Raw genomic sequence first — 144179 nt, forward strand, 5'->3', positions numbered from 1 at the left:
ATCATTATTCTCCTCAATTTACCTTGATGAACAGAAAGTATGGAAAAGGTAAATGCTACAAAAGTATTTATGAAATTCAAAATGCATGTTAAAATAAAAAGTTTAAAAGTGTTTGAGGGTTGCCTGGGTGGCTCAGTTGGTTAAGCATCCAACTCTTGATTTCAGCTCAGGTCATAATCTCGGGGTTCGTGGGATAGAGCCTGCATTGGGCTCTGTGCTGACAGAGCAGAGCCTGCTTGGGATTTTCTCTCTCCCTCTCCCTCTGCCCCTCCCCTGCTCACACTCTCTCTTGCTCAAAATAAATAAATAAACTTAAAAAAAAATAAAAGTGCTTGAAAACATGTAACTCTAACTATTTTCACTACCTTCTTACTTGTATTTCTTTTAAGAATAAAATTATATCATGCAATACCAAAGCATGTCCTAGGAAGAGAATAACATAATCTCATGAGTTAGAATGTGGTGTAGTATAAAGAGAAAGAGCTTTGGAGTGAGGAATCTGGCTAAGACCTTGCTCTACTCTACCAGCTCTGGGACTGGGGCCATGTCATTTAATTCCACTGCATCTCAGTTTTCCAATTTAACAAATGGGATTAATATTTAAGTTGTAGGTTTTTGTGAGGATAAATTCACAGTAAATGTAACTATTATTATAAATAAAGAGATAGAAGTGCTAATGCTTTCCTTTATGGCTTAGATTCCCAAGGTAGTGCTTTAAAGAAAAATACTCTCCAATTTTCCTTCTAGTTTTGATAGAATTCTGAAGGTGTACACATCTAAAAAGATGCCTATATGAACATTAGGAAGAAGGCAAAAAATTCATGTGTACTGCATTACTTATTGGCCAGTAAAATAAGTGTTAGGGAGAGCCTGTAGAAGACAGATGGATCTTGCAGAATGACAGTGGATTATTGTAAACTCAGTTAGATAGTGATTCCAATTGTAGCTGCTATTCCAGATGTGATTATGTTACTAGAGAACATATAAACTGAGGCCCTTATACAGAACCATTCCTTGAGGAGGATCTGTCACCTAGCTGGAACAGGTTATTATCAACATAATGTTGAACTACTTCCACTATGGGAAGACCAGCACTTTGTTCTCACTGGAATAGACACTTAATCTCTATATAGATTTTCCTTCTCTGTACATAAAGTTTATGCCAAAACCACCATCCATGGATTTATAGAGTGGCTTATCCACTGTCATCGTATTGTACACAGCATCACTTAAAATTTTTTTTTTAATGTTTTTATTTATTTTTGAGACAGAGAGAGACAGAGCATGAGCAGGGGAAGGGCAGAGAGAGGGGGAGATGCAGAATCTGAAGCAGGCTCCAGGCTCTGAGCTGTCAGCACAGAGCCCGACGCGGGGCTTAAACTCATGGAGTGTGAGATCATGACCTGAGCTGAAGTCGGATGCTCAACCGACTGAGCCACCCAGGCGCCCCCACACAGCATCACTTTTGATGAAGGAAGTCTTTGTATAGAAATGAAGTGTGGTAATGGTAGTTTCCTCATAGAATTCACCAATCCTACTCTACCCTCCATCACCCTAAAGCCACAGATTTGAAAGAATGGTGGATTGGCTTTTTGAAGACTCAGATATGGTACCAGCTAAGTAACATATGGCATACTTTGTGCAGCTGAGGCAACATCCTCCAGGATGCAGTATATGTTCTAAATCAGATAATGTATGTGGTGCTTTCTCCTATAGACAGAATTCATGGGTCTGGGAATAAAAGGGGGTAAAAATGGGAGTGACTCCTTTCATTATTATGTTATATATATATTATATTACATATATATATTTATTAATATATATGTATGTTACATATATAATATTATGTTAATAATATATTGTATATATTATTCATATATAATGAAAGGAGTCATTCCCATTTTTACCCCTAGTGATCCACTAGCAAACTTTTTGCTTCTTGTAACTTTGGGTTCTGGTGGTATACAGGTCTTAGTTCCAAATGGAGGAATGTTTTCACCAGAGGACACAAGAATGGCTCCATTAAGCTGGAAGTTGAGACTGCTATCTGTTTACTTTGGGCTCCTCATGGGAATCACTCAACAGGCAAAGCAGGTAGTTACTTACTGTTCATGGTGTGGTGATTTGATCCTGACTACCAAGGGGAAATTGGGTTACTCCAGCACACTGGCGATAAGGAAGAGTACGTTTGGATTGTGGAAGGTCTCCATTTTACATGCTCTTACTCTTCCCACGTCAGGTGATTTAAGCCAAGGGAGGAACTACAACAACTGAGTTCAAGTAGGATTAATGATCCACACACTTCAGAGATGAAGGTTCGGGTCACCCTACCAGGCAAGGGACCATGACCAGGTAAGAAGCTTGCAGAGGGCAAAGGAACTATGGAATTGATAGTAGTTATAAATACCAGCTACAACCGCATGACCGGGAGTAAAACTCAGGACTGTAATAGTCATAATTATTAAACTGAGAAAATTACTCTAGCCAAATCAGTAATTATACAAACTTCTGAAGGCTTTACAGCATTTACCAACTATTTGAGTTTATTCTGGAATTTTCACTTCAAAAAGGAAAAGGATTTCTTAAAAGTCTACTTTTTTTCATCACCTACAAGCATATTATATAATATTAAATCAATTAAATGCTGTTCACTAAGGGTTGTGATTTACTATTTTACATACTCAAACTTAGTACACAGCTAAGGCAGTGATGATTTCCTGGTATTTGCTTTAGGCAGAGATTCCTAAGTAGTATTCATCACTTTATATTCTGGTTATTTATTCACTGATACATTTCCCAGGCTAGACTACAAATTCCATACGGGGATATTTTCCCTCTGTTTTATATGCAGCACCCATCTAATGCCTAGACCCTAGAAATAAGCCATGTGTGTGTGTGTGTGTGTGGTGGGGGGATGTTTTCAGCATGTGTGGTTGTATAAATGAATGAACTAATGTTACAGGTAATTTGAGTAATTCTGAAGTGACTAAAAATTGATGATTGTAAGTAAACGTCCTTATAATCATTTAAGAAAGGTAAAATGAAATAATTTTGGTATCAAAAAGATGAGAGTCTGAATGCTGTCTTTGCAATTTGTTAGTTATTAAGCATTGGGCGCCTTACTTAGTCTCTCCAAGTCTAAATTTCCTCTTTTGCAAAGTAAGGTAACATTTTGCAGCATTGTTATGAGGGTTGGAGGTAATTTGTACACCTGACGCAGGGCTTAGCTCAGAGTATGTGCTCCAACTTCATTAAAGATAGTTCTATTATTATTTACTACATGTGTCCAGGAGTAACTAAACAACTCTTTGTATGAATTAATAAACTCAAATTATTCAGAAAACACAAAACAGTTTATGACATCCTGGCTCATACCTGGAATTGTTTTAAAAACTTAGAATACTCTTATAAACCTTGGGAAATTCCCTCAAACTTTGGGTTTTGAGAAATCTTCACCTATAAAATTGGTATCTCAACACGTATCCTACCTATATTACAGAATTATTAGAAGAATCAAATATGCAAATGAGTTTTATAAACTATAAAATGCTAAACAAATGCTAATTATTGTTATATCTTTGACTTAAATGCTTCAACCATAATTGTGAGAACATTTTTTTTTTGTCATTGCACTATTATAGCAATGCATTTTTATCTCCTTGTCCATTTCCCAAAGAGAAATCAGAGCTGAAACTTGCCACTTGATTCACAAAGCTATCTTGAGGCCCAATGACCTAGTGTTTGCTACAAATTCATAAAACTCTCATCCTTAGAGACATACTGCAACTGCCAAAAGAAGTTTTAAAGGCAAAATGTTACGTATTTTATATTCATCAGCGTATTCTGCTGGTTGAAAACCTACTGTTGTTTAAGTAAACTTAGAAACTTTAAAAAAGTCAGTAGCACATTTCATCAGCTACCTAATGTGCTATTGACTCTCCCCATAACGTTTACCTTAGAGACTTTAGAACAAGAGCTTTGTATAAACATACCAAGATGGCCCTAGGCAGAATAGGGACATTGACTTTGTGTTTTTATGCGAAGTGGGGGTCATGTTGTTTTCTGTTTTTGTGTATGTATGTGTTTTTTAATGTGGCTTTATAGCTAGCAGTTCCTAAATTTAGCTGAGTATCAGAATTGCCCAAGAATTCACCCCAGTTCTACTGAGACAAAATAATACAAGGAGGAATCCTAGAAACAGTATTTTGAACAAATTCCAGGTCCTTCACATGTAATCAACTAAGTATCTCTGTCCATGGACCACTGGGAAACTGGCTCATCTTGCCTCAGTGTTGCTTTTCTCTTCTTCACTTCAGTGCTCTTGCCTTTGCTAGTGGTTCTTTACTTTCCAGGGTCCCCAAACGTCAGGATAAAATCTATCTGATATGTCATTAACACCCTAGTGTGACTTAGTTTAATGTGTCATTTCTTCAGAAATGCTAATGGTGTGATGTGAGAGTCTATGATAGGTTGGGGTGGGGGTGGTTGAGGGTGGGGAAACTTTGCTTCCTGGCCCCCAAAATGACTTTCTTAGAGAATAGCTTCCTTTAAGGTCAGCCTTCCCATAAATAAAAACTTTTAAAAAGGCAGCCTTCCCATAAACTCAGTCCTATATGTAAATCACTATATGGAGATGAATTTGAGGAAGAGAGTGAAAATGAAGTCCAGTGAAAATGGAAAATGGGGATAGCACCTGGAATCTAGACTTGCAGGTCCCTATAAACCTTGCTGGTTTTGTTTTTTGTTTTTCTTTTTTAAAATTAGAGTAAATGTCTGTGACCTTTCTAAGGAAATAGTGGATTATTCTCACTAGAGTTATTTAACATGGGATGTATCTCCACTTGGCAGAGATGCTGTAAACAAGATTCAAATATTGGATCAGAATCTCTCAATAACCTTAAAACTTTTTTCTATATCAAAGACTTTATGTTCTCTGATTCAGTAAAATTATTTTTTGGTTTGATATTTCCCCAGTTTGTAACAAGTTGGGTTAAAGTCTTTACTTCTGATACATGTCTGCTGGCTCCTTTAGCTTGACCTTTACTTTGCAGCCTATGTCCAGGACTGCCATAAGGCTTATAGAGGGCACTTTCAGGAAAACAGGATTTCCATCATTAGTCCAGATAGGTCTTGAAACATGTATATACATGTTTACTGCAGTATTACATACAACAGTCAAGATATGGAAGCAATGCAATTGTCCATCAATAGATGAATAGATAGACGTGGTATACATATACAATGGAATATATTATTCAGCCATAAAAAAGAATAGAATCTTGCCGTCTGCAACAATATGGATGGATCTAGAGGGTATAATGCTAAGTGAAGTCAGTCAGTCAGAGAAAGACAAATACTATATAGTTTCACTCATATGTGGAATTTAAGAAACAAAACAAATAAACACATTTAAAAAGAGGCAAACAAAAACAAACTCTTAACTGTAGAGAACGAAGTAATGGTTACCAAAGAGGAGGTGGGTGGGGATGGGTGAAATAGGTAAAGGAGATTAAGAATACATTTATCATAATGAGCATTGAGTCATGTATAGAATTGTCAAATCACTATATTGTACACCTGAAACTAATACAACACTATATCTTAATTATACTGGAATTAAAAATAAACAAATAAATAAATTTAAATCCTTAGATACATTATTAACAAATACATATTGAAGTAGTTATATGACAATTACATTTTGATTAAAAACATAAATCCTGAGGTAAAATCAGAGGGAAGAAACAATTAAAATACAACAATAACCATTTCCTTTAAACAGTATCTAAGAAAATAAAAACACACGACTTACTAGGTTTTTCCTAAGTAGTAGATACCTCACAACTCTATGTGATAGTTAATGTTACCTTTATTTTTACAATTTGGCAAAGCAAAGCTCAAAGATTGAGTAATGACCAGTTACACAGCTTGACAGTGACATAGCCAGAATTTTATGAGAATGTGACTCTGAAGTCTTATGTTTTTCCTAATTAAGCTATGTTGTTAAAGAGGGAAACATTATTCTACAAATATCATTGCTGATTTACCTTTTCCTTTCATACCTTTTTTTCCCCAGTGTCCTTTGTTTCTTGTGACAAGGATCTCATTGGTCTCTTGCATTTCCTTTTCCGTTAGCTCTCAGTTTAGGAACACACTGGCTTCAGAATATTCTCTTAGCAGGTGGAAAACTTGTCAAAATCCCAAATACAGCGGAATTACCAAATTTAGAAGTGAGGAAACTGCACCAACCGTCTCTGAAAGGATACACAACAACAATATCTTTGAGAAGCGGATGACTAGAGAGGAGTGGCTAGAGGCTACCTTACTCTGTGTGTGTGCATATATGCATATGTGTATATATAATCTTGCATGGCTTGACTGTTTTTTAAACACTGTGTTCATGTATTACCTATTTTAAAGAGGTGATTGTTCAGAATGATGCCTATTAACAAAGGCTTCTTGGTTATTTAGTATCTTGTGTGTCATTTGATGTTCAGAGACTGGGCTCTGGTTGTACCCTAGCTTTTGCCCTCCTAGGAAAAGCTAGTTGATGTGATTACTTCTTCTTAGCTGACTAGTAAAAACCACTATCACCTTATCTTTATAAATATGGCCAGAGGCGGGGTGCATGAGTAGCTCAATGAAGCATCTTGATCTCGGCTCAGGTCATGATCTCACACTGTGAGTTTGAGACCCCCGCTAGTGTTCTCCCACTCTTTCTCTCTCAAATAAATAAAAAACTTAAAAAAAAATACATATATGTATATATATATACACGTGTATATATATATATACACATATATGTGTATATATATATATACACGTGTATATATATATACATATATGTGTATATATATATATATGGCCAGAGGTGCTCTATTCCATCATTCCTCTTTCTAAATATCCTCAATGAGCTTTATGCAGTAGTATCATCTCGGCATTCCCATAGAATTCAGTTTTGTAACCACCTCATCTATTTGGATAAACAGTTCCTGTCAACTGTGTTGACAATGTGTTCTGAGAGCTCCCTCAGGAATATAGGTCACATTTCCAGTCTTGTTCATATTTGACATGGGAAAAATGGGCTATTATCAATATAAATCATATTCTTATTTTTATTTATATTACTATTTCTTGATAGTACATTTCATTTAAACAACAAATTTCTTTTCTAGAGACAAATCTTAACAAGCTAACTTTAACAAGTGCAGAAACTGTAGTATTTAGAAGTGTATTGGTCTGTCATGTGCCGAGCATAAATGGGTATATTTTATTCCTTGGCAGAATGGTTTTCCAAATGCAATCTATGGGAGAGACCTAAACATTGTTTAGCATGGACTTGTTAGTAGTGTCAATTGACAAAGCAGACGCAAGAAACACATTACTGCAGCAAAGACACATTTTTGAGTTTGTGGCTCCAGTCGATCAATTTTCCTTGTCAGATAAAAGAATGAAGCAATGATAGTGGTGATAAAATGCACCTCTTTGTCTTTCCTTGGAAGTAACTTTCCTGAAGTTCTCTTGCATCTAGTCAATGTAATAAACTTCTTCCTTTAATCTTGGATGATGAATAGCATCTTAACCACAGGTTACACAAATGGGCACCATTTCTTTATGGTACTTCACTTCCATCCCTTTTCCTTTTGCCACCCTAGGCTTATTGACATCCTTGGTTCATGATTTTTTTGTTCCTTTCAAATGCAAAGAAGGCTGTGGGGTGGGACCTTTAAGATTAACTCCACTTCATTGCATATCAGAAGAAAAGTATGTTCACCTCCAAGAATTGAGGGGCACAGAGAATGTGTTCCTTCAGTTATTAGTAATCAAACAATCATCCCCTTCCAGCTCCTCTCCCAGCTCACAATAATGTGCTCTTTAGAGTTAAGAGGACTTCTTTTGAAAATTCTTTCCTAGCAATGAGAGATGATTGTTTTTCTGTCCTCCTTATTCTCTCCTAAATCTAGTGTTTCTTTCCACCAATTGAGACTAGCTCTACCTCATAAATTCTTGTCAAAGAAGTAGGTTGACACTCTGTCAATGCTACTCGGTATATAGTACTATAATAAGTGTCAAATGACCATACCCAAAGAACAATATGCTTTATGATAGAAACCATGGAGGAACTCTCCTCTATATAAAGCTAATCTCTGCACCAGAGCTTTGATGCCTTTGATGCCTAGTCCCTTTCACCCTTCTAGGAACCCTCTCAACCAATTTCTCCTGGTTACTCAATTAAATCCTTATCGACTGAATCCTTGCCCAACATCATTTCAACATGTTCTAATCGAACCCAATTTAATCCAAACAAAGCAAAATGAAACGCACTTTTGAGCTATACTTCCTTTACTGACTTACCCCTTTTTCACCTACAAAATCAAACTTATTTTGGACTTCTATCTCCATTTCCTCATCCCTGCTTTATTCTGGCCTCTGCTATCACCCCTCCAAACAACTGTACACAAGATTCCTGAAGGCTTCCCATAGCACTAAATCTAAGATACTTTTTTCTTGTTCTCATCTCATTTGACAGGTAAGTAACGATCTTAGTAAGGACTTGACACTGGTGAATACTCCCTACTTCTTTCCAGAAATACTCCGTTGGCTTTCTTTAACTTGCTCTTATTTCTCTTACTGATCCTTCTCTCTTGCAACTTCATTTTCCTCTACAGGCCATTCAATATTGTAGTATCTCACTTCTTTTTAGGCCTTCTCTCTCTAACCTTGATCCTAACAATCTCATCCAAATCAGCAGTTTCATTTATACTGACAACCCCCAAATGAATATTTTTAGGACAGATTTCTCTGGCTTAACACAAAATGGGGTTGACTTGCTTCCAATATCTCTACATTGAATTCTAAACTTTCCCCACCCATCTCTCCCAACTCCAAATAACAATAAAATTACGGAAAACAATATTCCCCTCTCTAATGTAGCTTCAAATTCTGTTGATTCTACCTTCTAAAATCTCAAATCTTCTCTCTTCACTTCCATCATCACTACCCTAGTCAAGTCCCTCAGTGTAAATTATTTGTCCAAAAGTCTTTTCATTTCCATGATAAAAGTTTAGTCCTAGAAAGTGCTATACGTATTTGGGTTATAATTTTATTTATTTTATTTTAATTAATTAATTAATTAAAATGTTTATTTATTTATTCTTGAGAGAAAGCGCCGTACAAGCAGGGGAGGGGCAGAAAGAAAGGGACACAGAGGGGGGCGCCTGGGTGGCTCAGTCGGTTAAGCGGCCGACTTCGGCTCAGGTCATGATCTCACGGTCCGTGAGTTTGAGCCTCGCGTCGGGCTCTGTGCTGACAGCTCAGAGCCTGGAGCCTGTTTCAGATTCTGTGTCTCCCTCTCGCTGACCCTCCCCTGTTCGTGCTCTGTCTCTCTCTGTCTCAAAAATAAATAAAAAAAAACGTTAAAAGAAAGAAAGGGACACAGAGAATCCCAAGCAGGCTCTGTGATGACAGCACAGACTTGCCACTGAACTCACAAAGTGTGAGATCACGACTGGAGCCCACATCAAGAGTCAGATGCCCAGTCAGCTGCCCAGGTGCCCCTAAAATAATATTTAATACAACTTTTAAACCCTGGCGTTCCAGGGGTCCTGGGTTCCAGAGTAGCTCAGTTGATTGAACATCCAGCATTTGGTTCTGGCTCAGGTCATGATCTCACGGTTTGTGAGGTTGAACCCCGGATTAGGCTCTGCGTCGACAGTGTGGAGCTGGCTTGGGATTCTCTCTTTCCCCTATCTCTCTGCCCCTTGCCCGTGCTCTCTCTCTCTCAAAATAAACAAACTTAAAAAAATAAAAATAAAAACCTGGTGTTCCGTAAGTCATTAGTGTCCATTTACAAAACTTATTGTTCTCTTTATATTATCTAGACATATATAAATCTAACCATCACTTTGATATTTGGTCTGTAAGCCTATTATTATATCCCTGACTGCATAGGGCATAGCATCATGCCCAGAACACAAAAAACACTTAATGATTATCAGATAAATGAATAATTTTTAAAAATTAGTTTCTATTCTCCCTTATGTTCTATTTTAATAGTGTTAAATATTGGGTGTTACTCCTGATTATAATCTGCAAAATTTCATTCTATGCATTGAGATTGCTAATCCATTCAGATTTGTGTATTATGGAGGATGGCTTCAGCTATTAACAAAATGAAGGCAAGAGTAAATATGGGCAGAATCCCTAACATGTTCACGGACTGTGAATTCAGATGAATACTGAAAGGGTGATTGACATGATCCTTGGGGTTTGCTTTAAAATATTCCAGCAAAAAAAAAAAATTGGGCGTGGTGGTGATAGATAAAACAAGAGTGAAAAGTGTTGATAATTTCTGAAATTCTGCCATTTTATTATACTTTGAGATTTTCTTGAATAAACAGTTTTAAATCTTTCAGATTTTCCTTTTTTTTTTTTTTTTTTTAACTCTCAGAACTCCCTTTTGCTTAATAATCTGTAATGGATCCTGGACTCTGGAGGAGGAAAACTTCACAACCAGTCCTTTTGCAAACCTCTGCCTGTCCACCTGTGAACACACTAACTTATTACAGGAGGCTTTATTTTTGCTATATACATTATCAGCAGATAAGTATCTATACACTTCCTTTTGAAAAGAAAGTTGTGGGGGGCACCTGAGTGGACTTCTGCTCAAATCAAGATCTCAGGGTTTGTGGGTTTGAGCTCAAGTCGGGCTCTGCTCTGACTGTGCGGAGACTGCTTGGGATTCTCTTTCCCGCTCTCTGCCCCTCCCCTGCTCTCTCTCTTTCTCAAACTAAATAAATAAATAAACTTTAAAAAAAACAAAGAAAGTTGGCCTTTGGCACAGATCTCAAATTTAGGGGGTACTAAACCTCCTCCGATATTATACCAACCTCTTTATAACCCGAGTAGCACAATTCCTCCCAGAAGCGGCCCTGTTGCCCCTCACGTCACGCATTTGGGGGACGGTGCTGGGGCGTCGCCAAGCTGGCGTTCCACGACTCGGCCTTCCCCAGAGCAAGAAGGCCTTCGCCTCGCCTCGTCCACTTCGGGCCTCAGTTTCCATCGAAGGAAAGAACAACCGGGCGGTCGGACCCAGGCCCCGTGGCCCCTCCCGACCCTCCGGTAGCCCCGCCCCGAGGGCGGAGACCGGGCGGAGCAGCGCGTTCTCCTCCGCCTCCTCCCGACTCGTTGCTGCCCCGGGTGCCGGCGGCGCATGTGCCTGGCACCCCCTCCCCGGCCCTGGATTCCACTCCCCCTCCGCTCGCGCTGCAGCCGCAGCCGCCTCCAGGCCCCGCGCCGCCTCCGGAGTCCATGGCCGGGACGCGCTGGGTGCTCGGGGCGCTGCTCCGGGGCTGCGGCTGCAACTGCAGCAGCTGTCGGCGCACCGGCGCCGCCTGCCTGCCCTTCTACTCGGCCGCCGGCTCCTTCCCCTCGGGCGTATCGGGCCGTCGCCGCCTGCTGCTGCTGCTCGGGGCGGCCGCGGCCGCCGCCTCTCACACGCGGGGCCTCCAGACCGGGCCTGCGCCCGCCGGGAGGCTGGCGGGGCCACCCCCCGCGGCCGCCTCCGCCGCCGCCGCGGCCGCGGCCTCTTACCCGGCCCTGCGTGCCCCTCTGCTGCCGCAGTCGCTGGCGGCGGCCGCGGGCCCGGCGCGGAGCTACAGCCAGGTAGGTGGGCGCAGCGAGGGGCCGCGCGCGGGACCCTTTCCCGGCCGCGCGCACGCGCTCCCGCGCCCCTCCGCGTGCGCCTCTCGTGCACGCCCGGGGATCCGCGGCACGCGCCGCGCACCCTCCCCCCCTTACCCCCGCCCGCCCAGTCCTCCTATTGGGCCCCAGAACAAGGGACGCTCTCCCAGGCCTCGGGTTTTCTCCTTGTTTTGTTCTCTCGAGTCTCTGGTCGGTTGGGCAGTGTAAGTGTGGCTAGGGGTGAATGTTGAGGCCTTGTTTCCCGCCGGCCCATGGTAGGTTTTGTGAGGCTGTTGATGCCCCCACCCCGCATCCCTGTCGCTCTCCGCCCGCTGGTGGTGAAGTTGGGAGGCTGGACCCGCGGAGGGTTGGGAGTTTCCGTGCAGTCAGAGCACTAGGCCTAGGCGGCCCTGGTGCGCCTCGCAGCCTGCTGATGGGGAGGTTCACGCACAGAGTTACGTGGGCTGGGTTCGTGGGGAAGGAGCCTCGTCGCCAGCGCTCCCCTCTCCCTCGTGTCCCTGGGGAAAGGCGGGCTGCCCCAGTTTACTGAAGGTCACCTCTGCACTTCACCTCCTCTAGCCGAAGGTCCTTTGGGACCATGGGTCGCCGCCGACGGGAGGACGGTGTGGAGACTGAAATATTGGGGGAGGGGACCTGGAAGAGGGGACGCTTAGGGGTAAAGCCAAGACTTGGGGACCCAGGAGGGAGGCTACAGTGTTTTCTTTTTTAAAGTCAGTGTGTGTCCTTTAAGAACTCGGATTGCAAATATTTTGTGCCTTGTAGGAAGCTTTCTTTTCTGCTTGTTAACGTGGCGTCTGGGAAATATCAGCACACGTTTTGACTACCCACTCCTGATACCTTGGATCATATTTATCTAATTCAGTTTGTGCTTCTCCTTGAACTTAAGGGAAACTGGGAGGCTAATCAGCATGGCTTCTGTCTGCCAGTGGCTGAGCTAATGGATTTGAATCCTGGCCCAGTACTTTGTGCTGCCCTTTTCGTAAAAGCTTGTGATGCTTGTGGAATTCTGGGAAAATGGGGAATGTTGCCTTTATTAAAAAACACAAACTATCTCTAATAAGCCTTTGCCAGCTGGCTACTCTCTTGATTATTTTTCTGTGAAATTGACTATAGTATCTGTTGAGCCTCTACTAGTGTTGTTACACACTGTGCTTACATTTATCATTGACTTCTTAAAATTCTATGTAAGTCTTCATGAAAATGAGGAGAACATACAGAGGAGTGAAGTATCTCCTTAGCCCGATAGCGTGCAAGTCACTTGTCTTAAAACCTGAGTTGTCTTTCCACATTGATAATTGTGCTTGTTGCATTTTTATTAAGTATGTAAGAGACTTCTGCTAGAGGTTTACATTTATCATTACTTCTTGCAGTTAGACGTAAGTCTTAATGTAAACGTGGGATGGTCCAAAGGAATCTCTTTCCTTAGGCCAGTAGAGTGCAAGTCTTAAAATTTCAGTTGTCGTTCCTGGTTATGGTTGTAGGGCTTATTGGAATCTTATTAAATTCCAGCTTTTGCTTAGTATTGTAAAATAGAGTTCTTTGGGTATGTCTCAGGTTTCTGTCACCTTATACTACTACTGTCACCTTTTATGATCTTTCCCTTATTCAGTTGGTCGTATTTGCCATTTGACAGATTAATCTTTACACGCCTCCTGCTGTCTTGTTTTACCCAGTCCTGTCTTTTATTAACTCCCCTTTGCCTACCAGGTTAAGGGAACACATTGAGCTTGACACTCAGGTGCCTCTGCTATATGGTACCAAGTTCCTTTTGCCAGCTCATCTTCTTTGGCTCCTAATTGTCCCTTGCAGTTTAGCCAAATGGGATTATTGCAGGTTTGCAAATGGACTGTTGTTCATGCTGCTTCTTTCCCTCACCTCTCAAACTGGAATGCCCTATCTTTTATATATGGCTGTCAAAATTCTGTCCTTTCAAGGCCCATCGTATATTATGTCTTGATTCTTCTGTTAATGCTCTGTTTTGAATTCCTCTAATAATCTTATATCTTAATTACAGCACTTAAAGCATCTTGTCTTGTAATGCTTGTCTTAGTTTAGATGGTAAGCTTTTTGAGATGAGGGCCTAACATGGCACATGGTGAGTAGGAGGCACTTGTATTTGTCAGATTGAAGGGACTCTTCTTGTCCTCCCTTAACTAAAATACTATTGTTATTGGGGCTGATGAATTTAAAAACAAGCCCTGAATAAAATTTATGTCCTGCCAAATCACTGGGATATACCTGCATGTTGCTTTAGAGTATACAATTTAAGCCAAAATAGGATGGGTTAGATTGGGGAAGTTTATTTCTTGCCTCTGAAATAGTAACTGTCTCCTAAGAATAACATTCGGAGTGTTAGTTTGCAGGAATAAACAATTTCTAAGTAGGTTGTCAGAGAAGTATTTTTACATTTTTCCATTTTTCTTGGAAGGAGTCCAAAACGACCTACCTGGAAGACCTTCCACCTCTCCCTGAGTATGAATTGGCTTCGTCCAAGTTAGGAGAAGAAGTGGATGATGTTTATCTCATTCGAGCTCAAGGATTGCCGTGGTCGTGCACTATAGAAGATGTGGTTAACTTTTTCTCAGGTATATTGTATGTATGTTTGAAATATGTAATTTTGTCTGAGTTTTTACTCAGACAGGGAGTCTCACAAAACCCAAGTTAAGCTATGCTATAGACATCTTATTTGATATTTGGGAATTGTCTAGTTCTGACTGGTTTCATATCATACCAAGTAACACCATGTGTACCATTTGTGGCATATGCCAGGTTTAAAGACTTTAAATGCAACTAAAAAATGTGGTGTTCAAACTACATGGTAGAAACCAGTTTTCTCTGAAGTTCAAAAAGCAAAACCTGTTAGCTCTTTATATGTAACACATACATTTAGAATACAGGATCACTTCGTGTCAAGCGATATAATTTCCTTAATAACATTTTTGGAATGTTTACATATCTACAGTTAGTTTTTAAGTTCTGTATCTGACTGTGATTTTTAATATTCCTCTTAAAAGACCTTTAGAAGATGCCACCTTAAATGTTATAAAATCATATAATAATATATTGTGTACTTTCATGTGCATAACATTGAGTGGGTCAAGTATTTTATGAAGCCAGTTACATCTTCAACTAGTTGCCATTATAAGTATGCAGTATGGGGATCTTTTCCTTGGTAATGAAAAGGGGGCACAATCAATTATGGTAACAACATTATTCTTATAGCATTTTAGAGTTCTTATAGTTACGATTGTAACAAAAGAAAACACTTCTATATAAATCTAATCATATTTTAATTTTTTAAGTGATTTGAAACTGATTGTAGAAGCATTGGGAACTGTGTTGAGCTTGTTTGCTGTTGTAATGATCAGGAGATTATAAACTTATATGTTAAGGTTTGCTGTCCTTTTCAAGTGGAACATCTTCCAGACATCCACCTTATTAGCATTCGGACGCCTTCAGTGATGGGGGTTTCTGTAAGGAATATGATAGGCATTTTGGTTCATGCTTTGTTTTGTTGTTGGAAGATTGCATTCTAGTGACATTTATAATTGAAGTAAAAGTTTGATTTCTGGTTTTGATTTTACTCACATACTTTCAGACTGCAGAATTCGCAATGGTGAGAATGGAATACACTTCCTCTTAAATAGAGATGGGAAACGAAGGGGTGATGCCTTAATTGAAATGGAGTCAGAGCAGGATGTGCAAAAAGCCTTAGAAAAGCATCGCATGTACATGGGACAGCGGTATGTGGAAGGTACGTGAAGTCACGTTCTGGCTTTTTGCGATCAGTACGTTAGCCTGTACTGTCTAAGGCAGTTCATTTGATCCTTAGCAATAATGAAGTAGTTAGATGTTAGGAATATACCCTTTTGTAGGCTGTGAAAATGAAGCACAGAGATAATCTCAGTTTCTTATTTATAAAATGAGGATGTTGACCAAGTTTGCCTCACAAGATGGGATGTTTAAGTCATAGCTGGCACACAGTAAATAGTCAATAAATATCATTTGTTATTTTAAAATTCTTGGATAACCCAACAAGTGTGATTTTTTTTTTAATGTCTTCTTCTTCTGTTATGTAAATTTGCGTACTTTTTGTGCTTTTACATTGCAGTTTATGAGATAAACAATGAAGATGTGGACGCCTTAATGAAGAGCCTGCAGGTCAAATCTTCACCTGCGGTAAATGATGGTGTGGTTCGTTTGAGAGGACTTCCTTATAGTTGCAATGAAAAAGACATTGTAGACTTCTTTGCAGGTGCTTTTCAGTTATATCATGTTTATGAATTATATCATGTTTATATCAGTATATCAGTTACATTATGTTCATGCCTTGTTTTTTCCTCCTGTTGTTTCCTTTTATATCTTAGATGAACCTTTTCTCCTAGGTAACTGCATTCAGTTATATTTGGTTCTTTAGGGGAGAACTCTTCACTCAGATTACCAATATTTATAGATTATAGAAATGTTTTGACCTATCATGCTGATCTTTGGTGGATGCCACATTTCAAAATTTTTTCATGTAGGTTTATTTTACTATTGACAAAGGTAATCTCTCATAAGAGTGGCTGTATTTGTCTAAGACAGTAACAATTTATATGGTTTAAAAGCATTATCATCTAATTTTAGCTCTAAAAAATGTACCAATATTAGTCATGTTAGTGTAAATTCTTATTTCTCCTACAACACAATTAATGGCAAAAAAAGAGAGGAGAGATTGTGTGTTTTAGATGGACTGCATGGATTCTAAACATTCTGGAAATACAGATGTGTAGGTGTAGCTGGATAATAATTTTCATGTATTCAGCTTAGAGACTAGCAAAATATACCTAAAATTTTAATAATAAAATTCAAAAAAATTAATAGTATGTGAATGAATGTGTTATATTCTAAGGATAGAAAAGACTCCTGTTAGCATTAATTTGTAATAATTTTTTGGTGTCCTAGGACTGAATATAGTAGACATCACCTTTGTCATGGACTACAGAGGGAGAAGAAAAACAGGAGAAGCCTATGTGCAGTTTGAAGAACCAGAAATGGCCAACCAAGCCCTCTTGAAACACAGGGAAGAAATTGGTAACCGGTAAGTGAAGCAGATTCTAATAATGTGGAAGTATCATACATTGGGTCATTTTATGAATGCGCTGTGATAGAACTGTAAAATTATCTAAACACAGCAGAGAGAATAGCATGATGACATACAAATGCCTGACACTTAGGATTAACAAATTATTAACATTTATTATATCTGTTTTTTTCAGTAGGCATCTTTAAAAAGCATTTTCTTACCTTATGTGATCCAAGTATTATCACATCTAACAAAATTAGCAGTAATTTATTTACTAATGCCAGTCCATAATCACTTTCCTAATTGTACCAAAAATGTCTGAGTTGGTGTTTTTTTTTTTTTTTTTTTTGGTGCCGGAATCTAGACATGGTTCACAAGGTGCATTTTGATTGTTATGTCTTCAGTTCTCTAAAACTAGGGCAAGTTCCCTTCTCCTTTATTTTTTTTTTTTTATTCTCTTCCCCTTTTTAAATGCAACTAACTTGAACTAACTTGAATAAACTGAATCAGTCGTCCTGTACAGTGTCTCATGTTTTATATTGATCTTATTGCTTCTTCATTGTGTCACTAGTTTCTTTGTATCCTCTCTTATTTCTTGAAAACTGGAAGTTAAAGCTAAAGTCTTGATTCTTGATTCAGGTTAACATTTTGATATGGACACAATATTAGGTGTTTCTGTATACTGCATATTATATCACATTAGAATGCATATGATGGATGGGTTCATTTGTGTCAAATTTGGAAGAGTACTCAAAAGTGTCAAATTTTAGATTGCTGTTTTACTGCTTTCTGGCTGTTTTATTTGGCTGCTTTGAAGTTTAAAAAAAAAAGAAAAGCCATTTTAAAGTTGTTTATTTCAGGATCTTTGTATAGAATTGATTCAAAGGTCTTTATTAAATTTTTAGATAGAAATATGTATGCAAAAAGTACCCTCTCCCCCCATTTTCTTTCAGTAGTCTTTATGTTTTCTTGTATGTCTTAGGACAAATACATCAATGTTTTTATGTGGTAATGTTATGGCAGTGTATAAATCTCTTCAATAAATTAAGAAGTGGTGCCTATCTAATAGTTATGGATCTGTAAATACAAATGATTTTTGCAATTCAATCTTGATAACTTAATTTGGAAAAGCAGTCTTGAGGAAAAAAAAAACACACACAAAAACAAGCTGGTTCCAGAAGCTTGGATTTAATAGATAATCCCACTGCCAAGTAGATAGCAAGTTAGAATTGACATTTAGTTCATGAATCCTCATTGACATCTTGGTGTCGTTCTGGGGGAAGTTAACTCCTCATATACTGTGAATTTTTTAAAAAATACATTTATTTTGAGAGAGAGAGTGTGATTGGAAGAGGGGCCGAGAGAGAATCCTAGGCAGGCTCCACGGTCAGCACAGAGCCCAGCACAGGGCTCGATCACATGACCATGAGATCATGACCTGAGCCAAAAATCAAGAGTTGGACACTTAACCAGCTGAGTTACCCAGGTGCCCCTGATTTTTAATATCTTATACAGATACCATTAATTTTCACAGAATTGACTTGTGAGGCTTCAAGAGATTGATAACCAACTATAAAAAAACAAAACCTTTCTTACCAGATTATTTTCATACACACAATTAATCTTTGCATAGTTGTCCTCATGAAGCAAGACAGAATAGAAAATACTGTTAAAGGGTGCCTGGGTGGCTCAGTTGGTTAAGTGTCTGACTTCAGCTTAGGTTATGATCTCAGGATTCGTGAGTTCAAGCCCTGCATCAGGCTCTGTGCTGACACCTCAGAGCCTGGAGCCTACTGCAGATGCTGTGCGTTCCTCTTTCTATACCTCCCCCACTCGTGCTCTGTCTCTCTCTCTCAAAAATAAACATTAAAAATATAAAAACTAGGTAAACATTAAAATTTTTTTTTAAAAAAGAAAGAAAATGCTGTTAAAATGTATATGAAGAAAGCTGTTATCTTGGGCAGGGATGTGAGAAAGATTGAATCAGTGACCTGTTCTGTTGAGAGTAGTTTTCATGGGCTAATATCTATATCTTATCTTACTTTTCCTCCATCACTTGTGTTTCATAACACCTTTGTGTTGGAAATATTATATATGTATGTTTTATTTTAAACGACTTCAGTCTAAAGTTACTTTGCATTGCTTGTGCCTGTTTACTTTTGCTTTGACATAGATATATAGAGATATTTCCAAGCAGAAGAAATGAAGTCCGAACACATGTTGGTTCTCATAAGGGAAAGAAAATGACATCTCCTACTGCTAAGTATATAACTGAGCCAGAAATGGTCTTTGAAGAACATGAAGTAAATGAGGATATTCGACCCATGACAGCTTTCGAAAGTGAGAAGGAAATAGGTAAGGACCTGCATCCTGTTGAGATTTAATGAATCTGTCTTGTGATACTAAAATATTTTTTATGAACATGTTGTATGAAATGATTAGATTATAGGACCAAGGAATTGAGTTGAAGATTTATTGGTCTTTGAGTGTAGTATGTACTTTGAATATGTGCAGCAGGGCTTAATTATTTCATAGTTTTTTTTATTTAATCGTTTTTGTAGATTCTGTATAAAAAGCTGGGTGGCACAAATATAAAAGGAAGTAAAATGTCAACATTTACAGGTGAGGGGTGCCTGGATGACTCAGTCAGTTAAGTGTCTTACTCTTGGTTTTGGTTCAGGTCATGATCTCATGGTTTGTCAGTTCAAGCCCTGTGTTGGGCTCTGCGCTGGTAGCGTGGAGCCTGCTTGAGACAGAGTCTCCCCCCGCCCCTCCCCTGTTCGTGCTCTCTGAAAATAAATAAATTTAAATAAACAAAGATGAGAAAAGATGTGGGTAGAGAGCAGAAATGTTGACTGAATTAAAGAGTTTTGTTTGCCTCTGTATTTAATTATTACTCTGATTCCTGACCACTAAGCAACACTGAAGTTTGATAAATCCTTTTTAAACTGGTGCTATGGGATTATCCCATTACCATATTTATTCTTTTTTAAGTGGCTATAACCCCCCAAATTTCTGTTGCCTCTATTTCTTCACTCATAATCATTTTTCTTCTCTTTGTTCTTATAGAAAAATCTGTAGTTTGTAATCTGGTATTAGTTTGAGGCACTAAATCTTTGCACTAAATCTTCATGGGGGTTCAGGTGATATTTGTTAGGTGTCACACATTTCAGATTATTTTTGCTTTTAAAATTAAAGCCCTTCCTGGGGCTCCTGGGTGACTCAGTCAGTTAAGCGTCCAACTTCAGCTCAGGTCATGATCTCGTGGTTCCAGAGTTGTAGACTCTTTGCTCTCAGCACAGAGCCTGTTTCAGATCCTCTGTCCCTCTCTCTCTCTGCCCCTCTCTCTCTCTGCCCCTCCCTGCTTGTGTGTGCTCTCTCTCTGTCTCTCTCTCTCTCTCAAAAAATAAAAAATAGTTAAAAAAATAAAGCCCTTTCTTACTGGTTCAAGAAGAATTGAATAATTGGACATAAAGATATGCCTAATTATAACCTGTTAATAACCCTTGAAGCCTTTATGTTCCTGATAGTGCTTTTTGTTCCACTTCCCAGATTTGCCTAAGGAGATGTCCGAAAAGCTTCCAGAGGCTGTTGATTTTGGAACCCCATCTTCACTACATTTTGTCCACATGAGAGGATTGCCTTTCCAAGCTAATGCTCAAGACATTATAAACGTGTGTGGCAGTAAGATACCCAATCTCAATAGGTTTGAACAAAAGTTCTAAAATTGAACTTATATTAATTTGGGAAAGATAGAGAAGAAAATACCATATTTCTGAACTATCTTTGGACAGTAAGATGGCATCTCCATTGTTGTAGAGGCTGAGAAGTGTAGATTTTATTAAGGTCAAATGTATAATGATAAAGAGGATTTTACAGATACAAAATAATGTGGTATATGTTTAGTATTCTAATTAAGAAAGTTTGAAAAAAACAAAACACCAAAAGAGATAAACACAGACAAAAAAACAAAATAGGAAAGTGTGGGTTTTCTCCAAAATGGTTCAGCTTATTCATTTTTGAGTTTAGAAACAGACTCAGAGGGAATTTGTCACAAGGCAGTTATATACTAAACAAGAATCTAGTGTTCCTGTGCTTAGAACCATGTAGGCTTCTTCGTCAGGATTCTCTAATTCTTGGAGAAAAGGAATTTTAAAAAACTCTTATAATAGATAGTATATGAAAACAAAAGGAAGCAATAGCCATATTGACTTCATGAACTTGAGGACATATACGTAAGGTAGATTCCAGCCTAGACTCTTCAGTTAGTGGTGGGGCCTCAAAATTGTCTTCATTATTTTAAAAAAACCCAATAGGAGTCATATCTTTAACCAGACGGAAGTTGCACAATCTCATTAAAGTATTACATTCGTGTTGCTTTGGTTTGAAATGATAACCACACTCAGTGTGGTAGTGGTTTATGTAGTGCTGGTAAAAAACCTGATTCACAGGTACATGTCTGATGAAAATATGGTAAAAACGACTTATTAAGAAATGAAGTATATTTGATGGATGCTGTTTAGAAACAGGGAAGGATAAATTAGGAGTAATAAAAATAGTCCTTGTTGGCATAAAAAAGTTTGAGTATTCTTTGTGTAGTGTACTTATAGTTTACGTTTTCAGTGAACAAATATTTGAAATGTAACCTTGAGTTCCAAAAGGATCAGAAAAGCCAGAAGAGATGGTAGATGTGTAACTACATTGTTGCCTAAGGAGATTTCCTAAAAACAAATTTATTGAGCGTATGAATCAGAGTCTGAAAGAAAAAAATGCAGAACCGTAAGACTTCTAGAAATTGGGCCTCCTACCATTATGTTCCTTTTGGCTTCTTTTGTTATTTAGTTTTTTGCTCCACTGAAGCCTGTTAGGATCACCATGGAATACAGTTCCAATGGGAAGGCCACTGGAGAAGCCGATGTGCACTTCGATACCCATGAGGATGCTGTTGCAGCTATGCTCAAGGATCGGTCCCATGTTCGTAAGTGCTGCTCATGGTTTCCATTGTCATTTTGGATGTCTGTCTTTGCTTACAAATGCCTTTCTGTGTTTTGAGTTTACCTAGACTTTTTACTTGGGTAAACTTGCTCTGTTAATACTACTAAATTAAATGTAAAAAGGGCAAAACACTATATTGTAATGAAAAGCATTTGTTTGCTAATTCTGCATATTTCTATACAGAGTTAGGTAGGGTTTTTTTTGCTTGTTTTTTAGATTTTGTTTTTGTTTTTAATTAGGAAAAGTAATGGACAAAGGGTTTGAGTTGCTGTCTTGAACTATGAGAAAATGGCTGCAGTATTGTTTCTCCCTTTTTAAAAGCTTTATTTTTTTTGATTTTGATTTTATTTTTTGAAGTTTATTTTGAGAGTGAAAGCACGAGTTGGGGAGGGGCAGAGAGAGAGAGAGAGAGAGAGAGAGTGTGAGTCAAGCAGGCTCCATACTGTCAGCATGGAGCCTTACAGGGGACTGGAACCCATGAACCCCTGAGTTCATGACCCCTCAGCCAAAGTCAGACGCTTAACCGACTAAGCCACCCAGGCACCCCTTCCTCTTCAGTTTCTTAAAATGAATCTTTTTTTGTCATTCTCAGACCATAGGTATATTGAATTGTTCCTGAATTCATGTCCAAAGGGAAAATAAGACTTCCAGGGACTCCAGATAATAAGGTAAATTTAAAAGGTACAATTGTGGGAATTATTTTCAGTTGATAAATTAAGCATTAACTCATTTATAATATGGTGGAAACCATTTTTTTTTTTTTTTAATGATCAAACTAATCATGATGTTGAGCATCACAAAGAATCTTTTGGCATCATTCCCAATATTCATGAATCTATGTGCCTAAAATTAATTTTTACCTTTAATACCTATTAATTATATCACACTGAAAATGTGCTTACGTTAGTTTTTCTTCCTATAAAATTTAAACATATTTTCTCAGTTTCTAAGATATTAAGACGTTTAAAATGATTCTTCTGAAATCGGGGTGTACATTGTTACGTTCACTTAATGTAACACTGTCTCTTTTCCTAAAAAAGTGTTATGAAAATGGTTGTCCTAGGAAGTACATGATTTCATAGTTAACCTATGACAAATCTAAATGTTTTGATGTCCCCTCCCTTGACTAAATGTTATGTGGTATCTTTTATTTCCCCCTAAAATCTTTTAATGTATTATAATCATTATTTTGTGTATAGTGGTACATTTGAGACTGTTAACTAGAATGATTTCTTGGAAATACATGGAGCATTTCTTTACTATAGTTGTCATAGGCTATTTTTGAATATTAAGTCCCACAATCTTGTGATGTTAGATATTAGTTAAATCCATGTTAAATGTATTTTGTGCTTAATTGTGAAGATCTACTGTCTTCATACCAGGCTGTAAACACTAATGCCTAATAATTGTCCTTAACTTAATGGATTTGTCACCAAATGGACTTGCACTAAACCAGAAAGAAAAGAATTGATCATTTTAAATGGTCTGGGAATGGGTATGATATGGCAACACTTTTTTTTTTTTTTTTTTTTTTGGGCAACACTTTTTCATTGTGCATAAATGTCCAACATTTTTCATTTTATTTTCAGGATGAAACAGGAAGCATTTCATTTGCACATCTTTCCTGGACGTGGAGTATAAAGTTCCGGTTTTGTAGCAGCAACTGCTAGAGAAAGGATTTGGGGGTTTTGGGTTAATTGCTTATAAGACAAATTACATAGTGGACTATTTAGAAAAGAAAAGGAAAGTTTCAGTTTGGAATTATGAAATAAACCACAAATTTAAATTTTTGTTTAATCTTCAGGATCTGATTTAAAAATCTGGTTTTTATTTTATACGATTAAACACTTTGTTTTCATAGAAGTTATGTTACCCAGTGTAAAGACTACATATTTTTTTTCAGCACTGTCCTTGAAAATATTCCTCCCATTTTGCAGATGATCTGTTTGAGGTTTTGTCTTTCTGCCTATGAATTAAGAGCTCTGATTGTAAAACTTCTCTGGAATGAAATGCTGATTTATTTTAACCAAATACTCACCAAAGCAAGGAAAGGTTTCAGACCTTCAAACCATTATGGTTTGGCAGAGTAGTTTTAATTTTAGGTGTATTAGATTACTTAGGTAGGGGTAGAAATTTAAAAGAAAGAATCAAAACAAAAAATAAGTACCACAGGTTAGTGAGTGTAAATGACAACAATTTGGCAGTTTTAGGTCTTTAGAAATGTTTTGCCTTTCTACGCCTTGTGCTAAAGGCATTTGACATTGGTGCCTGTAATACTAAAGGAGAGAATTCTAGCCTCAACTTAAAAGTTCACTGAACACCCACCCCCAGCGTTTTTTGATTTTGGGTAAATCATAAGGTGTGTGTTAGTCTCAAAACTGTGAAGTGACATGTCAGAGAACAGTCCTGACTGGTAAGGACATTAATGGCTTCACTTGAATTTAAACCAGCTCCCTAGAGGAAAAAAATGTGTCTCCTCATTTGCTTTTTCAGTGGGATAGCATATCCCATATTTTAGAACAAGTAGGGGTGCCTTGCTTAAATAAAAATAGCATTTAATGTATAATTGTGTGAAGGGTTTATGGATAAAGCTGTACTTCTGTCACGTTGTGACAGTACCTTCTGCTTAATATTAAACAGCTTGTTATTTAAATATTGGATCAAAATGGCTGGCTTCAAAATGTAGTCGTTAATAAACTAACTTTCTGTGCACCTGTGTAGGAGAATCAAAGTCCTGTATACTTTCTTTGCCTTGTTCCTGTTCTCAGGGTGACGACTGCCACATAGTTACCAGGAGATACAATTCTAGTTCTTAAAATTGAATTAGCCCAGATTTCTGAGAGGTGATATCTGGAAGAGAGATGACGCCTTCTCTCACCTAATACATAACCATATTTGATTACCAGCTAAGATATGAAATCACTGTACTGTAAGTAGTCAATAAATGAAGGCTTGTTTCAGGCTGCAGATTACCTAAGAGTATTTATTTTGGAGTGTGTGTATCAACCAAATATATTTTTGTTACATCAAGTCCTGGTATAGTGTAAGAAGACGTTGTTAATTTTCATTTGTGTTTTTATCATATGAGCTTGAAGTAACCATCTTAACATCTTCAGTATTACTACTTAAATAGAAATGTGTTTTCATATATGGTTGAGTGTATCAAGCTATCAGAACTGGTGTCTATAGCAGAGTGATCTATTAGAATATGATCTTTTCTCTCTGTTTAGCAGTAGGTATCTAATTTGCCATGAAAAAAATCTGTAGGAACTGTTGGGATTGGGGTTGGTGAGAAATTCATTTGCAAATATTTTAAAGCCAATGAATTTTCATTTGCACATCTCTAGGAAAAGAATGAGAGCAAAGCTTATGTGGTGGGTAAGCATGAAGGGGTGTATCTTACCACACTAATGACTGAGTACTGCGTACAAAAGGTGGCCGTTCTTGGGAAGTCATTTTATAAATTCAGACACTTTACTCCTTCCTTGAATAGGTGATAGCTTGTAATTTAGGCTAGTAAACGAATGATTGCTGAGACGGCAAATGTAGTTACTGGAAGGGGAAGAAAAGCACATAATAGATCAAGAGTAATCTTTTATTCCATCCAATCAAAAGACATATTTCTCTCTCCTGAACTTTGACAAGACTGGATTGTGTATTATTATTAGCTATTGAAAGAAGTAATGACAGTGAATTTCGCCCTTCTGCTTGGGTCCTTTTGTGTCTTTATAATCTCTTTTGTGGTAAAGCTATAAAAATAGCAGGTTTGGATATGGCCAGGTTACCCATCCGCTTTAGATAGCTACTAGAATTGCAGGAGGGAACTCTGTGTAGACACCAGGAGGAGATGGCTAAAGATCATGATCTGATTGATATACCTGCTGATATGAGAGAATGAAGCAGTGTCCCAAAGTGTTTGTCCTTCTGCCTGGTCGAATAAGGCTTCTGCCAGGTAGGAAAGGAGACTGTCCACTGTGGACTGGAAGTCTCTGCGGTGTAGGGAGGAGGAAGCAGGAGAAGGCCACTTACAGCCACATGCCCTTTTGAGGCAATGGCCTTGCTCATTATTAATCAACATGCCCTATTGGCATCCTCTGCCATAAACAGTCCCTTAGCAGATTCTCACTTGGAGAGGTTTTTTTTTGAGTTACATCCTATTCACTAACATTCCATTGTTCTAAGAGTTTCCCCTAAATTATGTGAAAAGGTTCACATTCGATTGGCAGGACCTTATTATGGAGTAGAATGGTTTATCGGCAGTAAAGTAGAGGCAGGCCTAAGTTCCAGGGGCTTTGAAAAAAATTGCTGTAATGTAGTAGGAATACATTTTCCCTCAATTCGGCAGATTAGAAGAGAATCTCTGAAGTTTGTAGGAAGGGAATAAAGCTGCTATAAACATTCATGTGTAGGTTTTTGTGTGTACATAAGATTTCAGCTCATTTGGGTAAATACCCAGGAGTATGATTGCTGGATCATATGGTAGGACTATGTTTAGGTTTGTAAGAAACTGCCAAACTCTTCCTAGGTGGCTGTGCCATTTTGCATTTCCACTAGCAATGAATGTGAGTTCCTGCAGCAATTTGTTCTTATCAGCATTTGGTGTTGTCACTGCTTTGGATTTGAGCTATTCTAATAGATGTGTGCTGGTTCTCTTGTGTTAGCTTACAATTCCTTGGTGACCTAAGATGGTCAGCATCTTTTTATGTGTTTATTTACATCTTCATATTACCTTTGGTGAGACGCCTTTGGTTTGGTTTGCCGCCCAGTATTTTAGTTAGGTGGTTTTCTTACTGAATTTTAGGACAGGGATATATATAGGAAGGTTTAGTTTGGTTCTTAAATCTGTATGATATGAAAATAAATGGTGGGGTAATTTGTAAATTGTTTATATTTTATTTTTTGAATGAAATAAAATTCAAGAGATATGAAAGGGTAAACAGTGAAGTCTCCCTCCCATCCTGTTCTTCAGCTAGATCCCCTTCTCAGGCAACCCTGCCATCAGTTTCTAGTGTAAACATCCAGTGATATTTACTGTGTAGATAAGCAAATATTAATAGATATTTTCATTTTAAAAATATAAATTTATAGTATACTATACATGCTGTTCTGTGCCATTTTTTTCCATTTAATAAATCCTAAAGATCATTTTATATCCGTATATAAAATCTTCTCATTTTTTAAAATGTACAGTATGGATGTACATAATTTAACCTGTCCCTTACTGGTGAACAGGAAAATTGCAATCTTTTGCTACTGTAATGCCGAAATGAATTACCTTGTAATAAACTTATGTCATTTTGTACATACATAAATTTCTCTAGGATAAATGGTCAGAGTCTGTGCACTTGTAATTTAGATCTACAATTAAACTTATGTCTGTAATTTGTTTTTTCTTAGTTTGCACCAGCAATGCAAGTGCCCATTTTCCCATAGCCTCATTAACACAGCATATTAGCAGTCAATTCTTGGCCAATCTTGAGAGGTTAAAAAAAAACCCCAAAACACAATGGTATTCTTCTATGAGGTGGCATTTCATGTTTAAGACTTGTGGGATTTCCTTTTCTGTGAATTGTCTTTTTTTCTCTCTTAAAATCTCCATCTACTTATTCTCTTCATATTAATCTTAAAGTAAATCCAAGACATGGCATCATTTTATCTAAATATATTTCAGTATATATCTTTTCCTTAAAAAGGACTTTAAAATAATACCACCATTCCTAAAAATACTAATTTCTTATCACAAATATCTGAAAAAATGTTTTGAAAAGTTGATTTGAATCAGGATCTAAACAACAGTCCACACTCTGCAGTTGGTTATGACTTCCCCTGTAATATTTTTTATTTTTTTATTATTATTAAAAAAAATTTTTTTTAATGTTTATTTATTATTGAGAGACACAGAGAGAGAGAGACAGAGCATGAGCATGGGAGGGGCAGAGACAGGAGAAGACACAGAATCCGAAGCAGGCTCCAGGCTCTGAGCTGTCAACACAGAGCCTGACGTGGGGCTCGAACTCACAAACTGTGAGATCATGACCTGAGCTGAAGTTGGACCTTAAGTGACTGAGCCACCCAGGCGCCCGGCCTGTAATATTTTTTAATAAAAAATTTCAAGCATACAGAAAAGTTGAATTATACATATACCTAAACCTACGCCTAGTAAAATTTTGTCTTATTCTCTTCCTCACTTTATATCTGTATATTCATCAAGCTATCTTCTTTTCTTTATAGATGTCAAAGTTGCAGACATTGATCTTAAGCTTTGATTGATCTTAAGCTTGATCTTAAGCTTTTTGGAATACATATTGTTAATTAGGGTTTTTTCTTGAAGTAAAATTTACAGTGAAGTGAACAAATGTTAAGTGTACCTTTCACTTGATGCGTGTTAATGTACAATTGTGTAACACAAACCCCTAGCAAGCTATGGAGCATTTCCATCACATCAGAAAATTCCTTTTCCCAGTCAATTCCTACACCACTCCCATCCCTTCTCCCTGTTAGAATTTTGTTTTCACCATAGATTAGTTTGGCCAATTCTAGAACTTCATATAAATGGAGTCATACAGTATGTATTCCTGTGTAAATTTTCACTCAGCATGTTTTGAGATTTCATTAATATGTTTCAGCTCTTTGTTCCTTTTCATTGCTGAGTAGTATTCCATTGTATGAACATTTCACAATTTAACCTTTCACTTAGGTGAACAACTGGTGGACAATGGGCTGTTTCTAGTTTTTGGCTCTTATGAATAAAGTTGCTATGAACATTCTTGTGCAAGCCTTTTTGTGGATCTATGTTTTAATCTTTTCAGTAGGAGAATATCCTAAATTGTAAGATTGATTATCTTTTTAATTTTACTAGAAATTGACATACCTTTTTCCAAAGTGGTCATCCTATTTTATATAGACCAACAATATGAGAGTTCCAGTAGGCCCACATCCTCATTGTTTGGTGCCAGCTTGTAATTTTAGCTATTCTGTGTGTAGTGGTATGTTGGTTGTGGTTTTAACTTGCTGTTCACGATGATGTTGAGCATTTTTCATGTTTATTGGCCATACAAATATCTTCTTTAATGAAGATGAAGTGCCTATTATTTCTTTTAATCCATGTTTTCCCGTCCATTACTTTTGCCCTTATTTGAAGAAATAAGATTTATTTATAGAGGTTTCCACAAACTGAATTTTGCTGATTGCCTTTTTGTGATGTTTTTATATTGTGTTTGGGTTTTTTCTTAATAGGAGCCCTTCTTTTTTTTTTTTTTTTAATTTTTTAAAAATGTTTTTATTTATTTTTGAGACAGAGAGCATGAGCAGGGGAGGGGCAGAGAGAGGGGGAGACACAGAATCTGAAGCAGCCTCCAGGCTCTGAGCTGTCAGCACAGAGCCCGACGCGGGGCTCAAACTCATGGAGTGTGAGATCGTAACCTGAGCTGAAGTCAGACGCTTAACCGACTGAGCCACCCAGGCGCCTCATGGAGCCCTTTATTCTTGCAAGGAGCTACCTCTGTGAATACCTTTCCCTCTGGCACTTTGGCATTTTGGTTGCTTATCATGGTAGAAATTATTTTTATGGGGGCGCTTGGGTGGTTCAGTCAGTTAAGCATCTGACTCTTGATCTCATCTCAGGCCTTGATCTCAGGGTCATGAGTTGAAGCCCCTCATTGGGCTCCATGCTGGGCTTGAAGCTTATTACTTTTTTAAAAAAACAAAAATTATTATTATGTGGTGCAATTCTTAAATCTCCCCTTGTATGGCTTCTAGGTTTTGTGTCACAATTAGGACATCCTAGTGAAATGATTTTGAAAGTACCTGGTAACAAGGCATGAAGCCAAGGTGGATTGGAATATGGATGGACCTAGTGAAACTCACAAGGATCACCAAGATACATTTAAGAAGAAGCCTTCCAAATGATCCAGACTGAATTTGAAGTCCACAGGTGAAATTTCACAAGTATATTCAAAGACCCGTGATTGCAAAACATAACTGGTTCTAACTGAACTAAAGAGGCTCTCAACCTTTCTTTCTGCCACGTGACAGTGACATTAGGGAATAAAGACCAAGAGTTAAAGAGAAACTGAGTTATTCACAATTTCTGGTAGGCTGGCTGTAATTCCATCCATTTCTTGTCCTCTTGAGAAAGCAAATGGGGGAATACAAGCCCAATACAAGTTGGGCTAATTTTTAACCTTCTTTGACTTCTAAGAATAAATTTTTTTTTGAAGTTTATTTATTTTGAGAGAGAGTCAGTGTGCAAGCAGAGGAGGGGCAGAGAGAGGGAGAATCCCAAGCAGGCTCTGTGCTCTTAGTGCAGAGCCCACGGGGGGACTTGATTTCATGACCGTAACATCATGACCTGAGCTGAAATCAAAGAGTGGGATGCTTAACTGATTGGACCACCCAGGGGCTCTGAGAATAAGTTGTTTTTTGATAGACCTTATAGTTGGATATGAATGGATGCTATTGTGTCAGAAAGCAGCACCCCCCAAATGGTAAGGCACTGTTGCTGCCTGGGGACTTGTATAGCTTTTCTACTGAACCTGCCTGTTGGAGGCCTGAGTGCTGTGTCTCTATCAAACTCAATTATTAACTTGTAGGAATCTGACATCCTCAGCAATGCTTACAACTGGTCACTGGCTCTATTTTTAACTAATTTTACATTTCAAGATAATACGTTTTCTGAATAAAGTTTGCCTTTTATTCTAAAGTTTATTTTTTAATTTATCTTGAGAAAGAGACAGCATGGGCAGGGGAGGGGCAGAGAGAGAGGGAGAGAGAACCCCAAGCAGGCTCTGCACTAGCAGTGGAGAGCCCCATGTGGGGCTCAAACTCACAAACTGTGAGATCTGGACCTGAGCCAAAACCAGGAGTTGGTTTCTTAACTGACTGAGTCACCCAGGCGCCTCCAAGTTTACCTTTCATTCTAGGTGTAGAAATGGTATTTCTCAGATACTTGATTTCTGATTTGATAGACTGACAGGCTTATAAGATTTTCTTATACAAAAGTAGTTGTGTTAACAAAATTAATTGTCCTCAGGAATGTTGACAATAAAAGATCTCAATAATTGACAAATCTTCAAGCCCACCAGCGTCTAAGAATCCTTGAGATTTGACTTGAGGGACCTCTAAGTGGATATATTAGGCTAAGTTATTTGAAAAATGTTTTATAATCAATCAAAACATGGTCACTTCTGAAATACAATTCTTTAAAAAAGCTTACATTTTCTGTTGAGCAAAGCTGAAACGAGGTTATAATAGACAGTGGTCCTGAGAACTACTTCAAAATCACTAGTCCGTCGTTGACTCCTTTCACAGAATGGTTAAGTTCCCTTTAAGAGTTTCATCATACATTTTTATTGACTTACACTGAGGTATAAATCTGACTTAAAATCCTCATTCTGAGGAAAATTCTTACTCTATTTGGAAATAACATCTAGGGAGTTAAATTAAGTTCTATAAGGTTAGACCTATAGTTAGGAGTATGAAAACACCCTTTTTTAAACTTTTAATTTCAGGATAGTTTTTGGTATACAAAGATATTGCAAGAATAGAATTTCTATATGCACCTCACCTAGTTTCGCTACTGTTGACTTCTTACATTGCTACAGATTTGTCACAACTAACATTAGTACATTGTCATTAACTACATTCCACACTTCAGATTTTTTTGGCTTTTTCTTCGTAGCCTTTTTGTCCCCAGGGCACATTACATTTAGTCCTTGTGGCTCTTTAATCTTAGACTTTATTTTGGATGACCTTGACAACTTTAAGGTATACTGGTCAGGTACTTTGTAGAATGTCCCTCAATTGGAGTCTTCTGAGGTTTTTCTCCTGGTTAGACTGGGGTTATAGGATTTGGGGAGGAAGAACACAAAGGTGCCATTTCACTACACCTTGTCAAAGATTCACGTTCTAAGCGTGACTTATCACAGGCATCAGTTTTCATGATCTTGCCAACATAGAGTTTGCTAAGTGACTATAAATTTCCTTTTATTTCTTTCTATATCATACTTTTTTGAAGCACGTTACTAAGCATGGCCCACATTGAAGAAGCAGGAAGTTCCATCTTCTTGAGGAATAGTAGCTACATAAATAATTTGTAATTCTGTGTAGATGTGTCACTTCTCCCTTACTTATTTAATCTTGTATATCAATATGGACTCCTAAAATTTTATTTTTTGGCTTATAATCCTATATTACGTTATTTTGTTGCTCCCACTGTTTTTGGTTTTTATGCCACTTCCTTACTTTCTGGTATTACAAGATGTCCCAGACCTAGAATCAGCCATTTCTCCAAAGAGCCCTGGTTCCTTTTATTGGAGAATGGTATTAGAAACCAAACTTAAGTTTCTTTTTATTTTTTATTTTTGAGAGAGTATGAGCAGGACAAGGGCAGAGAGAGAGGGGGACAGAGGATCTGAAGTGGGCTTTGTGCTGACAGCAGAGAGCCCAGTGTGGGGCTTGAACTCCCAAACCGTGAGATCATGACCTGAGCCAAAGGCAGGTGCTTAACTGACTGAGCCACCGGGCCCCTCAGAAACCAAGCTTCTGTTTCTTTTTTTTTTTAACATGAAATTTATTGTCAAATTGGTTTCCATACAAAGATTGAATGCTGGGTTGTGCCTGTTGTTACCAAGTGTTGGCTTCCAGGCCCTTTCAGCAGAAGGATCTGTGTACCAACCCATATTCATCTTCCCCAACCGAAATTCTGCATCCACTTCCCCCTTCCCTCAGCTTTTGGCAACCACAATTCTACTGTGTCTGAATTCGACTGCTCTAAGGAGTCATGCAAGTGGAGTCACATGCCCTTCTATGGCTGGTTTGTTTCACTTATAATGTCCTCAAGGCTCATGCATGTAGTAGATGTCAGAATTTCCTTCCTTTTTAAAGCTGAATAATATTCCATTGTATGTATCTACTGCATTTTATTCTTTCATTGGTCAGTGGACACTTGGGTTGCTTTTCACATTTTGGCTATTGTAAATAATACTGTGAACATAGGTGTATAAAATGTGTTTTGAGTCCCTGTTTTCACTTTTGACTACAGTATACCCAGAAGGAGAATTGCTCTATTACATGGTAATTTTAATTTTTTCAGGAACCATCACACTGTTCCACAGTGGCTGCACTGCTACCAACAATGCACAAGGGGTTCTAATTTCTCCACAAGTTAATTTTGATGAAGTCCAACCTCTGTTATTTTTTGTTGTTAACTGTGCTTTTGGGGTCTTACCTAAATTTTTGCCAAATAGTTGTGATGAAGTTTTTCCTCTTTTTTTCCTATGAGTTCTAGTTCTAGCTCATTTGTCTAGATCTTTGAACAATTTTGAGTTAATTTGTGTATGTTATGTAGTAGAGGCCCCACTTTTTTTTTTTTTTTTTTTGGCATGTGGACATCGAATTTTTGTCAACAAATTTGTTGAGAAGACTGTCCTTTAAGCCCCTTTTGGTCTTGGCACCCATCTCAAAAATCATTAGTTCATATATGTGAAGGTTTATTTCTAAGTTCTTTCACTTCATTGGTCTAGGTCTTTATGCCAGTACCATGTTGTTTTGATCACTGTAGCTTTGTAGTGAGTTTTGACTTCAGAAGTGAGACCTCCAACTTTGTTCTTTTTTAAGACTGTTTTGGCTATTTGGGTGTCCCCTGAGATTCCATATGAATTTAAGACAAATGCTTCTATTTCTGCAAAAAATATGGGTATTTTTGATAGGAATACTTGGAATCTGTAGATGGTTTTGGGTAGTATTGACATCTTAATGATATTAAGTCTTCCAATTCATAAACATGGAGTGTCCTTCTATTTGTTGGTATCTTTAATTTCTTTAGGCAGTGTTGTATAGTCTTCAGTGTACAAGTCTTCTGCCTCAGGTTGTTTAGTCCTAAGAATGGTATTCTTGTTGCTACTGTGAATAGTGGAAAGAACAGTTTTTGTTTTTGTTTTTTTTTTAATTTTTTTTTTTTTAACGTTTATTTATTTTTGAGACAGAGAGAGACAGAGCATGAATGGGGGAGGGTCAGAGAGAGGAAGACACAGAATCTGAAACAGGCTCCAGGCTCTGAGCTATCAGCACAGAGCCTGACGCGGGACTCGAACTCATGGACCACGAGATCATGACCTGAGCCGAAGTCGGCCGCCCAACCGACTGAGCCACCCAGGCGCCCCAAGAACAGTTTTTAAGGAAGACAGACCTACTATGAAGTCAAGCCTTTCATGACTTTGTTTCCTTGCTTTTGTTGACAGCTACACTAATAACAGATCGTTGGAGCTTTGTTTCAAAAAGAGAAAGGGCTGGGGCGCCTGGGTGGCTGGCTCAGTTGGCTGTGCGTCAGCTGTGCGTCAGACTTCGGCTTAGGTGGTGATTTCACGAATCATGGGTTTGAGCCCTGCATCTGTGGTCAGCACAGAGCCTGCTTCAGATCCTCTCTCCCCCCCGCTTCTCTCTACCCCTCCCCTGCTTGAGTGCTTTCTCTCTAAAAAAATAAAACATGAAAAAAATGCTAAATAGCTTATGTGTAAGTCTCAATAAAATCTCAGTGGCTAATTTTTCTTCCTCATATTCCATGTACAGAGCTGCCTCTTTTCAATTTAATTCAAAACTAATTATAAATAACTTTTGCCAGTTAAGGATAATTCCCCATATTATCTGTAGCACTTAGAACAGTGCTGAAAACATGTAGGTGGCCAAAAATAAGATGAATGAAGAACCACACACACACACACACACACACACACAGAAATATTTAAAGGGAAAAAAAACAGTCAACAACCTAGGCAAGACTATTAGATTTTATTCTTTCCTAGTACTCTTATAGCTCAACTTTACCATGTAACAAGCCAGACTTCCCGAATAACAACTCTTTCCCAGGCTATAACCCTTCTCAGGAGACAGAAGATCAAGTATCATGGTTCCAGGATGTTTTCACCCCAGAATTCTAAACCAGTTATAGAATCATATCTTCTTAGGTCTTAATTGGAATCAAACAATCTAGGCACATGTAACATAATCAAAATAGCATATACCATTTCTTTCCTTCCCTTGTGGAATGCACATTCCTCTTTTCCCCCAAAGGGTTTGTTATGAAGAGATGTTTGAGTGTCACGTTTTCCAAGAAACCTGTCTACCAGTTCAAATTCTTGGCTCAGAATAAGGTATCGCTTATTCAAGAAAATTTAATAAATATTCTGATCTAATTGTTCTCAGACATGGACAAATTTGTTTTACACGCAACTTAGCTTTGCTTTCAATAACTACTTGCAAAAGTCAAACCCTATCTTTAAAATATCTTACAATTTTCCTTAGGACTTGGGAGAGCAGGGAAGGATGAGGAAGGGAGTTGGCTTATTTTTTAGTAGGACATTCTGAAAAGGGCAGATATTTACTTTTGAAGTCCAAGTGGATAAACTGTCAAGTGTTTCTCTTGTTCTGATATTGAAAACATTTATAGCCCAGGGCCTTCCTGGTCCTGAAACTATAATAAATTATAATATTGTTTTAAGTACATTCAAAATTTATATTACTCTTTAATTTCTTTTCCCTGAGTTTGGGTTCACAGTTTGGTAGAGATACTTGAAAGAGGTAGTTAGTGGGGATGAAGAGGAAACAATGTTTATGTCTAGCAGCACCCAGGGAAAATATATAATATCTATTATTTTGATCTCAGGTAACATTTATCTTTCCCCCTTGAATCTGCACATTAATAGAGGGAGATAATCATTTTCCTTTTCTTATCTGTTGGACTCTCTCTCCTATTATATTCACCCCAGTATTATTATCACTATTCATAAAAATGAATAGCCCCTCCAAAGACAAGTTACAGAATTAAGCCTTCAAGGTGGAGTTGTTTAGATTTAGAAGAGAGGGGCTCAACTGAGTAACTTTTATTCATATAGTCATTAGGGAAAATGAGCAAAATTTCCAGGACCCCCAACTACTCACTGCCTTTTCTCCCTGGACCTGGTTTATTTAAATCATTGCTGTCAATTCTGGAGTTGATTCTAAGGTCTGGGCTCTAGGAAATCTTGACATCTAACACAGGTACAGACACTGGTCCAGGCCTTGGCTTCCAGTCTTACGATGGGCTGGCGGAATACTGTTTCATCAGATGCTCATGGCAGGGATTGCAAACTCGCTCAGGCTTGATACTTGAGGGAAGAGGCAGTTCATTTGTTGAGCAGGTATCACAGAACATTCCTCTGCAGTTCTTACACATATTCTACAAGGAAAAGAGGAGGTTAGGTGGGGGATAGAGGAGCAGGGCATATAGATGCATGGAATAGAAAAGGCCAGATATGGTAATTATGGCAATACCTAATTATTGACTAATGTCTGCTATGTGCCAGATAGTATCTGACCAAACAGTTTCTGTCTACAAGGAAGCCTACTGTCTAGTTCTTAGATCTAAACGAAGAGAAGCAGTGCCACAGAATTCAAAAGAACAAATAATACACAAATTGCTTACTCTTAGAATGTTCGCACCCATTATATTCACTTTTATGTGGGCTAATTCTAAAATTAGTTTGCAAGTACTTAAGAATACTCCAAATAAGGAGGCAGGCAGTGAGTGACCTAGCCATGGACTGGGTAGCGGTAGCCAGCCTAGGATTAAAAAACTTGCTGAGCATGAAGTGAAAGTAGAATTCCTAATACACTGATGTGCTTAATGCTTCCCTGTAATACTCTATAGACATATCTTTTGGGATATCAGCGCAGCAGGAGCACAGCTTCCCTGCATCCTCTTTATAGGGAAATCAGTCTCTTTATTAAGCTTTTTGAATATTTAGTGGCCATGCAATGGGACAGCACGTGGGTCATTATGGCAGTGTCACTGGTAAGGCTGTGTGATAGGGTGGCACAGACATAGCTCCAAGGGTCCCTAGTAAAGGCTGTGAAGAGTAATTCCCCCCGTTAATAATGCTGCTTTCTCCCAAACAATTCACCTTCCTGAGGATGCAGCAGAGGTAGGGGGTCACTTTTATTTGAAAGCCTGAGAGGAATTTTCCTCTGACATATTGTAGTTACTGTGCAGAATTAGAAAAGCCAGAATTAGATTCTCTTCCAGAAACAGACATTATTTCTGTAATTCCAATTCCAACTCTATAAAGGCAGCTCATCTTTATCTGATTCCGTTAAGACTAGGTCATATTATAGTTTTGCTTGTTAAAATTCAGCATGATCACAAAGGGTGGCATAGAGGCCGCAAAGGCAGAATTCGGCACATTTCCTCATCTCTTCCAAGCACTTGTTTCTTACAGTCATTTGCCCATTTCTTGAACATCTATGAACTGGGGACCACATGACATGCAGGGTGGGAGGGTGGATATTACTATGAGCAGGTCAAAGACCTGGCTATCAGAACACTTGCTGTATCTGAACACTTCCTTCACTCTGCCTACTCTAGCAAACTGGGGAAGCGCTCAAGCAGAGACCCTTGAGGATCTGAGGGGATAACAAGTGGTTTTGGTGGAGAGAGCTCATTTCCCTCTCAGAGGCTGATTCTCCAAATAATTCAAAGAATCTCCCTTCCCCAAAACTGTCTGATTTGTTCTAAGCCGGATGGAGTACTGGAAGAGTACAGACTTTGGGGCCAAAGTCAGGCTGCAGCTGGGCCTTGCCACTTATGACTTGAGTAACTTTGAGAAATGTGCTTCACATCTCTGAGCCCCAGGTTCATCTACAAAATGATGTCACAGAGGAGATAAGCTTTACAACAGGGACTTGGTCTACGCTTTGCTCATTACTCTTTCTCCAGCACACGAGATAGCACATTCTACACAGCAGGCACTCAATAAACATTTATAAATTTGTTTGAAGTTCTTTATATTTGTGTTCATGGGGATTTACTGACATGACATACTATGACTGAAAAAAACGGGTACACAATAAATGCTTGCTCCTTTTGCTTTTTCTCCCCACTCTGCACTCTACACAGCAAAGTCCCTGTTACTGAAAGGGACTAGTGGTGTAACGGACATCCTGGTGAAGAACCTGTTTGGTTCTCAGCATCGTTACCTTTGCAAGGCGGCCGTCTTGCTGGCACAGCTGACACATCTGTGGCTTTGCAGAGAGCAGCGGCTGGTCCTAAACCACATATTGAGCCAGTTAGCTTCTCTTGGTCTCAGAAACATGAATACTTTCAGAATACTCATTTTTTTTAAGTTACAAAATTAATACAACCACGCTACAGGCTATCTGGAAACTAAAGAAACAAATTGTATACGGTCCTCGCGCCTTAATACAACTCTACTAATCTTATCACTATCCTTGGAGCTCTTTTCACTTTTATAATAAAGTAACATGTGATTTCAGTTATAAAAAGAAAATTCAAGTATACAAGTATAAAGTAAGAAGTTTCAAAAAGCCCCATCCCTCTTTTCCTATCATATCATCAGGAATAGAAAGCAATATTCTATTTTGCTTTTTTTTTACTTTTTTTAAATTCCTAACAGATAAATGAAAGGGGTGACTCAGTCATAGCAGCCTGTGTCTTCTTTCTCATGGGTTGTCATATCCTATTATATATGCAAAGTATCTTACAACCATTTATATTTGTTTATTTCCAAGTGAGCAAGAAGTATTTTTTCTGTTTTATAGAAGAGAAAACTAAGGGAAGAGGAGGCACTCTCTTAGGTCAAAGAGAATTTCTAAGAAGTGAGACGTGCCATTTCCTTAGTAAATTGCTCAGAGCTGTACTACTTCCTGTGAGAGTTTCAGGCCAATGCGTGTTTGTTGAGGATACTGTTAAAAGGACGGGGCACAGAGGCCTGTGTTCAGCTAGGAATGGGACAGCCAACTACATCATTTACACGAGATGTTTGAGAACAGGAGACTCGGTTACCTGTTCATTCGCAGGGGGAGACGGCAGCCTACAATGGAAAATTAAAAACAGTAACAAACAGCAACTTATTATATTTCCATGTGAATCATTTCAAAAGCAAAGAAAAAGCATTACCATGGTTCTTTTATGTTGTTGGAACTGACATAATTATTAATCTTGACCTCCAAGGAGAAGAAATTTTTGTAGTTAAACCTATTACTAGAATCTGATCCTTGACCTACATTATGGTTCCTGTTTAAAAATGGATTTGGAATTACATTTGTTGTTTTCTTTTTACTGCCAAGAAAATAGTTAGCACTTGTATCCCAGCCAATAAAACTCCAATGGCCAATGCTATACATTTTAAAAGTTTCTTTTTTCTGATATTATAGAAACCTATTATATGTCATGTATTAATCCCCTCTTCCAAATATTCTTAAGATGTGAACTTTAGCAAATTAATGAGGGAGAGAATGGATGAGATTGTCACAGTTCTGAGGATAATGCACCACAGATCCACAGTGGTTCCAGTTCTCTTCCATCGAGTGGCAGGGCGACCACCAGAGTGACCAGGTTCTCAGCTGTTCCTTGGACCGTAATCCCAAGAAACCTGGGTATGTTTTAGGATTGTAGTTCAGGATCTGGGAGCTGCTTTAGACAAAGGACTTATACACAGAAGACATGGTAAGTAGAGGCAACTTAGGTGTGCCACCTTGCCTCTCTGCTCCTCAGTTTTCGCATCTGTAAAGTAGGAACAGATGATTAAACTTTCCTAAGAATTAAAATGTTAAGGAAATAATGAATGTGACATGACACAGACATAAGGTAGTCTTGTCTTATATTCCCAGGGCCTAAATCAAAACCTGGCATGTAAGATCCTCCTGATTGTAAAGTACTTGGTTTTAGGCTGGAATGGGGCCGATTCTGAAAGGCTCTTTTAAGTCCTTGTTAATTTTATAGCCTTTCTAGTTCCTTTCTGTGGCCCATGCTGATCTGTGGGGTAGTTTAAGGTTAGTCCTACATCAGACCATGCTGTCTTTGGGAGTAAACTTAAAGGCTTTGGAATCATTCTGGCCTTGGAGGCCAAGTGCCTGCATAATCAGTCTACTGTTGGGACTCTGATTTATCTTCTCCAGCAGCTACTTTGCTCAGGTGGCACACGGCCTTATTCTTGAATCAAAGCCTAGACAGGGACAGGTGCCAAAAATGTACAGTGCATTGTTCTCTCCAACCCCCACTGTGGTGTCTTTCTTGTTATTAACCTTTGCTGTTGTTGTTGTTGTTGTAACAGAGCGAATTTTGGAGCAGTTTTAGGTTCACAGAAAAACAGAAAAACTGAGCAGAAAGTGCCGACATTTCCCAGAAAGTATTTCCAATATACTTCACCGGCCCCCCATGCTCCCCCAATATCTACATTCCGTAACAGGGAAGGGGGGAGGGGGTAGACAATGTTACAATCAGCAAACCTACACTAACACATCATAACTACTCAAAGTCTGCAGTTTAGGGTTCACTCTTGGTGTTGTACATTCTATGGGTTTGGACAAATGTAAGACATGTATCTAGCATTACAATACCATAGGAGTATTTTCACTGTCCTAAAAAATTTTTACTGTGCTTAAATCCATGCATATCCCCTAACCCCTGGCAATCACTGTCTCCATGGTTTTGGCTTTTCCAGAATGTTATACAGTTGGACCACCTTTGTTTTTTAATGCAGTGGCACTGTGTAATATTTTGTTATATTTCTACTTGCTAAAATAATTGTTAAAAGTTCACTTCCTTGATACTATCCTAATACTTTTCATAGTGAGCAAATCAGATGAAGAGTTAAGAAAAAGACAAAGAGTTAGGCTGTTTGAGACCCTTAAGAGAAAGGACACGAGGGAAATGAGAGGATTTATGTGAAACATAGCTGCCCTCCACTAGCTCACAAGTGGAAACAAGTCCTACTCAAGTACACTAAAGACCCTGAGAAATGCTATGACTTGTACTTCGTTCCTTTGTGATGCCGATCCAGTAAAGATGAAACATAATCTTTGAAGTGATCATGTGAGTTTGAGGACTAACCAGGGGAAGAGTCGGAGGACAGCTTGATTATTACCCTGCTTTCTTCTAAAATGGACTAAATGGGTTTGGTTTTAATACGTGCTCTCTGCTTGACTTGTTCATGCCCCCTTTGAAATAACTTGCTGGAGTATTACTATTACAAGTCAGTGTCTGGTCAGTGCCATTGCCCATATGTATTGAAAGGTCCCTCTTCCCACCCAAAATACATTTATATCTTAGTATTTTATTAACAGACACCTGTGGCTTTCGTCCAGGGGCTTTTTAAGTTTAGCATTTTCCTCTTGAATTTTGTGCTTCCCATCCTGCCAAAAGAAAACAGCCCAGTATATTAATTATTCAGAATGCTAAGCAGTGATGATGCTGCAGACATTTTCTTCTGTATTGACTTAGCTTAGGCATAACACTAAGCAGCTTTATTATTATATGGAAGGAATTTACCTTCCAGAATATTTCCTCATTCTTTGCTCTAATTACTTTCTTAACAAATTATTCTGATAGGGTTTGCAACAAATGATTTTCAGAGTAGGTATTCTCCTTAACTCTTGCAATTCAAATAAAATTCAGAATATATCCTATTTACTTGTGAGTAAATAGTGAGCTCAAGGTATCAGTTACTGCTTAGGGTATCTTAGTTACTTCTGTCTATCTCTATATATCTTCACCTCCCACTCCCCACTGAGCTCTGGATAACTGGTAAAACCAAGCATGGCCATATATAGCAGACTATAACCCTGTGGACACTCAGTCAAGCAGCTGCCACAACACCGTAACAACTTGCATAGCCTAGACACTTGAGTTTTGTATTTCGAAGGACCAATGTAAAGTTCCAAACATCCACTCTACCAAAGTGTGTAAGCCCTGCCTAGGCAGTTTTCAGTGACAAATTCTTTCTGTGGACACTGCTGTCTGCCTTGAGCTGCTGTCCATCAGCCTCCAAAAATAGAATGCACATTCTTAGACCACTCAAGTGTCAAGGAAAGGAGGTTAATGCAACATTTATACTCCTGGAACCCCTACCGCAGGACAATTCCAGATTGAGAAACTTAAGGCCTCACTGGAAAAGCAGGGTAAAAAAGGCCAAGAATTTAAGTAAATCTCTATAAGCCCTTCTAAGTAGATTTTATGTTTGCTAAACTAAACTAATGAAGTTGGCATGCTACAAAAGGAGTGGTATTTTGTACACTTTAAATTGCAGTGAATACTACTACATAATAAATTTCTATTTACCATTATTTTCTGCTCTCCAGCAAATTAGCATCTCTTTTTCTAGCAATTTTAAATTAAGAAGCTTATAAATTTGTCCTGCTTTGTTATATATGATGTAAACAAAGAAGATAATTTTTTCCCTGTGTCTGTCTTTGACAGAAAATGTATTTAATACGTTTCTGACTTTATTATTTAACGACATTGGCTCCCGTTTCATGGATCCCAGAGATGGACTTTTCCATTTTAGCTTCCTAACCACTACAGGAGCTGGGAGTCTCACTCCTAAGACTGTCCTGTAGATATGTCTACTCTTGCTCTTTAATCACTCTATGTTCCCTCTTCTAATTTCCCAAGAAAAGTAAATGGAATCCTCATGATTCTGAAAACGGTATACAGAAGCAAATCCATATTTAAGACAATTCTGTTAAATGGAAAATCAGGGTGGGGAAAGATTACTATAACATATTATTGAAGATGTTAGCCAGTAGAATCCCAAGGAACACCAGTTTTTGTTAAGATACCAAAACAATCTTAAAGCGAAAGGGATTAAGAGGGTCACTGGAAATCATGGTTATTAATCTTCTTTTCCAAATGAAATCAAGTCAGAGAGAGTGTCCAGAGACAGACTGAGAATCAAGGCCTTGTGTTTACCCTAGGTCTTGTCTGCCATCTACATACTCAAGGCCACAGCAATTAAGCTCATGTTCCAGGAGAGAATACTGTCCAGCCCATCGAAGTAGCCTCTAAAAATTAAGTAAATGAACAAGGGAATAACAAATATTACCGTTTTGGGTTCTGGCTTCTGAAAGCCCTTTCCTGGGATGTTCCTGTTGTTTTGTAACCTTCTTTCTCTTTCCTGTTTTAGCTCTAACTCAAGCTGGTGCCTGGGACAGATGGGAGAGGAAAAGGATGAAAATTTGGGTTTCTGCACTCATAATCTCTAAAGAACGCCCAACCCTTTTCTTAAAGCTCAGCAATTACATTTTAATACTTGATTAATAAAAGGATACCAGATATATATGGGCAATCAGGTTTTAAGGTGTTAAAATATAATACAGTAAAACCAGTAACACTAAAATACAGACATTTTTTAAATCTTTCTTGGGTAATTAAGAATGTACTTTAAGATCTCCTAGTACCCGAGGGTCACTCTGAATATCAGTATTAATATTAACTCTTTTTTTTTAAGAGTCTTACAATATTTCTTTAACATTTATTTATTTTTGAGAGACAGAGAGAAACAGAGCACCAGTGGCAGAGGGGCAGAGAGAGAGAGAGGGAGACACAGAATCCGAAGCAGGCTCCAGGCTCTGACCTGTCAGCACAGAGCCCAATGCGGGGCTCGAACCCATGAACCGTGAGATCATGACCTGAGCTGAAGTCGGCCACTTAACCGACTGAGCCACCCAGGCGCTCCTAATATTAACTGTTAATAAAGAGTTGTGGTCAACTGAATGGCAATTAGTAGGATTTGCTATAATGAAAGACAGTATTTACCAATTTTCAACAAGAAACAATATGAAAGCACTAACACTGTAGTCCCATTTCGTTTTAATTAGCTGGTCTCTCTTTACAGTTATGTGTTCAATGCCCAGTTACATCATCAGCCACTAATGTCCTTAGTAGCCGTGTGCTTTTATATCTAACAACAAAGTTCTCTTTGTTTGAAGTCAGTGGCTTCTGCAGAGAATTGAGTCTCATTTGACAGATAATATGGAAGAGTTGTTAAGGACTTGGGAGTCAAGAGAGAGACAGGCTTTGAGAATGCTGCCACTGACTAGCTGCACTGTGTCAATCTGGACAAACTGAACCCATCTAAGCTTTAATTTCATCTGAAAATGGGGGGGTAATATAGTCAACTACTAATAGGGTTGATGGGAAGATGTTAGGACAGAAAGCCTGTGAAGTACTTTGTGAAGTTTCTGCACACAGTAAAAATTTAGGAAATACCATTATTAGTGTTAGGTTGGCTACTAATTCTCTTACTTCTTTCTATTTATTTGGGACCTTGAATTCTAATTTCCTAATTCTTTGGTTGCAAAGCATGTTGACAAGATTTGGAAATGTTGATACAGGTGAAGCTTTCTGAATCTAATTCCAGAGAAAGGACATTACAAAGACAGAACAGAGGAGGCTGGATCCTGGGACCGCCTAATCTTGCGGCTAGCCTTAGAATTACCCACGACCACCCTGTCAGCTCCTGCTGCCCTCTCTTCACCGCTGCCTGGTGAGCTCCTCCACTTCCAGCTGCAGACTGTTTATCTTGTCTCCGAAGTCCTGCTTGAACAGCCGGTTGTCCAACTCAGCAGACTGGCGGTCTCGCTCAGCCTGGCGCAATCTGGATGTGAGCCACATGAACTTGTGATAAAAAACAAAAGCCATGGTGGGGAGGAAGACCAAGTTTACAACACAAAATAAAGCAACCCAAGGAAGAAGGCATGGAGAGACGTGGCGGGGCGGGGTGGGGTGGGGTGGGGGGGACAAAAAGCTTTGCAGGACACAGGGGAAGAAATTATATGAGGGAAAAAAGATGGAGAAGAAACAAATTCCAACGAAAAGTAAGATGAAGGTGAACCAGGCAGAGGAAAAGTTGATTTTCCAATTTTTTTTATTCTAGTACTACAGTTTACAGCCATTAGATGATAAACAATAAAACATCACTTTTTAGAAAATCCATATCCAAAGCCAACCTCAAGTACACAGTAATTAAAGTCAAATCCACTTTTGTTTGTGTTTATTTCCTAATAGGTTTGGTACTTCATATTTCTGCTTTACACACATAACTGGAACTTGCAAATGGGCAACTACCTTATTATATGTGGAATTAGAACATGTTCCTGGTCCTTTCCCTAAACCACAAATTATATTAAATCACGGACATTACACATTAACCCTTACCAAGGCTTTTCGGGTGTTTCTATAAGGAAAAGCCTTTGCCAGAGTTTGGCCATCTCTTTCCTTTTCCATTCCCACCAGGTTGTGTGTGACTAAGTGGACAAACAACTCAGCACCGGGCCTACGTAAGATTTCTGATCGTATTCTCTGGAGAATTCTAATGAATGTTTTCTTCTATATATCCCATAACTTTGCACCTATAAAGAAGCATGTTCTAAAAGGTGAAACCTCTGGGGCTCTATATAATAGAATTTGAAAGCATGCTATCTGTAGTCTTTAAAATGTTTTATTTTAGTGTTTGAGCACTCCTCCCAAATGCTCATAGAAAAGGCAATTCATCACCACAAAAGGTTGATGAAGATAAGAACAGGTGCAAAATTATAAGAACTAAAATAAGTTCAAGAGCACAGGATATTCCATGAGGTTAGTCATATGCTCTTTGACTTGACTTTGGTTCAAGTCTGTAAGGACCTATAGAAGCACAAGTGAAATCTATCTTACTCTCTTAATTCTGGTTTTTCCAAGAAGAAGGTAAAGAGTTTCAAAAGCTGGAAGCAAAGAGGGGTTATCTTTGTTCCCACCTAAGCAGCTGAAATGCTGCAAATCATACCAAAATGAGAAAAAAACATTTTTTTGTCAAGACTTTTTGAAGGAATGAAGGCTTATGTACAGCCTGTTCCCCCATATCAAAAGTCATTAAAAAAAAAAAAATCCAAGTATTTATAGGCTTATTTACAATGCAAAGCCTAGAAAGGGGTAGATCTGGGGTCACTTAGAAAAAGAAGCCCTGCTAATTAATCACTCTCGTGGTTATCTACTGGGAATGTTTGTTTTTAGACTAAATAATAATAAAGAGTTTATTATGTATCTATTTCCTACCTTGAGATGGTTTTCTAATAAAATTAGATAGTTAGTTTCCTAGAGACTAGCAAATCCCCATCTGAACAGAAAGTAACAGAAGCTCTTAAGTCAATGTTTCCAGCAAGGAATGACAGGTGGGGAACCATCACTCATGTCTATACCTTGTTGTCTTTGCTTCAAAAGGAAAAGCAAGATAGATTTGAAAATTGTGTAGTGTTTTTTTTTTTTGTTTTTTTTGTTTTGTTTTTTTTAATAGACGAGTTTTTCATTAAAATTGTTCTCTCTGAGCTACCTAAATAGGAAGTGGCACTGCAGGAAAATGGCAGAGGTAGAAGATGACAAATATTAGGAGGGTTTTCCAAGCTTCCACATTATTACGTTATCATAAGTTACCTAATCACTACCTTTATCTCTATGTACTTTAAAGAAATGTAATGATGCGGGTTTCCCACCCCCTCCCCCCCCAAAGTCACTAAGGCAAAAAAGTTGCAAGCAATCTTGGTTACTGAGAATAGAACTGTAGTGAGATGCTAAGTACTTATCCGTGGCTTGGGGAGTAAACCTACACAACAGAAGTGGAAAGGGGCCAGGGCCTAGGAGACACAGAGCTATTTTAGGAGAGTGCTAGTCCATACGCTGTCACCTCCTGTTCACTACGTCGCAGTGGCCGAGCAGGCTTGCTGGTACACACAATGCACCTAGAATCTGACATGGTCAGGGACTGCTTGTAAAGGCATCAATAAAATCTGCACACTGGGTTTTAATTAATTCCCTAGGCTTTTCTTGTGTGTGTTTTTTTTAAATGGTGTGTTTATCGGTCAACTCAGAAGTAATTTCTCAAAGTTTATTTGGCAATTAATTGAGAACTTATACTAAGGTTTCTAACTCTGGGGAGAAAATAAAGAAGAAAAAAACCCACAGCCTATATATCAAACTGGTTTTTTTTCCTTTCTTTTTTTTTTAAAGTCCCAACAAATTCAAAGTCAATTTTTGGTGACATTTTATGTAGAATCAGAGCCTAAATGTAGTAACTTCCAGATTTCTTTCTTTACAATTAACTTGTACGTCAGACTTGCGAGGTGACCACTTGCAAAGTGCCTAATGATGTTTGGGGATCAGTTTATTCGCTGCACTATTTAAGGTCTTTGCCTGTTTCACCAAATCCTTTTCACTAAATTAGTAAGATAAAAATAAAAATGGAGTGAAAGGGGAATGAGAAAATGAATAAACGGGAAAGACAAAAATAACAAGAGAAAAAGTCAGCTTAATATATGAAGAAGGAAGTCATTGTTTTAGTTCTGTCTACTTTAAGTGCCACATCAAAAAACTATCAAAAAATAATTTGCACAACATTTCAAAAATACAACTTATGAACACCAAAATTAATCTGTTAAATCATAAACATGTAAGTGCTCATGAGCAAGCACTTAGAGAATGTCCTAGTTAGACCTGATACTCTTTTATTAAAAACCAGTCAAACCAGAAGTTTCAAACTTATTCGCTCATTTGCAATTAACTTGTGAGTTACCATGAATATGCAGTGCCATTTAAGACCACCCCCTGGTCAAGCATCATCTGAATAAAAGAAGTAACCCATTCATCCTTTCATTCACGCACGGGCTAAGCGAACATCTCGCATGTTTCATGGCACTGAGGCAGATCCAACGAGGGAACTTAAAGAATTCATTAACTAACCCTGAGAACTCACACTCTCATCAGAAGGTACACACACACACACACACACTAAGGCTGTAACGTGAGGCAGAAAGTGAGAAGTAAGCATTATGGGCAGGTATGGATATAAGGCTCTGGGAATTCCAACAAGGGTCAATGGGTAGACTACTGTTATCAGAGAAGTATCAGAGGAAGCTTTGGAGAGATGGCATTTGAGTCTGAATGTAAAAAATGTATGTCAAGAACAAGGGAGTGGGAAGAGGAAGGGCATTTCTAGTTGGTGGGTCCACTAGGGAAGGAATGGATGGGGAAAGTGGAAGCATGTGCAGGGACCAGCAACTGTGTAGTTTTGCTCAAGTAAAAGAAGGGTGACCAGTGGGTGTTAAAGGTGGTATCACGGGCTGGCAACACAGAATGACCGTGGGTGCCACAACTCCTTCACAAGAGGACGTGTTTCGGGCAGACTGAATTGTAGGTACCAGTTGAAACAGTCAGAAGACGAAAACCCAAGACTGGTCTCCAGAGGGGACAGAGCTGGAGACAGACAAATTTAAGATAGCGGGCAGGGGTGACAGTGGGCACACAGAACCGCTCAGAAGAAAGGAGAGACAAGAGGGAGATGGTGGGGAGGAGAGAAAGGAGCTAAAGCATTAGAAGGGCCCTCAGTACCCCTGACATCACTAGCACCAACGCATTCCGAGACTTCAATGATGAAGAAGAAAATAACAACTGTAAACATATTTAAAAGTGCTTTCATCCTCACAGGTTATCCCTCCTCCAACATGACACTGAAATGGGATTATGGAAGAGGGTTACTGTTCTGCTGTTCAAAACAGTCACAAGAGGCTGATATGTTTCTTAAAAATGTTTTCAGTGACATCTTAGAGAAACACAAAATTTAACTGGCTTTCTACCAGCATGCCTGGTGTTAAGTTGGGAGAATCTCATACACTTTGTTTGCCAAATGCAGAGCACACTTCTCTTACTTCCAGCACTAAAAGCCCCAAGTGTTTCACTAAAGAAACAGCATTTTTACCTTTGTTCGAGTTGTTTGATGGTAGCAGCCATCTGATTAGTTTTCTCTTCCAAGCGACTGTTTAATTCACTTTTCTGTTTCACTCCTAAGTCTGAACTCTGTTACGGAAAAGAAGTATGAGTGATGTACATATAACATAAAGTCCTGAAATAAATCACACTTGCCTCTTGAACCTTACGAGTAAGTGGGAAATAGAGAAATAGAAATGCTCATATATTTGTATACCAGTTAATTTCCTGATGGAGAAGAAACAAAAAGCAATGTTTAAAATTAATATTGCTATAAGCATCTTTGCCACAAAAATGAACATCAGAAGGTTCATCAATTTATCACATTTCAGTATAAAAGCTAATGGAATACAGAACTCAGTTGGCAGGTTAGGCTGGAGAGTAGAAATTATCTTATGGATGTAACAGACCCCCTTTCCCATTACAATCTGAAAAGTGACCATGGCTTTCCAGAACAGCAACATGGGACCCTGCAATGGTCTGATTCCCACAGTGGTTTATTGGCAGCTAGCCTCAAAATGAGATGCGACTCTGGGAAGCCCAGGGATCTTGGAGAGCCAGTGAGCCTATTCCTCTTATTCCCCCTACCTGCAGCTTAAAGGCAAGTTCATGCTTGAGAGCCCTGAGATCATCCAGCTGCTGTCGCAGAGACACAAGGGCGTCCTGCTTCTCACAGACATCCTTCTCCAGCATCTTCATAGCCAATTCCATCTCCTGTCGCATGCTGATCTGGATCTCCAGTTCTTTTTCAACATCCTGCCCCCAAAGGTAAATAAACTGCTTATTCTCTTTCATCAACTAAGTTCAAACTCTGCAATTCCAAAGGAAAAGGTGTGAACTCTCAGGTCTGAATATTTTGGCAAAATAGCTACAAGTTATCATTCAATGCAGAGACATTAACAACAATAATTAGGATCATCACAAAAATATTTACTCAATAATTCACAAATCTGAAAAACTTGGTAGGTCAAGATACTGCTATTTAATCTGTGTAAAATATGCACATACTTGAGACACTCCGTGATAGTAAGAGAAGGGATGTCATGTCCTATTATGGAAATGTATATACAGTGCTACAGTAGCTACCATAAAATGAAACAGATGCAGTTCTCTTCAATGTGGACGTTACTGACATACTTAAGAGCTCAAGAAACCCAAAAGATACTTTAGGTCCCCAGCATAAACATCTCCATAACGGGAATGATCGATATGGCTAACTGAATTTTTATATTCACTTAACATTAAACCCATTTTTGTTTCAACCATTATTAGTGCAACATTATTTGGATGATCAAAGATACAAAGACCTGAGGTTCTTCTGCATCCATGCTGTGCCTGGGGCATATCTAGGACCTACTTGCTTGGTTTCTTTTCTTTTTTAACAAACATATATCTTATTGTGACATAAGGAATGTGGAAAATTTTGTGTAAGATTTTGATTTTGATGTGCCATCTGAGGTACTTCTCTGTGCATGGGTAGCATGATTAAATGAGACTGCTTCTTAAAATGCTGACATATATTATTTCTAGAATCTTCCTCATAGAAAGTGTTTTGAGATCTAATCCATAAACACGTAGAAGGAAAATGATAGTCATTTCAAGGATACTAAGATTATATTGCTGTTTTCTCAGAACTCCTGAAATTCTATTCTTACACTGTTAGTTGGTGATAATTTTTAGTACAAAGCAGGTCACCTTTATTTGCAGGCTTTTCCCTATTTTCAGAAACACTATTGGTTGGGGGAGATCCTTTTGTCTGTCATATTATCAAAATTGCAGAAGTTAATATATCAATACCATTGATATATTAATATTAATATACTAATATTAATATACTAATACTTATTAGTATAATAAGGGGTGTATTGATATACTAATACTTATATAAAATCTATTACAAGAGTATTATTCATTATTATACATTTATGCACACACACACACACACACACACACACCCTCTAAGGAGACAAATCAGAATCTTCACAGGGGTTTGGATCATAAAGTTTAAAAAAGTAGGTCCCATATACCTAATGTTCTTGTAACAGAAACTATAAAACTACAAAAGCTGTCTCAGAAAATGGACTGAGAAAGCATTATAGGGAATATGGGTTCAAAAAGAGTGAGAAACGGGGCTCTGGGTGGCTCAGTTGGTTAAGTGTCTGACTTCAGCTCAGGTCATGATCTCACAGTTTGTGAGTTCGAGCTCCGCGTTGGGCTCTGTGCTGATGGCTCAGAGCCTGGAGCCTGCTTCAGATTCTGTGTCTCCTTCTTTCTCTCTGCCCCTCACCCACCCATGCTCTGTGTCTGTCTGTCTGTCTGTCTCTCTCTCTCAAAAATAAACATTAAAAAAAAAAGTGAGAAACATACACCTGAAACTAATGTAACACTGTGTGTGACCTACACTCAAATAAAAAAATTAATTAAAAAAAAGGCATAGAAACAACTAATTAAAGTATCATTATAAGAGTCACAGAAGAGCTCTGTATGAACAATATTCTCATTAGCAAATATGATATGAAAAAATCCACACTAAGACTTAGCTAAGAGGGTTTTCTAGATGTCATTTTAATTGAGTCAGATAATTAAAAATTTCCTACCATTTTTAAATATCTTATTTTTTCATTTAATTTTTTAAATGTTTATTTATTTTTGAGAGAGAGAGAGAGAGAGAGGGAGAGAGGGAGAGAGAAAGAGAGAGACGTGAGTAGGGGAGGGGCAGAGAGAGAGGGAGACACAGAATCCAAAGTAGGCTCCAGGCTCTGAGCTGTCAGCACAGAACCCAAGGCGGGGCTCAAATCCACAAACCCCAAGATCATGACCTGAGCCGGGGCTAGATGCTTAACTGACTGAGCCACCCAGGCGCCCCCAAAATTTCCTATGGTTTTCTAATATGTACTGTATTAATCAATTAGTAGCTAGCCCTTCCTATGGAAGAAGGTAATATTCTTGGTTAAGAGTGTTTTATACAACTAATGCCCAGTGAAGGTAAAAATCAACCATATGAAAACTTGCCTTTATGTAGAACCATATTCACGATAAACATACTCAAAATTAAAAAAAGAAAAAAGAAGAGTGAGAAACAGTTTTTTAGGATCTACAAAAATCTGTTAGGTCACTATTAATGTTCCTGACCCTGGTCTGTAAGGTCAAACCTCTCTAAGTGGGCCTTTATGTTTAATGGGTTTCTGAACTACTAGAACATAAGTGAAGTTTACCAGTCGCAATTGTGTCTCCTCCTTTAAATGCTTTCTGGCTTCACTCAGTGCTTGCCCATCTGAAGTTCTGTCCTGCTTAGGACCCTTGAAGAGATACATGAAATAGTAAATATATTTAAGGATTAAAAAAAAAAAACAACCCTGTACAGCGTTAGCTGACACTAGTACTGCTGTTTAGTAAGGAAAAATGATTATATGTGGTTAAACAGGTGTAACAATGAATGAAGACAACAAAGAGATTGAAGAAGCTTAGTAAATAAAAAATTCTGTTCTGAGAAATCACAGTTGTTTTCACAAAGTCCACACACTAAAGCCAAACGCATTACTCACAGCAAACGACTTCATCCCCACTCAGAGCCTAGTTGCTTCCTTTTTAGAAATAATTTTAATAACTATGGATATTTGGATTCTTAGGTCACAGAAGGTTAGAAGTATGAAGATAAAAGGGAGTGGGGAGACACTAATACTTTCAGGGAGAAGCAACAGATGCCAGTGACATCATAATAGCAGAGAAAAAGCACCCAGAGCAACCTGGAAACATTTAAGTATAGGTGCTAGAAGCTCTATCAGTTCCAACAGTCCCTACGGTAGCATCACTGTAATTTAGTACAGAATTGCCACTGTTGGTAATTATGATTTTCAGTCATCACAAAGGGCTAAATGTGTTAAATTATGTCCTCTATCTAAGACTGCTTAGAATTGTGTAGTACATAAAAGGTTTGCAAAAAAATCTGTATAGACATATATAAAAAGTTTGATACTTTAAGGGGTTAAGTTATCTGGTAAACTCATGTACATGGTAACTCCCAGTGGTACCAGATAAACACTTCTTACAAAATAGTACCATGGACTAAAAACAATGATATATTTAATAGAATGAATATAACCCTGAACTACAGTGCAAATCATTAGTACAAAACAACAAGAAATTGAATGAGACCTGTTCTTGGAATCTTTAAACAGATGTAGGTGGCACAGAAGCCAAGGAGCATCTGTAGGAGAAGGGGCCTCACCCTGGCATAACCTCCATTATTCACTCGATTCTACATGGAGTCTTAGTAAAAACAGCATGCTATATGTCAAGTAGCTATATGTTTGCTACTTCCAAACAGTCCTCTAGAGTAGAGGCCCTCCCCACCGCCCCGCTAACACGTTAACACATCTCTAGGAATGTTTTATAAATCCAGTAAGGTTAACCTTCCGATTGGATTCCAATATGTAGGAGCTTTCCTCTTTAACTCGTTCCATTTCTTCTTGCAAGGTAATAATCCTGTTGTTTGCAACTGCAAGCTGTTGAAAAAATTTAAAAGGTAATCTTTTATTTTTCTTTTTTAACAGAGGATAAGATAATTCATGATCTGCTAGGACATCATTTTCAGGCTTGAATGTTCTTAGAAGGAAATAAAGTTATCTATGGCTGCATAAAAATGTTCTCATGGTGTGGGAAGTTAGGAAAAATATTTTTAAACTAGGTTAGGTAAAAATAAAAAATATCTACTGTTGCTTTTTGTGTAAACTCTTTTTCAGGACCAAAATGTTAACTTAAGATTGTTTACCTCAAGGGTATTCTCATGGGTAACTTATATTTTGTTATAATACCTATTTCTAAAATGTTTAATAAAGAGGTCACCTTGGGGCACCTGGGTATGTCAGGTGGTTAACTGTTGGACTCTTGATTTTGGCTCAGGTCACGATCTCACGGTTCGTGAGATGGACCCCTGCGCGGGCTCTGTGCTGACACCGTGGAACATTCTTGGGATTCTCTCTCTCTGCCCCTCCCCTGCTCACACACACGCAAGTATGCATGCATGCATGCTCTCTCTCTCCAATAAATAAATAAACATTATATAAAAAAAGAAGTCACCTCATGCCTTGGGATTCATCTTACAAACGATACATAAGAACTTTGATAGATGATTTTTAAGAGTAAAAAAATGAACTAAGTCCTCGCTCTAAAAGATACCATTAAGTATCAAAGAGACTTTTTTATTTCCGCACCTAAACAGGTAAGGTAATGTTATTAGCAGTACACTGCTAAGGGGAAACATTTATATCCCCATTCCAACAGGAGGGGATCTCCTCATGAGCAGTGAGCATAGGTTCTGCTTAGTTCTGGTTCTAGTGCGTAAGTACAGAGGAACCTGGGCTCAGGCTGCTTTCTAGAGATGGGTCTGGAAGCCCATTTTTCCCTCTGCTCCATGGGCCTCACGGTGCATAAAAAAGTTAACTCTGGACAAGTGGGTCTGCTTTCTAGATCCAAAGACACCCTCAAATGGGTTCTTCCAAGATTTTAACATCAGAGAAAGTTTTAGGAAACTATGTCTGTATCTCCAAGTGGGCCTTCTAATTCAGCTTTATCAATAATAAAGTGGATATTTTTATATCATCATCTGTTTATAACTTCTCACTTTATCACACTGATTCATTCAGGAAAAGAAAAGAGGGGTTTTTTTTGTTTTGTTTTTTTGTTTTTGTTTTTTTACTGGCCCTCTTAAATCCAAAATATATGGAAAAGAGATATGGGTGGAAAAGACATCCAGATATAGATATATAGAAAAGAAATGAGACATATGGAAGAAACAGATCTGATTTGCCTTTTCTATTCTTTATAAAGCCTATACACAGTGCTTACCTATCTCTACAAATCCAAGGTTTCAATAAAATAAATGTTACTGGTAAAATAAGTACATGAATGAATAAATTAGTATTGCTAATAAAATAAATCTAGGTCAGAAGGACAAGTCTTGTGACTGAGGGAATAAAATTAATAACTATATTTACTGGGTGCTTATGATGTGTCAGACACTGGTCTAGGCCTTCATGTATTACCACTTAATTCACACAAAAACCTTACTATTATTTTATCATCCCCATTTTACAGAGAAATAGATCAAGAAATAGAGGCTTAAGTTATTGGCCAGGATTAGAAAGTTAGCAAGTGCCAGAGCTGGGACATGAATCCACGTAGCCCAGCTCTAGAGACCATGCTTCACTGTTGGGCCTTATTGCCTCAACAGAGGAGCAGCAGAAACACGGCAGAAAATTTCTATGCAGAGTATTTCAGAAACTTTGTAGAGGGGCACCTAGGTGGCTCAGTCAGTTAAGCCTCCAGCTTGGGCTCAGGTCATGATCTCACAGTTCGTGAGATGGAGCCCCACATCACGCTCTTTACTCTCTGCTGTCCACACACAGCCCGCTTCGGATCCTCTGTCCCCTTCTTTCTCTGCCCGTCTCCTGCTGGCGTGTGCGCATTCTCTCTCACTCTCTCAAAAATAAATAAACATTAAAAAAAAAAAAAAAAGCTTTGTAGAGTAAAATTCTAAGGACCGTTTCCATTAAGTTTTAATATAATTTAAGAATCTATATCCAAAAGTGAAGCCCACAAGGCTGAGAAATAAGGAAGGTGTTTGAAAGTTGTAACAATGAAAATGTTCTGAAGGAAAATGTTTAAACAGCATCTTCCTGACCAGTGCTTGAACTTGGGTTTTATTTAGACCAAATCTATCTCACAGTATATAACAGGGTAGTTATAATCAGAAATACATAAGAGAAAGTCTTTGTCACCAGAAAATTTTATGTAACATTTTTCATAGAAACGTCTAATGCTATTGAAGAAAAAAAAATGTGGCTTAGCCGCTGGCAAGTTAAAAAATTTCTTTATTAATCAGAAGCGAAAATGAGGTTAATATTTATTCTTATTTTGGGGACTTTCCTAAGGATTTTCACATATATATTCTCCTGTGATCTTCAAAGCAACAGTGAGGCTGAAAGGGGAAGTATAAATACCCTCATCTGCCAGTGAGGGATGGGGCCTCCTGGAGGTCAAGTGACTTACTTGCTCAGAAGCACATGACTCATAAGCAGCGTGACATACAAGCAGGGAATGCTGGTGTTCTGACCAGAGCTCTTTATATTATCTGCCCTACCACCCCAAGGAGAAAATGAGATCCTTGAGGGTGGGAGCTTGCCAATCTGGCACACATCAACCAATGCACACCTAAATCTCTCTCTAGCTCTAGCACGTAAGCAGTACCAAATGTTTGTGAGTGAACAAACGAACATCAAGCTATATGCTAAAGGTTAACTCTAGGCTAGCCCAGACAAAACATTCATGCAAAAGAAAGCAAGATATCTGACGGGCCCAGGTTCTACGCCTTCATAGTCCAACTGGATAACAGACACCCCTGAGATAAGCCAGCTGGCCATTCTCAGTCAGAACAAGGGATTATGTCCTATTACAGACATTATCTGAAAAAGCCAAGTCCTTTATTTTCAAAGTTCCATAGAAATGACTGGTTCCACTAGTGCACATTATTAAATTCTATGTCAATCAAAGTGTTTCCAAAACACTTACCTCCTCTGTCAGTTTAGTGTTGGATTTTTCTAATGCATCCACTTTTGCCTGAAGGTTGTTTACAGTAGCACTGTCAAGAAAGGAAAAAAAAAACCATAATGGTTTCTCTTGAAAAACAGAATATCCTGTACTTTCCATTTAAACACTCATCACATTTATCATTCATTGTCTAAAGTCCACAATTCGTGATAGAATTTCAGGTTCTAAGACAGTTTACAAGTGGCTGTGTGTCTTAACTGTTACATCCTGGCCACTGAAGCTTGTATTTAAGAAGTACTTGTTGGATGAAATTAAGGAGCTGATGCACGGCACAGTATATAATAATAAACTACATGAATTAAGTGCTTGCCATACACTGAGCACTTTTCTAAATTATTTTATTTACATTATTTCATTTACTCCTTTCAACAACCCTATGCATTAGGTATCCCCAAAGACAGATAACGAAGCTGACGCATGAAAGAGTAAATAATTGTCATGCTTCTATTTCACTATCAAATGTAAGCATACTTCTGCTTGACTAATATCTCCATTAATTCACTGTAGTCATTATTAGTTCTTGGTCTCCAGAGAAAATATACTTAAACTGCTCTTGAATTTTCTAGCTGGAACCAAGACTACTCAAAATTTATACTGATACTGGTATAATCATATAATAGGTCTTACTTTATTAAAATTGTTATCTTTTTAAAAGAATTGTAAGCAAGATAATAGTTAATGGATGGAGAGATCAATTTTTCTGAATTATTCAACAGTCTTTAGCATAACAAGAACATCAGTGTACTTGAGAACACCAACAGAATTTGGATCGCTCTCCTCACGAAAGAGGAGATGGTTTCATGTTCCGGAAGTTCTGAAAAATACTTAGTATTTGGGAAATTAATGGTAGTGATGGCAAAGAGAGGGTAAACTAATACTATCAATTCAATGTATAAATGACAAATCCAAGGGACCAACAAGATTAATCAAAAGGTCCCAAGGCAATGAGTGGATTACCCAAGATCACTCTTGAAATATGTGGCTGGATCTACTGAACCAAGAAGGCTGCTAGTTTCAGCTGGGTATGTCACATGGTTAAGAATTTTTAACTGAACATAGTCAATCACTAGATTTATAATTACATACTAATCTTAAATTGCCTTTCACTAAAGGTCACCCAAACAGTTAAATGTCATTTATTTAGTGCCTAGCTCAGTGCCTGGTAAGCAGGAATTCAATTTATTTTTATCGAGTATTGTCTGAATTTATCACATGGCTCATCAGTTTACTCTTTCCTTCCTTTGCAACAAAATCCCCAGTAAAGTAAAAGTATTGATTCATTCTTTACTTTAGATGTCTGTTGAGTTCCTCTACATAGTTCTTCTGATCCAGAATTGCAGTAATTTGGCCATCTCTGGGATGGGAGGGGAGAGTTGGAGGAAAAAACAGAAATAAAATAAATTCCATTAGAAACACCAAGATCCTCCCTCCATTAATCTTTTCATATCACAGAGAAAAGAAAATTGTAGCACAGAAACCAGAAGACAGACCTGATGTATAATACCCTCAAACAAGAAAGACTCAGAGATTTAAAAATGAAACAAAAAAATTCTCCATATTAATAAAACCTTTGCTATAGCTTAAATCCCTTAATAACTCAGGTTATAGGTATAACACTATAATTTATCAGAGGCATTTAAAAAATAAAAATTTTCATCTCACAACTGGTAGCCTTTTTAGCTTTGCTGGTATTACTTATAACAACGACTCTCCTGTGAGATCAAGACCTGAGTGGGGATCAAGAGTCGGGTGCTTAACCGCCTGAGTCACCCAGGCGCCCCTCTGAGGTCTAATTTCTAAGGGCCATGTGGATATTCTGAAGTAATTTTACATTTACAAGAGATGTAAAAGCAGTGCTGAGTTTGCGTTTATTCTTCACCTCATTACCCTGAATGTTAACACTGTACATAACCCCATATCGTATGTTTAATATTTCAAATTTTAAGAAATGGAGAATGCAATTTTCTGATCAAGAAGGCCACTTTTTCAAACACTACTTCAAGAGAAGGAGCAAGGGATTCCTTTTATAAACCTTTTTATTTTATTTTGTTAGCCCCTGAACCACACAGTAGAAAACCACTTAACCAAAACCCTTTTAGGGCTTAGCATGCACAATAGTCAGATGCTTTTGGCAAGATTCTATTAAAGCTATATCATCGGAAATTCTTCCAGCAAGTGTGTTAAAGCACTACTGCTGTAAACATTAAATGCTATCGAAGAACATTAAAGAGAAAATAAATTTAATTTTCTTTGTACATACCCTTCACTACCTTTACTGCTGTTCCCATCTTTGAGATACATTGAAAAATCTATAACTCCAACCTACAAAGAGAATTTTCAGAATTTAACATAAAATTAGATACTTTTTCCGAGGCATAATACAATTATCTCTTTCTGGGCACTCAGAACAGCAATGAAGTCATGACAGTTATTAGGAATTTTGATGAAAATGTAATGTTTTACTTTTATAGGACCAGAAGACCACATCACGCAAGTCAACAGAAGATTTTAACAAGAAAGTCAAGAGAATGCTTAATATAAATTTAAGGTTTAAAGTTTCTTTCTCTTTTGTGTCTTTCAAGTATTTTGCTACTGAATCCCTATTCACTTACAGGAATAATAGTTTAAAAATGATAATTACAAAGAGAATGCACAGTTCCTTAAAGAAGTTTTGGAAAATATGGATAAATAAAAGGATGTAATACAAAACACCCATAGTCCCAACCACCCAGATAGGACCACTGTAACAATTTGATATCTATTCTTCCAAACTTTCATTGATACATTATGTCTAAATTTTTTAGGACTGCCATGTCATTATTCAGTTTACTTATTTTTTTAATACAGGTCAAAATATCATATTTCCTTTTCCATTTTCTTAGAGTAAAATGTAACAGAAATTTGCTGTAGTATTTCATAGAGAAGGGGTGAGAACGAGTCAGAATGAAAGCAACAGCTTTATTTAGTAAGCAATTAATATGTGCCAGGCCCTGTACTAGGTGAATTACATTACTAATTCTTTTATTCCACACAATAACTATAAGACATAGATATAGATACTCTTTTTTAAAATCCCTGTATTTCAGCTAAGAAATGTGAAGCAACAAGAAACTACAAAATTTATTCAGCTAGAAAATAAAGAAGCAGAATCTGAACCTAAACAGTTTGGCTTCAGTCTGTATTCTTTTTTTATTTTTATTTTTAAAAATTTTTAATGTTTATTTATTTTTGAGAGAGACAGAGACACAGTGTGAGCAGGAGAGGAGCAAGATGAGAGGGAGACACAGAATCTGAAGCAGGCTCCAGGCTCTGAGCTGTCAGCACAGAGCCCCATGCGGGGCTTGCACTCACAAACCCTTAGATTGTGACCTGAGCCAAAACCAAGAGTTGGACGCTCAACTGACTAAGTCACCCAGGTGCACCAGTCTGTACAAGATATTTTAAACAGGGGTCACAGTCAAGAGAAAAGTTGAAAAACACTCATAATACATAAATGAGTCAAATTAGAAGAAAAAACAAAGTAATTGCTTATATTCACATCAAAATTTTTAAAAACACTATTCATGACTCACAGAATTTCTCTTAATTTGGTTGGTATAATCTGATCAACCCAAATTCTGAGCTAACAAAACTCAAGAGTGATGCACTTCGTAACTGAGCACATTGTGCATACCTGAGAGTCCAAGTCTTCTCCTTTCATACAGAAATTGGCATCAATGACGTTGAGACCCACCAAGAGACCAGCAATTATGGCTCCTTCTTCTTCCATCATGAGGGCGTTGGGTTCATAGAATTCGCTGTAAGAGAAATCCACAGAATGCTCTGTTGTAACAAAACCTCAAGAATCCAATGATGTAATCACGAGACAAGCAGAAAATGCTGGCCTCATAGTTGAATATGGGTACTATGATAATAGAGAAAAGGTTAAAAAAGGGGGGGGGGATGGTCTGAATACTTTATTTTAGATAATAGGTGCATGAATAGACTCTAGATAATAGACAGTCTAGCTGAAAGAGAAGTGACCAGAATGGTAGTTTCACTGAAGTGATTATTTATACTTTCCCCACATATTTGTATTTGAGATGCAAGGGATGATTTTTCCATCTTTAATGCATCTTTAAAAAATTGTTTTTTAAAAATTTGCCTCAGAGATCTGCTTTATTTGTAGGTGGGTGTGTATCACATTGTTGTTCTAATTTGCATTTACATGATGGCTAGTGAACTTATGTGTATATATATATATATATATATATATATATATATATATATATTTTAAAGTTTATTTTGAGAGAGAGAGAGAGAGAGAGAGAGAGAGAGAGTCCCAAGCAGGCTCTGTGCTGCAAGCATGTGGGGCTCAATCCTATGAATCATGAGACTGTGACATGAGCTGAAATCAAGAGTTGGATGCTCAACCCACTGAGCCACCCAGGTGCCCTTACATTTATATTTTTTTAAAGTAATCTCTATGTCCAATGTGGGGCTGAACTCACGATCCTAAGGTCAAGAGTCAGTCACATGCTCTACCCACTGAGCCAGCCAGGCACCCCTCTTTTTAATGTTTACTAGCCATTTTGATTTTCTCTTGAGAAACGCCTGTTCAAATTCTTTACCCATTTTTACATTTGCTCATCTATCCTTTTTTGAAAAAAAAAAGAAGTTTTTTTAATGTTTATTTTTGAGAGAGAGACAGAGCACGAATAGGGGAGGGGCAGAGAGAGAGGGAGACACAGAATTTGAAGCAGGCTCCAACCTCTCAGCTGTCAGCACGGAGCCCGATGCAGGGCTCACACTCACAAACTGCGAGATCATGACCTGAGCTGAAGTTGGAGGCTTAACCAAATGAGCCACCCAGGCGCCCTTGCTTTTTTCTTACTGGATTGAAGGAGCTCTTCACATACCCTGATTCATACCATTTATTCAATATATGTGTTACAGATATCTCCTTTCACACTCTATGGATTGCCTTTTAATCTTGTGTCTTTTGATGAATGAAGTTCTTCATTTTAATGTAGACCAATGTATCCATTTTTTCTTTAACAGGGAGAATTTTTTATGTCTTGTTTAAGAAATTTTTGTCTACCTTATATTGTCTTCTAAAATTTTTACTGTTTCCTCTTTGCCATTTGTGTCTATAATCCATCTAGAACTTTGTGTGCTGTTTTTAAATTTAATGTAACATGTCAACTTCCTGTCTTATTGCATCTGGGTAAATGCTAAGGTTGAGTCAAAAGCCTTTCCTGTTTTCTGGGGGTATTAAGTTTTAGCCTACCCTACAAAGGACCATATATATGCCACAGTGACAGACTGAACACATGTAATAAACATCTATTCTTGGGTATGTGTGTGTGAGGTATGGGAGGAAGTATTAGTTGAACTATGTGAAATTGTCATGAAACAACTGTTTTTGATCTGCAGAAACAGCAAATTTATATGATTTGACCTCATATAAAATATAGAACATAGCAAGAAAAGAACAAAGTTCAATAAGATGTTCATACCTGAGAAGTTCCTTCTTATTGATCAAAGCTTTCATGTATTCTGAGAGTTTCTTTTGCATTAATGCCAAACGAAGCCAGGCTCTTCCTCTGCCTACTGGTGTCCTACAGAAACACATGAATCCAACAACTACAAGTAGCAGAGATAGAGGCCATAGTGGGACAGATTCACTTACTCTTGTTAATAGTCCCCAGTAATAACATGCACACCGAGGTGCTCTTTACAACCTATTCTCCCACATTCCTATGTGAGGAGTTCTGTGTGGGCTGGTGGGACTAGGGGTGTGTTTGGGACAACTGCTCTTGTGAAGAATGAATTACTGAGACTACAATTTGAAGATAAAAACCTCTGGGAGGCCCAAATGAAAATGTTCTATCACATTAGCGTCAGTAAATCCTCATAAACTTAGTGTGGATCATGTAAGTGTCCAAATACTCGCAATGTGGACACAGTCCATTTAGGCCTCTATCTGATTAAAGTTAAACCAGTTTAATTTGGGAAAATGATCAGTCCTCTTTTTGAGTTCTGAGGCAGGTTCCCAGTGTCAGTTCCTGAGGTCCACTTGACAACGGTTTTAATCTTGGCTCTTAAAACTTCATTGAACACATTCTTTTTCTTAGTTGGGTCTAGCATCCTCCCTCCTAAGATCTGATTTCTTGAGACTCTAACTGATTCCCACAAGTACTTTTTACAAAATAAGAAAAATTTTGGCATTTTAATATGAATGCAACCTCTTTTAAATCAGTGGTAATTATCCCTCACAGACACACTTCTCTTAATGTTCTATATCAGCAAGTCTCTTGTAGTAGTACATATTCATAAAAACAGCATGCATTCTGGACTGTTATGAAATAAATGATTATGGTCATCATTATCTTTAGACTTGAAGGCAATGGTTAATGTTTTCCTAGCAGAATTCTGGACCTTAAACTTACTTAAGTCCTGGAAGATCTTTAACACTTGCTGTTATCTCTGCAGCTTCTGGAACAAGCTTTTCTACCAGTTCTAGAGGCCCCCAGAAGGATTTATTTTGTCCAAGAAAAGTTTTCTTAGCTAAGGTGATAAAAACAAAGCAATGTTTTAATATCCCTTGCAACATAAACATGCCCTCCACACACAAACACATATACACACTTCTCTCTCATCTATTTAATCCTTTTTATCAGAGAATTAATTTCTGCATTATCAGACAGTTCTGAAATTATTCATGCTTTCAGAACAGATAACATTTTGTAAAAACCAAAAATCCCCCACTCCCCAAGACTCAGTCCTTCCTCTTTCAGGAAGAATTTATAACTAGACCTATAATAATAACAATAAAAGGCTTTAACAATATAGTACTTAAAGCTGTGTGGTATTAGTGAAGAAAAGAGTCCAATGGGAAAGAATATGTAACCTGGAAACAGGCTATTAACGACTGGGGAGGGAGCAGGAAGGAAGCAAAGTGAACTAGACCAGGTTCTGCCCTCAAAAGCTTATGGTCAAGTGGAAGAACACAGAAGCAAGACTCAGGAGATATGAATTCTAGCACTTGCTCTGCCCCCACTCACTGTGTGACCTTGGGCAAATTACCTCCCATTCTAGGCCTGTTTCCACCTGTCCAACAGAACTGCCGTATTGGACTAGATACTCGTAATGTCCTTTCCAGCTCTAGCATTTAAGGATTTAAGCCCTGCATGTCTTTTAATTCAACCACATCCCTGTCTCCCTGTCTGTGCTCTTATAGGGTGCGTTCCAATAGATTAATATTATTAATTCAAGCCTCTTATTCTTTGGCTCCAGAAAGAACACTTTTCTTGAACACGTATTGCTAGAAAATAGCTGCGTGCACATTTGCATTCTGGGGCCATGGCCTACCCTTCAAGCCGTGTTTCAGGCAATGTTCCATCACCACGAAGAACTGCTGGAGGGGTGCATAGTCTGAGTCCAGAGTTCTTCCCAGGTTCAAAGCTGATTCAATCAAGCCCTTGATACTCAGCTTGGCCATGTTCATCAGGTTCATGCGTTCGTTAGCCATGAGATAATTAGGATCTACGGCCAAAGAGGGAGAGGATGGAGCCTGGTTAGTGGAAACAGCACATTTAGAAATTCAATGTTTCATTGTGTTGACGTTAGCATCGAAGGTGCAAAAGCAATGGTGGGTAGGACTGTTGGGTGTCTTGGCAAGAATGGAGACAGTGGTTTTGTATTCTCTGCCAAGTACTTGCTGTTAAAAAAAAGAAAGATGCCAGTTTCCCTTAGGAATATCCTTGATGCAACAGTGAAAATTACTTATTTTATCAAATTTCAACCATTGAGTACAGTCTTAATAATCTCACCACCACCTCTGCCCTAACCTAACCTGGGTGCCCATCCTAGCTCACTATTGCACAACCTTCACACTGGTCTCTGTGATTCCACCCTGGCCCTGCCCACCTCGTTCTCTACATAGTTTGTGAAGTGCTCTAAAAATTAAAGGCAATGTAGAAAAAAAAGTACTTAAACTTTGTTCCAAGTATACGATTGACATTTATGTTAATTAGCATTATTATTATTTAAACTAAACATTACATAAACTAAAAATAATTAACCGTATTAACTCCCAAAATTTTAAGACTTAGCATAGAGTGTGATAAACTATTTGATGAAAGGGACTAAGTACCACATTTTATCCGACAGAACTCGGCACAATCCAGGCACCTTCTACCTTCACTTACTGGGGCCTACACTGTGTCAGGTACTGTGGGCTGCTTCTGACAGTTAACAATTTCAATCCCTCCTTATGTCAGGCTGTGAGACAGTTACCAGTAGCACCAACTTACAAACGAGGCTAAGAGTGTGAAAGAGCCAGTCCCTGGGCCCAGCCAGTAAGAGACAACAAAGCCAGAGTTCCAACTATATAAATCTGGCTTTGTTGTGCTGTTCTCTGAGGTAGTAGTTTTAAAGAAAAAAAAAGTCAGAATTGGTATATATATTGCCATTAATTCTTCCTTGCACAACAAATCAAATGTGACTCTCTTTCCTCAGGGCAGGTAAGTGTTGAGACCAGAATAAGCTCACAAGGTGAAATGCACAACAAAACTACCCCCTAAAACACAGCCGCTAAAACCAGTTTTATCAGACATTAATTCCCAACTTTGTCACTGGCATTTATGTGCACTCCAGTGTTTCTAACCTCCCATAATCACTGGAAGAAATGAATGGGATAAACGTGTGTGGGTGTGCATAAATGTTTGTGGACAGCAACTAGATTCTGTTTAACCTCCCAATAGATGGCAAGAAAATGTCACTGGAGAGCTGGATTGGAGACTCTTGCCAGAATGGTGATGGATTTACATTTCTACATTGCCTCATGTCATTCTTCTTACAATCAGTAGCAACATGTTCAAGACATCTGTTTGTGGCCTGGGGTGCATAAACCATGCAGAAAGATGAACTAATGCCTAGGGAAATTAAATTCCTAATACCTCGGACGACTTAGTATGGTGCTATACCCTATTGAACTAATCTACATCAAACACAAACAACCCATTCATTCTTTAGAATACTGCTCTCAACTTCTGCACTACTGTTTTGGCCAGATAATTCTTTTTTTTTTGAGGGGGTGTGGGGTTGTTCTGTGAATTAAGTTTAGTAGCAACCCAAGCCTTTACCCACTAGGTGTCAGTAGCATCCTCCAGTTATGACAACCCAAAATATCTCCAGATACTGCCCAATGCCTGTCTCCTGGAAGACAAAATCAGGTTGCTACCCCACTGAGAACCACTACTCTAAATAAATAAAAGAAGGTCAAACAAAAATCAGGGTAATTTGACATTAGGCATAAAAAGCTCAAAAGACTTCACTGCTCATTATTAATTACTTAATGCAGAAGGTAAAATGTTTATTATTTAATGCTTATTATTATCATTTTTGGGTTGAATAGTATATAAGAGTATGGGCATTACAAATCATTTTAATTACGTTTCCTGGTTAGTACGGAATCAAACTACTGAAAATAATTAGTACTTAAAATTAATTATTTCTTTGTTCCATTTTGTAATGTTGGGTACTAGTAAAGATCACCAAATCACTAACTTAATTTGTCACAAAATAAAAAATAATCTATTCAATCAGTTTGTTACTTGTCTTAAATCGTACTCGAGTGTAAAATGATTTTGTGGAACGAATATATGCTGTTAAAAAGGGTTGCAGTAACCCAAAGGGAGCATGGAAGGACTTCTGGGGTTCTGGTTTTTGGTGTGAAATTGTTGAGTGTGTGAAAATTCATTACACTGAACACTTACAATGTGGTATTTCCTGTATATTTTATAGTTTTAACCATAAAAGTTTTCATTTTCAAGTTTTGTTATATTGTATAACCCAGAAATTTTTTTTTTTAATGTTTATTTATTTTTGAGAGAGACAGAGACAGAATGCGAGTGGGTTAGGGGCAGAGAGAGAGGAAGACACAGACTCCGAAGCAGGCTCCAGGCTCTGAGCTGTCAGCACAGAGCCTGACGCGGGGCTCAAACTCACGAGCTGTGAGATCATGACCTGAGCCGCAGCTGAACGCTCAGCTGACTGAGCCACCCAGATGCCCCCCAGAAAATGGTTTTTAAAAGTGCATGGCTTTCAGGGGTGCCTGGGTGGCTCAGTTGCTTGAGCGTCCGACTCTTGAGTTTAGCTCAGGTCGTGATCCCAGGGTTGTGGGATCCAGCCATGTGTCGGGCTCTGCACTGAACGTGGAACCTACTTAAGATTTCTTTCTCTCTCTCCCTCTGCCCCTCTCCCCAGCTTGTGCATGGGCTAAAAAAAAAAAAAGTGAAAAAAAATGCATGACTTTCACAATGTTATGTCATATTTTTTCTAGGAGAAAAATAACTAAAAACGTTTAACAATGCTAACATTTAACACTATTATTTCAAAATCTGAACTTCTGTTCATTCATTCATTTTTTTCTATAAATAGCGACCATCTACTGGGTGTTAGATATTTAATGCTGGGATTCCAGAGATAAAAGACCTAGTTCCTGACATCAAAGTGCTATTTATCAAACTTGGTTTACACAAATGTTTGGAGAATGAAAACAGGGCAACTTACAGAGAACACTTGAAATTTCACAATAAACATTACCATCTTTGACAAAGATCAATTTTATTTCAGAACAAATAAAATTAAAATGTTTTTAAATTTTTTTTTCTCAATGTTTTTTATTTATTTTTGGGACAGAGAGAGACAGAGCATGAACGGGGGAGGGGCAGAGAGAGAGGGAGACACAGAATCGGAAACAGGCTCCAGGCTCCGAGTCATCAGCCCAGAGCCTGACGCGGGGCTCGAACTCACAGACCGCGAGATCGTGACCTGGCTGAAGTCGGACGCCCAACCGACTGCGCCACCCAGGCGCCCCTAAAATGTTTTTATATTAGGTCAAGTATCCTCTTTCTATGGAATCAAATGCAAATTTTATATAAATTTTAAGGCTAAGATACTAGATGCGATATTAATGTAAAATTTGAGACACACCGTATACAAGTCTAATACAATTTCTTCTGCCACTGGATGTGGAAAAGTTTGAGAGTCTGTGTAAACGTACTGTAATAAGAACACTAACAAAAGTATACACAGGATATTATGAGAATATGCACAGAAGAAAGCTACCTGACCTGGCTCCCTTTTTCCTTCAAAAGAACTTTTTCTTAAGTTTATTGATTTATTTTGAGAGAGACAGAGACAATGTGAGTAGGGCGAGGGCTGCCAGCACAGAGCCTGATGCACGGCTTGAACCCACGAAACTGTGAGATCATGATCTGAGCTGAAACCAAGAGTCAGATGCTTAACCGACTGAGCCACCCAGATGCCCCTTCCCTTCAAATTTAAAGGGCAGGTATGTATATATTAAGTTCTCAGAGATGAGGCTATTTGGTTTTAAAAAAATATTTATTTATTTTGAGAGAGAGAGTGAGAAAGAGAGAAAGTGAGAGACAGTGGTGAGGGGCAGAAAAAGAGGGAGAGAGAGAATTCTAAGCAGGCTCCATGCTGTCAGCGCAGAACCTGATTCGGGGCTCAAACTCACAAACCGTGGCTTGAAGTCACAAACTGTGAGATCATGACCTAAGCCGAAATCAAGAGTCAGATGCTCAACTGACTAAGCCACCCAGGCACCTTGAGACTGTTTTTTTTTTTCTCCAGCTAATAAAATGTTTTTAGTCACTCTGTAGCATTTTAAGAAAATTAAGAAATACATATTAACATGGCTAATTCTGAACACTGTACTGAAGGTGAAAGAATGCAATTAAAGAAGATAAACAAATTGGAGACATACAACCTGTGAAAGAGTGGGTCAAACATTACTCCTCTCACACGTTCTGATTCTACACCCAGAAAATCAAACAAAATATGCAAAAAAATATAATTCATTAAGGTAACAGTGTACAAAATTAATATACAGACATTATTAGGTGCCATACACATCAGTAACAGAGGGTGAGACTTTTGAGTTCAGTCTTTTTTTTTTTCTTTTTTTTTAATGTTTATTTATTTTTGAGACAGAGAGAGACAGAGTATGAACAGGGGAGGGGTAGAGAGAGAGGGAGACACAGAATCTGAAGCAGGCTCCAGGCTCTGAGCTGTCAGCACAGAGCCCGACGCGGGGCTCGAACTCACAGAGTGTGAGATCATGACCTGAGCCGAAGTCGGAAGCTCAACCGACTGAGACACCCAGGCACCCCAATTGAGTTCAGTCTTAAAGGACAGAAAGACATTGGTTTGGCAAAGAGCTGGGAAGGGAGCAGAATGGAAGGAACAGCTGGGGCAAAGGCACTGAAGAATGAAAAGAACTTGGCACATTAAGAAAAACAAAATGGAAAAAGTGCCATAGTTTATGGTACATATGAGTAAATGCTGTGAAATGAGATGAGGGAAATAGGTAAAAGAGAGACTGCTGAGGATCTTTGTTAAGGAGTATGGATTTTACTTTATCAGTAAAGAGTTTAATGAGAGGTGTGATGTCACGGATTTGAATCTTATTTATTTTTTAAAGTTTTATTTATTTAAGTAATCTGTACACCCAACACGGGGCTTGAACTCATGACCCCAAGATCAAGAGTCACATGCTCTTCCGCCTGAACCAGCTAGGCGCCCCACAGATATGAATTTTAGAGAAGCCATTGTCACAGCCACATGGAAGACAAACTGGAAGGGTGTTAGAACTCAACGCTGTGGAGCAAGTAAGGGTCTCCTGCAATAGTTGGGGAGAGAAACAATAAGGGAAGAGCCGTCGGAGCTGTGGGGAGAAGAGGGAATTAATTAGCTCTGGGGGCTGTTCTAGGGGTAGAATGTCAGGATTTCAGGACTTGATGACCACTTAGATGTGAGAGGAGGAGGAGGAAGAATGGAGAGTAATTTTCTAGTTTTGGTGAATAGATGGGTAGGGGTACAAAGCACCATGGTGGGGAACACACCAGGAGCAGTGGACTAAAGAAACTACAGAAATGACTATAGTTACAATAATCAACTATATTAATTGATTTTCAAACCAAAGTTCTTTCAAGAATATGTGTATGTTTATTATAGGTCTTCAAGACTGCTAATTTCTATATGAGGAAATATTAATGAACTTTACAGAGTAATGAGGCTCATTTAGTTAATAGTGATGACAAAAGTGAATCCAAAGTCACATAACTAAGAGTGACACTGAGTCACACTGTTCTGCAAACCCATCATCTGACCAAGACCCCATTCCATCTCTTTAGTGAAATGACTAATGTTCATACGGAGAAATCTTGAAATATTTTAAGAATAATTGAAGAAAATTAAGTTATACTTAACATATATTAATATTAAGTATGTTATATTGTACCCAATTCTGGGTAAGTTGGGAATAATTTGTATGTAACACAAGCAGTTACTCTTTAGAATTTCCTGGTTATTTGACAGATCAAAAATTTAGACTATATGAGAAACAAAAGTTGCCATACAGAGATTTTCAAAAGATACCTAAGAACATTAACATGAGATTAAAAACGACAAAATAACAAAGATATAAAGAGGAAAGCTTACTGTGTTCACAATGTTTGAAGGCCAATAATTCCTAAATAAATCTATTTTCAACCTTTTCTGTAATATTTCTTTTTTTAACGTATTTATTATTATTTTTTAAGTGTTTTATTTATTTTTCAGAGAGCACGCAAGTGGGGGAGGGGCAGAGAGAGAAGGGGACAGAGGATCCAAAGCGGGCTCCGCACTGACAGCAGCAAGCCCAATGCAGGGCTCAAACCCACAAACCGCGAAATCATGACCTGAGCTAGACAGACACTCAACCAACTGAGCCACCCAGGTACCCCTGTACTATTTCTTAAAAACTGGGCATAGAATTGCCAGTCCTTGATAGTGAACAAATTACTGAAAGCACTAGAAGATCTTATAATAAAACACAATTTGACTATTCTAATGACACTTGAGAATCATGAACTTTGACTCAATCCTCATTTAAAAATAATCAATAGATGGGGTACCTGGGTGGCTCAGTCAGTTAAGCGTCCAACTCTTGGTTTCAGTTCAGGTCATGATCTCATGGTTTGTTCCAACCCCATGTTGGGCTCTGCGCTGACAGCGTGGGGTCTGTTTGGGATTCTCTCTCTCTGTCCCTCCCCTCGCTCACTTTAATAAATAAGTTCTCCAAATAAATAAGTAAACCTAAATAGTATTAAAAAAATAATCAATAGATGGGGTGTCTGGTTGGCTCTGTCGGTAGAGCATGCAACTCTTGATCTCCGGGTTGTAAGTTTGAACCCCATGCTGGGTGTAGAGATTAACTTAGAAATAAAATCTTTTTAGGGTGGCTGAGTCGGTTAAATGTCCAACTTCAGCTCAGGTCATGATCTCATGGTTCCAGCCCCAGGTCGGGCTCTGTGCTGACGGCTCAGAGCCTGGAGCCTGCCTCACATTCTGTGTCTCCATCTTTCTCTCTCTCTGCCCCTCCCCCACTCATGCTCTGTCTCTTTCTCTCTCTCTCTCAAAAATAAATAAAAACATTAAAAAAATCTTTTCAAAAATGTAAAAATAATCAAGAGTCTTAGGACCCTTAGATTATCTATGTACCCATATCTATCTATTCTCCTTAATGCCATTCCAAATACCATACAAAATTCTACTCGAGTAATAAAGAGGAAGTACACTTGAGTAACATTTTGTCTGGTTGAAATCTTAAAGACGTTAGTCAAGAAAATTTAACAACAAATTTGTTTATCCTTATTGCTACCTTTCCTTGGTAATAGCGTAATCAAAGATGTGCTTCACTAAAATCCATCCTTATTATCAGGAACACTATATCCACCCACTACTCTTAATCTGTTTGATATTAATCACTTCTTTGTACCAATTAACTTATGACACCAGGCAAGGAGTCTCATTTCTTTGGGGCTTCAATATCCTCATCTGTGAAATGAGGGTTAAGCTTGTTCAGTAATTCTTTTATCTGGTGGAAACAACACACACCCATATCGATCCTAATGACTCCCTGCAGCACCAATTTTCAAGGGGTCGGGGGAGTATATTATTAACTCTGGAATGGAGAGAAAAAACAGGTTTTGGAAAACCCCACAAATGACCCTGATACCAAATGAACTAGATCCTTGCCACTGCACATGTAGCCCTGGCATCAAAATTGGCATCACCTGGAAGCTTTTGGAAATGGGAGGCCTTAGGCTCCAATGGTACCACTGAATCAGGTTCTGCACTTTAACTCGACCCGAGGTGATCTATATATGCATTAAAGTTTGACAAGGCACTGACCTACATGACTCTTCCAGCTCTAGCATAACTTAATTCCAGCTCTAGCATAACTTAATTCCATGATTTCACAGAAGCTTCCTCAAAGGGCAACCAGTAAACACATATACCAGTGGAAAGCCCCAGGAAGAAGGGGTAATAAAAGATTAGAACAGAAATAAACAGCACATTAAAGTACTGAGAAAATCAATGAAACCTGAAGTTGGTTCTTTGATAAGATCAACTGACAAATATTTAGCTTGATTGACCAATAGAAAAAGAGAGAAGACTTAAATTGCTAAACTGAGGAATGAAGAGGAGACATTATTGTTGACCTTACAGAAACAAAAAGGATTGGAAGGGAATACTACTGACAACTGTATGCCAAAATATTAGACAACCTAGACAAAATGAACAATTTCTAACAAAGATACAGATCACCAAAACTGACTTAAGAAACAGAAAATCCATAACAGGTAAAGATACGGAATTTGTCAGTAAAAAAAACATCCCACAGAGGTGCCTCGGTGGCTTAGTCAATTGAGCATCTGAGTCTTGATTTCGGCTCCGGTCATGATCCCAGGGTCGTGGAATCAAGCCTCACATCAGTCTCAACATGGGCACTCTCTATCTTCCTTTGTCCTTCTCCCCTGCTCTCTCTCTCTCTCTCTCTCTTTAAAAACAAAACAAAACAAGAAAAAAAAAAATCCCACAGAGAAGAAGCTGGAACCAGAGGGCTTCATTATTGAAATCTATCAGACATTCAAAAAAATAAAGAATGAAAATAACCCTTCATAAACAATTCTAAAAAACTGGAAGATGGAACATTTCCCATTTCATTCTATGAAACCAATTATTACCTTGGATCAAAATCAGGCAACTATATATAAAAAAAACTATAGATTAATAAATACCTCTTATGAATATAGATGCAAAACCCTCAACAAAGTACTTACAAACCAAATCTAGCAACATATAAAAAGGATTATACAACATGACCAAATGGTTTTTTAAATGACACCAAAAGTGGGGCACCTGTGTGGCTCAGTCGGTTAAGCGTCTGACTTTGGCTCAGGTCACGATCTCATGGTTCAAGGGTTTGAGTCCCACATTGGGCTCTGTGCTCATAGCTCAGAGCCTGGAGCCTGCCTCACATTCTGTGTGTCTCTCTCTCTGCCCCTTCCCCACTTGTGCTCGCTCTTGCTCTCTCTCTCTCAAAAATAAGTAAATACTAAAAAAAAATAATAAATGACTCCAAAAGCACAGCAACAGAAAAAACAAACAACTGGATTTTATAAAAATTAAAAAAATTTGTGCTTCAAAGGATATCATTAAAAAGTGAAAAGAGAGCCTACAGAATGGGAGAAAAAAATCACATTATATCCAATATCTAGAATATACAAAGAATTCTTACAATTCAACAAAAGACAACCCAGTAAAAAAGAATGGGCAAAGGATTTGAACATTTTTTTCAGAGAAGATATACATATAAATGGCAAACAAGTACATGAAATAATGCTCATTGGGAAAATGCAAATCAAAAACACAATGAGATACCACTTCACATTCACTAAGATGGATGTAATAAAAAATTTTTTTTTAAAGGAAAATAACAAGTGTTGACAAGAACGTGGAGAAATTGGAACCCTAGTTCACTATTGGCAGGAATGTAAAATGGTACAGCTGCTTTGGAAAACAGTCTGGCAGTTCCCCAAAGGTTAAACCATAGTCACCAATATGACCCAGCAATTCCCCTTTTAGGTGTATAACCAAAAGAAGGGAAAACACATGTCCATATAAAACATATAAAGTTGCATGTTCATAGCAACTTTACTCATAATAGTCTAAACATGGAAATAGTACAAATGTCCATCAATTGATGAATGGAGAAATAAAATGTGGTATGTTCAATGAAATGTCATTCACAGCAATAAAAAGGAATGAGGTACTGATACATGCCATGTTATGTATGAACCTTGAAAACACCATGCTGAATGTAAGAAGCCAGGCACTAAAGGCCCCATGTTTAATGACCATTCACATGAAATGTCCAGAACAGGCAAATCTATAGAAACAGAAAGTGGGTGAGTAGTTGCCAGGACCTGGGGGAAAGAGGGATAGGAACTCAATGGTAATAGGTATGTATAGGGTTTTTTTTTTTTTGTAGGGTGATGAGAAGGAGAAGGCTCAGTAGCTCAGCACTGGTCTTGTATAAGGTGATGAGAATATTCCGGTAGTCGTGATGGAGGTACAACTTTATAAATATAGTAACTACTAAATGATACAGCTGAGAGTGGTGACTCTTATGGTATGTGAATTATATCTCAATAAGGCAGTTCTTTCAAAAAACTAGAAACTTGCTGGAGGGGAGGGGGGCAGGGGGATGAGTTAAATAGGTAATGGGTATTAAGGAGAAAACTTGTTTTGATGAGCACGGGGTGCTGTATGTAAGTGATGAGTCACTAAATTCTTCACCTGAAACTTACTGTTACACTCTATGTTAACAAACAAGAATTTAAGTAGCAACTTGGAAAGAAAAAACAAACAAATAAATAAAATTAGGAAGACAATAGCAGTATTAAAAAATTAAAAAATAAAAAAACTAGAGACTTAAGATATATAATAATGTATATTATGTATGGATCCTGATTTGAATAAACCAATTAAAAAGAGACATTTAAGACAAGCAACCTTTGAAAATGAGCTGAATAAATAGTAGGTACTATTAAGAAATTATTGTTAATATCGAAGTGCTTACAAGTGGTAAGGAATACTGTTTGGAGTTTTCTTTAAAATGCAGATCTTCTGGGGCACCTGAGTGGCTCAGTCGGTTGAGCATCTGACTTCAGCTTGGGTCATGATCTCATGGTTAATGGGTTTGAGCCCCGCATCGGGCTCTGTGCTGACAGCTCAGAGCCTGAAGCCTGCTTTGGATTCTGTCTCCCTCGCTCTCTGCACCTCCCCCGCTCATGCTCTGTCTCTGTCCCTCAAAAATAAATAAATGTTAAAAAAAAATTTAAAAAATAAAAATAAAAAAATACAGATCTTCTTCAAGATACGATGGGGTTACATCCCAACCAACGCATTTTCCATTGAAAATATCATAAATTAACACCTAACCTTTAACAGACCTAGCCTACCTTAAACATACTCAGTCACATCAGCCTAGAGGTGGGCAAAATCATCTAACAAAAGCCTATTTTATCACAAAGTGTTGAATACCCCATGTCATTTATTAAATACTGTACTGAGAGTGAAAAATGAATGGCTGTATGGCACAGGATGGTTTTAAGTGTATCAGATGTTTACCTTGTGACTGCATGGCTTGACTGGGAGCCACATTTCTCTGCTATTACCCACCGTCATGGGAAAGCTTGGGAAAAGGTGAAAATTCACAATGTGAAGTATGGTTTCTACTGAATGAATATCCCTTTCACACCACCATAAAGTAAAAAAGTCATAAGTTGGGGGTTGTAAGTACTCCAGGAACAAAAATATGGAAATTGATGAAATAAGATCAGCAAATATTGACAATTATTAAAGCTGGGTGATGGCAACTTTAGGCTTCATTACTCTATGTAGTTGAAAACTTCCATAATTAAAAATAAAAAAGAGGTTCTGTTTTCTTTTGCTTCAGGTCAAGGTTTAACTGCCAACCTCCAATGAGAAGACTACCTTTATACTGTTTTCCCATCTCTGAAAATAACCAAAACCCCCTTCTGATTGGCATTAATACTGAACTGAATGATCTTATTTGGTGATTTAATGTTTCCAAACCATTCTTTTATATACTATCACTCATTCTTGATAAGGCATTGTGAACTTTATATGTATATCCTGAACAAAGAGCTCCTAAAACCCTTAAAATTTCCTAAGTGATAAGAGCCATAGAAACATCTTTTGTTATATGTGGTTTTTGTCCCTGACTCCTGAAATAGCTCCAGAGTTAAGGGTAAAAGAAGCATTTTTGGAAAGTCCCTAAGGATGGGGGCTGGTTACCCAGGAGCAATAGCCATGTGATTAAAGGGTTGGAAGTTTCAGCTGTGCCCCACCCCCCAACTCCAGGGAGGGGAGAGGGGCTGAAGATTGAGTTCAGTCATCAATGACCAATAATTTAATCAATCAGGCCTATATAATGAAACTTGCATAAAAATCCTAACCAAAAGGGATGAGACAGCCACTGGGTTGGTGGACACACTGAGGTGCTAGGAGGGTGAAGCACCCAGAGAGAGTATGGAACCTCTGCGCTCCTTCCCACACACTTAGCCCTATGCACCTCTTCCACCTGGCTGTCCTTGAGTTGTATTCTTTTGTAATACACCATAATCTAGCAAGTAAACTCTCTTCCTGAGGCCTGAGCCATTCTGGCAAATTATCAAACTTTATGAGAGGGTCACAAGAACCTCTGATTTAGACCTAGTTGGTCAGAAGCAGAGGTGATAACCTGGCCTAGCAATTAGCATCTGAAATGAGGGGGCACCTTGTAGGAGTAACCTCCTAACCCGTGGAGTCTGCACTAACTCCAGGTAGATGGTGTCAGAATTGAACTGATGCTAGCGAATTGGTTGGTGTGGGAAAATCCCCCGCATAATTGGTGTCAGAAGTAGTGTGAGCAGTAAAGGAAAAGTGTTTTTCTTTTAGGCATCCACTATCTTTAATGTTTAAAAGATGTCCATTTACATACACTCTTTTCCAAGAGTTTCCTATGAAAATGCACTGGTTTCTTCTTCATTAGGCTCCCATATCATAATATAATCAATTTTTGTTTTGGGAGCTTCCCGAACTCAACACCACAGAAGAATACCTAGAAAATTTCCGGGAACATTCATAAGTTAGGACAACAGTCAGTCGTCTCTGTTTTGAGGCAACATAAGAAATTTAGGAGATAAGTACAAACCCAAAAGTTCCTTGCTTTGCTCAGCTTATTCCATAGAAATAGTTTAAATGTTGAGGGCACCACTGTGACTTAGGACAGCTAGAGCTCTGATCTAGAAGAGTTAGATCTCCATTTCTCACATTCCCTGACACTGGGGAAATTTCTCATTTCTTTATATTTTACCTGTAAAATGTTGGGAGAGACAATCCTCCTTGGCCCTCTTGTGCCATTACACATCTTTACTGGGTTGTATCAAGACTGCAACAAGACCGGGGCACCTGGGTGGCTCAGTCGGTTAAGCGGCCGACTTCGGCTCAGGTCATGATCTCACGGTCCGTGAGTTCAAGCCCCGCGTCGGGCTCTGTGCTGACAGCTCAGAGCCTGGAGCCCGTTTCAGATTCTGTGTCTCCCTCTCTCTCTGACCCTCCCCTGCTCATGCTCTCTCTCTGTCTCAAAAATAAATAAGCGTTAAAAAAAAAAAATTAAAAAAAAAAAAAAAAAGACTGCAACAAGACCTTGACCACTCTTTTATCTGGGTCATCTGTCAGGGCTGTTTATGCAGCTGATAGTCATGAGAGGTGAGGCTTTCTTACTGCTTCCTATAAAAGCAATGGGTTCTCCAAAGTCAGTGTTCCTCAGCTGCAACACCCACCCACCACATGCAGAGCATCTTGCTGAGCCTTATGGTGTCTACTAGGTGGGACTTTTGTGCAAGACACCAGCATGCTGATGTTCAGGCTGTTTGCAGCATTATGAGTAATAAAGTCCTTTGTCTCCCACTAGGAGTCTTGTATCTTTTGCCAGTATCTAGGAACAGAATCAGACTAATTTTTCAGCTTGTAAGTAGGGTAAACTCCAGACCTGACCAAAAACCTGGAATAATCTCGATCTTTAGGTTAATGCCGGGAATACTGTACACCTGTGTCCCAAATGAGACACCACTAAATACTGTAGGATTTGAGGAAGACCCTCAAGGTGAAATCACAGAAAACATGGAAGAATGCATTCCAAAAGGTGGGAATGGGTGTGTGAAATGAGGTAAAGAGAATTGGAATGGCATGGGGAGAGCTGGCAAGCACGCGAAAGGCAGTCAGGTGACAGAGGTCTCTAAAAGCAGACAGGTAATGAAACAGGTAATGAGAACCACTCTAGGTTTTGAGCAGAGAGGTGGTGTAATCAAAACTTTGAAGATGATGAGTCTGAGAGGATTATGCACAGTGAATTTGGGCGGGGGGAAGAGGACCAAAACTGCCTACCATGAAGGACTGTACCAGTTAAGGAAACAGAACAGTCACAAACAGCCAAAGTTTTTGCCCCGTGAGACTGGAAATGAAAATGAAAAAACTGAGTAACTATTTGGGGGTAAGGGGTAAAATCAGGTTGGTTTCAGATATGGTAAAGGACATTTATGTGGAAGTATTCTCAACATATTTTTTCATCACATAGCTGTAAATACAAATTAAAGTTTGAGGTTGGATAATCAATAGCATAGGGATAATAGTGGCAATTATTAGATGCTTTCACCAGAGGAGATGGTTTATACAGAAACAGAAGGATAAAGGGTTAGTTGCCCAGCCTTTGGAGGATGACAATAATTGTATGCAGGAAACAGAATCTAAAATAGAGCCATTTCAGGAAGAGCTCTCCTTCTTAGAGCTTAGTACCTACAGCAACTTTCAAACTAAAGGTCACACTCCTTAGTGGAGTATAAAATTGATTTACTATGTCTCACCATAGTAAGGTCATGTATTGATACATGTTCTAGAGGTCATGTTCTAGGTACATACAAATAAATGATGTATGTACTGAGTTTTGATGAAAACATATTTTTACAGTGGGTTTTAAGTCAAATAGGTTTGAACTCTGGTGTAGTGGTCAAGGGCACAAGCTTTGGAGTGAGCCTGTGGGAGTTTGAACTCTAGTTGAATTCTACCCTGTGCGATCCTGGGAAAGTTTATCTCTTTTTTCTCTGCACTTTTTTTTGAGATAATTGTTGATTCACATGCAGTTCTAAAAATTGTAGTGGTTGTGTGTACCCTTAACCTAGTTCCCCCAAATGTAACACTTTGCAAAAACTAGAGTACATTATCATAACCAGAATACTCATATTGAATCACAGTTAAGACACACAACGTTGCCATCAACACAAGGATCCCTCCCTTTTAAAGTCAAACTCACTTTCCTCCAGCCCCCTACCCTCTCCTAACCCTTGGCAACTACTATTTTCCACTTCTATACTTTTGTCATTTCAAGAATATTATATAAACGTAATCACACAGTATGTAACTTTTTATATTGGCGTTTTTTTCCCCACTCAGCATAATTCCTTATATCCATCCAAGTTGTTGGGTGTATCAATAGCTTGTTCCTTTTTATTGCTGAGCAGTATTCCACCTGGCAATTTTCTTCATGGGATAGGCCTCACTTTCCTCATTTATAAAACAATACTAGGGTTTTGAAGACTAAACAAATTAGTATGTTTTAAATATTTAGAAATGCTTGGGACATGCTAAGAATAAAACATTGTTAGTGATTAAAATTATTATGGTTTTCCATAAATATAAGTGCAACAATTTTATTTAAAATAAACCTTTACTCAATGACTATGTGACACAGTGTTACATGCTAAGAATATCTCTTAGATATGTTCCTTCCATTTTTCACGATGGCGGACATTAAGTCTTAACCCAAAAGAAAATGTCAAGGAACCAGTAAGCAATCTTGATCAAATAGTATTTCACAAAGGTGTATCATTTCCCTAATTCAAGTAACATCCCAACTATTTCAATGCTCAGATAGATGGGCAATAACCTGGACAAATGCAAATTCACTGAATCCATTTAAGAGGCTGGTAATGAGTACAGAAAGGAATTTAATATTTGAGAAACTAAAGATAGTAAATTATCCGCTTTTATTATTTCATTTAATCTTCATAATTTTTTCGTGAGTTTCCAAACTTTTAGACACAAATTAATAGTATATAATGAGATGGGATGCCAGATGATTGATCAGTGTTGTAAGCAAGATACATTTTCATCCTCAGAAGACATTTCATATTCTGTTAGACAGGAGTGACAGACACACTGAATGTAAAACCAACAACCATCACTGTAAGAAATCAGTTTGCCAGAAGAAACTTCAATCTTGACAAAATTTAAAACAAAACAAAACCCAAAAGCTAATAGTTCTAATCTGCAACCTCCTAGAGTTTGTTATGTTAAAAAGCAAATTTTCAGGAGGCTGGAGGCCACTGTTAACACTTCATCTATTAAAAAGTCAACTGTTATGACACATCCATAATAACAGATAAGAGACAGAATTGAAACAGTTCAGCGGTAAAGGTCTCCTGAAAAGATCTACATACATCTCAGCTTTCTCAGATCTGAAACCAGAACCCACCCCAGGCTCTGAGTTGCTAACTCTGTTACATGTGGGTAATACTCTTTAACTCATGTTTATTCTTGTAACAAGCACTTTTATAAAAACTCTTGTTATGTAATAACATAGTAAAACTCTAGCATTTTACATAACTGAAATGAGGCAAGAGAAGTAGAAAATGATAATAAAAAAGACAGGGATGAATGACTCAAAAAAGTTAATGAGTAAAGCCCCTTCCCTTCCACCATTCTGATTGTCATTTTTTTTTTTTTTAAACTCCATTCCAGATAGACTTTTCTGTAAATACGTTCTTGACCAACATTACCATACACTACATGACTGGTAATTTACTACTATCATCAAAGTATTGAGACAGTTCACATCTTCTGGGCTTTTTATGTGCTATACTGTTACAATTCACCTCATTTCCCTTTCTGATTTCACCTGTGGCAATCATTCACAAAAATTCCCGCAAAAACAAGATGAAAAAGAGGAGGCTGACTCTCACAGTAGGCTTGATTCTTTCAGTAGTACACTGTATTAAAGAAATGGAATTTTGTCAGGTTGACTCCTAGGGAAGAAGTATGCAGCATTTTTTTTTTTTTTAGTACCTAGTCTATTAAAGGAATCGAAACCTCATACCTGTGTGGTGCCTGGTAAATAATAGTAATAGCAACTAACATAATAGTAAACGCTACTCACTGAATGAATCAACACCCTCCTCTTTGTTTTTCGTTGTCTGTGAACTGTCAATCAACTAGGTAATACTGATTTGCTTTTTCATCGAATTATATGTAACTGGTTATATTAAAAGATGGAATAAAGACATAGTTTGACTGTGGGAAATGAGGTGAAACTCATAATAATTTACTCATTTAAAGTAAAGTGAAGAAGAAACTACTGGGCATCAGTAGAGACAGAATGCCTTAGTCTTGTCTGGTGTGACCAAATGGACTGAGTACAGTACCACCCCAGATCTCACATGGACACCAAGAAGTTTAAGACAACCTCTGTTCAAGGATATTACACTTGAACTAGGACGATAAACACAAAAAGGAGAGAACAAGTAAAAAGCCTTAAGCTCCAAGTTCTGAAGAACTTGAGTGAATGGAGAAATGAACGTGGGCCACAGCTGTCGAGGAGCACTTCCTTCCTGGAGCACGCATCTAGGCTAGAGGGCGGTGCCCCAAGCACAGCGGGGCGCAGGGCAGGTAAGGGAGAAGGGGAGTAAGTGCTCCGGGTGGAATGCTGCAGGTACAAGGCAGGAGAGGAGGCTGACGGCACTCAAGGCACTCAAGGCACTCAGGCACAGGCAATGAAAAGGCCAGTCTGCGCGCAGGGCCAGTCTCCTGTGTGTGCTAGGAGAGTGTGTGCTGAAGCTGGGGGACGTTTAGTGCCCAGGCAAAGTGGGAGAATGTAAATGACAGAGTGCAGTGGAGCCAAACTTCAATTTTTCTATTTTTATTATAAAATATATAAATTACCTTGAGCTCCCTAAAGTTTGGTGCCGATTTCAGAAGAAACGATTGGTTTAGGGAAACTTCATATATTGGAGCATATGTGCTACTTTTGAAAGTAATTCCACTGGAAAGTAATGCTAATACGGGACCAAGATGAAAGCGCTTCATGTTATGGAAATCTACAAATCAGAACAACATTCCAGACTGGATACTTCAGATTCCTGGGATTGGTTTGTTTTTGGCCACTGTGGAATTCACAGAAATATATTTTTTCACAAATGATAAAAACATGTGTTTACATCTTCCCAACAAATGAAAAAACAGCCTAGAAAAATTTGATATAATTTTGAAATAAAGTCCCCTTAAAACATTTATTATTAGGATATTTAACAAATATCCTAAAGGAACAGCATAAACATATATGCTTTACTTGGAACCATAAGGATAAAGATTTTAAGTGCAAGACTCTGAAAACCCTAATCCTGTACAAATGAAGTACCTGTATGGAAAATGTAGCAAATATTTTTATTACTCCAATTATTGCCATGGGAAATAAAACCTAAAGCTGACAGTCTCGCTTATGGAAAACAATCAAAAGGTGGTTAGAGATTAATAAAAAAAATAAAAAAGAAAGAAATAAAGAAAGAAAAGAAAGGAAAAAAAGCTGAAAGATGTTGGTGTGGCACGCACCTTCTGTATCATCGCGCATTTGCTCCACCAAATCTGTCAAATCCTCCCAAGAGTCTTTGCAAACGGCAAAAAGAAAGGAAAAGAAAGATAAAATGTCATGCAAGCCAAGAAAGAAAAGTGCTATTAAAAACAAGGTTTCAAAAGGATAACTGAAAGGGAGATTTCCTAGAATTCTTTCAGCTTAACCCAGAGATTAACAGTGAAAACGGCTGGAAATACTCCTGAGAAGGGGTAGGACTCTAAGCAGAGACATCGACTACGACTATTAAATTTGTTTCAAAGCTAAAATCATTTCAAAGTTTCTAACAAAAGGAAACAAGGATTCATATCCCATAAGAAATAACAGATTTTTTTCCACTGAAAAGCAAGATTAGGCTCTTTGTATTTTAAGCGCACACATTGGCCTCATTCAACGTTTGTTTTGACCACTTCAGTGGAGCTGGAAAATATGTGGAATGCTTTTTAGAATCAGGCCAAATATGATACAAACTAGTGACTTTTCTTAAAATAACCAAAGAAAAGTCCAAATACCTCTCTCAAAACCCTCCACCCATACAGTTCTTCCCCAAACCAAAAATAAAGGAAAAGATGCTGCTTTGAAGACAGACAAAATAAATCATTTATAATTCAATACAGATGTGCCTTCAGTTAAAAGTATAGTACTCTCTCCTTTTTCTATAAATTCAATATTCCTGTACACAGAATATTCCATGTGAGGGAGAAGGACAGGAAAGAATGCGAAGATTACAAATATAATAGGTACTTCTGTGTCTTAAAGCTGTAAGATGACTTTGGAAATAAGAGAACCTATAGAAATTTTTCAAAAAGTACACCAGCTTCATCGTTCAGTAATTCTGAAGCTATTATATTGTACACACCTGCAATATTCATATTCAAACTCACAAAATCAGGTGAATTTTGTGCGTGTAAACAGCAGCAAATAAAGGGACATTCTCAGAGGATGAAGCATAACAAAAATGAAAATGGGCACGATAAGCCTTCCGTCTTGAAAAATGTATCACAGAAACCAGCACAGGATCTGAAGCAACAAGTGGGAATCACCATTTAGGAAAGGAATTTATCATTTGTCCTGCTTTTTCACTAGTTTATTATATCATCACTGTAATTCTTCAATACAACTGGTTAATTTCTAGCTCTGCTGTGGTATAGTGGTTATTCAAGTGGGCTGTAAGGGCACATTCTAGTTAAATAAATAAATATATGATCACTTATCCTACAAAGATGTGTAAAAAACATACAGGTATGTAAAAAATTTCAGTTTAAATTCAGAAAACAGGGAAGCGGATGAGGATGTAATATGTGATTATGTTGATATTGTGATGTTGTGATTATGATAATATGTTGATATGTGATTAAAGTAGCAATTTTTGAAAACTATACATAGATTGTTGGTTAGGTCAGACATGGGGACAGGCAATGTAAGAAGAATGCAAGTATCTGTAACCTTTTACACTTGTACTGTCTCCCGATTAAAAAGTTTAGAAATTAATAATTAGAAAACCAAGCGCAGATGTAGGGCACAGGCAAATAGGATTAAATCCCTAACTTGCATCAACACCCCAAGGAAGTCACCTTACAAAGGGAGGCAGGAGAGCACAGTTCTGAGAGCAGATTCAGGATCACTGGGGCTGGCATCCCAGCTCCACCCCTACTCGCCCTATGACCTTGTCCCTGTACTTCATGTCTCTTTCCTCAGTTTCCTCATTCTGGAAAACAGGGACAAGAACAGTACCTATCTGACAACACTGTTGTGAGGAGCAAACGAGTAACACACGCCAAGTCCTTCATGTTAATATTTTCCAGCCAAATATATTTTGAAATTCAGATTATTTTTTTAATTTTAGAAAGGCAAAATGGTAAATACCGAGGCCCAAGACCCCCCACAAAACCATGCAGAACTAGCAGGCTCCGGGGCAGCACTTCACAATCAAGCACATTAATATTTCTGCAGGAAATAAATGAATGTTCAAATTAAATAGGATAAATAAAGACTATAAATAACCTCAAATAAATTCAGGTCATGTCTTAGCACCAAATGAATTCAGGCGAATTTATGAAAAATGCTCTTGTTTTTCAGAGCGTTTTTGGATTCTGCAATTGTGTACATGTATGTGCAAAGCACTTCGTGTTTCATATAGAAAAAGCATAATATAAGTGCTAGTTACTATTATTTTATAGTAAATTAGTGCTAAAATACATTACATATAGATATATTTCCATATATCACTTTCAATATCCTGACAATATGCTACAGATTTATATTACGTAGGATTATAGGTTTATAAGAATGTACTTCTTAAAAAAATTTTTTTTTAATGTTTGTTTATTTTTGAGAGACAGAGACAGAGTGTGAGCAGGGCTGGGGCAGAGAGCGAGGGAGAGACAGAATCTGAAGCAGGCTCCAGGCTGTGAGCTGTCAGCACAGAGCCCGATGCAGGGCTTAAACTCACAAACTGCCAGATCATGACCGGAGCTGGAGTCGACGCCTACCGACCGAACCACCCAGGCGCCCCAATAAGAATGTACTCTTAACCATCACATTAGTTTACAGACTTGCTATGCTGACCTTGTGAAAGTCAGCAAGGTGAATGTTACCATTTATCCTTCATTTTCTTCACCTAGAAACTGTATTTGTCACCTAATAAAATAAAAGTACCTAATTATCGAAATGAAATATAAAGATCCTCTGAGATTCGTGCACAGAAGAGCTCTGGAAAGTGAATTTCTAGGTAGGAATGGTTGGTGAGTACAAGGGACCTCTCTGACTTTCCCCTTCCATGTCCCATCTACAAGTTTCCCAGTCTACTCTGACCAGACATATTTTCTGTTTTGTTTTTAAAACAAAAAAGTTCTGAGTATCAGGGTGATGGAATCAATTTAAAAGAGCCCTCCTCCCCTGAAAGATAAAAGGCGTGTTTTCTCCTTCTAAAGTTGTTCTCCCCTTACCTCAGCACGCTCAGGATTTCATTGCAATAAAGAATGGATACTGTGCTGTTCTTTTACATTCCTCAAAGAAGGATTTACAAAATATTTTAAAAATTATGCTATCTGGAATATGTTCAAATTGTCAAAACAACAATGAAAGTGTCTAATACATGAATCAAAGAAAGTACTAGCATGGATAACTCTGGTCTTTTCGCCAGAACGTTTCATTTTTCTAGGGATTATACTTTGTTACTCTCAGCATGTTTTTGCCTGATCTAAAAATCTATGGTAACTTTAATTTGTGTCATAATAATACATATTCACAAGTTTCAGAGAGTGGTAACCTAAAGGTTTGCTAGTTGCTCCAGAAGATAGTCCTGAATTAAAATCTTGCTATAGATAATGCATAATTCAGAGTTGTACCAGTCAGAACTATGTCAAATGTACACCGTAAATGTTAAAGTAAATAGTAAAGGGAGCTTCCAAGGTTACTCTGGCTAAACAGACAGCCTCATTCCCACTCAGAACACTGATTCCTTATGAGTGCATAGCTTAGAAATGCCAAGTGGACTGTCACTGTGTGTGGTGCCCTAAGTCTGGTAATGAAACATCAGGACCACCACACCACTCTAAATGCTTGGATTACATGGTTAAAAATGGTGCACCTAACAGATTCAGGAGAAGCATGTGAACAAAGACATTTTCTAAAGTCAAGAAATAAGAGACAAGGCTGGAAGTGTACGAGGGCCCCGAATTAAGGAAGCATAGCTGATCTGAGGTTTAATGAACTATTTTCTTGGCTATCGTTCTGTTTCAAGTCTAAGAATGAGTAAGTCAGCAAACTAATATATATGGCACTATAAATAACTAATTAGCAAGTACCGTAAAATATTTGCTCTTACAGAACATGGTGACTCAATGGCAGTGGCTGTGTGGCCTGGTAGGAGGGACCTTGGCTTTGGTACTGATATATATTTGGGGTAGGACCACTGCTCTCACAAAGCCTTGGGCCCTGTGTAGTTCCATCTTTTTTCTCTGATGTAGGAAGCAGCTGAAGCTCCTTCTCTCCTGAGAAATGCTTGAATGTGCTCAAAGTGCCTCACCATTGTTTATGTATCCAGGGCTGTGAGATCTCTCTTCTTGATAGATTCTTTTTCCAGGAGTCTTATAACTATGGACAACAAAGTTACAGCCAAGTTTAGAGAAATATGTAACCAAGTTACATTGTCTCCTTGATGCTAGGTGACTCTGATTTAGAGTGTTATTTTTAAAAAGCTTATTAGTTTCTTGGGGGAAAGCATTCTTGAAGACCCAACTACTGATCATAAAGCACTCTTCAATGGACTGTTATGAAAATGAAAGCTAACTCATTTAAAGTACTTAGCACACCTTAGATTCAATGTGAACTTTACCTTTACAAGAAACTAACAAGCTGGATTCCACTAAGTATATTTGCCACAATTAAAAAAGAAAATAGGGGGAAGTGGGGTTAAATAAAAAAAAAAAAACAAAACAAAAAACTAAATATTAAACAGGGTAAAAATAAGCCAACACAAGCAGACCAAATGACAAGTTTAACAGCTGAGATACTCTTAAACTAACTAGTAACATAATTAGCTTTAGTAATATAAAAATTAGTAAAGGAACTGCCAAACTAATTTTAAAAAGTACGAAGAGGTTCTGTTCTAATAAACCAATAGTTTAGACCAAGATCTGTCTCTTCCCCACAGTAGAGTTAAAAACAAAAATATCAGCAAAGAAACACAAATGGTCTTGGAAAAAAAGTAATATTAAGCGATTGTGATCTTGTGATTTATAATAAATATCTATTTGGTCTTCTTCCCCAGTCCCTGGCACAGGGCTCCCGAAACCCCTGTAAATTCCTAAGTGATAAGAGCCCTACAAGCATCTTTTGTTCTAATGAGGTGACTCTAGGTGGGCTCCTGGATGGGGGCTGGTCCCCAAAAAGACCAAGCCATGCTTCTAAGTTTGGAATTTTCAGCCCCACCACTCACTTCTTTAGAGAGGGGAAAGGGGCTGGAAATGGAGTTTATTGATCATGCCTACGGAGGAAGCCTCCACAAAATCCTAGTAGTATGAGATTTGAAAGCTTTCCAGGGGGGTGCACACCCCAAATCCACCAGGAAGAAGCTCCTGCATTTGGGACCCTTCCAGACCTCACCCTATGTATCTCCTCTTCATCTGTATCCTTTTTTCATAACCTTTAATGAACTGGCAAACTTAAGTGTTTCCCTGAGTTCCGTGAACTGTTCTAGCAAATAACTGAATCTAAGGGGAAAGCGGTCATGGGGACGTCTGATTTGTAGCCAAGTTGGACAAAAGTTGTGGGTAACCTGGGGATCTACTACTTGTGATTAGTATCTAGAGTGAGGGGCAGTTCTGTGGGGCTGAGCTCTTAACCTGTGGGATCTGACATTACCTCCAGGTAGGCAGAGTCAGAATTGAGTTAAACTGTACACCCAGCTGGTGTCACAGATTGGTGTTGGACCACCCGCCCCACACACATACATTTGGTGACCAGAAGTGTTAGAAGTGAGGCATCCTGAGTGAAAGGAGAAAGACACAAGAGAACTATAGGTTTTCCTAATACAGTTATCAACACTTGGGCCATTTAATACTTAGGCTTTATGTTGAACAAAGGCTTTTACTAAGGCAGATAGTACAGTGAGTTTGTACAGAAGTCACAAGTATGAAATATCACAGGCACTTCCCTTCAGAACTAAGTAACTGCGACATGAGGTAAACAGAGATTGGTATTAGAGAGATAAGAGAAGATAAAATGAATTCCTAAATCAGGTGAGCAGCTACGTGATACTGGAAGGCTAAGGAGGACACGGCCTGATGGAGAGTGAGAGGATGAGGGAAAGGGGGCCTCCCCAAATTAGTAGAGCCTTTGCCACCTACCTGAATGGCTGCAATGGAAGAAATAATCATGAGGCGTCTGATACCTCAACTGGGAAGCTTGCTGCCCACAGGCCTAGACATTGTGGGATTCTCAGATGAAATGTAGTACACCCTGAATTTTACAGCTCTAGGAGAAAGAGAAATCTCAGCAGCCTTTTCATCCCAGAAGACAAACTCCAGCAATCAGAAAATTTCTCATTGTACATTTAACAGTAAAACTCATTCTCTTCTACCTAAGATATTGTCACTGGCTTAAAGAAAAAAAAAAAAAAAACAGATAAAACATAATCATGGAGTTTACAGCTGCTGAATCAACTGTTCTAAAAACCACAACTGTTTCATTTGGAAAGTTCAGATTTTAGTACTGTGAGAAACCACAACCAACTGCAGTAGCGAAACAAAAAGAGGTAGCTAATACGAAAGTTCACGATACCATGCTATTAAAATTTTTTTAAATGTTTATGGCAGCTTGGAAATGTGTATAAAAAATTAAAATATATTACTATTTGACCCAGAAACTCCACTTCTAAAGATGAAAATTGGTAAACTGTTCAAATTGTAAACATAATTTGGGTAAAAATACCCCAAAAGAAAGTGGTGGCCAAATTTAGAAACAGTCTAAACGTCTGTAATAAGGAAGTCAAAGAAATTATGGCATATCCAAAAAACTGAAGACATTAAGTGAGGTGATGCAGATTTCTATTTACTGTGGTGGAAAGATACCGCAGCGAAAAAAGGCAGGTCACACAACACAGGAATGGTACGATTTTGCATGTATAAAAACTGTGTGAGCTTGTAAGTGAACTGTGTGTATATATTAATAAAAAAGAGAATCTGGTTACTAAATCTTATTAGTGGTTATCAATAGGTGCTAGAACCGGGGCACCAGGGTGGCTCAGTCGGTTAAACATTTGACTTCTGCTAAGATCATGATCTCGTGGTTTGTGGGTTCGAGCCCCGTATTGGGCTCTGTGCTGACAGCTCAGAGCCTGGAACCTGCTTCAGATTCTGTGTCTCCCTCTCATGCTCTGTCTCTCTCTCTCTCTCAAAAAATAAATAAACATTAAAAAATTTTTTAAAAATAGGTGCTAGAACTTTAGGTGAATTCTACTAGCTTGTGTTTTACACTCTTCTGTATTCTGTAACTCTTACAATATGAATATATCATTTCTATAACTAGAAAAATAAAGTTGCTTTCATAAAATACTTATATACATAATAAATATTTTCTAAAAAAACATTATTTCCAGCAGACTGACACATATACATTTTATTTTGAGAATATTTAATTATAACGAAAAATAAATAATTCCTTAGGGGCCATTTGTCAACAAGTCTATTTCTCTGTCCCTCTATACATGTGCTTCTAAGCTCATCAAATCTCTCTATCTGTTCTCTGGCAAAGTTCAACTATGAAAAATTGCAAGGAACAGTTTTTTGTGTTTACTCCCCTGGACTCAAAAGCACTTCACAGCAGTCAGAGTGAATTGGTGGGGGTTGGAGGAACCACAGTGGAAAACTGCGCCCCATTATGCTTTCTATTTCCCCACAAAAAGGAGGTACTGACAAAACTCAAAAAACAGAACCACAGCTGAAAAGCGGAGAATACTGTGGGTGCTCTCAGATGATAGCACTTGCCCTTTCCAGCCACGTGTTACAAGTACCCAGGTCTGGGAATCCAACGACTTGAATTCCAATCTGAGCTCTATCACTGAGTAGTTATCTAATCGGGTACAGCATTTACCTCTGGAAAATGATAAATATGTCAAAGAGAAGTTTAGGAGGAATGACCTTCTGCACTGGAAGCTGATAACCCAAGGAAGAGTCACTATAAACTCCATTAAGAAAGGCACAAATTAAAGATTAAAGAAAAAGCTCTGTTCTCAGAAAGGTCCAGAAAGGCTCACCAATAGAGCAAAGACAGTAAGGCACTGTGATTACGACAGTGCACTAACGTGGACACCAGTGCAGGCATTTGAAGGAGTTGGGAAGGAACTGGAATGGGAAGGAGAGTGCTGACTTCAGGGAGAGCACATTACAGTCAGCTCAGAGGCAGCACAAAACTCTGCTGATATTTCTCTCCCAGGAAGGATTTTACAAAACTTGGGTAAAACTTACCTTGAAAGGGTGACTAGCCAAGCTCTTCCACAGCAGAGCAACAAGAAAGGGATGAACTTTGTCCAAAGAACTTTGCCCAATAGGCTTCCAAGATGGTATTACAAGCTACCACGTCCACACTTCGAAAAGTTCACAAAGACTGCCTTCTGCACACGTAATCACAACTTGGAGAACCTGACAATACAAATCTGAGGCTATCAGGGCTGGTGGCAACAAATGTTCCCGTAATCTCACTGAGGGCAGATTATAAAGGGAGGTGTGCCATACTGAAAGCCAAGAACAGTAACAGGATTCCGTTTGAATCCTAACAATTCAGGCTTTATTTTCTGAACACTTCTGAAAGGAATAAATCAAATGCTGTACCGAATGCATCTAAGTCTAGACCTTGTGGGTCACCTGGTGTACTGCAGGCAGCTTTTAGACAGCTCTGAAAACAAAGCATGCCAGTACACAAATACAGGCCTAGGACTCAGAAAAACTCAAAATGTCTACTAGAAATATAAAAAAAAATATTCTGACAATGGATGTGAAACTGTTAAGGAAAGTACTTATTAAATACGAGTCAGGCGGATGATCGCACACCTATACTGATATAGCCTTTTGCTTTAAAAAAGAACATTTTTTTTCCTGATTATACTAATATACCCTCTTGTAGAGTATTTGGAAGACATGAAGAAGCTTAAATAATGTCATAAAAGTCACCTGTCGTTCCACTGTCCAGAGGTAATTACTTTTTACAAATTTGGTACATTTTGTTTTACTTGTGGTGGATATGTACCCCTGCATTTAACACAAATTGTGACCACAGTGTATGTAGTTTGGGAAACAGCTTTTAAAAATTATATTCTAGGGGCGCCTGGGTGGCTCAGTTGGTTAAGTGTCCAACTCTTGATTTCGGCTCAGGCTTTGGTCTCCCAGTGTGAGTTCGATCTCCACATCGGGCTCTGTGCTGACAGCGTGGAGCCTGCTTGGGATTCTCTCCCTCTCTCTGCTCCTCTCCCGCTCTCTCATTCTCTTTCAAAATAAATAAGTAAAATAAACTTTAAAAATTATATTCTAAATAATTCCCTATGCCATTAAATATTCCTCCACAATCATCTGTCAGGGCTTGTTGTATAGATGTTCTACAATTTACTGAACCACTTTCCTATTGGGCGACTCGGGTTGCTTTTAAAGGTCCTGCTACTATAAATCATTAAAACAGGGACTTGCCTGTTATTTCTGATTATTTCTTTAAGACAGATGTTTGGTATAATCACTGGGATTTAACTTGTCGAGGCTCTTGATTCACAGGGATTAAGGGAACCCCAACAAAGCTGCACCCATGTGCACGCCTACCAGCAGAGCCTGTGCCCAATGCTTCCCCTGCTTTCATCAGCACTGAATAGTATTCTTGGATTTAGTAGAAAACAACAATAAGAAACTATTACATTGTACAAAACTTCAACTTTCTAAGTAAGATACAGTGAATCTGGAATAGGAGATAAATGACTAAAAGAATTAAATTAAAAAAACTCAAGGGGCACCCGGGTGGCTCAGCTGGTTGAGCGTCTGACTTGGTTTCAGGTCATGATCTCACAGCTCGTGAGTTCAAAGCCCCACGTCAGGCTCTGTGCTGGCAGTTCAGAGCCTGGAGCCTGCTTCCTAGTCTGTTTCCCTCTTTTTCTGCCCTCCTCCCGCTCATGCTCAGTCTCAAATAAACTTAAAAAAATATTTAAAAAACCTAAAAAAGCACAAATTGTGTGTGATGGAGGGAAGGTATTCCAATAATCTTTTCTTTCACCATTGATTATTTTCTGGAGTTATGGGGCATTACTGCATTCACCCAAAGTGTGTTGGATAGCTACCGTAAGCAGTACCTAGTACTACGAGGCCTTCTGAAGGATACAAAACAAAGTTTTGCCCAAAGAACTTTCTATATAATTTCATAAATGAGGAATCACATAGATTAAAATGAATCACTGGAGAATGATTCCAAGTGCATTCAATCAAGTGGCACAGACACTACCCAACGATTCAAGGCATAGGATTCAGGAGATGAAGAGAAATGGACATGCTAGAGAAGGCCTTCTGGATGAAGGGAGTCAAAGGGCCTTTCCATTTCTTGATATGATGTCAGCATGGAGAATCTCAAGAGGGGATAGTGTAACAGCAAGAATAATCAGGGTCCCGGCGAAGTGAGAATCTACAACCTGGCTGAAATAGGTTAAGTATGGAACAGGAGTATGAAAAAGCATTAGATAAGTAAAATTACCCAAAGCAGGGCATGGAAATACTTGGCTAAAGACTAAGGATTCAATGTAGTTACTATTTCAATCCATAATCATGAACATTTCTCTTACCACAAACAGCTTTTCACATCATTTTGTACATCTACTTGAGAAAAATTTTAAATTTAGCACATAAAGGTGCTGACCTGCCAGCCAGGTCAGTTTTAGCAGAGTGCCGCTGTTTGGGAGTATCTCTGCAACTATGTAAATATTTTCACGCACTTCATAAAAACGAGTGGAAAGAAGAAAATGAAAACAAGTGGATAAAAGCTAAGATCTCCACTCCAATTAATGGCAATCACCAAGCATGCCCCAACTGGCATGCTTTTGGCCTCATTTTGATGTTCACTGGACTTACGCTGGCCACTGCCGTGATCAACTGTGTACAAAACTGCTAGAAATAGGTCACCAGAGTAGACGCCCTTTGTTACATGCAGGTCTATTGGTAGACTTATATTTTACTGAGTTTTGCTATAGGAGTGCCCCAAGAAGATTGAACTGTGGCTGCCTGAGTTTGAATCCTGGCTCTATCACTTACTACATTCCCAAATGTCAATTAGTAAAATGGGCGTAATAATCGTACCTAGGCTCAAAGGGTTGCTGCAATGATTAAATGACATACTATATACATATTACTTGGAAGAGTTCTTGGCACAAAATAAGTGTTCAGTAAATGATAACGTCTCCTCCTGTTCCAACACCATTACCATTTTTTCAGGAGTACTCTACATGTAATACAGAAGGCTGCCTGAAACAGGGCTCTTGTACAAGAATGAAAAGTTTGCTTTCATAAAGACTCATTTGGCAATTTTATGAAGAATGAATCAGTATAGGAAGAGAAATGGGTTTGGAGAAAAGCTGAAAGTAGGTGTAGGAATCTAGATGTGACACAATTAGCTCCTGGTAGTTGTACAAATGAAAATAAAAGACAAAATTAAGACTTTGTTGTGGAACACAGCACATATATCCTTCTTTTACACCCTAACACATGTAGCACTATTTGCTTATTTAATCATAGCAGAAAACTATAATAGCCAGATGCCTTGTGTGTCTACAGGTGTTGTGTTAAATTCAGAAAGATCATTTATATATAGTTTAGTAAAGTGCTACTTTTGATACAAATGACATATATTTACTTATGAAAATTGGAGCCTTGATTTTTCGTCAACTTCAGTTAAAGTCATTTCACATAAGAACCTTTGAGTATTGCATGCTTATAATTTTCTTAGTAAATACATGTTCATCATCAAAAAGATAAATGAATGTTCACATATAAATAAGTGAAAATAGAAAGTCTGATCACAAATCTGCAGGTTACTGGGATTCAACATTAAGAATAATAGTTTTGGGATGCCTGGGTGGCTCAGTCAGTATCCAACTTTGGCTCAGGTCATGATCTCGCAGTTCGTGGGTTCGAGCCCCACATTGGGCTCTGTGCTGATAGCTCAGAGCCTGGAGCCTGCTTTGGATTCTGTGTCTCCCTCCCTCTCTGTTCCTCCCCTGCTCATGTTCTGTCTCTCTCTCTCTCTCAAAAATAAATAAAGCTCAACAATTTTTTTTTAAGATTAATAGTTTTGTTTTTCTATTAATTGGGAGAAACGACTATTAAGTCTTATTCAGGAGAGCTATTAAAATTCACATATAATATATGCTTATTTTATTAAAGTATAGGAGTAAATGCACATACATAATGAACTTACTGTTAAAACACTTAAGATTTTAATGTTAAAAAATTAACATTATGCACAACCAGAAGGAAAAAAAACACCTACTACTTTCATCACTACTCCTAACATTTTGTTCCCAGTAAAGCATGTGAAAACTTACTGGAGAGGAAATTTGGAAAGGGGCTGAAAATAAATACTAACCACCTTTCAGTTCTGGCATTTGAGTCTGTGTAGTTCTTCCTCCCCATCCCCACCCTTTAAGACTCCCTTGCCTCCAGTTTATGCCCAGATAACTCCTGCACATATTTTAGGTCTTAGCTCAAACATCACTTCAATTGGAAATCTTTTCTGGAATAAGATTTTTCACTGTACTACTATACTGCAATGACTGTCATTTTACTTGCTTGAAGTACCCCACCCTACACCTCCCAACCTATCAAATAAGCCCAGAAAATCCAAAGGACCATACTTGTTCACTTCACTGTACTAGGACATAAATTATAAGTGTGGGGCATAAATCATAAGTAGGATACTTAAATGCATGTTGAATGAAGGGCCAAGGTCTGTATGATAAAAGCTGAGTTTTTTAAAGCGTTATTCGTTTTTCCTTTGAGGGTTCTAATGGACACTAAGGATTTTTCTACAGGAAAAAAATGAACAGATATAAAATTTTTTGAATGATAATTAGGATCACGGGTCTCAGGTTTAGAAGCTCTGCATTATAGTGAATTCATGCTCTGAAGTTTCTTGGTAAATAGCCCTTTGGCTTCCGCTGCCAAAACGCCCATTGGGACAGGCACCTTTTTCATTAAAACATACACATTTCACCCCAAGCAGGATGGGGTTATACTAGGGTGCAGTGATATTGATGAGTAAAAGTACATTAGTAAATGTCAATGGAGTGATCTCAGCATGAGACACTTCCCACAGTCACTGAATAATAAACACTTTTCCATTACATCTTTAGGGGATTTTTCCTTGCTTATTATATCTTATCAGTAGAATATTCCCTACTGTATCTTATCAGTAGAGTAGTTCCTATCGAATGGAAAAACCTGATCACAAATCTGCACCCATAATCTACACCCAGACTGTCCTTCGGGAAATGTGAAGGGGTGTCTATTTATTTCTTAGTCCCTAGAACTGGACTTTGCATCAAGGAATGCCTAATAAATATTTCTGACCAACAGGCAGACCAGAACACGTCCTTGTATGTCAAGGACAGATGTTTCATATAAACTACCTCTCTATACATTAAAATGCCAGCTATTCTAATGAACACTGAAGCAAAATGACACCACCAGGGCAACTGCAGAGTTATGCAATAATAGCATGTATTAGGTCTGCCATCACATATAGTTCTCTACAATACCCAAAAACTATCGTGTCTGTCCAATATGTCACTGCCTCCATAGTCTGTCTCTTATTATCTGTATCTGAAAAGGAAGTTTCCTAAGTCAAAAAAGTAATTTCAAAGCTTATACCTGTCTTTGTAACCAGATGGTACATTTTACTGTATTAAATTGATCATCTGTGGACATCGTCTCTCAACATCAGATTCCCATTCTTTAAAAGGTTAATAGGAAAACAAGTATTGCTTGATAACTAAGTTGTATTTTTAATTAATTACTTTGTTTTATAGAGCTCCAAGAAAGGATAATGCTAAAACATGAATTTAAACTACTAATGGTCTACTTTAGTCTGTCTAGTAAACAACTAGTTCAGAGTGCTCCAAAAAATTAGACATAAAAACAAAAATATACATTAAAATGGTAATGTATTCAAAAACATGCTGCAGTTCAACCTAAGGCTCCATGAATAACTATTACACACATAAGTAACATTTATAGGGTTTACATTAATTATCTCAATTTTCCTCACCTACAATCAGATAATTACCACCCATAACTACTTGCTATTCTCCAGCTCGACCAGCTCACCATGTACTGCTGGAAATGTCCCCCCTCTTCACCCTGCATCTGCCTGACGATCACCTAATTATGTACAATGTCCAGGCCAGTCTTACTCATTAAATGAAGCCTTTCCTGAACCCTCTCCTCTTCTGTGGAATCGGTCTTGGGCTCTTGTCTTAGGGGAAATCTACTCACACAGATTTATAGATATCCTCCTGGTTTTAAAAAAAGGGTACTGAGAGAGAGATCACTTCCTTGACTACCAACAAGCACTGAAATGATGACATGAGTGTTTCTATTCCCATGTATTTTAGGGCTAAGCTAGGCGGAAACTCTAGGTCCAGGCCTGCACTGTGGGCTGCACAGTGAGAGGCATGAGCTGTTTTCAGAAAACAAAAGTTGGAAACTACAAATCTTCTAACTGAGGCCATGCCCAATCTTTATTCTTGTCTTAAGAGGGTATATGATGCTTTTTGTCCATTTTCTCTTGTGGGAGTCAGGGTGCCTCATTGCAGGATTTGTGTGGCTGGAAGGCTTTCCCTCCAAGAATCAGCTGGGAAGTATAATGTGAATCCTCCTGTGTGTCCAGGTACCAGGTGCTCCATTTTGTCAACAAGGTGAGAGATTCACAGTATCACTGGCCTGGAGATAACTGCTTACATGCTGATAGCTAAATTATACCTAATACTTATCACTGGTATTAATATTAAAGCAGACACTTCTTGAGTCCAAATGACTGTTCAGACATCCTGAGTTAGCCAGTGGAGCAAGGAAATAAAAGCTCTGAAAAGCACCACCTTGTTTCCCAGGTTCCCAAACCCACAGATGTCTGGACTTTCTTTTATTATACCCATTTCTAATCACTTGAAATTATTGTTTCTCTTGCCCACTTTAAAGCAAAATTCCAAAATTCAAGGACAGTATTTCCCTATTTTCCTTCACATCCTCTATAGCTGATTTTAAGGTATTGGGAAGTTCCAATTTGTCTCTTTTCCTTAATCAAAGAATGTGACACTTAGAGCTTAGGCTGCAGCCCTCGTACAGATTTCCATCACAGATTTCTCCATGAAGGATTCATACAGAACCACTATAAATGCTTACATGAACCATGAGCTCATTTTTGCTCACTCATAGGAATCCTGTTCAAAAAACAAATATAAATTCAAAGTACTAAAAATGTTAAAAATTATTTATGAAACACTAATATACTGGATTTTATAATTAAGGGAATATTTCATATTATATTACTTTCAAGATGGATGAGAGTATTTTTAAAAACAAAATATGTAAATTGAGGCATTCACTAAAAGATTTCTTGGTAGCCTTCTAAAAACGTATTTTTCTTCCCTAAAGATTCCTAAACCTTTGGGAGTTGTTTTAAACAGTACTGGCATTCTATGGATTTCCAGCTGATGTCTGCCAACCCCTGTGCACATTTCTGAGACTTACAGCCAAGGAAGCTGTCCAACTGACAAACCAATTGTTAAAAGATGCAGCGGGTCTTAAAAACTACTTAAATATTGCCCTTAAAGACACACCCAAAATGACTGCTTTGTGTTCTGTGGTATTAATTCTCTCTAAAACTTTCTCAAGGCTAAGCCTAACGGGGGAAATAAAATCCTTTTCAGACATAAAGGGTGAGATCTGAGTCACGCTAAGATTGCAACACAAGGTCAAGGGCAAGGAATCACTTTTCCTAACCCAATCTGCTATGTGCAATTCACCTTATGCCCTCCATTCAGCAGATATGCCTAAATACCAGGCAGATGTTGATAAAGAATTTCTCATTTGTGAGCATTTCTGCATTATTTCAAAGCTGGAGAATAAACACTAGTTAAAAGGTCATTACATAAAAAACAAAATATTTTTAGCTATGACTTAAATTAACTCTCTTCCTTATAGCATTGACTTAAGAGAATTAAGGGTACAAGGTAAAAACCTGTGGTAATTTAGAAAAGGTTCTGGGAGAAAGTCACAAGTCAAGCAACCTCAAAGGTCTCAAAGGTACTGACAGTGGAAATTTCAAATGGGTCATCACAGTTACCACAAATAACTTATAAAAAGCAATGGCCAATAGATTCTATGGGTAGAGATTACCTTATTAATCATGTTTAACCTTTTTGAGGCATTATGCTCTTTAAAGCATCCATATTCATTAAATAAGCACTGAATGGAAAACTGCTCATCTACGGTCCATATTATTTAAAAAAGATAATGTTTGATCAACTATTTTCTAGATATCATAGCCTATTTCACAGGTTATACCCTGATATCCCTTGGTAAAACACCTCAAGTGCTTCAACTATGTCAAGTACAATCCTAAAGTCATGCTGTCTTAACTTAATCTATTAAGAATTATTGTAATTTCTATAACATTTTAGTATATAATCAATATTAATAGCTTTTTCATTATCAATTAGGGCCAAATGTGATAAGTGACCTCACATGTTCTCTTTAGGGGCTTAAAGACAAAGAGCTCTAAATAGGCACCAGCATCTTTTGAAAGGATACCTCAGGGGGCAGGGAAATAATATTTTTTCCCAGTAAAGTAAAGAAGGTAAACTGGGTGGTAGGTAAGGAAAAAAGGTTGTCATGGTTGTTAACAGGTTAGAGTACAGAGTACAGGTTCTTCCTGAAACCTCTCCCTGACCCTCCCAGCTTACTGTAACAATGAGGATGCTGGTGAGACACTAGTGGACGGGTTCTGACCATACCTTCATGGGTAGGCTCTGGGTCAGGTGTAAGTGAGATGTCATCCAGCTCTCGCAGGCAGAGCCATTCTCCATCCATAGACACTCGGAATTTGCAAAGGTAGATGGTCTCCATGGCAGCCTGTGTGATCTTGTCAGTGGTGGGGGTTGGCATATCAGTTGGAGGCGTCAGAGCAGACATGATGACTCAGCTGGGACCACAACACACACACACAAACACACACACACTCACCCCAACAAAAATAAATAAAACCTCCTTACCCCAAAACCCCAAATCCAAAGCTCTGAAACAAAGCTCTCAGGAAAAGGGGTGGGGGAGATTAAAACAAAACACAAGGAAAAATACCTTACGGTTTAAGAACCAACTGTTCAAGACAAGCAATCCTCTACTATCTTTTCTCATAGATAGTTCCTACCACATAGCAAAATAAAATGATGCCTGTTTCTCTAGCTTCTGTCCTTTTATCTTCTCTTCCCTGCCCCCTCCTTTTTCAGCTGGGCTATAGGCTTTAAACGTTGCACAGCCGATGCCACCTTAGCTGGCTTTAAAAAACTGGTCTCTGAATGAATAAGTGAAAAATCCTCCTTTGTGCAGGAAAAAAAATACCCCGAAAAAATCCCGAAAAATAAACCAATATTTTCAATTTAGCTTAAAAAATATCCTGAACTGCAGAAATCACTTCCAGGATCTGCTCAGATGAGCCGGGATGCTGAGTTCTAATAGGATTGGTTGTGCGCAGTAAGCAGGGTGTTGACCAAAATGGCTGACTAATGAACTGAACTGAAAATCCAGGCTCATGTGACCAGCTGCTCTGAACGTAGGGCGAGCAATTCCCAGGATGCTTTATAGATGCTGCTGATGCAGGGAGAGCAATTAAGCTGCTGCTCTCATCCTGTACAACCCACTTCCAGACTGTGCTAGTCAAACTGTGATCAGACATAACACAATGCACCTATCCTCATCAATTCCCTCACTTTGGGATAAAAGGGCTAGATAACAGGAGGACAATTAACACTGGGTAATACTTCATTGCAAAGATGATGAAAGAGGCAGTTAGATTAATTTAGTAAGCACATAATTCACTTCCATCTTTTACCCTCATATACCTAGCTATCAAAATTCTTTACTAAAGGTGGTGTTTTAAGAAAAGCCAAAGCAGATTTTCAAGTTAAATATCATACTCTCAGGCATTTACAATCTCCTTCTCCAAGGTACAAAACCTGACTTTTTAGACTAGATAGAAGTGCAAGAAAAAAACCTTGATGCTAAAAAGTAAAATCCCTTCCAATTAATGGCAATCCCCTGCCCCACCCTCGCTTTTGAAGTTGTTGTATTTACCAAATTTCTTTTTTAATTGTTTTTAATATTTATTTTTGATAGAGACAGAGGGTGAGTGGGGGAGGGGCAGAGAGAAGGAGACAGAATCTGAAGCAGGCTCCAGGCTCTGAGCTGTCAGCACGGAGCCTGTCATGGGGCTCATGAACCTTGAGATCATGACCTGAGCCGAAGTCAGACGCTTAACCAACTGGGCCACCCAGGCGCCCCTACCACGTTTCTGCATAAAGTATGTATTATGTTTCTAAGTAAAAGATAAAACTATGTTATATTTTTAAAAAGCCTCCCATCCTGGAACATCCTAAGGGCATATTATCATATATTATCAACTCACCAACCAACCGACTCACCTACCCACATACATGTCTGTATTATCCAATGAGGCATTTATACCTTGATAGCAAAAAGTTAGGTGCTTCCTTTCTGAGCTGCAATAAATAATGAGATAAGGGATGATAACGATTTTCTTTGAAAATGTTTTGGACAATTGAAAACAAGTATTTTTTCTATTTAAGGATCTGGTTTTAAGGTGGAAGCTACAACTTCAAGAAATATATGCCAAAACGATTTATTCTATTTTAGGAATTTCATTCAGAAGGATACCTTGATTTTTGAAAACTAAAAGAAAAAAATTCTCCTTGAATATTATAATGACATTTTATATGTATATTACATACAAATATAATATTAAAATTTCACAAATGTTGCATCCTAACTTGAGATTGAGCCCAAAGAAAAAATGCTAAGAATCAGGTTCTGTAGGTAAACAGGCATTTCTCATACTGTTAGAGGGAAAGCAAACTGGTACAACGTAAAAATGCATATACGTATATGATTATTTACAATTAGGAAGAAAATCAGCAAATTACTAAGGAAAACAAAATACCCCAGGTTTATTCATTTCTATTTAAAATCTTTCAACATTATCCTACATCTGGACCCAAAGCTATTCATTCACTAATTTTCTCATTCAGTAAATATTCAGTCAGAGTATTCCACATGTCGGGCAGCGATCCAGGCACTGGGCATGCAGTAAGACAAAATCACCCTTTCAAAGAAGCAGAATTTATGTACCCAAATACTGAACACAAGTCTTCGTTTAACACATTCACATTTAATTATAGGTCGATTCCTTTCTAGACATACATATTTGCATCTTATACATTAAAGCTTAAAGGGGACAGTTTATAGTTTCACCATGCAATACTTTATAACCTATTAAGCAGTCATTAAAATCTTTAAACTTACACTGAATAGTTCCTGGAATCACAATGCCAAAGAGCCCTGGCTTCTGTACGTACAACACCAAGACTGTAGGTCACTGACACATTCTTGAAATATAGAATAGTGAAAACAAAGAAAAATCTGGATGCTTTGAGATTTCCTGGTTCCATGAATATCTGAATTGAGCCTATCACAAACCATGACAATCTTTTTAGCAACCAATATGCATTTAATAACCTTAAACAGATTTGGATTGATTACAAGACACTAGCATACAAGAAAATCTAGGTCAATAAACAGAGAAAACCTGGTCAACATTCCTTCCAAAGGTCCTTCTCTCCAGGTAGGAAATATCAGGAGGGAAGCCCAAAGCAACTAACACTTCTGCCAAGGAGAGAAAAACCTTCCTGCACTGGTTATCTCTCAGTTTAAGGAGGCATTAGGAGTCATTTCAGAAATAAGAACTGTGGGTGAGCAGGAAAACCTGTCTTTCCACTATCTCAGTCATACCTGCTTGCAGATAAACACCTTTGAGTCTTCAGTGTGGACACTTACTCACTGTTCACAGGCAATGAATTTCCTATGAGAACAAGCACTGTTTGTAGAAGACTAACAATTCTAAACATTGTTTAGTACTGTTTTTACATTTAGGTCTTTACTAGGTAAACATATTAGCTTAGGTAACATGAAGTCATCAGTGAGACAAACCTTGAACTTTTTTCTCATTTGATCCTACCTGTGAATAAAGGCACATCTTTGTAAGATGGTTGTGAGGAGGGTTGAGGTATAGTGTGTGGCCCTAGAAGCAGAACTAACAGGCCTAAGTGAAATTCAAATCCAAGGTGATGATCTGAATAATACTATGTTCTAGTTGCTTACACAGCCTGAATTTTCCATCTTATAATTGATTCAAAGCAAATGAGATTCACTGTCAAAGTCAGAAGTCACTTTTAAAGAATACTCAGCTACTATTATAAGACAAAGTCTGATTTGTCGTGCCCAATGTCCCTGTTATACAATAGGGAAAAATTACTTAAGCTAGCTATCATTTATTGAATCTCTATTTTCTGTTAGGTGCTTTAAAATTCTTTTAATGTTTATTTATTTTTGAGAGAGAATGAGACAGCACGAGCAGGGGAGGGTTAGAGAGAGAGGGAGACAGAATCTGAGCTGTCAGCACAGAGCCTGACATGGGGCTCAAACTCAGGAACTGTGAGATCATGACCTGAGCTGAAGTCAGAGGCTTAACCGACTGAGCCACCTAGGTGCCCCTAGGTGCTTTATAAATACTGTATCAAATCTTCACAAGAATCTGGCCAAGGAGATATGGTATGTCCTCTTTACATACAAGGAAACCAAAATTGAGCCAAGTAACTGGCCCAAGATCACACAATTAACAAGTGGCTGATCTGGGATTCCAAGGTTTGTCTTAATGCCCTCAAACCAAAGTCCATGTTTTCTTTCATGCCCTGAAAAATCAGCACTCCAACCCAAGGATTAAATTTTACTTAGGAAAAACAAAAAACAAAAAGCACAAACAAAATAACACAAGCAGTGTCCCCACAAAATTTCCCAAATATGAATTTGAACAAATTTAAGATTTGAGGAAGAAAAAAATTTTATTAGCTTTCACACTTTACAAACCACATATTCCACTTTCTCTTATACATTCAGTTCAGGTTTTTAATATGTGGGCATTTTCTGAGAAACTGGGATCCCAGCATAGATCTTTCCTGCTGTGTGCTGGCAAAGGGTAAACCAAATTCTTCCTGATCATAGTAAAGGATGATACACTACTTATTGTACTACCACTCTGAGGAAAGAGCAGGACATAAGCATCTTACCAAGTTCCCGCCTCATCCACTAACTTAGTTGGGCATATTAAGAACACTTGAGGGGGCCTGGGTGGCTCGGTCGGTTTTAAGTGTCCAAGTTTGGCTCAGGTCATGATCTCGCAGTTCGTGGTTTTGAGCCCTGCATCGGGCTCTGTGCTGACAGCTCAGAGCCTGGAGCCTGCTTTGGATTCTGTGCCTCCCTCTCTCTCTCAAAAATAAGTAAACATTAAAAAAAAATTTAAGAACGCTTAATACAGTCAGTAGTGTGAAAAGATTAATGAAGGGGAAATTATTTTCTCAAGTGACTTATTGCAGAACTTCTTCAAATAGCAAACTTCAAAATATAGTTTTAATACTTTAAAAATACAACCAATATCCATGAAATCATTGCCTAACTGATGAAATGAACCAACAAATTTATGTGCTCCTTCTCTCTTCTGAATTCCTGCCTCCCCTTTTGAGGCAATTACTTCTGAATTTTGTGTATATCATTACCTTACTTAAAAAAGTATTATTATGAATATATGGATGCCTAAACAATATATTTAGCTTCATCTTAACTTTATAGAAAGCGTTTCATGCTGTATGAAAGCCTTTTGCTCAACATTGCATTTTATTTATGTTTTAAATATTTATTTTTTCAGAGAGTACAAGCAGGGGAGGGGTAGAGAGAGGGAGACAGAAGATCTGAAGCAGGTTCTGCGCTGACAGCAGTAAGCCTGATATGGGGCTTGAACTCATGAAAGGTGAGATCATGACCTGAGGCGAAGTTGGACACTCAACCTACTGAGCCACCCAGGTGCCCCTCAACATTGCATTTTTAAAGATTCATCCACATTGTAGTGTGCTATAATTTATCTTTTTGGCTGCTGTATTATGAGGTAATATTCCATTGTATGTGTAAAAAATTTTCTGATCCATTTTCATGCTGGTGAGCATGTATGGGTTATTTCTAATTTTTTTTTTGTTTGTTTTAAATAATATTATTTAAATACTTTTCAGAAATAGATTTCTTTTTTTTTTGAGAGAGAGAGATAGAGAGAGAGAGAGAGAGGCGCAAGTGGGGGAGCAGCAGAGGGAGAAGGAGAGAGGGAATCTCACTTGGGGCTTGATGTCACCACTGTGAAATCATGACCTGAGCCGAAATCAAGAGTCAGACACTTAACCGAATGAGCCACCAAGGTGCCCCCAGAAATAGATTTCTTGTAGGTATACCAATTCTCAACAGGTCTGAAGGTAAGAAACTATTCCACATTTCTTTTATAGGTAGTTGTCTCCTATTACCTAGTTCCTATTGGGCACATACTGGTGCTTTTTAAAACTTATTGACTTGTGCAACTAAATCAGTTTGTAAACCTCACAAGTTCTACTTCCCAAAGCCTCTGGGATCACAGTTTTACAATTTAAGAAAATAATTCTCCCACCCCCACCCCCACATTTTACTAGGTGCTGTCAGCACAAAAGGGTTTCTTTGATGAAATGCCATCATGATGACATTGGTGGAAAGTCTAGATGTTTCTGCTAAAGTATAAGATTATTCAGTTGAATGATCATGATTTTTTCACATGCTCCAGTCTTCCACCCACTTCCGTCCCTCTTACTTCTTTCCCTCTCTCAGACAAAAATCTATTATGTTTACCTCTGATGCTGAGATTTCTACAATTGTAGATTTATACATTTGAAAAGCTCAGTATTACTTTGTAGATATTAACCAAGAATGATAATAAGTACTAAAAAATGATTATACCTGAGTTAATTATTTTGTTAGGAACAAAAACCACCAGGAGTATTATCATGCATACTCTTTTCACTTATTAAAATTAACTAGCATCAGGCTAGAGCTAACTCCTATCTTAGTAACTAAAACTGATTTCATGGCTAAGTGGCAGTAGGTAATGATTTACAGATGTAAAGCTACCAGCAACTTAGTAGATATCTTTGGAAATTTATCCTGCTCCTGTTCTGATTTACTCAACTATAAAATGAAACTAAAAAGCTAGCTTCACAAAGCTCATGGGCTCCATGAGAACTTTGCCTGCTTTACACACCATTATACATCTGCTTAAAACAGGACCTACCAAGTATCAGTCTCAAAAGATACTTGTTGGTGTAGATATGTAACTCCAAAGCACTCTATACTCTTGCAATGGTATATTTTCACCCTCCTATTTCACCTTAACCATGAAAACTTCCAAGTTCCTCAAAACCAAGCTACATTCATGCCCCAACAAATAAGTCATTCTAACACAGGCTTTAGTCACTTGTACCTAACAGATTCATTCATTTAACATGCAATGGGCACCTACTATGCGTTAGTCACAAGGGACATAAGAACAAGGTAGTAGGCAAAAAACAGGCAATTACAGGTGCACAGACGGCTATTCAGTGTTGTTTACATACATAACTATTGAATTTCAAATTTATTTATTCATTTAGGAAGTAGGGCCTCACTGAGCAGAATGAGGAACTAAAGGACTGCTGCTGTCTGAAAAGGAGGCTTCAGTTTAGGATGGGATTCCAGTAATGGGAGGCAGTAAAGGAGGCTGAGAGCATGTAGAGTCGGAAAGCCCACAGTGAATCCTAGATCCACCTTTAGAAGCTGAATAACTTTGGCATAGTATTTGTATCTGTGCCTGTTTCTTCACTGACAGAATGGGGATAATAATATTAACTACTTCAGACTTCACGGAAGTAATGTTAAGTAAAATGCTTAGCATGGCACTTTGTACAAAGTAAGCAGTCAGTAAATACTAGCCATTATCATCATTATAGGTGCTCGAGAATTCTGGGGGGAAAAATGCTACCATCACATGAAGAGTAAGTCAGTAAGGATAAAAGCTCATAGGACTGAGGTAGAGGAAAGTCAAAAGGAGATGTGAGCAAAGGGGATGCTGGGGCATCTCTCAGGCCTTGAGGAAGGAAGACATGGGTCAGAACTTTACCAGGCATTCATATCAGGTGACCAGATTTCTTAAGTTCATAAAAAAGGCAGAGGAAGCAGATGTTTATGCCTGTAGAGTCCCTAAACAGATTCTAAAATTAGAGGAACCGTATTCTATTTTTTTTTTAATTTTTTTTAACGTTTATTTATTTTTGAGACAGAGAGAGACAGAGCATGAACGGGGGAGGGGCAGAGAGAGAGGGAGACACAGAATCGGAAGCAGGCTCCAGGCTCTGAGCCATCAGCCCAGAGCCTGATGCAGGGCTTGAACCCACGGACCGCGAGATCGTGACCTGAGCTGAAGTCAGACGCTTAACCGACTGAGCCACCCAGGCACCCCTAGAGGAACCGTATTCTAAAAGGCAACATGCTCAAACAATTTCTGCTTTCTACATGCCTCTTGCTGTCACAGTCTGACAGGCTCTTTTCCTATGTTTTATGAGGTTTCAAATTTCCCCACCTCTGCCCCTATAAACTTCTTTTCAGTTTCCATGCCACTCCCTCTGACACATGCTGCCTGTCATGTCTACTTGGTACAGAACAAGTACAGAACCAGTCAGTCACTAACAGGGTCCCTGCAATCAGGGATACCCACCTTGGTCAGCAGCCCTTGCCTGGTGGGCTTTAGGAAGACCATGAACCTTCCCATTATTTGGAAGTAGTTACGGTAGTGGGCGGGATCATACTGATACTCTCTCAAGTACCACCGCTCTGTAACTCTAAAAACATTTCCTTTCTCATAATTTTAAGTCATGCTATCTTACACTACTGACTTCCCAAAATAAATGTTACAGCTCACACTTGAGCCACTTTACCCTAGAGGAAGAAGTTTCCATGTTAGTAAGGTTTGGGTGGAAAAACAACAGTTCAGATATCCTGCAAAACTCATTAAAAATTTTTTTTGTTTTAATGTTTATTTTTGAGAGAGAGACAGGGTGTGAGCAGGGGAGGGGTAGAGAGAGAGAGGGAGGGAGACACAGAATCCAAAGCAGGCTCCAGGTGCTGACCTGTCAGCACAGAGCCTGACTCAGGGCTGGAACTCCTGAACCACGAGATCAGGACCTGAGCTGAAGTCAGATGCCCAATCGACTGAGCCACCCAGGCACCCCTAAAATGGGGTTCTTTAGGGCGCCTGGCTGGCTCAGTTGGTAGAGCCTGTGATTCTTGATCTTGGGGTTGTGAGTTTGCGCCCCACACTGGATGTAGAGCTTACTTACTTACTTACTTACATGCATAAATAGGGACTCTTTAATTTATGATGGGGACCCATTACCTTTTGTACAATGATAAAGAGGCAGCGTATCTTTTAGGCAACACTTAATTATTTAAGGAATTTTCAAGTATGTTAGACAACAAGAAAATATCATTATTTCATCCAGTTAATTCTGCTACATTATTCTCCCAGACTTTTTACTACCTATAACCTATACTAGAAGAATATGTTCTCTTAGCTTCTTTGTAAGATTCCATCTCTTTAACACAGATTTCTGCTAAACAAAAAGGAAAAAGATGCAAGACAGAATAAGTCAAGTGAATATGTTTTGAGGCCAATACTAATCTTTTAACTCCAAAAATTGCTTTCTTTGCCACTTTTGCTCTGCTCTCTCTCTCACCAAACTTACTGCTTTCTACCTAAACTGATTTAATGCTTTGGTGAGGGAGCATACAGTGATTAAGAACATGAGCTGTGACACCACACTATGCAGGAATATGAATTCATTCTGTCCTTCACTTAAAAAACTGCAATATAAACAAATATTGAATCATTATGTTGTATACCTGAAATTAATGTAGTGTTATACGTCAGTTGTGCCTCACTAAAAATAAACAAACAAAACACCTCTGGGGATAGGGCCAGAAATCTGTGCTAACAAGATGTCCAGGTGATTGACAGGTGCAAAATTTGAGTTAAGAACTATTCTAAAACCACAGAATCTGTGTCTCCAGATTTGCAAATGCAAATCTAAGGCTACTCTATCAGAATATTTGTATTTTATAATAATTTAGATAAGTCATTTAGAGATACTTAACCAAATACTCTGACAAAAAACATAAGTTGTATACATCTACTTATATGAGTTCTACATGGACTCATTTTTTTTCAGTTTTCATTTTTTTTTTATGTTTATTTATTTTTGAGAGAGAAGGAGAGACAGAGCACGAGCAGGGGAGGGGCAGACACAGAACCTGAAACAGGCTCTGGGCTCTGAGCTGTTAGCACAAAGCCCAATGTGGGGCTTTAATCCACAAACTGCGAGATCATGACCTGAGCCAAAGTCAGACACTTAACCAACTGAGCCACCCAGGCGCCCCATTCAGTTTTCATTGTTAAGAGAGTAGTTTTTAAGTATCAGCTCTTCTATCTGTTGCAAATTTTAATGAAAATCAGCACGTACTGATAAATGTGAACTTTTTAGCTCTTTGCAGGGCACATAAAAATATTCCATAAAATGGTAGCCACTAACTACTACTACTATTATCTTACTACTCACATTCTTTCTTTGTAGCTGTTTGGATTACAGAACTACAGTAAAGCTTCTTTCATCTAATGGAGAGCCTTTTAGGATCCTCTAGTATCCAAAATGAAGCTAAGACCAGAAATAAGAAAAAAGAAAACTCTGTCTATAAAGAATTAACCTACGATTATCAAGAGGGGGGCAGTCAAAACAAAGTCTCAAAGATTACATCTAATATTTTGAAATTGTTGTTTTGTCAATCAGAGTGTGAGCTTTTTGATAATGCCGGGCCAGAAGTGTAAGTAAAACAAATGAAAGGAAGCAGAAGGGGAGAAATTGGTTGGGAAGACAAACTGTGATAATTTAGGCAGCAGTGATAATAAGAGCTGTATCAGGAAAGAAAGCAGCAGACAGGCTCTTGTAGCCAAAGGATGCAGGAACTGGGGTAATTGGGGGCATGAACCAGCTCGCCATACCTCACCAGGTCACTGCAGCTGTGGGTGGAAAAGACCCACCTGTATTTAGATACTCTTTAGTTCTAAACTCTAGTTCTCTGGTAGTCACTAACTTACAATTAAACTGTCTGAAGATGGGGGCACCTGGGTGGCTCAGTCGCTTGAGCGTCCAACTTTAGCTCAGGCCATGATCTCACAGCTCATGAGTTTGAGCCCCTCATTGGGCTCTATGCTGACAGCTCTGAGCCTAGAGCCTGCTTCGGATTCTGTGTCTCCCTCCCTCTCTGTCCCTAACCCACTCGCATTCTGTCCCTCTCTCTCAAAAATAAATGTTAAAAAAAATTTTTTTAAGTCTGAAGATGCTACATTTCTGAAGGGTTTTTTTTCCTTTTCTATGGGTGTTTATATCTGTCACTTGACAAAATAACATTTAATAGATCAGAAAGTGATTCTTAACACAGGTAAAGTATGCTTAACACAGTTGGAAAAGAGCTGAAAGCCTATGAATCACAGCATTGTAAATGGAGGAACCACTCTACGTCAATTATACCAAAAAGCTGTCTTTAAAAAAGTCACAACTCCATCTGCTATTCTAAAAACTACTAGTATAAAGATGAACCTTAAATACTTTTAGGTTCTCATTGTTCAATCCTTCCCCGAATACCTATCAGTTTTGAGCAGATGCCGCTATATTTACAAAATAGAATGGAGTATTTTTGTCTTTTCAAAATTAAAAAAAAGCAATACATCAGGTCAACTAATTAATGTGTATTCAACTGCTAACCAGGTATAATGTTTTCTGGAGTGCTATTAAACAATGAAAAAAGAAAAGAGACACAATAATAGAAATGTCCATGGAAGATAAATTAAGATCAGAATATATACATATACACACATAAATAATATATATACATGCACACATACATATATAATATACACATCTTTATATTGTATATATGTGTATAAACCGAACATAAAACTATTTTTTCCCTTACTCATTACTGCGTTTATACATAAATGAGACAGTTCCTTCCCCAACATGGGTTCTTAAGGTGCATCTACGAGAAAGCACATCTGTGAATGTTTCCAGAAACCCTCATTCTCTGCACTTTCCAGGGCTCAACAAGGCATTCACTATTAGCTATACGCAACTTTACAGTGGGTGGACATAGCAATGCTACCATTCCTTCCCACTTTTTTTCTTCCTTCTATTCCCCTCCTAGCCCTTCTACCATCTCACAACAGCACATACAAATACAGAAAGAAAGTTGCTTCTTTGTTGAGTGCAACTTTTTTTTTTTTTTTTTTTTGGTACATTGTTGGAAATGGAAAAGACAAAGTCAGAGATGTGGGTTTATGCATGTCATTGCCCTAAACATAAATGTTAGCTGTGGCTCTGGGAGTTGGAAGAAGAAACGAATCACTGTCAGTAGAAGCTGATAACTACGCAGACAGCAGGAGTGCCTCTTCACTCCAACACCAAGAAGCCATCTCTTACCCATGAGAAGACTTTTAAAGTTAGGATGGAAAAGGGAAGCATTAAAAGCATTGTACCATGGCATGAAAGTAGATCCTTATATAATTTATGAGAAATTGGTGTGGAAGGTCATATACCAAAGGGGAAAAAGCCTCATGAAATATGAACCCACACATGTCTGTGAATGCATGCTAAAGTTCTGGAAGAAAACTCACCAAACTCAAAAGTGGTATCCTCAGAAAAGGGGGTAGGTCTCCTACCCAAAAGGAAAGTTCACTTTGTATTCAATGTACTCTTGTACTGTAAATATTTAAACAATGACAATAGATTTATGTGTTACTTGTAGTTTTTATAGATCAAATATTTTTTACAAGGCATAGTAGGGGGGCGCCCGGGTGGCTCAGTTGGTTAAGTGTCTGACTCTTGATTCCGGCTCAGGTCATGATCTCATGGTTCAGGAGATCAAGCCCTACATCGGGCTCTGTGCTAACGGTGTGGAGCCTGCTTCGGATTCTCTCCCTCTCTCCCTCTCTGCTCCTCCCCTGCTCATGCTCCCTCTCCCAAAATAAACATTTTTTTTTGTTTAAAGGCATGGTTAGGAATTTTTATGACATTTAAAAGCTAGAAGCATAAAAAATTAGCAGACTAGCACTCAAAGACTCAGAAAGGAACATAATCCAACACAGCAAATCAGAAGCCTTCCTTCCTGCTGTATTTAAACATGATGAATATATTAAGGATATTATATCTAGCACGATTTTACACTGACATAGTACACATTATGAACACTGAAAAGTTTAAGCTACGTTCCCTACACACATTCTTGCTATTCTTTATCAGTGTCATTTAAACAAAGCTGAACTCAAACGTAAAGGTTAATTTTTAAAATATCTGAATACAATCAAGGTATCTACAATAAAAAAGATGGCATTGCCTTAATATACAACACCTCAAAATTATTATATTAAGTACTTTGGGCAAAGACAGTAACAAGAGTTAAAAACTGGGTGATGAGGAGGCAAATACTTATTGGGTACTGAGGTTGAATCTAAGTACTGTCCTGGTAACTGAAATGAGAAATCTTTTTAAAACTGTTTCCTCAGGGGGTGCCTGGGTGGCTCAGTCGGTTAAGCGGCCGACTTCGGCTCAGGTCATGATCTCGTGGTCCGTGAGTTCGAGCCCCGCATCGGGCTCTGTGCTGACAGCTCAGAGCCTGGAACCTGTTTCAGATTCTGTGTCTCCCTCTCTCTGACCCTCCCCTGTTCATGCTCTGTCTCAAAAATAAATAAATGTTAAAAAAAAAAAATAAAAAAAAAAAAACACCAACAACTGTTTCCTCAGGTTGCTCAAGTGAACAGCCAGGAGATGGAGAGTTCTGATATCCAAGTACAGTAAAACCTTGTGACTGTGAGTAACTTGTTCTATGAGTGTTCTGCAAGACGAGCAAACAGTTCTAATAAATTTTAACTTGATTAACAAGCGATGTCTTGCAATACAAGTAGTACGTGATGCTGAATGTCACATGATCACAACTGAGCCAATGGTTCTCTCTCTCTCCCTCTCTCTCTACAGGATTGTGGGGTATGGTCCCATGTCGCGGTCTCAGGCCGCAGTGTTTGGCAGAAATTTTTGCATGTTGGAAGGTGCCCACAACTGGCACTAGTGTGTTTTTTGCCACTTCAAAGCACCTCTGGACGGTCCCTTGCTTTTCCAAACAAGAGTAAGCTTAGGAATGCTTTGCTTCATTCTAGGTCAGGCTGCATGCAGACAGAGACCCCTTCCTCTGCTGCCTTCTTGCCAGGCACATTAAATACCGTATATGACAGAGTTTATTTATACTGTACTCAACATCCGTTAACGATAGTGAAAGTCATCCTACACAATGGCCCTCCTCTCTGGTCTCCCTCACACAAGCCATGAAGGTTTTCAAAGGTAAGTGAAGGTTAATTTATGCTTCTTTATATTGTATATTTTCTTTGTTACTTTGTATTATATTACAGTATTTTATTCATTTTCATATGAATGTTTTTGGGTTGTGGAATGAATCACCTGAGTTTCCATTATTTCTTATAGGGAAATCCGCTTTGATACACAGTGCTTTGGATTACAAGCATGTTTCTGGAACGAATTAGGCTTGCAAACCAAGGTTTTATTGTACATGATAGAAAGTAATACTGCATTGACTCTGCAGGGCAGCCACAAAAAAATCTTTTAATTTATTGAGTATTCCTTTTCCAAAGTATGCATGTGTTCTGAAGTACATATAAAAATAACAAGGTGGGGTGCCTGGGTGGCTCAGTTAATCCTCCGACACGTGGTTTAGGCTCAGGTCATGATCTTGTGGTCACAGGATCAAGACTATGTTCAGCTCCATGCTGGACATGGAGGCTACTTAAGATTTTCTCCCTCTCTCTCTCAAAAAAAAAAAAAAAAAAAAAGAAAAGAAAAGAAAATAAGGTAAAAATAAAAACTCAGGACAAGAACTGCTCAATACATCTGCATCGTAAGGTAGAGACTAAGAGATCACACCTATGAAGCTTCAAGTCTTCATTCCTGATCTTGATTATGCTTAGGCCCTAATTTTCTAACAATACTTAAAAAAAAAAAAAAAAAGCTAATCCTTAATAGGAGGAAGCATCAAGTAAATTAACTGAAATTCAGATAATCCCCACAGCTGACACCTCCACAGTTGAGCATTTGCTGTGTCCATAAAGTTTGTGGGGTGCCTGGGTGGCTCAGTGGGTTGAGACTCCGATTCTGCTCAGGTCATGATCTCGCAGTTGGTGAGTTCAAGACCCGCGTTAGGCGCTGTGCTGACGGCTCAGAGTCTGGAGCCTGCTTTGGATTCTGGGTCTCCCTCTCTTTCTCTGCCCCTCCCACGATGCACCTGCACACTCCCTCTCTCAAAAATAAATAAACATTAAAATAAATAAATAACTAATGGTTGTACCACAATCTTTACAGAATTATAAAGAATTGATAGGAGTGTCTTCATCCTATAGTGATGTGGTTAATAAGCAGATTACACAGAAATAAAATTTTAAGGAGAAAAAAGAGGCCATGCTTAAAGAACAAAGTAGAAAGCAGATTCCTTAGAAAATTGAAAGTAATGTTGTGAATATTATCTTTACTTCCCCTACTGATTAAAGGACTAATTTCTACCTTGATTAGGCACTCCCATCTTGAGATTAGCACATACTACTCCAACACACAACCTATGGTTTTACTAAGACTTTTTGTCAGTGGTCAGTGTTGGCCCTCTTTCTAGGTAAGTAACAGAAACGGTGACACTGGACTATTACCTCCAGCTGAACCCAATGGCTCCTAACCTAAGAGAACCATGCCCCCAGTTTCAGAGGTTTGGTGTTTGTTTAAGGAGCACGGGCTTGGTAGGCAAGGAATCTGGGTCAACTTCAGTCCTACTCTAAAGCTGTTACTTGGGTCAAATCATTCAATAATACTGATCCTCAGCTTGATCTGAAAACGTGGCATCCTATTTGTCTCACAGATGTGAGGATTAACTATGATAATCACAGCACATGCACACAGAAAACATTTGACTCTTAATGTCATAAGGGATGGATTAGGGGTAGAAAAGACAAAGTCAGGATTTCTTGGTTGTGTAGAGCAGTTAAAAGGCTTGCTCTGGTGAGAAAAGAAGTCTCTAGCTCTATTTCTGGGAAAGAGATTCCCTCATCACCTTAGGCAAGTTTCTCCCCCTTTTCAGAACTCATACAACAAAGTACTTGGCATTTACAGCATGCCTTGTATCTTCAGCCACATTTTCATACTGTAAGACCCTGTCATGTTAAACCAGATTTAACACTCCTCCAAGTCTTTTTACACACACTGCCTACTCTAGGACCCCGCTCCTGGCAAGTAGCAATGAACAGCTGTTGACTGATAAAGCACAAAGTGAGGTCCGCTGCATTCAGGGGGCTCCCGAGGCGGTGGTATTAAAAGGTGGAGGCCTCTGCCTGCCAAACGATACGATCTCGGGAGGGGCCCCTCCAAAACCACACATTCCATTCAGGTCAACTCGCGTACTGGTCCTGATTTCTCTTCTCAATCCCTTGGACGCATCTGTGATATTTACGGGTGTGGCGTGAACGCTCGTAAAAATTTTAGTGGTACAACCGAGGCCGCCCGGGCGGCGGCGGCGCAGCAGCCACACCTACTCCGCGGCCCCGGCGCCTGGAGCTCGCAGAAGGCGGGCCAACGGGGCTGCCGGGTCTCTGGGCGCCGCCCCCTCCTCGGCTCCTACGGGAAAGGCACCCAGCCTGGGACCGGGGGCTGGGACCCGGCGAGCACGTGGGAGGCTGGCGAGGACGAGCGTCCGGCCCAGGAGGGGAGGGGAAGCCGAGCCGGGCGGGAGCCAGCGGCCTGGGGAGACTCCGAGGTAAACAGTCCGGCGCCCGGACCGCGGCAGCCCCCCTGCACCCTTCCCGGCCGAGTCCCCCCTTCCCGCCGCCACTCACGGTGCTTGCCGCCGCCGCCGCCGCCGCCGCCGCCGCTCGGGTAGCTCAGTAGCAGGAAAGGCAGCGGGGAGCCCGGCGACGGCGGGGTCCTCCAGGAGCGCTGTTGCTGCTGCGGCGGCGGGCGCGCTGCGAAGCCGGCGCCTCCATCTCCTGGGTAGAGCAGGAAGAAGGGGGTGGCCACTGGTGAGCCGGGATCCGACTGCCCGGCAGGAGAGGCCAGCGGCGGCCCCGCCTCGCCCTCTCGGTCCGCGCCCCCGGCTGGAGCGCGGCTCGGCTCCTCCAGCAGCTGCTCCCCGCCCCTCGCCGGTTCCTCGCTGCAACTTTCCGCGCCGGCGTTGGGCGGCGGCGCGGTCTCAGCCATGCTCGCTCCTTCCTTCGCCGCCGCCTCGTACTCGCGCCCGGGCCTGGGCCGGGGAGTAGAGGGTCACGGCGGCGAGTCGCCGCCTCGTCCCGTCCGCGTCGCCGCCGCCACCTTTCTCCTTGGCCGCGGGCCGGCGTCTGGGCTTCGCCGCGCCGTCTACAGCCCGCCCCGCCGGGGTCCGAGCCAGCTGGTGCGACGGCCCCGCCCGACGGAGCGGTCTCCCTACCGGCCGCCTCCTCTCGCCCGCCCCTCCCGCCCCGGCCCCCAGCCTGCGGCGCGACTCCCCTAGGGGGCGGCGTCCTCCTCTTCCCACTTCCCACCTTCCGCTTCCCTCCGCCGTCGTTGACCTCCCTCCCGACCCTAGGGGAGGAGACGGCGCCCAGTGCGCGTCCTTACCCGCCCCCGGCACGGCCCTCTTAAACTGTCAGGTGTGTTTGCCCTTCCCAGTGCTTGAAAGGTGGGAGACCTGGCGAGATAGCTAGCGGCGTTTTGTGTTGCAGCCTAACTTCAGCCGTAGCACCGAGGCACAAAGATCTGGGTGGGAGAAGAGGACAAAGCTGATTTTAAAAAGGAACCTCCCTCCCCCCCGGGTATTAAACTGTACCATTTGCCTTTCACACACTAGAACTTTAACCGTTGATTCACGGTTTTGATTCCTGAGCTTTTTATGTGAGCAACTAGAGGTGGGTGTCTTCCTTCTACCACCTCTTTTGTTCCCTCTCTTGTGCGCCCTGTAGAAATCTTGTATTTGCTTTGACTTCAACTCCCTGGTTTTCCGGTGTTCTGGGTGCGCATGAGTGCATTTTAAGCCAAACAGATCAGAATTTATACGGCAAGCGCCTATTATAGGTCGGCAGTTTTCACTTTCATAGTGCTTCCGTCTCGCTAGTAATTGGCCGCTGTTGCTTTATTCTGAATGTTTGAATCAATGATTACTGATCCAGTAATTCCCATAAGTAAACATTTCTTTCTCTAATAAAGACAATTTGCAGTATTATCGTTATTTCTTACGCTGGATTCTGTGAATGTATCCTTGCATTTCCTAGCAGATTAGCTTTGTGTTCAGGTTGCAAAATGCTGGCATAGAATCCATGTTGACTTTTAATTAAAAATCACTGTTGTGTAACATTTTGCCCACTTGCTTTTCTCTTTCTCTGGTCCGACTTTCCCTCTGTAGAGAAAGTTATACTTCTCTAGGAAACTAAACCTTTTTACTGTTAATATTCTCTGAAAACCACTCTCAAAGTACAAGAAATTAACATGAAACTTCTAATACTCTTTTCCGTCAAAACTTTTAAGCAAAAAGTATTTAAACAGATGTTTACAAGAGGCTGATTTCAAGGAGTCTGACAATTTCTTAGTAGCTTTTCAGTTTCTGGCATTTCCCTGACCTGTGGATCCCAGCGCTACTGCCTGCTTGAGTTGTCTTTTGAGCCAGGATTCCTCTTTTGTAAAAATTATTCTATTACTTACTCATAGAGATGCGGGGATTAAATAAGAAATATAGGGAAAGCCTTTAAAACAAGATTTGGCATAGGGTAAAATAATTATTATAAGCTATATTTCATCACCGTGGCAAAACAGCATATAATTTACAGTAGTAAGACAAAACTGAGAGTAAAAAAAAAACAACAACTTTTCATTGTATCTTTAGGTTGTTTGGACCTTTTCATGTAAGCTTTGGTGAAGGTGCGAGTCTTAATAAAAACACACTTGCCTTTTAGGAATTACAAACTGTAATACCTTGAAGAGAAAAACAAAGATTCCAGATGTATTGCATGGTTTTAATGTCCATCCTTCACTGGATCTTTTATCTTGTTTTTGCATGCAGAAAATTTTAAGTATTTTAGTTCCTTCACAGGGATGTTTTGAAATGTTTCAGTAAAGAATTTGACAAGAATATACACTTACTCCTTTGTAGGTAGAAGAAAAGAGCAAAGTCCTCACAAATCAGAATCAGCCAAGGGAGTCACCGAGTTAAAGTGTGAAATACTATCTAGTCTAAATTGCCAGCTTTCTCCATTCTAGTTTGTTAAGGTCCCTAGAGGTATTAGAAATATTGACATGCTGTGGAATTTTGCAGTGTATTGTGTGTGTGTGTGTGTGTGTGTGTGTGTGTGTGTGTACCTCTGCATTTAAAAGCAGTTATATTTATGCTTTATGTCATTAATTAAGTGGCAGTGTAATGAATATAGAAAACCAGTTGAAGTATGAGTCCTTTAAAATTTATAGGTAAGGCTGTTTATGAGCCTTTTCTTTAAAGGTAGATGGTACTCCAAGTTCCTAGTTGCTTATGCTTTTAGCTTTTGGATCAATAATATATATATAATATAGTCACAGCTCTGCATAAGCTTTAGTGCAATAAGAGTCGATTCAGCTGCTACACACATTTAGGGAAGCCAAGATTATAAAAACAAGCCTAAACATGTTACTTCTTGAAAATCCACAGAACATCTTACTATACTGTTTTAAAGTGACAAAATCCAAGCCACTGTGAGAATCAAGCCTTATTAATTTTCTTCTGAAATAAAGCAAGACATTCTTTTCAACTTACCTACATTTTCTTTTTAGTTTTCCATCTTTTATTTTTTTTGAAACTCTTTGGTGATCTTAAGGATGGACACTTAGATGATAGGACAAAACTTTTTAGAGATCAATGTCATGGGTGTACTTTTAGCATAAGCTATTTATTTATTTGTTTATTTTTAGAAAGTGAGAGTGTGTGCGAGTGGGGGAGGGGCAGAGAGAGAGAGAATGAGAGAGAGAGAGAGAGAGAGAGAGAGAGAGAGGGAGAGAATCTCAAGCAGGCTCCATGCTTACCTTGGAGCCGGCATGGGTCTTGATCCCATGACTGCAAGTTGATAGCATAGGCTTTTTAGAGCTATGATAAGAGAAAAAATACCTCTTGGAAACAGTTGAAACGGTTTTGTCTTTTTTTTTTTTTTTTCCGGTGTAGTATATAAGCTTGTTATCATTTAAAAATAATGGTTTCCTTGAGCTGTTTATGTTTCATTGTGTGGTACTTGGGAAAAGACTTATTTGAAAATAATACACTCAATTTAACCCTTCATGTTTAACTTCTGATTTTAGTTTTTTAAACTTTTTTTTAACGTTTATTTTTGAGGGAGAGAGACATAGCACAAGCAGGGGAGGGGCAGAGAGAGAGAGAGAGAGAGGGAGGCACAGAATTTGAAGCAGACTCCAGGCTCTGAGCTGTCAGCACGGAGCCCGACATGGGGCTCAAACTCATGAGCTGTGAGATCATGACCTGAGCCGAAGTCAGATGTTTAACCGACTGAGCCACCCAGGCGCCCCAACTTCTGATTTTATAAGTGCAGAAATTTATTTATACCATTTAATGTAAAGCTTCAGTGTGAAAGCTCTCTGTAGAGTCTACTTAGCTTTACTTTTCAATCACAAGATTTTGATCACTGTTACTAACTTACTTTGGCAAAATATTAATTACAAAAATACTTCAATATATATGTTCTCTCCATGTTTATTTTATCTCTAATAGTCTTAGAAATATAAGCACTACTTGTAATGCAATTTTTTTTTTTTTGAAAGAGAGAATGGGAACTCGAGCACTTCGGGGAGAGGGGCAGAGGAAGCAAGAGGGAATCTTAAGCAGGCGCCACTATCAGCGCAGAACTGGTCTGGGGCTCCATCCAACAACTGGGATCATGACCTGAGCTGAAATCAAGAATTGGACATTTAACCGACTGAGCCACCTTGGTGTCCCAGAATGCACTCTTAAGAAATTATTTCTCTTAAGCAATATATTTAACCTAGGTCACACAATGGCAGTTTTATTTGGGTGGGAGAAATATGGATGTGTTTTTCCATTTTTCTACTTTCCTGTATTTGCAAGTAGTCTATAATGAACGCATTACCTTTATCATAGAAAATAAAACATGTTGAGGGATGATTTGGGTTAAGTTTGATAATTATACTTTCTTTTTTTATGAAGATCTAATAGCAAAGAGCAAAGTGGTGTTCCTTGTGTTGCTGTGAAGTAGAGTTCAACTGCCCTACGGTAGAGAAGCTTATCATATATATTTTGTGTCAGCTTGGAGTTTTAATATCTCAATAGTGTTGTTGAAACTATCTGGTTGTTTGCTTTTCTGACCTATGACTTTATTCGCCATTTGTTCTGCTTCTCATACATTCTTTAAATTCTCTTTTAAATTTCTGTGAAATCTGTCCCTTAATTAGTTTTCTCTGCTTTAACTGAAATCTTCTTTTCTTGCCTTTATTATTGCAAAGGACCCCTAGCTGGTTTTCCTGTCTCTGTTTTTAATCTATTCCCATCCCATTGCTCTATAGCAGTTAGAATGAGTGATTATCTGAAGGTTGATCTAATTATGTCACACAGATTCTTAAAAACCTTGCTTGCCTTCTCCATATCTGGGATCTAGTCTAAGGTCTTTCATGATCTAACCCCTCCCCATCTTTTCAATATTATCTCCCAACCTTGCTTTGCCCTTGTTGCTTTGGATTAACTTAAATGTTTGGCATTACCCATATTGCTACACTCACTCTTCCTCCAAGACTCTATCAAGTAGAACTTCTCTGCCTTCCTTATGTAAGAGGTACATGCCTCTTTTCAGGTTCCATAGCATACTAACTAAGCAGTTAATCACTCCAGCTACAACATGTCCGTCTCTTCCACCAATGTATCTACTCTCAAGGTTGACATCTTTGAGTTTCTCTTTTTTACAACACAACAGGTTTGCTCCTCTGGTAGTTCTCAGGCCACCTCCCTCACCAGCAATAAAAATCCCTTTCCTCTTTCTAAAATCTTCTTAAGGGGCACCTGGGTGGCTCAGAAGGTTGGTTGAGCTTCCGACTTCAGCTCAGGTCATGATCTCGCTGTTAGTGAGTTTGAGCCCCACATTGGGCTTGCTGCTGTCAACCTGTCAGTGCAGAGCCTGCTTAGGATCTTCTGTCCCCCTCCCTCTGTTCCCCCGCTTGCACTCTCTCAAAAACAAACATTTTATTTATTTTTAATGTTTTTAAATTTACATTTATTTATTTTTGAGAGACAGAGAGAGACAGAACACAAGTGGGGGAGGGGCAGAGAGAAGGAGACACAGAATCGGAAGCAGGCTCTGAGCGGAGCCGTCAGCACAGAGCCCAACACGAGACTCAAACCCACAAATTGTGAGATCATGACGTGAGCCGAAGTCGGATGCTTAACCGACTGAGCTACCCAGGCTCCCCAAAACAAATAAATATTTAAAAAAATAATATCTTCTCAAAATTCTGTGCCATCAGGACCCTGAATAAAAAAATGATTCAGAGAAGTTGGACTCAAAATGAAGTCTAAGGAATAAACTTATTTATTTAGCCTTAATTTCCCTTTATGTGTATCTTTGAATGTGGTGTGATTAGAAATGTAATGGGGTGCCTGGGTGGCTCAGTTGGTTAAACATCCGACTTTGGTTCAGGGTGAATTGGAGCCCTGTTTTCAGGCTCTATGCTGACAGCTCAGAGCCTAGAACCTGCTTCAGATTCTGTGTCTCCCTGGCTCTCTGCCCCTCCCCTGCTCATGCTCTGTCTCTCAAAAATAAATAAAACGTTAAAAAAAAAATGTAAGTACAGTTGACCTTTGACAATATGGGTTTGAACTGCGCAGGTACTCTTATCTGAGGATTTTTTGAATAAATTGAGTCCAGATTGGTGAGTGTATTTTCTCTTCCTTTTCTTTAGTTTACTTACTTTATTGTAAGAATATAGTATGTAATAACATATAACATAAAAATAGATGTTAACCGACTGTTTACGTTATCAGTAAGGCTTCTGGTCAACAGTAGGCTATTATTAGTAGTTAAGTATTTGGGAATTCAAAAATGATACATGGATTTTCAACTGTAAGGGCAGGTGGGGCAGGGGCCAGGGAGTGTTGGCATCCTTAATCCTCCTGTTGTTCAAGTGTCAACTGTATGTCTAAAAGAGCTCATTTAATAAGTATAAAAAATTATGGGTGTTAATAAAGTTTTGTTTAGTCATCTACTTATTTTGAATATACTCCTGTCCCACCCATGGTAAGGTGATCTCCTAATATATTAACATAGGCCATTTAACATAGGCCATTTAAAGCAATGCTTAAGGATAAAAGGAACAGTCCCCTAGTGTAAAGTTTCCTGAGGCCCAAGGACTTCTAGCTTCAGAGAGTCCAGGAACCCACTTGTGGTATGTAAAATGTGATTAAGCCTACGTTATTGTACTGAGGGGCGGGGGACGGGGAAGGTCCATTGCTTTCAACAGATTCTCACGGGACTAAGTTTGAGGTTTTGTAGTCCCATGTTAATACCACCCCATATTTCATTCTTGTAATTAATTTCAGTCATGTCCCTGTTATTAGCTAAGAGAAACCTAAAACTGGTGTGCCCAGGGCAGTGTTTCCCGAAGTGTATTCTGTAGACCATCTGGATCAGAATCATCTGAGGTCCCTGTTAAAAATATAAGTCCCCAAATCAACACCAAGTCAGCTAAATCAGAATCTGTGATAGTAGGGCACAGAAATCTGCTTTTTAAACCTACCACATTAGGCACTCTGGATTGTAGCACTGTGATATGATAGATCCAAGGAGAAAATTAACTCAAGTGGAGTAATTTTTTAAAATGGATTAATAGTAACTAACACTAAGCACTTAACTACCTGCCAAGTGCTGTTCTAAATGCACATTATATGGTTTAACTACTTAAATGGCTATAACATCATATATTATCCAATGTGAGGAAACTGGGATGGAGATTAAGTAGGCCAAAGACACACTGTAAGTGGTGACCCTGGGATTTAAACAATCTGGCTCCAGAGGTCAAACTCCTAATTGCTACCCTGTATTATTTAAGGCAGACCATTTTATTCGTTTCCTCCAGAGTTTTTTGTTTTGTTTGTAGTTTTGAAAATATTTATTCTTAGTATTTACTATCACTTAAAGCTTTACATAGAAACCCATGTAAAAAAGTCATTTTCTTCTTCAAAAATGAATAAAGGAATCCAGAAAACATATCTGCAATGCATAGCTAAAGTAACTATATCAAATTAAAAACTTTGATATTGAGAAAATATACTTTAAGCAAAATTGATTAATTTTTTTTTTTTTTTTAACATTTACTCATTTTTGAGAGACAGAGTGTGAGTGGGGCAGGGGCAGAGAGAGGGAGACACAGAATCCCAAGCAGGTTTCAGGCTCTGAGCTGTCAACACAGAGCCTGACACGGAGCTTGACCTCATGGACTGCAAGATCATGACCTGAGCTGAAGTCAGATGTTTAACTGACTGAGCCACCCATGCACCCCAAACTTTAAGCAAAATTTAAAACATACATGTTAATGTTTGTTGATTTGGGTGGTGTTAAATTTTTTATGTTTCTGTGTTTACACATTTAATGGCAAAATGCAAATGTGTTAAAAAGAATCACTACCTAAAAGAATTTTTTAAACTATGATTTATTACCTGAAGCAACTTTCAGCTTGAATGATTTGGAACTTTAGTTGAATCCTACATGATTTTGGGGGATCATTTATTATTCAGACAGTGGTACATGTTCCTCATTGTTATCTCTAAGATGTAAATTATACTGACCTTCACCTTTCTTGAATTACTTTGGTAATGTTAACATATTACTGTAACATTAACTTAAAATTCTTTTATTTTAGACAAGGAAGGAATAGGCAACTCCAGCTACTCCTCAGAGATGGAATTTATTTTTTTGTGTCAGATATGTGAGTATAATTATTTAAGTTACCGAAGCTATTTTTTATGTTTAGGATCACAAAAACTAATTTCCCAGTTTGCCAAAAGCTTTGACCATTGAGGTCTGATAAGCAAATAAATTTATTTCTACACAAAAATTAAAGGATACATTAATTCCTTCATAAGAATATAGGTAAGAAACAGTGGCTTAGAGAAATGATCTCAAAGCTAGTCAGCAGGTAGAGTAAGTCACTGGATCACTAATTTGGTATTTTCTTCCACTTTAATTTTTAATATTTTTATTATCAATAGTTACCCATAGCTTAACATGCTGACATAAAACAGGTTGTTGCCTTGGACTGATGCCAGAAACCAGTAATCTATTTTATTGGAACTGTTACCCATGAGACTCCCCAAAGTTCACAAAGGAGTCACTATGGTAAGTGATCACATTGAGTAGTTAGCAATTTATCATTCCCGTGTTATGACGATACCCAGCACATCTCAGTTCTCTTTGAGTAAATACGAAATTTGGGTGACATAAATATCATATACAGCAGTCTTTGTTACTTCATTAGCTATCAGTTCACATCAGGCAAGGTCATTTTTTATGTTCGGAATCAGGATAGCACCATCTATGGCCTAGCTTTTCCAGAATGAATTAACGTTTATAATGTATTGTGAGGTCTCTGAAGGAGTACTTGATACATTTGGGGGAATATTTAACAGGCATAACTTTTTTCTTTTCTTCCTTTAAAACATTTTTCCTCACCACAACGTTGTACATCTGGCAGGGATTTGACATAGAAAATCTTTTTAAGTCTAACTTCATTTCCTTGCTTTTTGTCTTGTGCCAGATTTTCTGTATTTCAAGTCACACAATGCTCCCCTCTTCTTCTAAACTTAGGACATTAAATTTCTGAATCACTTTTACATATATCTACACTTTATTCTCTATATTTGTGCAATGATAGGAATCGCTATACTATTAGCTACATTTCACTCAGCACCTGTGTGTGAGATGTGTTAATTCTCACACTATAGTAAGAGCCAACACTTACTAGGTGATTATTGTATAACAGGGATTGTTCTAAGTGCTTTACATTAATTAACAATTTAATTATATTAATCCTCATAAACTCTATGAAGCAGGTACTACTACTACTAATTGCAGTTTATATGAAAAACTAAGGAATGGAGAGGTGAAGCAACTTACCCCAAATCATAGACTAAGTGATGGAACTGGGTTAGGAACTTGGATAGTCTAGTCTACCCTCGAATTGGGAAAACTGTTTTACACCTGTTTCTCCTTTACACTACAGCTATACTCACAATACTTCTGACACCAGATGTGAGTTTCCCCCCCCCCACCAATCGTGTTGGGTGTTGTACAATTTAACTCAATTCTGACACTCTCTACCTGGAGATAATTCAAGTTGTTACCGTGGTTCTGACTGATCAGCTATAATCTGAGGTTCCCATGACCCCCTTCCTGGGTCCAATTAATTTGCTAGAGTGTCTCACAGAACTCATGCAAACACTTATGTTTATTACCAGTTTAAAGGTATAAATGATACCTTTATTATATGGATACAGGATACAGATGAATAGTCAGATGAAAAGATGCATAGGGTGAGGTGTGGGAGGGTGCCAAGCACAGAAGCTTCTGTCCCCATGAAGTTGGAAAGCATCACCCTCCCAGTGTGGAGGCATTCACCCATCTGGAAGCTCCTTTGAACTGCATTCTATTGGGATTTTATGGAGGCTTTTCCACATAAGCATAATCAATCATCAGTTCCATTTCCAACCTCTCCCCTCTCCAGAGAATGGGGAGTGGAGCTGAAAATTCCAAGCTTCCAATTATGGCCTGGTCTTTCTGGTGAGCCATCACCATCATCCAAAAGCCATGCTAGGAGCCCACCCACAGTTACCTTTCAGCTCAGATCATTCACAGTCGTGGGATTGAGCCCCAGGTTGGGCTCTGCAGCAAGTGTGAAGCCCACCTGAGATTCTTTCCCTGCCTCTCCCCTGCTCATGTGTGTGCACTCTATCTCTCTCAAAATAAATAAACATTAAAAAAAAATAAAGAACAAAAGATGCTCCGAGTGCTCTTATCACTTGGGAATTAACAAGGGTTTACTGTTCCAAGAATCGGGACAGAGCCAATACATATATTTTCTATTATCTCACAGCTCTTAACCATTGTTATATCACCTCTCTAAGGTAGGTATAATAATTGTACCATGCAGATGAAGGAGTCTGACATCAAGTAATTAATGCAAAAACACCCAAACTGTAAAAGCTTTACTTTTTCTACTGTATCAGAAAAGGAAGTGTAGGATGGGGCTTTGAAGCCAGAAAAGCTGGATTGAAATCCTGACTCTACTAAATAGCTATATGACCTTCAGAAAGTTGTTTTTCTGGGTCACAATTTCCTCATCTTTAAAATATGGCTAATAGAATTTACTGTACAAGAGTTGTGAGGAATAAGAAACTAAGTACACTAAAGTGCTTACAAAAGTACCTTAGCACTAAGTTTTCATTTTATTTCCAACCAACCTCTTTATGAAGAAACAAAATTACTTGACACGTGCTACTGAGAAAGCTGTAAGCCAGAGATAAAGATAATGAAGGCTCCTATTAAGCCTGTCTGGGCCCAAATCCCAAGTGTGTATCCTTTATAAAGTTAACCTCCTGGAATTTCAGCATCCTCATAAATGATACATGGAGAACAGTACCACGCCTCAGAAAGTTATTGTAAAGGTTAAATTTGGTGACACACAACTGCTACATGGCAATTGTCTAATAAATATTAACCAGTGATCATCTCTGCATCTCTAGCAGCTAGATATTATTTAATGAACAGTGGCATAGTTAGAACATCTTTTGTGCGTTCCTTCTCTAGTCCTGTCATTTCCTTTCCTGGCATCATCCCAACTATTTTTCATTTCACCATCTCACGGGCACCTGGGTGGCTCAGCTGGTTGAGCATCTGACTTCGGCTTAGATCATGATCCTGTGGTTCATGAGTCTGAGCCCCACATCAGACTTGCTGCCGTCAGCCAGTCAGCACAGAGCCGCTTTGGGTCCTCTGTCCCCCTCTCTGCGCCCCTCCCCCCTTGCACTCTCCCCAAAATAAGTATTAAAAGAAGTTAGTTCACCATCGCAGCATCTCTTTCCTACTGTAAAAACCAGGGTAACTAAAGAAAAATGTAACTTTTTTACTATTTAAATTTGTCACTTACCTAGCAGTAAAACTACCAAATTTTCAGCAAATGGAGTATACAAACAGCAACTGCTACAAGTCACCAGTACAGTATGGAAAATGGAATTTTTACCTTATTTACCACATTGACTATTAGAAATATTCACAATGTAATTAAAGCATATCTCTTTCTACTTTTAACTGAAGTTCCTCTACATTCCTAAGCTTTTACTACACACAGTGTATACAATCTTTAAGTTGACAAACCTATTAACAAGTATCCTGCTCATGAATTACACTTAGGTAAGTGAAATGTGTGTCAGAACTGTTTTACAGACTCTTACAAATAAGATGATTGCAAAGGTACATTCTTTTCACTTTACAAGAAAAATGATAAAAGTGTTCTAAGTTTAACTGTTGCTTCACAACCATCTGTGAAATTTTCATAGACTACTACTTGACAGATTACTTTTTTCAACACCTCCGTTTTTCCCAAGTACTTTCATATTGCTTCCAAATATAAAAGTACTACCTCCATACTATTTTTTAGTATGACTTCAAAGGACCAAAAAAATAATAATAATAATAAAATAAAATTGAACAACAACCCAAATATCCCCGTCGACAAGAATTTTTAAAATTTAGGGTTAGGTATTATATATCAATACAATAACTTCGGTTAAAAATAAAAATTTATTGATCTAAAGTTATTGCCAAAAAACTTAAGCTAAGTGAAAACTTTATTTAAGCTTAATGCTCTTTTTAACTCCTGCACGAATGCCAGAGAGTTCACCACTATAACGTTGCTCTTCTCTACGAACTTCACGAACTTGGCCTCTTCTGCGAATTTTGGCTCTTCTGAACTTCTCCCGGTGTTTGACTCTAGGATTCCGATCAATCTTCTTTCTCCTAGGTGTAAGTCCCCTATTTTTAGCAATCTGATAAGTAATGGCTCTCTTTGCATTTTGATCTTCAAGAGCCTGTTCTTCAGTGCTATTTTCTTCTTTCTTTCTCTTCAACTTTTGCTTGTCTTCTATTTCTCTATAGTATTTCAGTGCAGCTTCTTCATCAAAATCAGAATCATCAGAAATACCTGTAACAGCAGAGGCAGAAGCAGTCTCTGAAACAGATTTTGGCTTGGCCTTGGTGGATTTTACTTTTAAACTCAGTTCTTTCTTTCCAGCATCATCCTTAAGTGTGAGTAGATGACGAATTTCAGAAGACAGCTTCTGATCTACAAGCGACAACTTGTTGATCAAATTTCGGTAGGTAACAAGCCTTTCTATGACAGGATGTCCATGTGCAGGGACTCTCCTGGCTTTCAGGATCAAATAAAAACTGATGTTGGAGCAGTAGTTCAAATAGAGATTGTACTTGGTCCTCAGGTATTGGCTTCCTTTTCCAGATGGAATGATCCCTTGCTCCACCAACTGTAGCAATGGCTCCAGCTCATCCTTCACCTCTGTCAACTTAACTTTCAGGTCTTCTATCAGTTCCAAGAGCTCTGGTGATTCTTTCCGCAGCATCTTCAGCTTCTCTTTCACTGAAACTTTCGCCAGATCCTTCACGACCCGGGTCTCAGCCTCATCTACTTGACGTACAGGTTTTGCAAAGGCCTCTACCCAGGTCACCCCAAAATCATCCTCTTGCAGGCCTTGGGCAAGGCGCCGCTGTATGAGCTGTGCTTCTTCTTCCTCCTCTCTTTCCTCCTCCTCTACTTCTTGTTGACTTTGTCGGTTTCGGGGCTTGGAACCGTAGTCTGTGTCATAGTAAAGTTTTTTCCTCTGACCCCACGACAAACTGGGATCCACAGATGCCTCGGCCTCACTCTGCACGGAGCTCCCACCATCATCATCATCATCTTCCTCCTCCTCCGCACTCTCTCCATCTTCATCGTCCTCATCAGCAATATCTAGGGCTAGAACCTCCTCCTCCTCATCGCCATCCTCCTCCTCGTCCCCACTCTCCATTTCGCTCCAGCCTTTAGACAAGACGGCCCGAGATCGGGCCTCATGGAAATCATCTACCTTATCTTGATAGTAGCTGGAGTCCCCTGGCGACGGTGGCAATTCTAAATCGTCTTCATTTTCGTCCGCTGGGCCGGAACCTGCCTTGGCTCGCATGGCTGCCCACTTGGCCGCTCCGCGCCGCCGCGATCTCCCCACCATAACTCACAGTCTCAAGTTCTACACCGACGTCGGGCTTTTGGCCACCTCTGACCTCAGCGCACGAGCCACGCGCTCCAGTAACACGCCTCTTTGAACAGCCACGCGCTCTCCTCCCAGGCGAGTGTACAGGCAAACAGGTCGGCTACAGATTCCACCTCCTCCCGAGCCCCAGAATCCTCTCCGCTTGGCGAGTGAACTAGGACTTCCGCTCAGCCCCGTAAGCTTTGTCACGTTAGGAGCACTTCCGTTTTCGCTTTTGCACTTTAATGCCAGTCTATTCCGGTGAATTAAAATCCTTCCGTGTAGGAACAGTAAATACTGGAAGTTCCGTTCCGTAGAGCCCTTTGAGACTTCTTATTCTCGCGAGTCTAGGCGTGGATGGGACGCGGGATCTTGAGGGACCGCGAGGCGAAGTCGTGGGGGCCGGTAGAGGGGGCTCTATCTCTTTGCGTAGGAGAGGCTCCGGGCTAGTTGTACTGCGCATTTACAGGGCGTTTCCGACCTGGAGACGAGCGTAGCTCTATGGGAGCTCTCTAGGTTCTGGAATTGTTATCTACCTTCTCCGCCTATCAGCCTAGAAGTTAAACATGTTGTTTTCTCTCCACAAAGTCCAAATACTCTATATCTGGGCACCATAACCTGAGGCCGTGACGGCGCCGCTGGCCTCGAGAATCCTGGCAGAGCCTCGGATTAGCCCATCTCCAGCTCTCTGCCCCATCAGGGCTCGGTGACTCGGCGGTGATTTGTGTCTCTCAGGGTGTCCCCGAGGGGTGTCGGTGCCGAGCGCCCCGTTCTAGGATTTGACTCTCCCAGGAACTCAAGTTGGCTGCAGAGGGCACCGCACGACTGTTTTTTTAGTGGACAAAGTTCACCCAAGATGTTTGGACCTGACACTCTCAGGGGCGGACCCTTTATTTAATTCTTCAACATTTATTAAGCATGAGACAGTGGGTGAGACTCTGGGAAGACAATGGTGGGTAAAAGCAAACGCTGTTCCCGCATTTAAGTAATTTGTGGCCTCGCGAGGGACACGCGTTAATCAAATAATCCCACGACTCTTGCGCAATTCTAAATGGGATAGGGATTGTGAACTTTCGTCCAGTGTTACGCAGCGTTCAGCTGCCGAAAACACTCGACGCGCCTTTCACATCGCTGCCTTTGTACAAGCCATTCCCCGTATTTAAAAAAAAAAGGGTGTAGTCCTCCTACCCAAATTTGGGAAAGTTTTACTGTATTGAAGAGATCTTAAGCCTTTCCTGTGTGGTCTCTTTACTTACCTACTTGTCTTTTCCTCCCTTCTTTATACCTAGTAGATCTCTGCAAGCGCTTATACTGAAAGGACCCAATACAGTGTCTGGCACAGAGTAAGTTTAATGAATAAATATTGAAATTACAGTATTCCTTATCTCAGATGCTACATAAAACAGTGAATGAATGATGCATAAAGCTGCAAACGTTCCTAAAGGCAATAACCTGGCTGGAATGGATTTTAAGAAACATTAATTCAACTACTTTAATTTTATACATGTGGAAACAGACTTAGGGAGTTACATTAGCATACCTGGCACAGAAACCAGGGGCAGGGCTCCCACACCAGGCTTTCACATTGAGCTGTTATCAGTCCTTTGCGTCTTCAGTGTGAATGAGTTTCAGACCTTTTCCTGAGGGGAGGTTTTGCTGGGTGGATGAAAGAAACCCAGAGCATAGGTTAAAATATTTGAGGAGGAGGGTGATAATAAGGGAAGAATTAATCAAACTTTAGAAGTGTTTTTAGGGCTAGAAGTATGAAAGGACTGTCCTATAATCTTAGACTGATTTAAGGTTTAAGTTTTCATACATTGCATATGATAGATAAAGATTTTTAGTATTAATGACACCTTCAAATGTAGGGAGTTGAGTTGAACTTTCTATATGATGCTAAAATTAAGAGTGACACACAATTTCTTTGGAGAACATATAGTGTCTTTAAGAAAAATACAAATTTTTAGAAAAGTGGTATTTTGAACTAAACAATATTTTTAAAGTGTTAAAAGTTATGTTAAGCATTTTAAAACCTTTACAACATTTTAGAAAATACAATTTAATGAATTAAAAAGGTATGGGTAAAAGTCCTATGTTCTAATAGTAAGCAAGAATTTATCTCTGAATGTGATTTTTAATAGGTTTTATCATTAAGCAAATATTAACTGCTTACTAACTGTAGCAGAATACTACATGTGTAGTAGATACAAAGGTAAATTAGCCATAGTCTCTTCCATTAAAGAGTTTATAATTGGATACAAAAGAAGACAAGCATACACAGATTACTAAATTACAGAGCAGTGTGTGATGTAAACCCAGTGCTGTGAGAGATCAGAGGGGTGAGAGATTGCCTCTGGATTGTTATTCTGGAACATTGCTTAAAAAAATGTTGCATCTGAGTGGGACTGTAATTATATCCTTGCTTTAAATGTATTAAAAATTAAGTTTTATTTAGGCCCATAAATCCAAGTTTTTCTGCTTAATTTTGTTGCACATTATTTGAGAATTTATGGCCATATTTCAGGACCAGAATGCATACATTTTTATAGAGAAATTAGAAAAATATTTTTGTTTCTTTTAATGGGAATGATCACATTGCTCTAATATTATTTAGTTTATACTAATGATCTCATTTCCTAACTATTCAGAATAGAGTTGCAATATCCAGTGCATATTGAGAGAATGCTATAGTCCAACATTCTCAGATCTTTTTGATAAGGAACCATTCAGAAGCTAATTATTCAATTCCAGCAGCTCCCATAGCCTGATCTTCCATAGCTTAATCTTAGAATTATTTACTATTTAGGTGAGGAAATTTTTCTTCTTAAAAAACTTGTATTTCTGAAAAGACAGCTTAGCAGCTCTGTTATAAGCCTGTGCCAATTAAAGAGAAAAACACATAGTCCCCAGAGAAAAGGAATAAATATTAAATAACATTTGACATTTAACCATTATATTTGTGGCAACTATAGTTTATCATCAACTTTAATATTACATTATTGTGATGCTTGGCTTAGGAGTTAGCAAGCTACACATAATGAAGGCCACCAGGTTTTTGTTTTGTTTTGTTTTCTCGAGAATATCCTTTTTGCCTTATTCTAAGCTCTAAGACCTTTGGGGATTTTCTTAGTGTGGAAGGTAGGGGTTTATAAATGACACACTAAGTGTTATTAGGATACTTTATTCAGGGCATGAGTTCTGGGTGTTGAAGGTGTTCTATCACCAGATTTGCTTAAATTGGTCTCAGTTATGGACTATACAGCAATAGCAATTATAATAGCAACAACAACAATAACTAACATTGAGAGCAGTTATTATGTGCCAAGAAGTGTTGTAAGCTCTTGAAATTCAGCTCTATGAGGAAGGTACTACAATATCTCTAATTTAAGAAACCGAGACACACAGAGCTTAAATGAGGTCATAAGGCTAGTAAGTGGTAGAACTAGATTTGAACCCAGACAATCTGGCTTAAAACCCACACTGTACTATAGCTAACTGCTTAGCTAGTACTGGCTTTCATATATTCTCTTAATAGATTTTCTCATTTCCAGTCTCTGCTGTACATTTGATTCAGTATCATACGATATATCCTCCTAGAATATCATTTCCATCATCCCACACCCTTGTTTAAAACCTTTTTCAATGACTCTCAGTTACTATCAAGATAAAGTTCATACCATACATGACCTTCCCTCAGTTTGCCAAAAAGTAGCCCTTCCAGCCATACGTTTTATTATTCCCCTACTGAAACCTTTCATTCTAACTTATGTGCTCTACTGCTCTAGTCTCCAAACATTGCTTTGCAATTTCAGTGTCTTCATAATTACTTATGTTAGAAATGTACAAATCATTGCAGACATCTTTTTGGCTAACAAAGAAATCTCACATAAGTCCATAAGGGAAACTGTATGAGACTCTTTGAAGAACTATTTTTGATAGCAGGGAGTTAGAGACAACCTGGATGCCTGTCCCTGGAAGAGCAGATCAATAAAAGGTCATGGATGAACATCGTGGAATTTAGAAGCATGGGATGACCATATATCTTGGTGGACCTGGTACAGTTCTATTTAATCTGTTATTCTGGTACAATTATTAATAGCACTCTTTTACTCTCATGATTTAGGTTATAAATTATTTGGCCATCTTAACTACATAGTAATTAGAAACAGTGACTGGAAACAGTGGATTATATATCCACAGAGCAACATGAATTGATATTAAAAACATTGTGCTTGGGGAGAAAAGCAAAAAATGAGATACATACTACTATATTGTTCACATATAGAAATGCATGCACAAAAAATACACGTTTTGTAAATACATATAAACAAAATAATGTAAAAAGAACAATTGCTTATGAAGGGGCAAAGAATGGGATGATGCTTAGAGATTAGAAAGAATGGGAGAGGAGCCTTCTCTGACAAAAAATGATAATGTGCCAGAAACTGAGGAGAATAATCAATTATTTGCATCTAAGGTTCAATTAAAAAACAAATAAGCAGACAGAAAATGACCATATAGGTCCCTAACTGAGAGTCCTTTAAAAGCCTCCAATATCTATGGGATCAAGTTTATATTCCTTATGATTTGACTCTTGTGTACATCTTAAACTTTACATCATACCCCATGCTCAGTGCCACCATACATAATATAGCCTTGTTTATATATGTGTGTATGTATACACACACATGCACATGCACACACAGGCTGTGCTCTTTCTTGCCTCTTTTCCTTTGTACATATTGTTTCTTCTATACTTTTTAGAGAACTCTTATTTATCCTTTAAGACTAATTTTAAATGTCACCTTAAAAGCCTTTTCTGGCCTCCTCAGACAGGGTGAAGAGCTTCCTCTTTTGCATTCCCATAATGTTTCGTACATCTTTCTCTTTATACTTACTGCTCTTCCTCCGCTAAGTCTATGAGCCCCATTAAGTCTGGGTCCATGTAGTCATTTTTTAAATCTCCAGAATCTAGGTCAGAACTTGAGTAAATATGTTGCTATATTCACTGTCAGCCTATGAAAGTGGCAGCCTTTAACAATGAATTGCAGTATCTTTTGTGCTTCTCTAATCATCACTGTTCTCCTTTTAAATGTAAAAGTAACATGTAATATTTAATGTATGGCTTTGTGTACTTAAGCTAATAGTTAAATGCACATTTACTTGCAATGCCAGTGTCATAGACTAGGTTGTGTTGACTGAAGTAAAAACAAGTAGTGTGTTTTTTAAATTTTTAATGCTTAGAGAGGTAGTAATGGTAAAAATAATTTTATATGATAGCAATAATGGGAAAACGCATCACTGATAGTTCATTCAGATAGTTCGATATAATCACAGAAACTCCTTGAACTATTTTTGGGTACGGAAAAGAAAGAAGGATTATTTTTAAGTGTAAAAAAGAAAATGGAAGACAGGAGGTATAGTGGCCATCTGCTTTCATTTCTCTCAGAAACCACTTACTCTGAAACCAGTAGGTTATATATTATTTTTGCAACTAAAGTCTATATCTATTTAAAGACACAAAAGTCCTAAAAGTGAAGCAAAATATAGAACTTGTACTGAAATATGGGATAAATATATGAACACTTTGAAGCTTTTAAAGATGACTTGGTTTGTTGGCCTTAATTACCAAATGAAGAATTTAATGAGATTGTGACACCACTTCCCCTTCCAAACTCTAATATAACTAAATACTATGTAATTATTTTGTAAACATTATTTTAATCCTTTTTGATTTTTTTTATCATGAGGAAACTTGTCGATACAATTATTTATGTATTAACTATTGATTCAATGATAATTATAGCTTTGATGGTGAAGGTCTTCTGAAACATGGTTCAGGTAGAATATTTTTCTTTAAGCCATTCCTCATTCTCTATAGAATGAAGGCCTTAGTTCTTAGCCTTATGTATGTTCAAGATCTATCTTTACCTGGCTCCAACTTATTTTTCCAGCTACTTTCCTTCTATTTTCCTCAATGAATTCTACAGTCTAGCCAAACTAAATCACTCATTGTTTTTTTCTCTTGTTGAGATTTCTTTCTCTTGGCCTTTGCTTATGCTGCCCTACATCTCAATTCTTAGATGTCCTTCAAGGCCCAGCTAAGATCTTATCTTTTCCAGGCTGTATTCTCTGACATAGTTCCTTCCATTAGCATCTAATAGCCCTTTAACTCTTCCTATGTTGGGATTTTAAAACATCTTCTCCATTGTGTTAAGAATATTCATCTTTTCTGCCAGATATATCACTGTTTGTCTTTAACCCTTGTAATATCTAATACAATTACTCAGTTGTATACTGTGTATTAGTAAGTACTGTATACTGTGTATAGTAAGTACTGATAAATAGCTAGTCAAATGAGAGTTAAACTGAGCTCTGTTAAATTTCAGTAAAATATTAGAAGTTATTCAGAACAATCTAAGAATTTAATAAGCATCTGCAAATGGGACATTGATCTGTCTCCGTTTTTGATGTTAGGTGATAACTTGGACTCTGCTAAGAGCAAAGGGGAACCATTGGAGGGTTTTAAACAGGACAAAATTAGAGAATTTATGGGAAGAGGTAAAATTATGTGTGAGGTTGTTACAGTCATTTAGGTGATGAATTTTAGTGTCTAAACTAGGGCCTTGGGAATAAGGATACAAACAGTGGGCAGATTAAGAGCTCTTTGGGAGATGGTATTATAGGACTTAGTGTCTGTTTCAGTGCGAAGGTCAAGGAGTTACAGTGACTCCCAGGTTTTCTGGACAACTGAGTGGATGATAGTACCCTCCCCCCCCCCCCCCCCCCCACTAAGACAGAAAACTCAGGAAGAAAGAGGTTATCAGGGTGCAGGAAACAAGGGTAAATAAATTTTGGACATAGTGCATTTGAGGTGTCTGTGAAGAAGTTCAGGTGCCTTTTGACAGAATATATAAGTCTGAAGCTTGGGAGAAATATCTAAGCTAGAAAAGGCATTTGGGGGTCTTCAGCATTCAGTTGGAACATGAGACTATACTTGGTATATAATTGAAAACAGAAAAAATAAGGTTTGGATTGTTTTTACTTAAGTAGCTAGCACACATAAACTAGACCAGAAGGAGTATACTACCTTGTCAAATTTAAAAGGTTCAGATTAATAAAATGAGCTAGATACAGTTAAATATGTAATTTAAACTTATTAAAGTTTAAGAATTCTAAATGTACCCTGTAAAACCAAGCCATGAAAAATTATCAACAAAGACAACAACAAAATACATCTGAATAAAGGCTCCATTTGTGCTTGACTCACATTTTTATCATGTCCAAAAGTTTGACTACATCTCTGGGCTGTCTCCAGTAGCTATTGTCAATAACATTGAATATTTTGGGAGATACTAATTATGTATCAGGCACTGTGTTAGGTATTTAAAATACATTATCTTACTATAAGATATCAGTGAGAAGGGTGCCATTATTATCCTCTTTTCACAGATGAGGCTCAGAAATGTGAAGTAATTTACCCAAGGTTATATAACTGGTACTTAAACCCAAGTCTGTCTCACACTGAAGTTGGTTTTGTCATTTTATTGAACCTTTTCCTAGTTCATATTTTATCACTAATGAAAAACTTGTAGAGCCCAGAGACATTCATTTCTGCTTCAGTGTGTGTTGAAATAGCTTGGACCCTCACATGTACAAACTAAGACCGTTCAGAGATACGGTACCAAATTCAACCAATATAGTGAAAGAGAAATATAAGAGAATTAGGAGGCATCGGCCATATTTCATCTCTCCAGTTTTGTTCTGGGGCCTGGGAAACCATGAATGTAGTAGATGTGTTCAGAGTATAAGCAAATAATCATAAGGCATAATTAGAGGCTCTCATTCAGAGATTGGTCTGTTGTTTTCTCATTGATTAATTTTGGGAAAATTTATTTTTTTTTCTTCTGTGATTTTGGTAAAATTGTTTATTTGCTATAAATTATTTTCCTTCAATTTCTTTTTGTCTACACTGATCGCCATATCAGAATATTACTTCACACTGTAAATTACCAGCTACTACAATTAATGCTCTACTATACAATATTTAAAATAGCAGTGAACACATTAGTGTTCACATAAGTGTTTCCTTTTGTATAAATGTAAATAACTGATAATATTCTACTTGAAAACTTGTTTCATGTTGCTGAGGAACTGAACTAAATGAAGATATTTAATAATCAAGTATAATTATCTATACAAAATCACTACTCTACAACCATATCATACAGTAATGCCAAGTTTACACCCATGTAAATGTTTTAATTGTGCACAGCACACAACACTGTAATAGGTACTTGAATGAAGGTATGTTGAAACATATAAAACACATTGTCTCTGGATTTCTGTTGCCATACTGAACATTCATTTCCTTGAATAGTCACGTTTTCTCTCATCCAAATCGTCAGTGTCACAACCCTGAGATCAAGAGTTGCATGCTCCACCAACTAAGCCAGCCAGGTCCTCCTAAAGAGAAATTTTTTTAAATAAAAAAACATGGTTGCCCCAATTATACTAGGAAATTTTGAGCCAGAATGATAGCTATATTTAACTTCTGATTGGTGCTAAAATAAATTACCACAAATTTAGTGGCTTATAGCAATACAAATTTATATCCTTACAGTTCGGTGGATTAGAAGTCCGACATGGTCTCATTGGGTTAAAATCAAACTGTCAGCATGACTATGTTCTTTCTGGAGGCTCTAGGGGAGAATATGTTTCCTTGCCTTTTCCAGCTTCTAGATGCTGCCTTCATTCTCTGGCTCATGGCTTTTTCCTTTAACTTCAAAGCCAGCAGTGTAGGATCTTCAGCCTCTCTTTCATTCTTTCACTCTTTCACGGACTGTCCTGCCTCCCTCTTTCCCTTCTAGGAACCTTTGTGATTACGTTGGACCTACCTGGATAATCTAGGATAATCTTCCCATATGAAGGTTACCTGATTAGCAACCAAAATTCCACCTGCTACCTATATTCCTCCTTGCCATGTAATGTAACATACGCACAGTTCTGAGAATTAGGACATGGGTATCTTAGATGGGCCACTATTCTGCCTACCATTATACCTTAGCATTTATTTATGTAAATCTGAAAGAAGATGCTATCTTTTCTCAACATAAAAGAATAATAATAATAGTTGCTAAAATATTTGAATGTTTACATGCTGCAGGCACGTTCTAGGTGCTTACAACTGTTAATTCTCATCAATCCCCTGAAGTATATACTACAATTATGCTCCTTTTGTGGATGAAATTGAGGAGAATAGTCACATTTGGACCCAAGTAATCTGACTCCGGAGCCTTTGCTTTGTTCAATAGGAAGATGGTAGATAGTGTGTCTCTTAAAACACATCTTTACAGTGTGTTATGTTGTTTTAGGTATTGTAAATTATTAGAATTAAGATACATTTATAGCTATAATATTGTAAAATAAGTTGGGAAATAATCAATTATGGCATACCTTTTAGGCCAAAGCAATTTATTTGAAACTCCAAGAGAGATACAAAAGAATTACTATGATTGACTTCAAAGAATGCATCCAGTATCTTAAAAATAATTGACTGAATATTCTCCACCATGGATTTATTCTTTCTTATTATTATTAGAGGAAACACACTTAGTGTGGCACTTAAATATGAATAGAAGAGTTAGCAAGAACAATTTTATTTTCTCATCTATTTTTCTGAGTCTTAATAATTCTTTGTAATTTATATAAAGACTCTTTAGAATGGGTCTTTATATATGTTTCCTCATATCCTGTTTTTGGGTGCCAATTGCTATTGCTCTATAAAGAGATCCCCTCCCTGCATCTGGAAAGCATTAACTTAGATAAATTACACACATAAAGAAGAGAAGGGGTAAAAGTGTAAAGTAGTGTGCTCACTCATGTAAAATGATATAAAGAGATAGGAGATGAGCAATGAAGTAACAGAGAGTAAAGGAGTGAATGGAGTGGAATGACATTATGCAGGGGAGACTACTAGAATTAGTTTCAAAGATTTGAGGAGTTTTAACAAGAGCTGGCAGAAAGGAAGAAGTTTATGGTGAGGAAAATAACAGAGTAAAAAAGATTCTGAAACAGGAATTAGCAAATCCTATATAGGAAAAGGAAAGCAGACGTATTTGAATAGATAGCAGAGGCCTCTCCTGAAAATAGAATTTCCTTAAAGCAGTGAGGGACCAGACCACTGGACTTTATGAATTGAAAGGAACATATTGTTGTTTGAGGAGTTTTCTGGAAAACCTGTTTATTATTGTGTCTCGAGAGAAATTAGAGAGAAATTACTGTTGGTATTTTTTTTAATGGATTTTTGGAAATAGGCTGTTTGTAAATTAAGACCTTCCCAGAAAGTCGTGTAAGAGGAAAGAGCTCTGCATGATAGTCAAACAACTGACATGTAATATCCCAAATAGCAGTTCTGTGAAAAGCCACTGCAGGTGCAAGTTTATTTAAAAACAGACCACAACACAGGTGCAATTCTCCTTATAAACATTTAACCACAAGAGACGACCATAAAGTCTATGTGGAAAGCCGTTGGAAAAAAAGAGAATTCAGTTTTTTGTTTGTCTTAATTTTTTAATTTTTAAAAAGAATTTGGGATGAAGTTTCTTCCTCATATTTTAAGTTCTTTTTAAACTTAATTTTTGCCTCCTAATTTTTTTTTTCAATATATGAAATTTATTGTCAAATTAGTTTCCATACAACACCTAGTGCTCATCCCAATAGGTGCCCTCCTCAATGCCCATCACCCACCCTCCCCTCCCTCCCACCCCCCATCAACCCTCAGTTTGTTCTCAGTTTTTAAGAGTCTCTTATGCTTTGGCTCTCTCCCACTCTAACCTCTTTTTTTTTTCCTTCCCCTCCCCCAACCTCCTAATATTTAAATATAAATTTTACATATACTGTGATTAGATACAGATCAATATTGAGAAATTCTGTATGCAATACGTAAAAATGTTTAGGGTTAAAAAATGTGAATTAGAAGGATTTTCTCCATGTATATAAAGAATATTAATGACTTTTAGTCTTGTGGGAGGTGAATTGGACTGGAAGTTATGAGGCCTATGCTCCTTTAACTTTAGAATGACGAAGATTAATTCTGAAATTCAAATTTTTTTAATGCTTATTTATTTTTGAGTGAGAGAGAGAGAGAGAGAGCATGAGCAGGGGAGGGAGGGGCAGAGAGAGAGGGAGACACAGAATCTGGAGCAGGTTCCAGGCTCTGAGCTGTCAGCACAACCCAAACCCACGAACTGTGTGATCATAACCTGAGCTGAAGTCGGACGGTTAACCAACTGAGCCACCCAGGCGCTCCCAATTCTGAAATTCAAAGTAGATCCTAAACTTACACAATTCAAATGGGAAAAAAATGTTACTCCTATAAAGAAGTGCACGGTACTATTTACTGCAGTTCTCCCTTCACTCTGCCACAGTTCCAGAGCCTTCCTCCGTGCTACTCGTTTTGTTCAAGCTCTTTCCCATCTTGGGCCTTTTACTTGCTGTTTCCTTTATTTTGGAACAGTGTCTGGCTGATTCTGTGGTAGGCAGAATAACATCCCTGCACGCGCCCACCCCCCTTCAAGTGCATGCCCTAATCCCTAGAACCTGTGCATGTATGACCTGTTACATAGCAAAAGAGATTTTGCAGATGTGACTATGGGTGTGGGCCTTAAAATGGGGAGATTATCTTCAATTATCTGGATGGGCCCAATGTAATCACAGGAGGCCCTAAAAGCAGAAAACTTTCCCTAGCTGGGAGAAAGAGAGATGAGGCAAAAACAGAGGCCAGAGGACTTATCCCACTATTGTTACCCAGCAGGCAAGGGGATAGGGATGTCACCCCTAAAACCTTAAGGGACCAAATTCTTCCAAAAATCTGAATGAGCTTAGAAGGAGATTCTCTGCCAGAACCTCAAGATAAGAGCCAGGCTGGCTGACCCTTTGGTTTCCACATTGTGAAATTGGAGCAGAGGAATTAGCTGAGCCTACTGGACTTCTGAGTTATGGAACTGTGAGATAATACCCTTGTGTTGTAAACCACTCAGTTTGGGGTAACTTGTTACGGTGGTGTGGAAAGCCAGTACAGGCCCCTGTTTTAGTCTAGATGTTTCCTTAGGCCTTTCCCGAGTATGTCTTCTGAAGTAGACTACCTCAACCCTGCCCCACCTGCTCTTGGTCACACAACTTTGTTTATTTCCTTCATTGTATGTATCGCAAATGGTGATATTATTATTATTATTATTTTATATTATTTTTCTTATCTGTGTTCCTCACTAGAATTTAATCTCTGGGAAGGTAGGGCCCAACTGCTTATGGTCATCTGTATCTTTGCGTCAAGTGTACAACGTATAAGACACATATTAGATCTGCAACATACATTTGTTGAAAAGTCGTTTTTGATATAATAGTAGATGGGGTAACCCCAAATGAGATGTAGAGACTTTATGGTAAGCCATGGTATATCAATATGATAAAATATTACCTAACTACTTCAGAGGTTAACATGTGCTCTGTATCAATTTTTGGAAACTGGTGTGTAAAATGTGCCAGTGACAAAAAAGAACACAAAGTAATTTGTGCAGAAGTATGATCATATAAAATGCATTTATATATGCTTTTAAAGATTAGAAATTAATTTTGGAAATAAAGTTTAGTATTCTTAATTCTACACTTAATACTCAGCATTTGCTTGACCTATAATAATATGCAAAATGTAGGACCATTATTTAATTCTTAACCTACAAAATAGTTTCAGGATTAAGATTCTGAAAGGGAAGGGATAAGCATGCATTGTTTGCAGTGATAATTGGTCTTTATTTTTTAATAATGACTCTTAATTGTCTTTATTATGAATATATAAACTGTGAAAGATAATATAACAAACCTATGCATTCTATTACCTGGTTTAAGAAATAGAGCATTACAAATGCACTTGTAATTGCTTATATACTCCTTAACATTACTAAGCATATCTTTAAACTTTTACTGATAATAGTTCTTTCCTTTTTTCTTTTTTTCTTTTGGACGTCTGATCTTTTTTATTCATTACTTGTAGAAAATCTCATTTTGACTGGACTCAGACTTAAAGGTAGAGGCTCTCAGAGAGGACAGCCTCCATCTCTTAGCAATCTATCTGTTCCTGGCACTGTTGTTTGGCCTCCTTTCTCTCAGCCAAAAGTTTAGCATATTCTGCAGCCTCTTCCTTATCTTTCTTAGTACGCTGTTTCTTCAGAGCAGTATACCAATGTTTGTGTTGGAGGACACATGGAGTAACAAGACCCTGAATCTTGGGTGCTTTGGTCCTAGATGTCTTACCTTCATTACTTAGGGGCTTTCTCACAACATACTGGTGGACATCATCTTTTTCAGAGAGACTGAAATGGTTGCCGATTCCACTAGCAATTTTGGGCCCCAGGTGATGAGGCACAGTAGGATCAGTGAATCCAGAAATATTCTTCTCCCCTTTTTTACAGTGACCAAGTTGAGAACACGGAGATTGGCATCCATAACGCCCTTTCTTTCTCTAGTCCTCCTTGGTCTGTAGCAGGAATGCCCCTTACTCAGCAGCAGCAGCTGGACATGGCCATGGGTCAAAACATGGGGAAGCCTTGTTTGTCATTGCCACCACTGATTTGGACCATGTAACCTTTCCATTCTTCACCCAGGGCATCAACAGCAACGTCTCTGGCCATAAGCTTATCATAAAAGGTATGAAGTTTGCACTTCAGTGAATTTATGGCAGCCCGTAGCTGGGAAAGAGTTGTTCAGCTTCATCCTAAAGCAGCTTACTTCCTCCACGACACTATGGAAAAGAGCTGCTAATCGTCCTTGATAAGTTACATTCTGCTCTTGTAGAGTTGGAAAGAGAGTGCTCTACAGGAGTTTTGGGAAGTCCAGAGCAACCCAGCCAGGATCATCTTGTGGGGACAAATAGATTGCAGTCAGATAAAAGGTTTTAGCTCACTTTAGAAAATTCCCTCTTTAATCTTTGTGAATAACTTTATGTACAACAGATTTGTGGAACTCTGAGTGAGTGTAGGGTGTTTTGGGACTTTCAGGATACTCAAAGTTAAACTGGTTGCAATTATATATTCATTATACTGTGTATATATACACACACAAAGAATTTCCCACTTTTGAACGCTTTATTTTGCTTCACTTCTCTTGGAGATAATTTTTGTCGGCTTGTCTCAGCAGAAGATCTTTCCTCTGGTGCTAGTAAGATCTTCTCTCACTTTAGTCTTCTGGGTTGATTCAAAAGTTACTTTTGTATTGTTTAGTGTCTCAGAGATACAGAAGGTAAAGATATAGTACATATAGATAAGGTATAAAGGCTATGTTCCTGATGATCCTGTAACATATTTTAGATGTTGTGTTTTTGGAGCTGATTTGGATAGTCCTATTCATTACCAAATCTTATTTTTCATATAAAGTTCAAGGACAAATGGGAACACTAAATTGTCACACTACATGCAGAATTTAATCCATTAAAAGGAAAATCAAGAGAGTTCAGCTACATCTTGGATTTAAAGCCAAGAAGGCTATTAAAAAATATCATCATCCCTTTTAAGAGTTTAAGTGGCCAGATGCCAGGATATCAAGGATCTTTTTATATTATGAAAGACTTTCAAGGGGAGAAATCACATGACATTAAAGATAGAGGCTGAAGAGAGATTGATTTCTTAAGATAAGTATTCATACTATCCTTACGGACGACATGGGGAATTACATTGTGTGTGATAGGATGTTATTATATGAATTAACTTGAACTGAAGTGCTCTAACCAAAATGTGCTTATTAATGGATTGGTGTTAGCTTACAGGTGAGACTTTAGATGTATGCCAAAGAAGTCTGTCTTCAGCACTAACCCATTGAATATTTTTCTTAACAACTTAAGTAAGGATTCTGATGGCATGTGTATCAAGTTTGTAGATGCTGTGAAGCTGAGAGAATTAACTAAATCTGGACTTAAAAAGAATCTAATAGGTGGTAATGTTAGTCTGAGTCTAGCAAGATAAAACTTAGGGACCAATGCTAAATCTCATACGCAAATTCCAACTGTTTAAGTAGTAAATGTGGGGAAGTTATTACCTTATAGAAGCATTTATTTTTTAAAAGGGGAGTTTGGTTGACTGTAGAATTGTTAGAAGCCAATAGGGTAACATAGCTGCCAAAAGAGAGATACTGTTATCCTAAGTGGCATTTATTGAAAAATATTGCAGTCCTGCTACTTTATACTAGGTCAGATGGCAATTGGACTATTGCATATATTGACACTATGGAGCCTGTTCAGAAAAGAGACTAGTACTGCCAGAGGACTTAACTAGAGTTTTCAACTCCCTATGAAAATGTTCTCCATTCATCCTTTATTCAATCAGTATATCTTAGGTATTCTTGTGCTTTGATCTTGGAAACAGAAATGAGCAACAAGACAATGCCCTTCTCAAGGAGCTTTTATTCTAATGAGGAGGAGACAGATACTAAATAAACTAAATAAGAAATCCAAACTATGATAAATACTATGAAGAAAATAAAACAGGGTAATATGACAGTGACTGGGTTCGGGTGATTAGCAATGAGGGAAATTCTCTCCGGGGCACTGACCTTTGACTTGAGACTTGAATGATGATGAGGGGACAGCCATGCAAAGATATGAAAAGCATTTCATACAGAGGGATTTAAAAGAACAAAGGCCCTGAGTGTAAGTAGCTGGAGAGTGATGAGGGAAAGGGAGAATTGTGGGAAATCAGGTAAAATAATGAGTTTGCATTTATTCTAAATGTAATGAGAAGCCAGTAGAGGGTTTTGAGTCAGATATGATCTGACTTATCTTTTGAAAGATCACTGTCTGCTGAGTGGACAATGAGTCATGGGGGTAAGACTGGATGTAGAGAAGAGTTTGGAGCAGTGAATAGTTTAATGCGTTATAAACATAAACCATTTTTTCCTCCTAATTATTGCTTCCAAATCACTATAATTAATTTTTTCTTTGCCTTCCCCTGACAATATTTTAAGAAGATGCAGTAATTTTGGAAATTTTCCATCATTAAATGTTTAGTTTATTTTCTGAACCTAAAACAGGTCTAAAGAGTAGCTTATTAAAAAAAAGAAAGTCGGGGCACCTGTGTGGCTCAGTCAGTTAAGCGTACGACTTTGGCTCAGGTCATGATCTCAGTCTGTGAATTCAAGCCCCACGTTGGGCTCTGTGCTGACAGCTCAGAGCCTGCAGCCTGCTTCGGATTCTGTGTCTCCCTCTCTCTCTGCCCCCCCCCCCCCCACTTGCACTCTGTCTCTGTCTCTCTCTCGCTCTCAAAAATAAATACACATTAAAAAAAAGTCAATTTCAGTGTAAAAACTTATATCCCAACCTCACTTTCTCCAACATCCAATCTGAAACAAGATGAAGTA

General features: G+C 38.5%; 3 protein-coding genes across 14 annotated transcripts; 1 reads left to right on the forward strand and 2 right to left on the reverse strand.

Annotated features, from left to right (window-relative positions):
- The first annotated feature begins 11243 nt into the window (after positions 1–11243).
- GRSF1 (G-rich RNA sequence binding factor 1) lies at positions 11244–24473 on the forward strand. 2 transcript variants are annotated; one of them, XM_042984403.1, is made up of 10 exons: positions 11244–11664; positions 14132–14288; positions 15302–15457; positions 15815–15958; positions 16648–16783; positions 18942–19123; positions 20321–20442; positions 21611–21746; positions 22356–22431; positions 23353–24473. In XM_042984403.1, the coding sequence occupies exons 1-9, from the start codon at positions 11311–11313 to the stop codon at positions 22403–22405; spliced, it is 1437 nt and encodes a 478-aa protein (XP_042840337.1). In that variant the 5' UTR covers positions 11244–11310; the 3' UTR covers positions 22406–22431; positions 23353–24473. The 2 variants fall into 2 exon arrangements, with proteins under 2 accessions (XP_042840337.1, XP_007086988.1); XM_007086926.3 differs by lacking the exon at positions 11244–11664 and adding an exon at positions 11857–11957.
- A 10061-nt stretch (positions 24474–34534) lies between these two features.
- Positions 34535–114766, reverse strand: RUFY3 (RUN and FYVE domain containing 3). Of its 11 annotated transcripts, none has more exons than XM_007086922.3 (19): positions 98117–99383; positions 81564–81617; positions 63288–63461; positions 62366–62483; positions 61433–61534; positions 59608–59731; positions 58195–58256; positions 57223–57288; positions 55896–55965; positions 52739–52831; positions 51542–51625; positions 48915–49082; positions 48319–48416; positions 44071–44190; positions 42637–42736; positions 40884–40948; positions 38598–38625; positions 37772–37840; positions 34535–35975 (listed from the first exon to the last, which is right to left on the reverse strand). In XM_007086922.3, the coding sequence occupies exons 1-19, from the start codon at positions 98292–98294 to the stop codon at positions 35832–35834; spliced, it is 1917 nt and encodes a 638-aa protein (XP_007086984.2). In that variant the 5' UTR covers positions 98295–99383; the 3' UTR covers positions 34535–35831. The 11 variants fall into 11 exon arrangements, 9 of the variants coding, with proteins under 9 accessions (XP_007086984.2, XP_042840346.1, XP_042840342.1 ...); XM_042984412.1 differs by lacking the exon at positions 98117–99383 and adding an exon at positions 82442–82469; XM_042984408.1 differs by lacking the exons at positions 81564–81617; positions 98117–99383 and adding an exon at positions 114316–114763.
- Positions 114767–126265: 11499 nt separating this feature from the next.
- Positions 126266–128100, reverse strand: UTP3 (UTP3 small subunit processome component). The gene has a single exon (XM_007086921.3). The coding sequence runs from the start codon at positions 127752–127754 to the stop codon at positions 126327–126329; it is 1428 nt and encodes a 475-aa protein (XP_007086983.2). The 5' UTR covers positions 127755–128100; the 3' UTR covers positions 126266–126326.
- Between the last annotated feature and the right edge of the window lie 16079 nt (positions 128101–144179).

The sequence above is a fragment of the Panthera tigris genome, chromosome B1, assembly GCF_018350195.1.
Source record: "Panthera tigris isolate Pti1 chromosome B1, P.tigris_Pti1_mat1.1, whole genome shotgun sequence".
Classification (NCBI taxonomy): Eukaryota; Metazoa; Chordata; class Mammalia; order Carnivora; family Felidae; genus Panthera; species Panthera tigris.

What these genes read in the sequence shown, in the direction of transcription:
- UTP3 (XM_007086921.3), bottom strand. Translation starts at nt 127,754, where the DNA reads ATGGTGGGGAGATCGCGGCGGCGCGGAGCGGCCAAGTGGGCAGCCATG.
- RUFY3 (XM_042984408.1), bottom strand. Translation starts at nt 114,676, where the DNA reads ATGGCTGAGACCGCGCCGCCGCCCAACGCCGGCGCGGAAAGTTGCAGC. An exon ending in CGGCGGCGGCGGCAAGCACC is followed by an intron (nt 63,462 to 114,315) that starts GTGAGTGGCGGC and finishes CTTTGGCCGTAG; the next exon opens with ATCCTAATTATCTCATGGCT. An exon ending in AAGACGGCCGCCTTGCAAAG is followed by an intron (nt 35,976 to 37,771) that starts GTAACGATGCTG and finishes TTTTCCTTGTAG; the next exon opens with AATATGTGTAAGAACTGCAG.
- GRSF1 (XM_042984403.1), top strand. Translation starts at nt 11,311, where the DNA reads ATGGCCGGGACGCGCTGGGTGCTCGGGGCGCTGCTCCGGGGCTGCGGC. An exon ending in CGGCGCGGAGCTACAGCCAG is followed by an intron (nt 11,665 to 14,131) that starts GTAGGTGGGCGC and finishes TTTTCTTGGAAG; the next exon opens with GAGTCCAAAACGACCTACCT. An exon ending in CGAAAGTGAGAAGGAAATAG is followed by an intron (nt 19,124 to 20,320) that starts GTAAGGACCTGC and finishes TCCACTTCCCAG; the next exon opens with ATTTGCCTAAGGAGATGTCC.